Raw genomic sequence first — 144,179 nt, forward strand, 5'->3', positions numbered from 1 at the left:
AGAGATCACTCACCAATTACCATCACAGGCAAAACAGACTCAGCTTGGGGAAAATTAACTCAATTTATTACCAATCAACCAGAGTAGGGTAATGAGAAATAAAACCAAATCTCAGAACACCTTCCCTCCAGCCTTCCCTTCTTCCCGGGCACAACTTCACTCCCAAATTCTCTACTTACCTCCCACTGCGGCGCAGGGGGACGGGGAATGGGGTTTACGGTCAGTTCATCACATGTTGTCTCTGCCACTTCATCCTCCTCAGGGGGAGGACTCATCACACTCTTCCCCTGCTCCAGTGTGGGGTCCCTCCCATGGGAGACAGTCCTCCATGAACTTCTCCAATGTGGGTCCTTCCCACGGGCTGCAGTTCTTCACAAACTGCTCCAGCATGGGTCCTTTCCATGGCGTGCAGTCCTTCAGGAGCACACTGCTCGAGCATGGGTCCCCCACGGGGTCACAAGTCCTGCCAGAAAACCTGCTCCAGCATGGGCTCCTCTCTCCACGGATCAGCAGGTCCTGCCAGGATCCTGCTGCAGCGTGGGCTTCCCACAGGGTCACAGCCTCCTTTGGGCACTCACCTGCTCCAGCATGGGGTCCTCCATGGGCTGCAGGTGGATATCTGCTCCACCGTGGACCTCCATGGGCTGCAGGGGGACAGCCTGCCTCACCATGGTCTTCACCACAGGCTGCAGGGGAATCTCTGCTCTGGCGCCTGGAGCACCTCCGCCCCCTCCTTCTTCACTGAACTTGGTGCCTGCAGGGTTGTTTCTCTTACATGTTTTCACTCTCTCTCCAGCTGCCTTTTCTGTCTGTCCTGCAACTTTTTTCCTTCTTAAATATGTTATCACAGAGGCGCTACCACTGTTGCTGATTGACTCAGCCTTGGCCGGCGGTGGGTCCATCTTAGAGCTGGCTGGTATTGGCTCTGTCAGACACAGGGGAAGCCTCCAGCAGCTTCTTACAGAAGCCACCCCTGTAACCCCCCCCACTACCAAAACATTGCCACACAGAGCCAATACAGAATTACAGAACTGTAATAACCTCAGTAGCCTGTTACCAACAAATATTATTTAATATTAGTTAAATGCATTATTAATATGCTTTCTTTTAAGTAAAAGGACAATTTGAGGACATTACTAGAGTACCTTAAGAAAAATAAATTTATAAAATGGCTTGATATACAGAAAGTTAACCAATCTGTCTCATTGAACTATTTCTACTTCAGCAGATCTTTAATCTTATTTATGTCAGGAGATAAAGGCTTATTTTGTAGAAAAAGTGAAAAACAAAACTTACAGAAACAGGTAAAGGAGAAGAAAATTATCTAATATATTTTTTTTTTATTCCTGTACACCTCACAGAACTAGAATAATGACTATTTTAATGTATTACTGATTCATACTGTTTTCATCAGGTTGAAATAGGCCACACAGAAGTGCTAGATGTTGTGCATGGATATTATACACATATCCCCTTTCTTCCCAAGTATCTTATATATTTCAGTTTCTTGTTATGATGGATTTGAAATTATTTAAGCATTTTTTTGTTATGTAACTTCATTAATGTCTACAGTTCCTTCTATGGAGTAATTGAGCCATTAAACTTTTGGAATATACATCTAAACTGGCAGCTCTAGATATTATTACCCTCTTGGAAATTTCTCTTAGGACAATCATATTTATTGTTTAAGGAACACCTGTAAACACAGATCTTATGAAGATTTCTTGAAGATGATGGCAACTACTTCATTCAATTATCATAAAGTATTATTTCTATTAAAATAATTTCATTATCAAGATTAATTCAGAGACAAGCCACTGGAATAAATATTACTCAAAGTACCTGAATCACAATCATCTTAATGCCTTAATATTTATACCCACCCTTGAACTAGTACATAAGTGCTATGTTACAAGCCTATCTTCATTTTTGTTTTGATTTTGCATTTAATAAAATACACACATTTTTTATTCAGACATTTAAGAGAATGAAATGAACATTACAGATAAGTTGGCAAATGAGGCTTCACACCAAAAATATATATGCAGAGTAGAGCATCCAGGCACAGCTATTAGTGTCACTACACCTACCAATAAAGCAAATATTGATAATCATTCATCTTTATTGTAACCAGTAGTTCAAACAAAGAGGGGGAAAATTCATTTACAGAGGTCTGCAAAAAATTCTATGAATCTCCAAGAGCCTTGACACAATGCCTAAATAACAGATAAAAGGTTGTGTTAGCCCCTCTGGTGTGAATTCCATGCAGAGAAAACATAAGAATCTTTTTTTACAGAAATCGTAAAAAAAAAAAAGGAGAGTATTGTTCCTCCTTTTTGGCATTACAGATCTCCTTTGAAACAAAACATTTCTCATGAGCCTTTGTCCTGGTTTTAGCTGGGATAGAGTTAATTGTCTTCCTAGTAGCTGGTATAGTGCTATGGTTTTTAGTTTGATATGAGAAGAATGTTGATAACACTGATGTTGTCAGTTGTTGCCAAGTAATGTTTAGTCTCAAGTCAAGGATTTTTCAGCTTCTTATGCCATGGTATTCCATACCATGTGATGTCACATCTAGTATATAAACTGGGGGGAGTGGGGGTGGGAGGATCACCACTCGGGGACTAACTGGGTGTTGGTTGGCGAGTGGTGAGCAACTGCATTGTGCATCACTTGTATATTCCAATCCTTTTATTATTACTATTGTCATTTCATTTGCATTATCATTATCATTATTAGTCTCTCCTTTTCTGTTCTATTAAACCATTCTTATCTTAACACAGGAGTTTTACTTCTTTTTCCAATTCTCTCCCCCATCCCACTGGGTGGGGTTGAAGTGAGTGAGTGGCTGCGTGGTGCTTAGTTGCTGGCTGGGGTTAAACCACGACAGCCTTCCTACAAAAGCCTTGAGGGGACTGAATAACAACCTCTGATGATTTCAATCAGTGAGTTCAAAGTTTTTCTTTGGAGTGACAGGATACTGAAATAGAAAAATGGAGTTGAACATCTGCTATTTCACATTTCTCTGCCTAAATTATTAAAGTAGGATGCAACTATTAATGTTGGTGCAACATACTCACCAACAGAAGGATTTAAGAATTACTGTGCTGAAGTCTATAAGTGATTATAAATAGGATTAGTAGCAAAAAGAAAGCAACCTCAAAGTAATGGATAACTGTGAAAAAGCCTACAGATTAAAAAAAAACCCAGACCATTTACCCCTGTCCATCATTCCTCAAACACCATTTCCTTTGCAATAACTTATTTAAAACACAAACCTTACAAAAGGTCTAGATGGTCCACAAATTGAAGCTTTCTCAATTTTAAGCAGTAGACTGATGACAAGGAGATCTTTTGATAAGATCTGCCAGCTGTCCCCCTCACTTGTACAGAAATATCCTCACCTCTTAGCTGTGGGATAGCCATCATATGTGCCATCTCTTTAACTGGCATAAAGTTGTTATACACAGTTTTATTTATGATACTGTAGCAGATTGACCCTGGCTAGATGCCAGGTGCTCACTGAAGCCGCTCTATCACTCCCCTCCTCAACTGGACAGGGGAAAGAAAATGTAACGAAAGGCTCATGGGTTGAGATAAGGACAGGGAGATATCACTCACCAAATACTGTCATGGGAAAAACAGACTAGACTCAAGGAAATTAATTTAATTTTTTGCCAATCAAATCAGAGTAGGAAAATGAGAAATAAAAACAAGTCTTAAAACACCTCCCCCCCCTTCCTTCTTCCCAAGCTCAACTTTACTCCCAAATTCTCTACCTCCTCCCCCAAGCGGCACAGGGGGATGGGGAATGTGGTTTGTGGTCAGTTCATCACATATTGTCTCTGCCATTCCTTCCTCCTCATGCTCTTCCCTTCCTCCAGTGTGGGGTCCCTCCTGTGGGAGACAGTCCTTTATGAACTTCTCCAACATGGGTCTTTCCCATGGGCTGCAGTTCTTCACAAACTGCTCCAGCATGGGTCCTTTCCATGCAGTGCAGTCCTTCAGGAGCCCACTGCTCCACTGTGGGTCCCCTGCGAGGCCACAAGTCTTGCCAGCAAACCTGCTCCAGCATGGGCTTCTCTCTCCATGGGGTCACAGGTCCTGTGAGGATCCTGCTCCAGTATGGGTTCTCCACAGGGTCATAGCCTCCTTCAGGCGTATCCACCTGCTCTGGCGTAGGATCCTCCATGGGCTGAAGGTGGATATCTGCTCTACCATGGACCTCCGTGAATCTCTGCTCCGACACCTGGAGCACCTCCTCCCCGTCCTTCTTTACTGACCTTGGTGTCTGCATAGTTGTTTCTCTCACATATTCTCACTCCTCTCTTCCAGCTGCAGTTGCGCAGCAGTTTTTCCCCTCCTTAAATATGTTATCACAGAGGCGCTACCACCGTCACTGATTGGCTCAGATTTGGCCAGCCGTGGGTCTGTCTTGGATCTGGCTGGCATTGGCTCTATCAGACATGGGGGAAGCTTCTGGCATCTTCTCACAGAAGCCACCCCTCTAGCTCCCCCTGCTACCAAAACCTTGCCATGCAAACCCAATATGTATATAAAAAATTCTCTGTCACTTCTATGGCATCTAAATGGCCACATTTCCTTTACACAAAGACAAGAGAAAGTTTGATTTAAAAAATATTCCTGTGCTTGTTTCCTTTGCTAATAAAATTTCATCAGCAATGCAAGCAGAAAAGAAAATCTAGCATCACTGTTCTTTTGAGTGTTTTAATCCGAAAGTCTAGTCTCATAGCAACATGATGTTTAAACAGAAACTTATGGCATAATAATTAGCAGAGTAGCATGTGTATCTGTATTGGGTTTGCGTGGCAAGTTTTTGGTAGTGGGGGAGCTACAGGGGTGGCTGTAACAGGAACTGTATTACAGTATTTTAATCACATCATCTCCAGAAACTGAAGCTACTCCAACACATTCTAATTGAAGATTTTCTCTGTAATTTTATGTGATGAATACATTTCATCTATGTTCATCTCCCAGTAGAGCTCCAACTAACTTTCTTCCCTGTTTTTCTTCCCTTTTTGCTTAGATACACGAATAATTAAAATGATAAACTTTCTTTACAAGGCTCACACTCATACAGGAAGATTAAAGCAAAACTGCAAAACTAAAATCAAAAGAACAAAAATATTTTGGTAAAGGACAGTCAATAATAAAAGATCACCTACAAAAAGGTTAGAAAAACCTCAATGGATAAATTCTAAAATAGTGACAATTTCTATAGCTAATTAAATTGCCATAGAAATCTTCATCAGCTTTTGCTGAAGCTGTCATTCAGACTGGTTAGGTCTTCTTTAAGGTCCTTTAGAAAGGTATTCAAGGGATCCCATTTCACTTACTGACCTCCCTAATACTTACAGAAAATTACTGTCAACAAGACCATACAGTGAAGACTTTTTTTTCTAATTAAGAATAAAGAAAGCAACAAATTGTCAAGCACAGCTGTAGTGTCAGGATATCTGAAATTGCTAAAAAAAGAATAAGAAGGAAATGCTCAAACATAATTTTAGCACTCAAAAAAAATACAGCTGATACAAAATAATAATAAATAGAATTTGAAAACAGTGCTCATACTTCTGGCTGCAACATAGAGACAGAGAATTAAAGCAAATAATTTTAATATTCAATTAACCAATTAGCCAGTATCTGGAGAATTCACTAGTCAAACAGAACCAGTAGCCACATAAAGACTAAATTAAAAAACAAGTATACTCAGAATAATGGAATAAACATTGGGAACACCCCCCCCCCCCAAAACCCACTTTACAATAGTTATTGTTAAATTTAACAGACTGTCCTCCTTCCCTCTCCCTCTCAAGGCCCACAAAAGAAAGAAAACCCAAGTTTCTTTTCAATAGAGTGACCTAATTTGGACTTCCATATGGAAACTGTAGTTAAGGACCCCAAAGCAGTAATGCATGTCAGTGCAGTGTTGTGCACAAGCTAATAAACTTTTCCTCTCCATGAGGATAATTAGTGTGGGCATAAGGCAGCATTTGTATGGCTAGAATAATTCCTGTTCCATAGATAACTTGGGTATATCTACACTATACACCATGGTGCATTGTAGACATAGTCAATGTCATTTGTTCATAGTAGCTCTATTAACTTTTTTCAAGAACTGCATAATATAGAAAAATCTATGCTTAAGTAGGCAAACAGGAATTTAGCACAGAAGAGTGTATTCAGGCTAAATCAACATAGAGAAAGCTTCCTGCAGTTGAAAAGTTGAGTAATACATCAAGCATAATCTTCCTATTATTGCTAACATCAATACAGCTTCAATGGAGCTAAAAATTTAATGAAAATCAGTGTAACTGGCCAGCTAAAGTCAAGCGCAATGCTGATTATAACTGCCCTGGTCAAGAGCCATGACACTGATTTAGACATTCATCACTGCCTGTCCCTCACATACCCGGGGTCCTTTGGATGTCAACATCTGTAAAGATGCAGGATACACTAAACAACAGGAATTTGCCCAGACTTTCTATACTGCTGAAATTATCATATGAAAATGCTGCAAAGGGGCATCTGTGAAAGGACGGAAGTGTGTGTGCACCAAAGAAACAAGCAGAGAAAGATACTATAAGGTGTTAAAAAAAAAAAATTAAAAATTACTCCTGCTCTTTCACGGGAGTTTAACCTGCATCACTGCAGAAAAGAGGCAATGGTGAGATGCTGTCCTGTGAAAGGGATACAATTCATTCTACTACTCTTCATGTCTGAGTTTTCTTTCACACTGGATTTTTTTGTTACTGAATTTATTGGGAATATACTGCTTTGGTCAAACAGTACTTTATAGGGTTGTTCAAAAAAATCACACTCAGACAACCTTTCATAGGAAGAATCCACTTCAAAGCCATGTTACATATGAACATTTTCATAGTTAAGCAGCAGAGACAATGTCCATTGGGATTCTTCACTAATTCCAAAAGCCTGCTGGGCCCCATCTTTCAAGAAGATATGAAGGAAATAAGTTAATAGGACAGAATTAATTTCTTTTATTGAAAAACTGAAATACAATATAGGATAAGACTACAAAGTGATTTAACTCCACCAAACAGGAAGTATAAATTTATAAAATTTGCAAAATAAAAATATTACTTCTAAGTTATTACCAGTTCTAAAAAGGGCAAATGTTATTGTATCTTATGCATGATGAGTGCTTAGAAGCACTGCATTCCGTATACATATATTAATTATGCCAGAATTAGCTTACAGGTAGGGGAACAAAAAGTAATCAAGAATAGTTAACAGAAAAAATATTTTTACAGGAGGAACTGTGGTATATGGGAAAGGGGAGACTGATACACCTTCCTTTATACAGTTTCAGGTTTTGCATCCCAAATATCATCCCATATGCTCAGGTCATACTCTTAGCCATGCAATATCTACTTATAGTATCACGCTATAAAAATCACCACACTGGTACGCTGTAGCAGATATAGCCCTTATATCAGTTCAGACACTTTGACCTGACAAAGGAGACATCCAAGACCTGATTACATCTTTGGACTGCAGGGCACCATCTGACCCAGAGCCAAGTGATTTGCAGGATGGATACAACTAGTATGCTCTGAGGGGAGTGAGCTCTAAGCAGAGCCCACAGGACCAAGGCCACCTGGCTTCAGGTCAGAGGATGACTCCTTGGCCCTCTTTCAGCAATTACAAATGAACCCAGTATGTCTGAATGCCTGACCTAGATCTATTCAAACTAGCGCAGGGTGGAAATATGATCTGCAGTGGCTAAAAGGTCTTAGAATTATATAAAATAGCACTGAAAGACTCACTGGATCACTGAGCCCAGTATTCTAAAATTGTAATAAGACAGGAGGTCCACAGACTGCCTACTCCACAGCCACAGATCCCAACATCCTGAAACAAGTTTTAGATTTGTACCAAAAGGCAAAAGCAAAAATGACAACCTAGCAAACTAAGAGGAAGGAAATCAATGACATACATTGGGAAGGAAACATTCTGCCTATTTCATCTCTAGGTGTGGCAAATTTCCAATGCTTGGTGACTTTCTAAGTGCCTAAGTATTGTACAAACAAAAAATCAAGTCCAATGGTATAAAAAAAAAAAAATCATGCAGACTGGTTCTTTCCTACCTCTGCCCTGGTAGGAATGATACTTTGAAAAGAAAGGACCTCAGACATTGCCTTTGATAAAAGGTTTCTTTAGAATATGACTTTGCTCTTATTTTTCACAAAAAAGAACATTTAATTGTCTGTGTTTACAAGAAAAGCACATAACCTGACAATCTGAATGATACACTTTTCTTGCTCTGTATTTCAAAAGAACAATCTTCCAGAAGTTTAAAAGGTACACTAACTTGAAACAGATGCTGGTGTCTCATTTTTCTCCTTAGGTAAGATTACCTACACTCCTTTACAGTGCAAATGCCACCATTTAGCTCTTCACTTGTATCAAATGAGATTACAGGTCAAGATCCTTGTCACGAACCAGACTGGACAGACCAGGGAGTCGTGTTTAATTCAAAATTCCCTCGGGCTAAATTAAGGTGAAATGACACCAAACAATGTTAAAGATTTTATTTATGACAGAAGCAAACTGAACTGGGGAGGCGTGGTAGTAGGTGGCAGGGTTTCTCACAACAGGAATTGGCATAAGACTACTTCTGTAAACCGTGTAACCCAGGGTAACCATATACATCAATTCAGGGAAGAAGGAGAGCCCTCCCGTTGAGTCACGAGGTTCAGAGCAGACCTCCTTGCTTTCCAGTCTCCTCCTCAGAGACGGGCCCAGGGGTGGCTGGATCCACTCTTAGTCTCAGACTTGGTCACAGTTTATGTCTTGAAATGGATGAGGTGTAGGGATTGTGGAAAAGGAAAGAGAGAAGAAGACAGAGAGAGAAAAAGGAAGAGAGAAAGATTTCACCAGTCCTGGGTCCAGCGTTGGTTCAGTAAGCCAAGGAGTCCAGTCAGCCGACGGGTTCAGTTCTGGTGGGCTTGCACACCCGGGGCTTCAGTTTGTGTCCTTTTATCTTCCTTGCCCCTCCTTTGGTGGGCACCTGAACTCGTCAGGTTAATGAGCAGTTTGTGAGCCTTTGGGCTTGGGGGTTGTTTGTGGAGTAACTTCTCCTTCCCCTGTAGACATTCGTCTGATCACCCCGTGGGACTCGGCACAGGGTCCACCATACCCTGGGCCACAGAGCACTGACACCAATATGAGGATGCTGCAAATGGCGTTTATTCAACTGCGTCACGCCCTTATATACTGCCTGTCGGTCATCCCGCCTCCCTTAACCCTTCTCTTTCCGTACATCGCGAGATCTTCCGAGCGCCAATCCCTACATTCCCCGAAGACATGGCCATTGTTTGATCTTTGTATCAAACAGCTTATCAGAACAGGGAGCTGCTCACCCTCCAGCATGCCCTCCCCCTCCTGTTGCTGATGTCTGAGCTGATGGGCTTTTCACCTTGGTTCCTTGCTGTGCAGGGTTTGTCTTTAAGCAGAACTTGCCCCACCACAATGTTTGAGACATTAACTCTTTCAGTCTCTCACAATCCTGAACTTTATAACGGAAAAAAAACCCTCAACTATTGATTTAATGAAATTTGTAGCTGTACACATCATAATTGCCAGAATGACAATGTAAGATAATGCCTTGTAATAGAGCTAGAATTCTTTTGAAAATCCAAAGGCTAACACAAATCTTAAATCAACTATAATCCAAACTTATTCCAGTTAAAAATTGGAACAATTTTTATAAAACATCAAGATATTCTGGTCAAAAATCCAGGAAAATATTCAGAGAACACAATTACTACCTCTATTCTCCCAGGTTTGAGCATGACCTCTTTTAACCTCAGTTTTCAGTATGGCAAGACAAATGCATGTTACTAACAGAAATTGCTTTTCTAGACAGTTACTGTAAAGTGTGAATCTGTTTTGCCCACCTTGAAAAAGGTTCATTATTTTCCAGTTAGTTAAAGTTTCAAATAAAAGTACTTATCCCAAAAACAATTTGCAACAGTTAGCCAGCAAACAACTCATCTTTTAAAATTTGAAATTATTACCTGAACTAGAACCTCTTAAGTACTTAGGATTTTTCTGAAAGACTTTTTTCACAGTATTGGCCTTTTGTCAAATAGGCATTTTTAGTTTCAGATTATGCTTTTTTTTTTTGAGCATACTAATTTATGCAGACTCAACATTAAATATTTATTAATATCTTTAAAATGTAGATAACAGCTCTGTGAAAGCATATATCATCTTTTATAACATAATCAATTAAAAACTATTTTACCTGCCAAATGAAATTAAATTAATAATTCACACTGCTTGTATTGGTTTTGTGTGGCAAGGTTTTGGTAGTGGGGGGGGTTACAGGGGTGGCTTCTGTAAGAAGCTGCTGGAAGCTTCCCCTGTGTTCGAGAGAGAGCCTATACCATCCGGCTCTAAGACGGACCTGCCGCCGGCCAAGGCCAAGCCAACCAGCGATAGTGGTAACGCCTCTGTGATAACATTTTTAAGAAGGAAAAAAAAAGGTTGGGACAGGGAGAAACAGCTGCCGGAGTGAGGAGTGAGAACATGTAAGAGAAACAACCCTGCAGACACCAAGGTCAGTGAAGAAGGAGGGGGAGGAGATGCTCCAGGCACTGGAGTGAAGATTCCCCTGCAGCCCATGGTGAAGACCCTGGTGAGGCAGGCTGTCCCCCTGCAGTCCAGGGAGGTCCATGGTGGAGCAGATATCCACCTGCAGCCTGTGGAGGACCCCACGCTGGAGCAGGTGGTTTCCCGAAGGAGGCAGTGACCCCGTGGGAAACCCGCGCTGGAGCAGGCTCCTGGCAGGACCTGCGGATCTGTGGAGAGAGGAACCCATGGAGCAGGTTTTCTGGCAGGACTTGTGACCCCGTGGGGGACCCATGCTGGAGAAGTGTGCTCCTGAAGGACTGCACGCCATGGAAAGGACCCATGCTGGAGCAGTTCGTGAAGAACTGAAGCCCATGGGAAGGGCCCACATTGGAGAAGTTCGTGGAGGCCTGTCTCCCGTGGGTAGGACCCCACGCTGGAGCAGGGGAAGACTGTGATGAGTCCTCGCCCTGAGGAGGTGAAGCGGCAGAAAATAACGTGTGATGACCATAAACCCCATCCCTGTCCCCCTTGTGCTGCTGGGGGGTCTTGGTGAAGGAATCTGGGAGTTAAGTTGTGCCCGGGAAGAAGGGAGGGGTGAAGGGAAGGTGTTCTGAGATTTGGGTTTATTTCTCATTACTTTACTCTGGTTGATTTGTAATAAATTGAGTTAATTTTCCCCAAGCTGAGTCTTTTTTGCCCGTGACGGTAATTAGTGAATGATCTGTCCTGTCCTTATCTTGACCCACAAGCTCTTTGTTATATTTTTCTCTCCCCTGTCCAGCTGAGGATGGGGAAGTGATAGAACGGCTTTGGTGGTCACCTGGTGTCAACCCATCACAGTTGGGCGCCAAAAAGGACTGGGTTGACCCTGCTTGGATGCCAGGTGCCCATCAAAGCCACTCTATCACTCCCCCTTCTCAGCTGGACAGGGGAGAGAAAATATAACAAAAGGTTCGTGGGTCAAGATAAGGACAGTTTAATAAAATGATAGCAAAGGTCGCGCACGAACGCAAAGAAAAAACAAATGATGTTATTCTCTACTTCCCACCAGCAGGCGATGTCTAGCCGCTTCTCGGGAAGCAGGGCTTCAGTACATGTAGTGGTTGCTCTGGAAGACAAAATGCCCCCACCTTCTGTCTCCCTTTACTTAGCTTTTATATCTGAGCTGACGTCATATGGTATGGAATATCTGTTTGGTTAGTTTAGGTCAGCTGTCCTGGTTATGTCCCCTCCCAAGATCTTGCCCTGCCCCAGCCTGCCATTGAGGGGAGGGCAAAAATGTTGGAGAGACAGCCTTGATGCTGTTCCAGCACTGCTCAGCAGTAGCTAAAACACTAGTGTGTTATCAACACCTTTCTAGCTACTGATGGAGAGCACAGTGCTATGAGGGCTGCTGTGGGGAGTATTAACTCCATCTCAGCCAGACCCAATACAGATATTTAACTGCTAAATAATCTGCTAATGCATGTCATTGTATCTAGAGTTTCTATATGCCATATCAAGGGTATTACTGTAAGAATTACCCAAATGACTGAAGGATGGACTTTGAAACTGAGCCAAGTACAGCAGTGATGGAACTTGAACTGGCACCCAGCAATTTCCTCAAGATCAACATCTTCAACCTGCAGACCAAGGGCGTGGGTTGCACCAAATGTACTAGCCACAAGTTCCAGAGGCAGCATACAACAACCCAACATCTCACACCATCTTTCTTATCCTGAAGAACCATTACAACAGATGGAGCCCCAAAGTCATGGAATAAATAAAATTGATGGACACATTAGAGGGATAGCCCATAGGCTAAAGGAATACTATCTCTGTGTGTGTGTGCGGGGGGTGTGTGTGTGTGTGTGTGTCCATATACTTATATATAAGACAAGGAAAGTGGTCGTGGTTGATTGGAAACTGTAAGATCTGGGCATGATGTAGATGGTATAGAATAAGGGGTGGATAATGTCCTGGGTTCAGCTGGGATAGAGTTAATTTTTACAGGAACCTGGGAGGTGGGGGCATAGCCGGGGCAGCTGACCTGAACTAGCCAAGGAGCTATTCCATACCATGTGACATCATGCTCAGTATATAAATGGGGAGCGGGCGGGGGGGGGGTGGTCTCTGTTTTCGGTGGGGGAAGTGGCGGAGCGTCGGGTCCCGGGTGGTGAGCAGTTGCACTGTGCATCACTCTTTTTGTATACTTTTTTTTCATTAGTGCCGTTGTTGTTGTTGTAATCTCTTTGTGTTTGTCCCAGTAAACTGCCTTTATCTCAACCCTCGAGGTTCCAGTTTCTTTTTTCTTTTCTCTCCTCCGTCTCCTCCCCATCCCACCGGAGGGGGGCGGAGGAGTGAGCGAGCGGCTGCGTGGTCCTTTGTTACCGGCTGGGCTGAAACCACGACAATAGGGAAACAATGTATTCTAAGTACTAGGATTAAATATAGTAAAAGAATTTACTATTTTCTAGAAAAGGGGGGACTGAGACAAGGGGAGTCAAAAGAATCTCAGTAGACATAATAAAGGGGGGTGAAAGATGATGTTTAGTGCTTACATTGTTGAAATTAGCTGAGGTAGAGACAGTCCTTTATAAGAAGCAGGAGCAGGCCCCAAGAGCAAGCTAAGACTGGTCTTGCGGCTTGGGTGAATACCAAGAAATCACTGAGCCTGCGCAAGGAAAGAGGTTACTAGCAGTGACGAAGAGGAGTCTGCGACCACCAGACAACCACCATAAAGAGGCACTGCACAAGCGCAGTTGAGAGGAGACTATGGAAATGACCTCTTGGAGCTAATTTTAATATGGAGCGGGGATAGGTCATGCATATGTATAGGCATATTGTGAATATGTAATACCTGACTTTATAAACTTGAGGCGAACTGCCGAGTCGGGTGCGCACAACTTTAGTGGGACTACCCCCCATGCTGCCCAGCACTGAATGAACATACCTACTTTACAGTCTCACTGATTGTAGAGTCTGTTTTCCGCATGTCACAACAAAACATATTTTTATACATCAAGCATTGGAATTGCTTGCCAACAGATAAGTGTGTTTTTAAAAACAATCTCCTAAAAGATGCAGGAGAAGCAATGGCAAGCAATTACTTCTCTAGGCTGCAAATTTAAGTTAGGAATGAAAGTCAAAGAACACTGAAGTTATTCTTGTCAATAAGACAGACAATCATCTCCAGCAGAGAAAGCATGAGAGGAGGCAGTGTAGAGGTCTTCAAATTCAGGTTTCTAAGGTATTACTGGTAGACCAGGAAGCAATGATAGACAAGCAAGTGCTTATGCAGTACATAGTCTTGGTAAGCATCTTAAGAGCACTTAAAAATTGTGCAACAGATGATATATTCATTTGACATCATCTAAACATGCATTCATCCACAGGAAACAAAACACAGCAACACTTTTCTATTAAGTGATATACATAGCACACTTCAAAAACTACCAGACATAATTTGCGCACAATACACCTAATTCAGTTTTATATCACTTTGCTGAAGAAAACGTACTGTTACAATGCAGAAATCTTAAATCAAGTTTTTTTACTTTAATGGTTAAGCTTAACTCCCAAATCCAATGGGAAACCCTAGATGCTCAAAGAGCTCTTAAGGGTCCTGAATTGGAACCAGCAATCTATCACTGCACACCTGAATTTTCTGAAAAAAATATTGTGTACAGTCACAATCAAGTCCCACAGGACCTTGCCCACAAAGGCAATTAATGCAAAACAAAATCCACAATGCAATGAATAACCAACAGCCTCAATAATACACAATCCAGCCTATTATTTGTACCTCCTTCAACATAACCAAGCCATCTAATTTTATATAAATGGTTATCAGTATTATTTTCCACAGTCCCTCTGGGTCTGAGTTATCAAAACTGCACCGTATCTATTTACATACACTGTTCAATTCCCACAGTAGTTTGTCCCCTATTATTGTATAGGAATACCTCTAATAAGTAACGTTTATGCAAGACTTAAAAATGCTGTAATCTGACCATGAAGAAGATAAAATATCTTCTCTCCCTCTCCAGTCTGATGACTTCTTGCCACATCTGTTTCCTCCTCTTCAGCAGGACAGAGTCTGCTATATACCTCTAATGTCCAAAAATCTCATGTATGAACTTCTTCCCTCCCTTCCTTCTGGCTCTTCTAGTTCAACTGTGTTGACCTCTAATAGGGCACTTTTTCTGAAGGATTTAATTGCTGATGGAGCAGTTAAACACACCAGAAAAATAGTTACATTACCTGTATATTGGAGTAATTCCATTTAGTAAGAATAAATTCAGAAACTAAAGGTCAGGAAGTTCATATTCCTTATACTGCATTTTCAACAAAATCGTTTTCTGTAGTGCCTTGAAGCTAGTTCTCCACCCTGCTCCAAAAGACATAAGCAAGGCAATCATCTACCCAGAACTTCTCTTTACCATATCTGCCCTTTGGCTTCAGCTTCGATAGCTTAAGACTGAATTGAGAACTGGTCTTGGGTAGACTTTTTGTTTTGCCTTATCTCAGACAGCTAAAGCACACAGGACATCAGGATTTTGAAAGTTTACATTTGAGGATCTCAAAATTTGAATGAACTTCTGCATTTGTCTAACCAAAACCAGCAGACTTCCCAGTTAAAATACCTTGTCCTGACAGTTACATCACTGTGGTGAGAAGAATAGGAAGTATTTGTTCTTAAACAATGGAAGTTTCAGGTGAATACTGCCACTTTTATACTGGAGAAACTGTACTACAGAACTAAGACTGAACGGTTAATTAACTAACAGTTGATCATCATTGATCAATACATTTTTTTCTGCAAGGGGCTGCAGCTTAAACTGTGCTGTTGCACTGGATTTAAGTATCCCTTTTACAAATATACTGAATCAATAAAGTAGCTGCTGGAGGGGTACTGGATGGAAGTATTGTACTGCTTTTATAACCACCAATTTTTTAAAACATTTAGCACTAATCTAAAATTCAAGCTCTATTTCAACATCACACTGCCATGGCTATTATGTGTGGAGGCTGTCCAGCTAGATTCTCCTGATGTAAACAGAAGGGAATTGCAGGCAAAGAGCGTACCAGAATGGTTTCCGCTTTCTGACAAAATGCACACCCATTTGGCCCATGGCAATCAAAATTTTTGCCTAACATGACACTTGGAAAACAAAAGGCTCTCAGAAAAATGCTCAGAAAGTAAAGTAGTACCAGAAGTCTATATGAGGAAATTGATCTATGATTACACATTGCAAGGGCTGCTGTGTTTTTGCCACTTGACCCCATCCCCTGATTAAAAAAAAAAGATTTGAAAGAACTGTGTTTGAAGCCTCACCCTAAGGAAAACCTACCTAGCTTAACTGTACTACTTGCTGTATCAGCATCATAGAACAGCTGTCATTTTTCAGAAAAAGGAACATTCCCTTGAGGATTTTTTTTTTTTTTCCCAAAGGAGAGCATCACTAGTCTCCAGGATTCATTCATAAAATAAGGAAATAGTTACAAGTGTAGAAGATTTCTGAATACCTCCACCTTTTGTTAGAAGAATATGCCAAGGTTTCCATTCATACTCATCACTACACTGGAAAGTATCACATGAGGACCAGGTAGGACAGGGTGGGGAGAAAATAACAGTAGCAAATATAAGCAAACCACAAATACAGATTATTTCCAAATTTAACACAAGCAGAACAACAGTGTGATACAACTATGAAAATCAAGACCATTTGTATGTATAGTGCAAACTTCCTGTAGCAGATTCTGTCTACTACTAACACAGAACAAGGAGGAGGAAGGGTAGGTTTGTAGATATGAATGAAGATAAATGGTATGTCAGCTACAGAACCCAAGAGATAGCTCTGGAGTTAAATACTAAAACCACTACAAAACACTACTTCCCTGAGCGCAGTTTTTGTCATTAAAGATCTCCTTGGGTTGCCTTGAGGCCCTGTCTCTCTGCAGAGGCGACTCATGGGGAGCTGTGTAGACAGCTTAGCCCTGGGTTATCTGATAAACCCTAAAGTAAACAGGGCAGTGGCTGCACCATTCAAAGAACCAAAACCTGAACTGAGCCTTGAAATCCCTTAGCAAATAGTATGCCCTGAGTCTCAAACCAACCACTATTCAGTTGCTGAGGAAGCAAGGTGGAAACCCCCCCCCCCCCCCAACCCAAAACCTGGAGGGTTTCAGCTTCAGTTTCAAAGGACAACCTTGTGTATTCAAACAATCACAGACCAACAAAGGAAAGATAAGGGGAAACTCCACTCCTATATCATAATCCACTCAGACGTAGTCATACACACCATTCCACAAGTCAGGGGATAAAAACTCTAAGATTCAGGTTGGAAAGGGGGGAGTCATTTCTCCAACTATACAGTTGGCTTGTGAAGGGAACACACACACACACACCCCCTTGATCAAGATGCCGGTTGAGGTAACTTCCCTGGGATTGAGAGCCCTTACCTGGAGGAGTAAGTGAATATTGGTTATGCTTTAAGTTTGTAAACACGTGTGTGTTTGTGAATCGCTTGTGGTTGTAATAATGTACTACTCTTGCCTTAAAAAATTGGAATAGTGCATTCCTCCATTGTATCTGTAAAACCTGCAATAGTGGCGAGTTAAGTCTGTAAGTGAAGTTCAAATAAGTTGTTTGCTTGAACCTTGCAGTTAAGTCCTTTTCCGTCACAAGTATACACAGAGAAATAACAGGAGGCATTATTTTGCACCTACCCGCTGTGATGCAACTTTCTATTGACCTTCAGTCAGAATAAAATAAGTGCTGAAAACAGCAATCTATTAAAAAGCCAACTTCCATAATTTTATAAACACATTCCTCTAAAAAAAGAATCCATTTGCTATATTAGCGCCACAACCTAAAAAAGCACAGCTAAAGATTTCATTAAACAAAAACATATTAATAATAAAATTAAATATTAATTAATATAATAAAATTAAACTGCAAAATTTTTATACTCCCTTTAGTTACAAAGCAAAAAAAACCCCAAAATCAATATTTCCTAAGCAGTGAATCTTAATCCTCATTAATAAATTTATATTTTGTTAAAAACTTGGGCAAAACTACTGCTTTTAATTTCAGTGGTGCTTGCCCAATACACTTAAAGACATATTTAGGCAGTTTGAAAACCTCCTACATACTTATTAACTTAATAATGGAAAAGCTAATAATGGAAACTTCAATTCTTCAGACTAGAAATCATCATTCTGGTTTTAAGTAGAACAGGCAAGTATTCTATATAATCAATATGAGTAAAACTCAGCACATTTGGTGTTAAATTTCAGGAACTTCTTAAAAAAAACCTCTGAAATGATAAACTGAAATTTGTCTTATCTTTTGGGTACAAAGCAGTTATCAATTTATTAAAAAACAGAACGAGGGTAAGTAGATAATAAATATTAAAGAAGATGGGAAAGTCAAACAATAAAGACGTGTTCTTCATTTCTGAATAGTTACAATTTTGCCAGCCCCTTAGTTCTTGTAGCTATAGCAGCATTACTTAATGCATGAATAACACAGGCAGTAGGGAAAAAAAAAGACCAAAAAACCCCCAAACACCAAAAATACCAAAACACCAACAAGAAACCCCAGAAATTGTATTAGTAAAAGACTCACCAAGAAGGGCAGACATGTTCTGAAATATTCTCAGAAGCTCAGGTGTAAGACACGGACTATTTTCCAACGTCACTAACCTAAGAATAGGTTAAGAGAAATATTTTAGATGACCTATGAATAACATTGAGCAATCATTCTAATAGATGTAAAACATTGTAACTTATGGTAAACACCTATATGATCCTTAAATAATGTGAAACATGCTTCAAGGAATTGTTACAAGTGCAGTATTAGTCTTTAAAACACACCCATAAATATAGGCATGGGTCTTGCTAAGGTAGGAAAAGAAAGAAAAATATGCTACTGTCTTTAAAAAAAGACAACATAACTTCAAAAATGCAGCAGTGAGAATGCTTAAGTACCCAACTTGGGGATCCCAGGCAGAATTCAGAGAAGGTGGGTAGAGAGGAATATTCATAGTGTAAGGACAACATGTGTAGTGCTCTACACCTCTAAGGAGCAGCTGTGGTGGCAACCAGCTCAAACCTTTACGTGTTTGGTTTTGGGTTTTTTTTTCTTTCCCTGAAATGATGCACTGATTACCATGCGTAAAAGAATGACTATATGCTTGGCATTGTTTGCATCAATTTAAAATTCCTGAGGTTTGAAAACAATAACTATAAAAGAAATTCATACTTAAAGCCACAGCAACACATTCCAGTTTCTTCCCAGATCTCAGGTGTAGGACTACTGTATTTAAATAAAATTTTGGTTATGTAAAGTATCTTAGCTGGCCTCCTGCTTTTGATTCAGGAAGCAGAGTCCCAGCCATGTCTGCCAGGCCCATCCAGATTTCTCTGATGCTCTAGGACATCTTAAAATATCATATATACATTCTTCAGCACAGGCATCAGAATAACCACCTCATGATCAGTATTATTAAGAAGATATAAAATTTCTGAACTGATACATTAAAAAGACCCATCTTAAATTTTAGGAAGATCTTGCACTTCAAAGTTGCTCCCCCCCCACCACAGAATCATAGAATGGTCTGCGTTGGAAGGGACCTTAAAGATCTATCTAGTTCCAACCCCTTGCCATGGGCAGGGATACCTTCCACTAGACCAGGTTGCTCAAAGCCTCGTCCAACCTGGCCTTGAACACTTCCAGGGAGGGGGCATCGGGGCATCCACAAGTTCTCTGGGAAACCTGTTGCAGTGCCTCACCACCCTCACAGTAAAGAATTTCTTCCTTACATCTAATCTAAATCTACCCTCTTTCAGTTTAAAATCATTACCCCTCATCCTATCACTCCATGCCCTTGGTAAAAAGTCCCTCTCTGGCTTTCTTGTAGGCCCCCTTTAGGTACTGGAAGGCTGCTATAAGGTCTCCCTGGAGCCTTCTCTTCTCTAGGGTAAACAACCCCAACTCTCTCAGCCTGTCCTCATAGGGGAGGTGCTCCAGCCCCCTAATCATCTTCGTGGCCCTCCTCTGGACCCACTCGAGCAGGTCCATGTCTGTCTCATGCTGGGGGCCCCAGAGCTGAACGCAGTACTCCAGGTGGGGTCTCATGAGAGCGGAGTAGAGGGGGAGAATCACCTTCCTTGACCTGCTAGCCACACTTCTTTTGATGCAGCCCAGGATGCGATTGGCTTTCTCGGTTGCGAACACACATTGCTGTCTCATATTCAGTTTTTCATCCACCAGTACCCTCAAGTCCTTATCCACAGGGCTGCTCTCAATCCACTCATTGCCCAGCATGTATCCATGTTTGGGATTGCCCTGACCCATGCGCAGGACCTTGCACTTGGCCTTGTTGAACTTCATGAGGTTCACACAGGCCCACCTCTCTAGCCTGTCAAGGTCCCTCTGGATGGCATTCCTTCCCTCTAGAGTATCAACCACACCACTCAGCTTGGTGTCATCCGCAAACTTGCTGAGGGTGCACTCAATCCCACTGTCCATGTCGCCAACAAAGATGTTAAATAATACTGGTCCCAATACGAACCCCTGAGGAACACCACTCGTCACTGGTCTCCACTTGGACATCAAGCCATTGACTGCAACTCTTTGAGTGCGACCATCCAGCCAATTCCTTATCCACCAAGTGGCCCATCCATCAAATCCATGCGTCTCCATTTTAGCAACAAGGATGTCGTGCGGGACAGTGTCAAATGCTTTGCACAAGTCCAGGTAGATGACATTTGTTGTTCTTCCCTTATCTACCAATGCTGTAACCTCATCGTAGAAGGCCACCACATTTGTCTGGCATGATTTGCCCTTAGTGAAGCCATGTTGGCTGTCACCAATCATCTCTGTTTCCCATGTGCCCTAGCATAGTTTCCAGTTTCCAGGAGGATCTGCTCCATGATCTTGCCAGGCACAGGGGTGAGACTGACTGGCCTGTATTTCCCTGGGTTTTCCTCTTTTTCCCTTTTTAAAAATGAGGGTTATGTTTCCCCTTTTCCAGTCACTGGGAACTTCACTAGTCTGCCACAATTTTTCAAATATGGAGGATAGTGGCTTAGCCACTTCATCTGCCAGTTCCCTTAGGACCCTCAGATGCATCTCATCAGGTCCCATGGACTTGTGCACCTTCAGGTTCCTTAGATGGTCTCAAACCTGATCTTCTCCTACTGTGTGAGGTTCTTCATTCTCCCAGTCCCTGCCTTTGCCTTCTGCAACTTGGGTGGTGTGACTGGAGCACTTGCCAGTGAAGACTGAGGCAAAAAAGTCATTGAGTACCTCAGCCTTCTCCATGTCCTGGGTAACTAGGTCTCCTGTTTCTTTCTGGAGAGGGCCCGCATTTTCCCTAGTCTTCCTTTTATCACCAACGTACCTATAGAAGCTTTTCTTGTTGCCCTTGTCATCCCTGGCCAGATTGAATTCTATCAGGGCTTTGGCTTTCTTAACCTGATCCCTGGCTGCTCAGACAATTTCTCTGTATTTCTCCCAGGCTACCTGTCCTTGCTTCCACCCTCTGTAGGCTTCCTGTTTGTGTTTGAGTTTGTCTAGGAGCTCCTTGTTCATCCACGCAGGCCTTCTGGTGTTTTTGCCTGACATCCTCTTTGTTGGGATGCATCGCTCTTGAGCTTGGAGGAGGTGATCCTTGAGGTGGTGACTAGCTTTTTTGGGCCCCTCTTACCTCCAGGGCTTTATCCCATGGTACTCTACCAAGCAGATCCCTGAAGAGGCCAAAGTCTGCTCTCCTGAAGTCCAGGACAGTGAGCTTGCTGTGTGCCCTCCTCACTGCCCTGAGGATCTTGAACTCTGCCATTTCATGGTCACTGCAGCCAAGGCTGCCCTTAGGCTTCACATTCCCCACCAGCCCCTCCTTGTTGGTGAGAAGGAAGTTATCATCAGTGCATTCCAGGAACCTCCTGGATTGCTTATGCCCTGCTGCATTGTCCCTCCAACAGATATCAGGGTGGTTGAAGTCCCCCATGAAGACCAGGGCTTGTGAATGTGAGGCTGCTCCTATCTGTCTATAGAGGGCCTCATCTGCTCGGTCTTCCTGGTCAGATGGCCTGTAGCAGACCCCCACCATAATGTCACCTGTCCCTGCCCTCCCTTTAATCCTGACCCATAAGCTCTTGGTCAGCTCCTCATTCATCCAAAGGCAACAGCATTATAAATCTTAGTTTTGCTGTACATAAAACAGATCACTTTTAGGTTAAGTATTCATAACTCAAATGCACATCTACAATTTAGATCAAAGGAATCCCTTGCTGTTTCAAGACAAACTCAATATGTTCCTTTTCTGCAGGAAAGAAATGTGTTGAATTCAATCCAGGTAACGGTTTTGTAGGGTTGTATTGGTTTTCTTTGGCAAGGTTTTGGTAGCGGGGGGGGTTACAGGGGTGGCTTCTGTAAGAAACTGCTGGAAGCTTCCCCTGTGTTCGAGAGAGAGCGAGCCCATACCAGCCGGCTCTAAGACGGACCCGCCGCTGGCCAAGGCCGAGCCAATCAGTGATAGTGGTAACGCCTCTGTGATAACATTTTTAAGAAGGAAAAAAAAAGTTGGGACGGGGAGAAACTGCCGCCGGAGTGAGGAGTGAGAACATGTAAGAGAAACAAGCCTGCGGACACCAAGGTCACTGAAGAAGGAGGGGGAGGAGATGCTCCAGGCTCCGGAGCGAAGATTCCCCTGCAGCCCGTGGTGAAGACCCTGGTGAGGCAGGCTGTCCCCCTGCAGTCCATGAAGGTCCACGGTGGAGCAGATATCCACCTGTAGCCCGTGGAGGACCCCACGCCGGAGCAGGTGGGTTCCCGAAGGAGGCTGTGACCCCATGGGAACCCCGCGCTGGAGCAGGCTCCTGGCAGGACCTGCGGATCTGTGGAGAGAGGAGCCCACGGAGCAGGTTTTCTGGCAGGACTTGTGACCCCGTGGGGGATCCGCGCTGGAGCAGTGTGCTCCTGAAGGACTGCACACCGTGGAATGGACCCATGCTGGAGCAGTTCGTGAAGAACTGCAGCCCGTGGGAATGGCCCACGTTGGAGGAGTTCGTGAAGGACTGTCTCCTGTGGGTGGGACCCCACGCTGGAGCAGGGGAAGAGTGTGATCAGCCCTCGTTCTGAGGAGGTGAAGCGGCAGAAAATAACGTGTGATGACCATAAACCCCATCCCTGTCCCCCTGTGCCGCTGGGGGGGCTTGGTGGTGAAATCCGGGAGGGTAGTTGTGCCCGTGAAGAAGGGAGGGGTGGTGGGAAGGTGTTCTGAGATTTCATTTTATTTCTCATTACCTTGCTCTGGTTGATTTGTAATAAATTGAGTTAATTTTGCAAACTGAGTCTGTTTTGCCCGTGACGGTAATAGTGAATGATCTCTCCTGTCCTTATCTCGACCCGCGAGCCTTTTGTTATATTTTCTCTCCCCTATCCAGCTGAGGATGGGGGAGTGATAGAACGGCTTTGGTGGGCACCTGGTGTTCAGCCAGGGTCAACCCATCACAAGGGTTCAGTTATATGGAACTTAGTTATTGGGCCTGAAAATAGCTCATGGTCACAAGACTGTTCCAGGCGCCTTTAGAAGGCCTTGAACAGAATAAATAAGAAGATAGAAGAAGAAAGATCCCAATTAGGAAAACACAGGTGCACATTCCACGATAAAGAGAACTTGGCACAAACAACCTCAATTCAGGGGCTTATCTGGAGCAATTGGACTAAGACAAGTCTTGTATGCTTTAATTAACACAACCAATTATGTCTTGTGTTTGTGCGCGTGGACAGTACCAATGTAACCAATCACCGCTTATGCTTGTGCGCGTGGACACCAAGTGCTTGCATGTAGTAGCCAATCAAAGTCTCTCAACAACTTAGAGAATTGTATAAAAATGATTAGCTAAGCTCAATAAACTGGCGACTTTAATAATCATATTGGTGTTCCGTCGTCCGGGCCCCGCATGGATTAATCCCTAAACCCTACATTTGGTGACCCCGACGTGATCCGAAGAGGAACAAGAGGCAACGCTACTGAAAAGGCGGGGGAATTGCCGCGGACCACAGTGGCTTGAAAGACAGCACCGGCACTGCTCAAGAGAGGCAGGACACTGCTTGGGAAAAGCAGGTAAAATCGTAAGTTTACGTTGATAAAAAGGGCGGCATGGGTATCGCAGCATCTGCGAGGGAAAAGGCAGCCGGAAAGATATTTATGAGGCTGGTTGAAAAAACAGAGACAAATATTAAAAAGGACAGAAACCTTTCAATTAGTGTGGGTACAGCTTTTGAGCTTAGTACCTGGAAAGCTATCAGAACCTCCCTATGGGATGAAATTAGTGATGGGTCTAAAGAAGTTAAAGGTCTTGCAACTTTATGGAAATTGATTAAGACAACTCTGCAAGAAATGAAAGCAGATCGTAAAGCGTCTGCGTCTGCTTTTGCTGCTCTCTCTCTCCAACTGCAAGCAAAAGGGAAAAGCAGGGAGAAAAACATAATGCAGCAAGAGAGACTTTTTGGAGCTTGTTCGCCTGCTCTTGTGCCCTTGACTTCTGCTCCACTCCCTGGGACTGCCGATATTAATCAGCCATCTGACAGTTCCCAAGCCTCCCTAGCCGTACGATTAAAGGAAACCCTACAGAATCAGGGAGTGAGTAAAAATCCGCCTACGAGAAAACAGCCCCCAGATACCGCTGTTCAACATGAACAAATTATACCTAGCATATACCCTGATTCAAATAATGCAAACAAGGACTTGGCTACTCTAATAATAGAACAAAAAGAGACATTGTTAGAATTGTTAAAGGAAATGTGGAAAAGAGACGGGGGTAAATGTGGGCAGCCGTTGACGAGAAAGTCATATGAGAAAGCAGCAACTGCGATCATAGAGAGTATGGATTCTTTTGCTAAAGTGGTGGGCAATGGGGAAGAAAAATCCCCCAGGGACAAAATGCAAGAACTGATTGACCTGTGTGTACAAAAGGGGGAATTAATGCCCGATGAGGGGAAAGGGTCTGAAGGGAGATACGAGGATAGATACAAAGGAATGCGATGGCTAACAGACCCGCCCTCACAAAACACGGAACCAGCCCAGGCAGGACCCCCACCACCACCACCCAGCGATCCGCCTTTTTCGCCGGGACAACGCTGGCGCGGGATTATCGAGCAAGCCACTATAGAAGGAGTCATACTGCCACCCACTATCAGTTCATTTCCCGTGTTCACTGAACCAGGAGGAAAACAACAATGGGCGCCTCTGGACTGGAAAACGGTTCGAGAACTGCAAAAAGCCATCATGCAATATGGAATAGACAATAAGTACATACAACAAATGATACAACAATTTTTCAAGGCACAAACCTTAGTGCCAGCAGATATAAAGGTTTTGGTGGAAATGTTCTTCGAACCAACTCAGAGGTTGCTGTTTCACGATCGGTGGAGGCAGAAAGCAGAGGAAGCCCAGGTGAGAAATTTAGATGCTGGGGCACAAAATCCACTTGCATTTGTCAGTGTTGATATGTTACTCGGCACGGGACAGTTTGCTACTGGTCCTGTTCAGGCTGCATTAAGACCAGAGGTTTTACAATTGGCACAACAACTAGCTCTGGAAGCTATTTCAGAGGTGCCGCAAGTGGGTAAGCCGGTTCCACCCTATTCTCAAATCATACAAGGGGAAGAGGAACCGTACATGAAATTCCTTGACCGTTTGAAAGCTGCTGTCGATGCGTCACCCACTTTAACCCCTGAAGTGAAAGCTGCAGTCAGAAACGACTTAGCTATTCAAAACGCGAATGCAAAATGCAGACAAATCATTGCGTCGCTTCCACGTACAGCTACATTAGTGGTTATCATCGAGGCTTGTAATCGCTTACCTCTAATACAAGAACAAGAGAAAGCTAAAATACATGCTGAAGCTCATGCTGCAGCGCTCGCGGTAGCATTACGACCGATAGTGCAACAGGGAAAAGGAGACCGCGGCCCACAGAAAGACCCCTTAGCGTGTTATCGGTGTGGTCAACTGGGCCATTTGAGACGTGCATGCCCTCAACGCATAGCAACGCAGCCTCGATCTATGCCAGCACTAACTAACAGCAGTCAGTCAAACTTTCCTGGGGTCTGTAACAAGTGCGACAAGTTCGGACACAAAGCCAGTGACTGTCGATCAAGGTTTAAAAAAGACGGAACACCGTTAACACTATATCCGGGTTTGCAAGTTGCGGAAGCCTCTGTTTGTCCACAAAAGCTGTCCCTACACAAAGACATCTGAAATATACATGATGTACAAAAACTTGTCGGAGACCTACAGTGGATCCGGCCTTATTGTGGTATCACAAATGCAGACTTAGAACCACTGCTGGACTTATTGCGGGGCAGCAATAGCCTAACTTCTGTACTACAACTAAGTGCACCCGGGCGGCAAGCCTTGACAGCAATTGAGCAGAAAATCACATCATCTATGTCTGGCAGATATATCCCTGATTTGCCCATAAATTTGTATGTATATAACTCAGATAAGGAAGTTGCGGGAATTTTGGGTCAGTGGGATGAGCAACAAAAACAAAACCCATTGGTAATACTAGAATGGATATTCTTGCCTGCTAGCATGTCAAAAATGGTAGTCACTAGAATTGAAGCTCTGGGGATGTGCATTCAAAAAGCAGGGGTAAGGGCAATACAAATTTCAGAGAGGCAAATGGACAAAATCATTTTACCTATGTCACTTGATATTGTGAGTAATGCCATGACGAAAAATGACTGCCTTGCAGTAGCTCTGCTGGACTTCAAGGGGGAAGTAGATAATCACTACCCCCCCCACCCATTATTTAAAACAATGTTAACAATGGAACTGCACTCTATCTGCAGCAATAAGCCGCTGGAGGCCATTACCATTTTTACTGATGCTAGCAGCAAGACAGGTAAAGCAGGATTTGTATATTTACAGGACGGATCCTGGAAATCCAAAGTCATTCTGTCAGAGGGGTCAGTACAAGTGCTCGAGCTATTAGCCGTATGCTCTGTTTTTAAAAAGTGGGATAAAACACCTGTCAACATTATTTCGGATTCTCAATATGTCATGGGGATAGTCAAACGTATACATAGGTCCCTACTAAAAACTGTAAACAATAAGCAGCTGTTTATGACACTTTTAAAATTATGGATGTTACTAGAAAAACGGACAGACTTATTTTTTATTGATCATGTTCGTAGCCATACAACGCTGCCGGGATTCATTGTGGAAGGTAATGCGCGCGCGGATCAACTGGTAGTAGCCAATGCAAACATCTGTTTTAATACACCCAAACCTGATTTGTTTGGACAAGCACTGCTATCCCATAAACTTTATCATCAGTCGGCAAAAGCGCTGAGTAAACAATTTAATCTTCCATTGCAGCAAACCAGAGCTATTCTTGCTGCTTGCCCAGACTGTGCGAATATTCCAAACTTACAACCACAGGGGGTGAACCCCCGGGGATTATCACCATTGCAAATTTGGCAAACAGATGTTACGGAATATCCCAGTTTTGGGAGATATAAATTTATTCATGTATCTATTGACACATATTCAAACCTTATGTGGGCTACTGTTCATATATCAACCAATGCTAAAGCCGTAATTAAGCACCTTTTGGCAGCATTTGCCGCCATGGGAGTGCCAACAGAAATTAAAACAGACAATGGCCCGGGATATCGCGCACAGTCATTAGAAACATTTTTACAGATGTGGGGGGTAGCTCATAATTTTGGCGTACCCCATAAGCTACTGTTGAAGGTGCACATCGGACCTTAAAGGATCGTTTAAACATTTTAAAAACGGGGGAAGACACGCGGCATTGTACCCCCCAAGAGTTAATAAGCAAAGCACTGTATGTTTTGAATTGGCTACAGCCACGTGGTACTGAGGATCAGATCCCAATTAATAGGCATATGTGTGGGAGCAAAAATGTTGATAAAAATCAGCCGCAAGTTTCAGTATTCGATCCAGTTTTACAGCAGTGGCAAGGACCTTGCAAATTATTTACGTGGGGAAGAGGGTATGCTTGTGTTTCCACAGGTAACGAACAACCCCATTGGATACCGGCGAAATGGGTCAAGCCGTGGATTGAGCGACCAGATGCCACAGACAACTCAGAAGAGCAAGAGCAAGAGGCAGCGGAGACGTCAGCAGGTCCCGAAGCTCTAGATAGACCGACTAGACAAATCACGACAGAGACTGACAGTCAATGCGGAGATTAAGAATGCGTGTAAAAAACATGGAGTATGATATCGGTTTTGGATATGTATTTTAGTGCGAGTGGGTAGAAAAGAGAGTTAATCATCAAAAAAAAAAAAGAAAAAAATTTTTTTTAACCACTGTAACAGACATTCAACTAATCAACTAACCTACTAACCTATAACTAATTGTATAGAGAATAAGCAGTTTAGAACAAGTGCTTTAGAGAATAAGCAAATATATATATGATTTAATGTTAATCAGCACTCGGCGAAACATTACTCATAAGAGCTGAGTGTGGAAGTAGTTTTAAGATACCTGATATGTAGTCATTTATTCATTATTCAAAAAAAAAAAAAAAAATTTTTTTTTTTGTTAACAGTTAGGTAAAACTAAAATTAGAAGTAAGGTCATAGACTCAGTTAACAATCTAGAAATAGGGCGATGGGACAGTCCATTTTTCATTAATAACCTCAGGGCGAGATTATGCTTGTGTTTTCACAGGTGCAAGCCCATGATGGACTTCCGTTTGATTTATACGACCATCATCATCTGAAGCATCATAGATGGTGCCGCAATACAAATACCACCTCAGCCAAAAATTAATGCGTAGGTCATCTTAGCTAACATAACAAGTTAAAATTCTCAGTGCATTACAAATGCATCACAAAGCCCATGAACCAATAGATAAGATAACTATGACTCGTGCAGTGCGCCTGGCCAGTGAGTGCATGCACCATAGGTTTTCAGTTGAGGCGGATTTTGGCACCCGCTGGCCACGTGTGCTAAAACCCATTCCTCTGCAAATGTATAAATACCGGGATTTTCCAAAGAGCATCAGGCTGGTGTGCAGCAAAACCATACTTGCCTCCATAGGGACACCCACATAAAACTGACACCTACTGATTGCTGGGCTAAGTTTGCAGAACAAGACAGCAATATGTTTTAAAAAAAAAAAAAAAAAAAAAAAAGTGAGAGAGGGGGAGATGTAGGGTTCAGTTATATGGAACTTAGTTATTGGGCCTGAACATAGCTCATGGTCACAAGACTGTTCCAGGCGCCTTTAGAAGGCCTTGAACAGAATAAATAAGAAGATAGAAGAAGAAAGATCCCAATTAGGAAAACACAGGTGCACATTCCACGATAAAGGGAACTTGGCACAAACAACCTCAATTCAGGGGCTTATCTGGAGCAATTGGACTAAGACAAGTCTTGTATGCTTTAATTAACACAACCAATTATGTCTTGTGTTTGTGCGCGTGGACAGTATCAATGTAACCAATCACCGCTTATGCTTGTGCGCATGGACAGTACCGATGTAACCAATCACCGCTTATGCTTGTGCGTGTGGACACCAAGTGCTTGCATGTAGTAGCCAATCAAAGTCTCTCAACAACTTAGAGAATTGTATAAAAATGATTAGCTAAGCTCAATAAACTGGCGACTTTAATCATCATATTGGTGTTCCGTCGTCCGGGCCCCACATGGATTAATCCCTAAACCCTACACGGTTTCCTCCTTTTAGGGTGTCAGCTGCACCAGAAACAAACAAATTAGCCTCGTGGCAAACCAATCACAGTGCGACTTGTTTTATGTTCAGTCACTAGATAGCTTGAGACTTGGAAGATAACTTCTCCTGCATTTTATCTTTGTAAACTCACCATCTCTTCCAGCAACCAGCTCTGAGAATCATTGGGTTAATGTGCTCCCAGAGTCAAGCACATCAAATTGTTAGATTAGCATGCACATTATAGTGAGTCTAGACTTTTTGTCTTACTGTTCATTATCACAACAGAACTGTATCTTGCTATCAACTGCTTGAAAACAGATTACCTACTCAGTTATTTTTAACTGTGTTTCTTTTATTAACTTCTTAACCTCACCTCTTCTGAGAAAAGGTATGATATAGATGATATCAAGGTAAGATAACAAGAACATATACATTCTTAATACAGTCAAAGCTTTTGTTAAATCTTTTTTGTCTTCCAGGGATACAAAAATAAAATTTTAAAAATTAGAATTTGATAAAGAACATACTTACCACAACTCTAAACCATCTTCCAGAAGATAGACATGCAGAGGCTGAGAAACATCTGTACTTAGCTGAATAACTGGAAGCAGAAAAGGATAGAGATTTTTGCTGTCTGTACCCAGTCCCTATAAAAGCAAATAAAAAATGTATAATACTTCAAAAACCTCAACTCAAGCATTTAAAGAACAGCACTGAAAAAGATCTGTGATGCTGTTATATTCACATAATGTAAACTTGCATTCAAGAAATCAAAGGTTGAACTTGCAACCATTTCATGCAAAAGAAAATATTTAGTGTGATACTCCTGAGGTTTCTCGACAAGTCTTGAGAAAATTACATAAGTTTTTGGAGAACAAGCAACTTGTCAATGGTCTGCAAGAAAAAAATTATAAACAATACACGTTCCTAAAAACATTCATTGGTCATTCCCTTTGTGGGAAAGGTCACAGCTTTAACAAATACTAAATGCTGAATAAACTGTGTTAAAAATCAAGAAAATAATTGCTCTTTGGATCTTACCACATCCTAAATCTTTTGACATATTCTAAGAATCAGGAAAAGGGTTTGTTTTCATTCCTAAACAAAGAATCACAGACTGATGACAGTGATTTATTAAGTGATCCATGAGTAATACAGAAAGATGTCTTCCCAAGAACACAAAGTAAAACAATTTTTCATCAATCACTTAATAAAACCCCCTAATTTAAAAAAATAAACTAGAGATAACTACTGTCAAAACTAATCATAAATTAAAACTAATCTTACAAAGATTGGAATTCTTAAATTGGAAACTACTGGCTATTTTGTAATATTACTACAGAGAACTGAGGCTAGTTGAATGCTGCTTTTGCATAATTACTATATTGGGAAACTGTTAAATTTAAAATTATTTTATGTTTCTCAGTTAAAGCTTCTTTGTGGAATAGTTTATTTATTTAAACAAACTTGTCTTAAAAGAAGAAGGACCTTCCATACATTTGTCTAATCTCTGAGTCCACCTATCCTTTTGGCCTCCATTGTGGCCAGTAACAAGAAGTTCCACAATTCATATATTGTGAAAATGTATTTTCTCTTTGTTTGAACTAACTCTACTTTTTTAAAAGAACCCTAAATTTTCCTTTAGTTGTAATGTGTAATCATTCCCTTTCCACTTTCTCTCCACTGTTAATGTTTTCATAGACCTCTATAATAATATCCTTTATCCAGAAAGTCATGCCTTTCTGCAAGTTCAAGACTGCCTGCATATTTAGTCTGTTCCTGTATGGACACTGCCCTACATCCTAGGAGCCCTTTTCTGGATCTTTGCTAGTTCTACTACATCTTTTTTGAGATGTAGTAGGGGTTGGAGAAGGTGGGATGGCATATAGCCCATAATAAAGAAGTGCTTAATAGCACAGATTCTGCAGGCAATATAACTACATATCGTTTCATTCTTCAATCTTTCCTCAGTAACCTACTACATTTTATTTGCATTTTTACTGCCAACAGCACAGATATTTCTAGATATTTCAAGTTTAAGGATTATTTAAGTTATACCAAGATCTTTTCCTTCACTGATAAGAAATTCAGTTAATTTTAACAATTATCTCTGGATAAAACAAGTAGCTAATAATTTCTAAAGGCTTTCAAAATTCTCTGCCAAGGTACTTACAGTAAGCCTCTAGAGGAATTAGGGAATTTATTGTACATGTATAGAAAAGCTGGAAAGAGAGGCAAATTACCATCAAGAATCAAAACCACCCAAAAGGTCAAAACTCACTTATCTGACTACAGATTAATAGCAACTTCCATTTAGATACAATATTGCTCAACATAGCTATTCATGTTATATAGCAAAATCTGGGACCAAAAGTTATCTAGATTTCTTGAGTTTTGAGAACTGTAAGACACTAAGTGAACTAAACAAACTTAGCTAAATGAACAACTACGGGCAAATGAAACCTAATGTTAATAAATGCAAGCAATATATTCTGGCAAAGGAAAAGTTTCCTACAACACACAGATATACAAAAAAATCTACAGAAAAAAATGATCTGAGAATAACTATGTTCAACTTTATTCTCAGTATTACTATTGTTATAAATCAACAGAGCCAATTCTATATAAAATTCATAAATTTATTGAGAATAGCAAGCAAGCAGCGCTGGGCGGCCGGGGAGTCCGTGCTCCACCAACGGCTCGCAACTTTCTGTTATAGTTACATTCCTTTTATACAGTTCATGCACCCCTTTCTTGTAAATCTCCACCTTGTCTTGCTTCTTCTTTCTTCACAGGTTTGTTAATGGGTAGATTCGGTCAATCTTCTCAAAGGAGAGTGTCTGTGGAATGTCTTTTGATGTGGAGGAATGCAGTCCTGGTAGAGTTAATCCCCTTATCTGGTCCCTTGTCTTTTCCCTCTTTATCTAGTCAATCACAATGTGTCCCTTCCCCCTTCCCGATTGGTATGTAAGCCTTATTGTCTTTTTAATTCAACACGAATTACACAATGTCAGGGAACAATTTGGTTCCCTGTCGATTACAGTCCCCCGTTTTCCTTTTTGGTACCAGCATTAATTCGTCTTTCCAATCTAATAAGAGTTACACAGTCTCAGTAAGCACAGTCTTAGGTCCAAGCATGGACTTATGGGAGCCAGAGTGCAAAGTGAGGCGGTAAAACTGGGGGACCCTGCAGTAATTTTCTTTTGGATCATTGCAGAATCTCCCCATCTTGACAGAGTCCATTCGTATGGCTGGTGGAGATTTTTCCCTTGTACTGAGCCCATCCATATCAAAACTAATAATTTTACAGTTCTAGGGCTTAAAATTGTATAAAGCAAAAGCATTAGAGCTTGATCCTAACGTTTAGGGAACAGTGGTGGTATCCATGGACCATTGTGGGTATTATTTTCCCAACTTGATATATCATCGTAAGGTGTCTCTTTTATACCCCAAGATCTTTGCCTTTTTGTGTCCTTAATTTTTAAATCCTTTAGGTCATTGTGGAGTGAGGTTGGGTCAGTGGGAAACGTTAGGGTGTTTTCAACTTGGTAGCGCTTAGTATATGGGTCTGTAGCTTCATATTTAAAGCAGCTTGTAATCAACAGTCCCCACAGCAGTACATTTCTGCCTCCTCCATCTACTTGGTTGCTTCGAGCAACGGGGGGTATCATCTTCTCGGCAGCAAATGTATTCTTCAGGGGAGCACTTGTTAGGCTGCTTGGCCTGTCTTATTTTGTAAGCGCTCCAATTTTTATCTTTTTACTTCCCACAAGTAGCAACTCACTCCCACGACCATTTTCTACAATTTATGTCAGTTATTATTGTTACGTTAGGGCAAGGTTCGTTGAACGATAACAATATCGTTCGGGATGTATTCCTTTTACAAATATTTCTTACCACTCAGTGGAATCCTTTTCAATTTTTCCCTACTGAAACCCTTAGGCGTAAGGCCTTGTTAGTCAGTTGTTTTTCCTGATCGTGACACTCCTGACAAACCCCTCTGGGGGAATACCCGTAACGGCAATGACTCCACCACTTTCCCTGACACACTATACACTTATAACATACAAATGGTCAGCAATTATAATCTAGATTTACACAGTTGATGGTCACAGGTTTACTCATTGGTTCTTTCTTTTCAAAGTAACCTTCAAGTCCTCTGAGTTGTTAGCCACTTCCCAATGAGAAGTGTGGATCGGTCCCTTAACCCGAATAGCATGGGTCCATCCCTTTTCCGCCGTCCGGATGGCTGTATCTGTAGTCAAAAGAACAAGAAACAGACCTTCCCAGCGGGGGTTCAGAGATGTTTCTTTCCACATTTTTATCAGCACGTGGTCCCCAGGCTCAATTTTATGAATAGGAAATCCCAAGGGGACTGTTTGCTCTATTATTCCTTTCTGGCAGTTGTTTCTTATGACTTTTGCTAAGGTAGTTATGTAGGTATGGATAGATGCATCTTCAACCTTGGGGTGTTGGATTGGTATTCCATGGGAATAAGGCATCCCATATAACATCTCATAGGGAGATAACCTCGTACTAGTCTGGGACCTTGTCCTGATGTTTAATAAAGCTAATGGTAAACATTTAACCCATGACATTTTGGTCTCTACCATTAGCTTCGTTAGTTGTGCCTTAATAAGCCCATTCATCTTCTCTATTCTTCCTGAACTCTGTGGATGCCATGGGGTATGGAATTCCCACTTAATTCCTAGAGCCTCTATTGTTTCCTTTAATATTTTGGATGTGAAATGCGTTCCCTGGTCCGAATCGATAGCTATAACCATACCAAATCTGGGAATAACTTCTTCTAGCAAATGTTTAACTACAGTTTTAGTAGTAGCTTTCACAGTGGGATAGGCTTCCACCTAATGGGTAAGCTGATCTACTATTACTAAAAGATATCGATATCTTCCTACCTTAGGTAAGTCTGTAAAATCTACTTGGATCCTCTCAAAAGGTCTGCAGGACAATTTTCTCCCTCCAAGGGATTTTGTTCTAAAGTTAGACCTGTTCACCTTTTGACAAGTTAAACACCCTTGGACCTCTTGTTTTGTCAGATCATATATGCCTATGCACCCATAGTATTTTAAAAATTGATCAGCTAGGGCTTGGGTTCTCCAATGGGTGGTCTGATGTAGTCTAGAAATTATATGTTTAGCATAAGCTTTTGGTAACATTTCTCGTCCATCTGGGAGGATCCATTTATCATCCATCTGGACAATCCCTAAGGCCTGAAATTTTTGTATTTCTTCTTTAGTAAAGACCTTTTCCTTCTGCTCAGTTAAGGTTTTAATGGGCATTGCTTCTATCTCTTGGGTGGTTGAGGTTGCCTTCTTTGCTTCATAGTCGGCCCGGTTATTTCCTCTGGTATAAAAATCCTGTCCCTTTTGGTGCCCTTTTACATGCACTACTGCTACTCGTTCTGGTTCTCTGATTGCAATAAGAATTTGCCTTATTAATTCTTCGTGGATCAAACCCTTACCCTGGGTATTGATAAGTCCTCGCTCTTCTCAAATTTTCCCAAAAGTATGTACTACCCCAAAGGCGTATTTTGAATCTGTAAATATGGTTCCTACTTTTCCTTTTAGCCTTTGTAAAGCCTTTAATAATGCGTATAATTCACAGGCTTGCGCTGACCAGCTAGGGTTAAGGGGGCCAGACTCCAGTACTGTTTCCTTTTTTCCATCTATTATTGCATATCCTGATTTCCTTTTTCCTTCCTCCATCCGTGAGGAGCCATCAACAAACCATTTTTCTCCTGCAATTAATTCCTCTTTCTCTAAATCCTCCCGGATCTTGGTTTGATACTCTATCAAGCTGATACAATCATGTATGAGTAAATCATCTACGTGCCCATACAAAAACTGGGCTGGGTTTTGTGCCGAGGTAGTTTTTAGTTGTAAATTGGGAGAATGAAGTAAGATTGCTTCATATTTTAGCAATCTACTATCAGTCAGCCACTTTTCTGTCTTTTGATGCAAAATTCCCCTAATGTTATGGGGAGCATATACTTCTAATTTTCCCCCGAAGGTTACCTTGGTTGCTTCTTCTACCATCAAAGCCACAGCTACTATAGCTTGTAAACACGTAGGCCACCCTCTACTCACAGGGTCTAAAAGTTTAGAAAAGTATCCTATCGGGTTTTTTTCTGTCTTGCCCAATCCTGTGCTAGTACTCCGTATGCCGTGTGATTATCTGTTTCTACAAATAAATAGAACTGTCTCTTTAAATTCGGTAAGCTTAAAACCGAGGTCGTTATCAAATCCTCTTTTACTTTATTCAACTGTTCTTCATCTTTACTTGTCCACCAAATTTTATCACAAGTTAATTTTTCATATAAAAATTTTACTTTACTACTATAATTTTCAATCCATTGTCTACAATAGCCCAAAAGTCCTAACAGCTGCCGAACCTGCCTCTTAGTTTTTGGAGGTGGTAAACTTAAAATTCCTTCCACCCAATCAGGATCAAGTTTCTTGGTTCCCTGGCTTAGCCAGTGGCCTAAGTATTTTACCTCTGATTCAGCAAACTGAAGTTTTGATTTGGAAACCTTAAGCCCGACGTCCCCCAAAAAGTTCAGTAACTGTATCGTGCTTTCTCTAACTTCTTTTTCATTAGTTCCTGCCACTAATAAATCATTCACATATTGTAAAAGCTTAATCCTTGGGGGTAGGGTAAATTGCTCTAATATGGTTTCTAAGGCTTGCCCGAACAGGTTAGGTGACTCCGTAAACCCCTGGGGCAACACTGTCCATCTTAACTGCTGTTTCCTACCCGTATCAGGGTCCTCCCATTCAAAGGCAAAATAGTCTCTACTGCTTTCATCAAGGGGGCAGGCCCAAAAGGCATCCTTTAAATCCACCACACTATACCAAGTGTAATCTGAGGAGATCTGATTCAATAGTGTGTGTGGATTAGGGACTACTGGGAACCGGGTGACCATAAGGCTATTTACAGCTCGTAGGTCCTGAACTAACCGGAATGACCCGTCAGGCTTCTTGACAGGTAATATGGGGGTATTATGGGGTGACATACAGGGTTCTAAAGTTCTTTTATGTATTAAACTTTGTATTATGGGTTTTAAACCTTTTCTTCTTTCCATGGACAACGAGAATTGCTTCACTCGTATTGGTCTCTCTGGGTTTTGGATAGTTACCTTTATCGGCAGAATATCTAATTTTCCTGTATTGTCTTGGTTATACCATACATCAGGATTGATCTCTGCTTCATCAGTGGGATTTAAAGGGTACAACTTTACCACGAGATTATCATTCTCCACTGATAAATTAATCCCTAAACTAACAATTAAATCCCTTCCCAAAAGATTATATTCTGCTTCAGGCACCATCAGAAATTTACCCACCCAAAATTTTTGAGGAGCTTCTATTTCAATAGCTTGAGTTTCATATACCTTAAACGGTTCTCCCTTTGCACCTACAATATTTATGGTGTTTTTAGTAAGGGTGCTACCGGAGGGTAGTTTCTGAATGGTGGATCTCTCGGCTCCTGTATCTACTAAGAATTCTACCTCCTCTTTTTGGGGACCTAATTTCAATTTTACTTGGGGCTCTGTAGATGTTTTAGTCCCCAATAAGTAGAGCCCCTGACCCCCCTATTCATTTTTAAACATCTGCTCATCCTGTTGGGTTTTTTTTACAATTCCGCTTTAAGTGCCCTCTCTTCCCACAATAATAGCATTCAATTCCTGCTTCTTTATTTTCTGGTCTAATTGGCTTTCTTTCTTTGTTGGGTCCTTTGTTGTCTGTCCTCATGGACCCTGGTTTATTAACTCTCTGTCCTTCTCAGACAGCTGCAACTAAAATTTTGGCCTGCTTCTTCTGACTTTCCTCATCTCTGCATACATATACCTTCTGAGCCTCTCTCAACAACTCGTCCAACCCTCTGTCCTGCCAGTCTTCTAACTTCTCCAATTTCTTTCTTATGTCCACCCACGATTTAGCCACAAACTGTGTTTTCAGCAGGGTTTGACCCACGGCTGTATCAGGGTAAATTCCAGAATACAACTGCAAACTTTTCCTTAATCTTTCTAACCAGTCAGTTGGAGTTTCATCCTTTTTCTGATACTCATTGAAGGCCTTATTTATATTTTGACCTCTGGGAACCGCTTCTCGTATCCCCTGAATTATTATGTCTCTTAAATCACTCATATTTTGTCTATCTCCCGCAAACTGATGTTCCCAATTTGGTCTCTGTAGGGGCCATTTCACATCCCCCTGGGGCCCATGTTGATGTCTTTGGTCCCAGTATTTCATCCCTGATCTCCTAATCATATCCCTTTCCTCAGATGTGAAGAGTATCCTTAAAATAGCCTGAATTTCATCCCAAGTGTAAACACTAGGGCCTAAAAATTGATCTAGTCTTTCGGAGACCCCTAGAGGGTTCTCGAGTAAACTTCCCATTTCCTTCTTAAATTCTCGGACGTCCCCAGAATTTATGGGTACCGATACAAATCCCACTCCACCCTGATTTCCCCCCATGGCAACTTCTCTTAGGGGCAAAAAATGTGTTGTTTTCTGGTCTCTCCGAGTCCTACTCCGAGTTTTCATCCCCTCTGTTTCTACTGGGGCAGAAGGGGTTGGGTGAGTGGGTAATTGTGGATATATTCAGGGTGGGGATGGAGGGGGTGATGGAGTCGGGGATGGTGGGGGATTTGGAGCCGGGACATACGGGGGTGGGGAGGGTTGGTTAGTCGGGTCCCACTGTTCGCGTGGGGGTCCCTTCGTCTTTTTCTTTTCAGTTAAGGTAAAAATATAACTTCTAGCCGAGGATATTATCCAGAGGCTGGCATATTCACTTTCTTCTAAACTAAAAGGTTCTTTTTGGTTCACATATACATTCAGAGCTTGACATACCCAATCCTCAAGTGACCCAAAAACTGGCCAACACAATTTATCAGCCCTTATCTGTTCCCCCCCCCCCATATTTCCATACAATAATGTATCATCTTTTCCTTATTTTTTTCTTTATGAGATGGCCAATCATCCCAATATTTAATCATTGATCCCAAGGGACTATCTACTGGTATATCAGGTAAACGGCTCTCCTCCTTTTTGAGGGTACTTCTCCGTGAGTCCCCTCCCGGGCCAGAAACTTTACTCTTATTCTGTCCCATCGTCCTGAGGTGCCTTCTTTCTCTCAATACCTTTCATTTCCCTCCTTCGGTGGCCAAGTCCCTTGCGGGAGATTGGAACCGCATGCACCTAGAAGAGATCCGCACTCGCTTCGCAGAGTTTTCTGCGTCTCACACACTCGCACACTCAAGGAATCCCGTCCCCAACCAGCGGTTTATACTTACGTATCTCTGCCGCCTGGATCTTCGTGCACGATTTTACAGGGTGTTAGGAGAGCTCATCTTTCTTTCCTTGCTTGCTACGCTCAGGTAATTTGGGTCCGTGAAGGTCAGAGCGAGTCTGGAGCGGGACCTGCCAATCCAGGACCATCCAAAGATGGGGGCGCCCTCCCGAGGTGGGGTCGCACACCAGCCTGACTCTGATCACGTCGGGGTCACCAAAATTGTTATAAATCGACAGAGCCAATTCTATATAAAATTCATATATTTATTGAGAATAGCAAGCAAGCAGCGCTGGGCGGCCGGGGAGTCCGTGCTCCACCAACGGCTCGCAACTTTCTGTTATAGTTACATTCCTTTTATACAGTTCATGCACCCCTTTCTTGTAAATCTCCACCTTGTCTTGCTTCTTCTTTCTTCACAGGTTTATTAATGGGTAGATTCGGTCAATCTTCTCAAAGGAGAGTGTCTGTGGAATGTCTTTTGATGTGGAGGAATGCAGTCCTGGTAGAGTTAATCCCCTTATCTGGTCCGTTGTCTTTTCCCTCTTTATCTAGTCAATCACAATGTGTCCCTTCCCCCTTCCCGATTGGTATGTAAGCCTTATTGTCTTTTTAATTCAACACGAATTACACAATGTCAGGGAACAATTTGGTTCCCTGTCGATTACACTATCACTTTTTTTATTATTGCACTTAGAAGCCGCAGTCACAAACAAAGTTAAGGTGATACTAGTCCCTGCTCACACATATTTTAATAGTTCTGACCATTCTGTTTTAAAACAGACATTGAAAAAGAGGAGATATTCGAGTATTGTTAAAAAGAAAATTATGAGCACAGATGAATACTCAAAAGAAGAAAAAAAAAATCAAAGATTGAAATACAAATAATGGGATGTGATACAAATCTATTATATAACAAAGCAGGCAGCTCAGAGCTGCTATTATGTCTGTTACATATAACATACAAACAAAGCAGAAGAAAACATCATAAAAGCTGGGAAATTCAAGAAGGGATAAAATAAAATATTTTTTCCCCCATATGCTATATAAACATGTTGCAGAAATCATTGCAAAAGGACATTATAGGTATCAGAGTTATGCAGTGAAAAGGTAATGGTAAAAATGGTAACAATAAAAGGGTTGGAATTCTAAATAAACAAGATGACCCATAATTAGTCAGTGCCAACAACACCTTTGAGAGACATTAAACCTAACAGTTACGATGTAAACAAGAAACATTTGACACTAATCTGAATTAAAATGCAAATTTAAAGAACAGGCAAAGTGAAGCTTGTTATGGTGGCCCATATCTTGGCCTATGATTTAAAAATGGCTCATGCTCACAGAAAGTTTGCAACCAAAATAGAAAACTCCACATCCCTGGGAGCTGAATGGAAACAATGGGGAAACAGATGTACCTATCTTGTAGAATCAAGTCTGAACCACACACATTTGTAAGAGACTGACACTCCAAATGTCTGCTGGGAAATAAAGGAAGCCTGAAGGAGCTCTTTTATATAGACTACAAAGGCACTAAAGGAGGTACAATTCCAAGATAACAAAACCAAAACAAAAATCCTCCAGAACACAAGCAGATCTGCCTAAAGAACTGCTTTTACTGAATAAGCCCCTTGAAACAAAACAGTTTAGTACTTAACATTAGCCATGTTTACCTGCACTATCAGAGAACCATGTCTTTATTATAAGACTGAACAGCATTTAGAAATAGCCTCTAAAACAAAAAATATACCTTACACCTTAATATACACACACAGAACATGAAGGCATGTCTGAGAAAGAACTGAAGGAGATACTGGCAACATTTATGTGATTCCAACACTTTACCTGAACAAGATGGATAAGGGTGGTTAGAATTGCACATTGTAGCATATTGTGCTCCTCACTCTGTTTCCAAAGGAGTGGCAAATACTGAACCAAACATCCTACATATGGTTGTATCTGAAATGCAGAACACAAATTTTTATCTTAATGTGTGAAATAAGGCCATTAATTTATCCCAGGCATAATTTCTGAAAGATTTAGGAGCTGCTTTTGTCACAGGAAAAATACAGAGTTTGCTTTAATTTACTCTTTCCTCTTCCTAAAACACCATATTCCATACTCTGTGACTGAAGTGACTTCTGACTGCACAGGGGTTTGAAAAGAACCTATTACCTATGGTAACATTTGTGCATGACAATCAGGCTTAAGTAGTAAATAGAACACAAACAATACTTAGTTTGATAATAATATGAAACCAACTTCAGTTATGTTCTTCAATTAGACAGGATTCCTGAATAACTGCATCCTCTAAGATGACCAGAAACAGTCCCGGGAAAAAAATAATGCTGAATAACCTCTGAAGTTATACATGCTTTGAGCAGGGGTTGGACTACATAACCTCCAGAGGTTTGTCCTAACCTAAATTTTTTCTATTATGCTCTACAATACTAAAGGGTTAATCCATTTGTCTTCTGAATTATTTAATTATGAATTAACCTTAACAGACTCATAAAGGATCTTACTCAACTTGGGGTTTTTTCTGCTGCTTCTCCAACTGATCTAAAATGCAGGGAAATCTGCTGTCACGACTTTTCCTACAAGGGACAATTAAGAAAGCTAAATTTGGCTCTCAGACAGGACTACTTGTAGAAAGAGGAGATAAGCTCCAAACCATGCATTATCTCTGTCCTTAATACAGTAGTACCAGAAAAAAAAAAAAAAAAGTCAACAATTAATTTTTATTTCTGCAAAAACATCTTCAATTTCTTTGTTTAAGCTGAAGAATTTACTTTAACACTAAGAAGGAAGTACTGAAAATTGAGAATCTGAACTTGAAACTTTGCGTGCAGTTAAAGAGAATGCTGTATAGGCAATCATGATCCATATCGGTGCCAATGAGAGATTACAAATTTAACTGCAGAGTCCCTGGGAATGTAAAGCATTTTGTCCCCCAAAATATCTCTTTTAATATGTAAGGTTTAATAAAATAGTATATCTCAGATATGAGACAATTAGAAATTAAAATGGAAATAAATAAAAAAATTGCAAGAAATGCATTAAGATAAGCAGTGGAAGTCATTCTGTACTCCTGTTTTGAGTTTGTGTGGCAGGGTTTTGGTAGCAGGGAAGGGGGCTACAGGGGTGGCTCTTGTGAGAAGCTGCTAGAAGCTTCCCTAGCTCCAAGTTGGACCCGCCTCTGGCCAAGGCTGACCCAATCAGCGACAGTGGTAGCGCCTCTGGGAGAACAGATTTAAGAAGGGGAACCTGCAGTGGGGGATGAGATTGGAATGTGAGAGAAACACCTATCCACACACCAAGGTCAGTGAAGAAGGAGGGGAAGGAGGTGCACCGGAGGAGGTGATGCCCCTGCAACCCGTGGTGAGATGGCAGGCTGTCCCCCTGCAGCCCATGGACGTGAGTGGTGGAGCAGATGCCCACCTGCAGCCCGTGGAGGAGCCCACACCGGAGCAGTCAGATGCCCCCAAAGATGGCCTTGACTCCATGGGAAAGCCCGCGCTGGAGCAGCCTGCACCTGAAGGACTGTGGCCCACAGAAAGGACCCATGCTGGAGCAGTTAGTGAAGGACTGCAGCTGGAGGGAAGGACTCATGCTGGAGAAGTTTGTGAAGGATTGTCTCCCATGGGAGGGACCCCACCCTGGAGCAGGGGACGAGTGAGGAGTCCTCCCCCGGAGGTGGAAGGAGCGACAGACAGTGTGTGGCGAGCTGACCCCAACCCCCATCCCCCGTCCCCCTGCACTGCTGGGGGGGGAGGAGGTAGAGAAAACCGGGAGTGGAGTTGAGCTGGGAAGGAGGGAGGGGTGGGGGGAAGGTGTTCTAAGGTTTGGTTTTACTTCTCATTATCCTTGTTTTGATTTGATTGGTAGTAAATTAAATTGATTTGTTTTTTCCCCAAGTTGAGCCTGTCTTTTGCCCGTGACCATGAGTGGTGGGCGATCCCTCCTTGTCCTTGTCTCGACCCACGAGCTTTTCTTTATATTTTCTCCTCCTCATCCCACCAGAGGGGGGAGGAGCGAGCAGCTTTGTGGTGCTTTGCTGCCAGCTGGGCTTAAGCCATGACAACTCCAAAAGGTGAGTCAATGCAAAAAATATAGTAAATGAAGTAGTAACTGAGCAAGAACATATTACAGAAAAGATAAATGAGAAATTAAAAGTGAGAAGGGAACCACATAAAGCAAATAACGCAGGCATCTACCATAACAATAACCAGTCTATCAATGACATTTTTCTACTACTTTTGTATAAGCCAAAAACATTAAGAAGTCCTCTGTGTTCTTAGTACAAAGCTAACACTGAAGTCTATAAAGAAAATACCTGCATATTGACTCTTTCAATCACACAAGACAGAACGTGAAGAACATGCATTTTGGTGTCACATTCTGTTACTTCCTGAAGTAGCTGAAAGAGCAGTGTAAACATGGATTCCAGATACTAAAAAAAACCCAAAAGAAACTACAGATTAGACCATCAAAAATACAACTGGTGACATGAAATGGTGATTTTTCCCACATGCTTACAACACTAAGACATCTATGAACTTTGAAAGACATTAACAACGTGTGCAAAATGTTACCCTTTCATTTGGATAAATGCACACTAGCCTGAACAAGATAAAATAATTCAGATATGCTCTTGCATAACAGTTCAAGCACGTGATCAGTTTGAACATATAAAATTTTCATATTTTGGTCAGTATAAACGTGACTTCACAGATAAAGTTCTGTAAATATGAAGGCCATCTCTCCAGAAGAAACACTTTGTTAGGGTCAGAGCAAAGGTATGGTCTTCCAGCTTTTGGGTCAGTAGATAAAATTTAGATAATGAACTGAAAAAGACAGCTTAAAAAATTCCAGTGTTTATAGTACAGATGCATTCTGCATTTTTTGTTTTGTTTGTTCCCAGAGTTGCAATTAACATGGAGGTCATAATCAAAGAAGAAAAAAAAAAAAAAGGCACCTGCTAAATTTGAGTGATCAATATTTGCTATAGTCATGGCTATCATGATATTGTTTACTTAATGTCAGCAGCAGTCACCACTGTAAAGAACACGAATATAGGAGACCAAGAAAGTATATGTTTTTAAGGCACTATTTTAACCACACACTTATATTTAATATTTGTGTGAAACAGCAGGTTGGGAAGTACTGTGTGAAACAGGCATACTAGAAAGTAAGTCACACTGGTGAGGAGGCTTATTTGTTAAAGACAGTGTTCATACTGTCTTAGCATGAAGAAACTTAGCATCTGATAACACATGATGTATATAGTACTAAACACAATGATAGGAAGTTGTAATAGTCGTGATGCTAAAAGGTTTTGAATCATCTGTCTATATATTGCACATTAGCAGCCTTAATAGCAAGAGCATGAGTCTTTACATGCTTTGGCCTATGAAGACTAAAAAAATTATATACACACACACACTGATTACTAAATAATCTGGTTTAAGATGAAATTGGAAATTATTTTTTCCTGCTTTCCTCTATGGATCTATCTGCTCATCAGAATATGCCCATATAAATGCTCTTACCGGTAAGAACTGGTCAGTTTTAAACTCAAAGTCATCTACAGGTAAACAACCATTAAAGAAAAATAATACAGATTGCAGATGGATATGAGACTCAAATAAGCAAATATTCTGCAGATACACAACAATTATAATGTGAAGAATTTGATAGTAAGTTTAAAATTATTTTCCAGTAGCTCTGAATTAAGAGCTAATCAAACATCTTTACTATTAAAAGGATATTTAACTTCAGCGTCGTAGCTGTCTCAATACGGACCTGAAAGACAAAAGCCAAGAAGCATCACACATGTCCATTAAACATTATTTTGATTATCAACACAATACCTGAAAATATCAAACCAGTTGCTGTTTTGGCAACTGAATTATCCTGTGTGTTCTGTCACGCTAAGAAGTGCAGTTAGTTTAACTCAGAAATATTTTTGTTTGCTTTTATTTTCGTATTCTTTACAGTTTATTTGGCATTGCTAAAGTGATACCACCTGGAGAAATTACTCAGGCAAAATCTTCATGAAGGCCAAGAAAGAATTAAACAAGGAGATATCTAGCCTGTGATAAAAAATTCTTGCAACAAAGGAGTTTAACTTGGGATTATCTCATGGCTTGCTGTCACTCAAAAAGCACAGAATCGAACAAACTCAACAAGTTAGCATGTTCTTCCCTGGTAGATGTTCAGAAAGCATTAACTGAAAACAGTCACAACACTGACACAGAAATCCATCCTGCTTTGCTAAAGCTGTCTGGAATCACAGAAATAACTGTTAGACTGCCAATTACTAATATTTAACTAACAAACTAGCCAGGTTGGTTTGTTTTATTTCTTGAGTAGCTGTTAGGTCAGTTTGCTTAAAAATAAATAATAAAAAAAAACAACTGCAAAAACAAGCTTCTCAACCTCACCTGCTGGCAAACTGAAATTTTAGCTTAAAACCACAGAATAGTACTCAACCAGCTTAGCAACCAATGCCATTTATCATATCCTGCCAGCAGATGATAACTATGTTGATGCTTAAATATTGTATACTGCAGATACCAGTAACACAATAACTCTATTTTATCTACACAAAGTGTTCATTTGTTTATAAATTATTTCAAGATGCTTCACGACTCTCTTCTTACAAGAGAGACTGTTGCTATTGCCATTCATTTTCCCACTGAAGCCATCACCTAGTGAACATCTTAAGTGTTTGTTTCATGTCTTTGATCTTGTTTTTCAACATCTCCACAATTAAACATCCCCACAACTTCCCAACAGATTATCTTTTGCAAGACACAACAGACTTTAAGGTGTGATGTTATGAAGTTTTCAACCAAGTTTACATAAGGTATGGTATGTATGTTTCACCTGTGTTTACAGAACAAATGTGTAATCCAAAACACTACTTGCTTATACTTACCACTAAGTCTTGGTCTTGAAGCAAGTTACGAATTGCCTCATATAAAATAGGCCTCAAGTCCGATTTGAATTTTACAGAAATCCACTGTCCAATCAGCCAAATTACTCGTCAGCGTATTGGCTTATACCTTTAAAGGGGAGGGGGGAGGGGGGGGGGGAGAAAAGAAAAAAAAAAGTATTATACTCATTAATTCATTATACTTGCTGTTCTAGAATGCTTTGATGAAAAAGAAATCTAAGAATCACTAGGAAAACATTATTCCCCAAAACAATTATTAAAATATTTAGTTTGTCAAGACCAACTTTAGAACTTTAATGCAGAATTGTTTTTCATCAAAATTCTTCACTAGAAGGCTCAGGAAACACCAACTTATGCCTGAAAAAACCAACTTTCTTCCTAAATGACCGAATCTTGAAAGTCTCATTAGAGATAGTTTATTCTGCACATAGCATACCAATAAAAGAAACTAAAAATAAATCTTACATTATTACTGCCATCATGGCATCTTACTGCTTTTACCATACTTCCCAGCAATTTCCTTGACATTCCTTTTGTGCTCAAAATTTGAGGTCAGATACAATTTAAAAATGCAAACTTCACTACTGCATTACAGAAACTGCCAGAGCATTTCATGTCATCATTCTAAAACTATTCTTAGAAAGAACTGACATTACCTAATCTTGCACCAATACCACAACAAGGGCTTAAACCAAACAGCTTTAGAGTCAATAGGAAGAAATAAGAACCAGAATAACAGTGAGCTGAATTGCCTAAAAAAGATTGAGAAAAACATTCCAGAGTCACTATTTTTCTCCGCTGATTATAAAAGCTGACCAGGAAGAGTAGCTCAGATTTAAATGTTTAACTTGCAAACATATAAAGTTAGGCAAGATGAACTCTATTCATAGAATTTTAAGTAACAAATTATTTTGCCTTGTTATCCCAATTTATTTTTAATTTGATGAACTTCTGCCTTATAAGCCATCAAGACAGTGATTTAAACTGAAGTTATTGAGGCTTCTTTACATTAAATAAATTTAGTAAACATTCCCATAACCATAAGATAATTAACAAAGCACACCTTCAGAGAACATGAAAGTTGTGAAAGTAGCATGTATACAGCAGTTCATCAGACCGGAACACAAAGCTGATGAGGAATAACATTCCAGTGTTGTGAAGCATGAACAACCCATTTCCTACAAAATATTGCTGAAGCATGACTTTCACAAGATGTTGCCTTACTAACATATCCTTCTATTTATTTGAGAAACTGTGATGATGCAACTTTTTCTATTCTTAGAATACTCATGCCTGATACACAACCTTGTAAAAATCAGAATATTGAAAAAACCTAAGAGTTTTTCTTGAGATTGGCATTGGATAGTTTTCAAACCACTATCACATAAAGTTCTAAATGACACTTGACATAAGTACATAACTGTCTGCTGACAGCAAGGATTTTCAGCTCTGGTGATATTTGTTGTACAATCCATACCTCCCTACCTGTATCTTTATATATTCTCTCTCTCTCTCTCTCTGGTAGAGAAAATATAGCATGCATTTTGGGGGTTTTGGTTTGTTTGTTGAGGGTTTTTTTGGTTGTTGTTGGTTTTGTTTGTTTGGTTTTTAAAGGACTTAAGTTCCTAGAAATTCCTCTACTCATAGGTGCTCATTTTTGAGGTCCCACCTTTTCTATGTTCATTACCTCTGGGGAAAAGCTCACCTCTTAGTACATCATTAGCTTTTACACTAAGATGCCACCACTGGCCAAGGCCGAGCTAATCAACAACAGTGGTAGCACCACTGTGATAACATATTTAAAAGGGAGAAAAAACTGCACAACAAGCTGCAGCCGAAGAGAGAAGTGAGAACATGCGAGAGACACAACTCTGCAGTCACCAAGTTCAGTGAAGAAGGAAGGGGAAGAGGGGAAGAAGCGTTCCAGGCACCAGAGCAGAGATTCCCCTGCAGCCTGTGGGGAAGACCATGGTGAGGCAGGCTGTCCCCCTGCAGCCCATGGAGGTCCACAGTGGAGCAGATATCCACCGGCAGCCTGTGGCGGACCCCACGCTGGAACAGGTAGATGCCCAAAGGAGGCTGTGATCCTGTGGGAAGCCCACGCTGGAGCAGGCTCCTGGCAGGACCTGTAGACCCATGGAAAGAGAGGAGCCCATGCTGGAGCAGGTTTTCTGGCAGGACTTGTGACCCTGGTGGGGACCCATGCTGGAGCAGTCCATTGCTGAAGGACCACACCCCATGGAAGGGACCCATGCTGGAACAGTTTGTGAAGAATTAGAATTGTACCCCATGGAAAGGACTCATGTTGGAGAAGTTCGTGGAGGACTGTCTCCTGTGGGAGGGACCCCATGCTGGAGCAGGGGAAGAATGTGAGGAGGAAGGAGCAACAGAGACAATGTGTGATGAACTAACCACAACCCCCTTTCCCCATCCCCCTGCCCCACTTGGGGGGGGGGGGGGAGGAGGTAGAGAAAATCAGGAGTGAAGTTGAGCCCAGGAAGAAGGGAGAGGTGGGGGGAAGGTGTATTAAGATTTGGTTATTTCTCATTATCCTACTCTGATTTGATTTGTAATAAATTAACTTAACCTTCCCAAGTCAAGTTTGTTATGCCTGTGACAGTAACTGGCAAGTGATCTGTCACTGTCCTTATCTCAACCCAGGAGCCTTTCGTCATATTTTTCTCTCTCCCTGCCTCCCCCCCAGCTGAGGAGGGGAAGTGATAGAGTGGCTGGGTGGGCACCTGTTGACCAGCCAGGGTCAACCCACCACATCCATCCATACATAAGTGTATGAAGATTCAGAACAAAACACAGTCCTACAGAAACAGGATACATAAACTGCTTGATAGTCAACTGCATTTCAAATTCACTGTGTGTCGTGGTTTCAGCCCGGCCGGTAACAAAGGACCACGCAGCCGCTCGCTCACTCCTCCGCCCCCCTCCGGTGGGATGGGGAGGAGACGTAGGAGAGAAAAAGAAAAAGAAACTGGAACCTCGAGGGTTGAGATAAAGGCAGTTTACTGGGACAAACACAAAGAGATTACAACAACAACAACGGCACTAATGAAAAAAAAAAGTATACAAAAAGAGTGATGCACAGTGCAACTGCTCACCACCCGGGACCCGACGCTCCGCCACTACCCCCACCGAAAAAACAGAGACCACCCCCCGGCCTGCTCCCCATTTATATACTGGGCAGGATGTCACATGGTATGGAATAGCTCCTTGGCTAGTTCAGGTCAGCTGCCCCGGCTATGCCCCCACCTCCCAGGTTCCTGTAAAAATTAACTCTATCCCAGCTGAACCCAGGACATTATCCACCCCTTATTCTATACCATCTACATCATGCCCAGATCTTACATTTTTTTTCCAATCAACCACTACAACTTTCCTTGTCTTATATATAAGTATATGGACTCCACCCCCTGACCTCGCACACACACACACGGTGTTCCTTTAGCCTATGGGCTATCCCTCTAATGCGTCCATCGATTTTGGGGCTCTATCTGTTGTAACAGTTCTTCAGGATAAGAGAGAGATGGTGTGAGATGTTGCGTTGTTGTACGCTGCCTCTGGAACTTGTGGCTAGTACATTTGGTGTAACTCATGCCCCTGGTCTGCAGGTCGAAGATGTTGATCTTGAGGAAATTGGTGGGTGCCAGTTCAAGTTCTATCGCTGTTGTACTTGGCTCAGTTTCAAAAGTCCATCCTGTAGTCATTTGGATAATTCTCACAATAATACCCTTGATATGGCATATAGACACTATAGATACAATGACATGCATTGGCAGGTTATTTAGCAGTTAAATATCATACAGCCCAATTCACTGGCTATTCTCTCCCAAAATCAAATCTCCCTGAGGTACACATCGAACCTCCCCATCCTTCTGCATCACCCACCAGGTGTACCCAGGTCCTTGAGCAAAAACAACCCCTTGAATGGGTTTGCTTCTGCTTGAGGGAGGACTAACCCAGACTGTCTTTCCTAACATACTCCTCATGCGCACTACAGGGACTTTATCCCCTTCTACAGTATGTGGAACTCTTGGTTGGGCGGGGCCAGCCCGATTGGTGGATCCTCTAGTATTAACTAACCAGGTGGCTTTTGTTAAATGTGTATCCCAATGCTTGAAAGTTCCACCCCCCATCGCTCTCAATGTAGTTTTCAGCAGTCCATTGTACCGTTCAATTTTTCCGGAGGCTGGTGCGTGATAAGGGATGTGATACACCCACTCAATGCCATGTTCTTTGGCCCAGGTGTCTACGAGGTTGTTTCGGAAGTGAGTCCCGTTGTCCGACTCGATTCTTTCTGGGGTGCCGTGTTGCCATAAAATTTTCTCTTCAAGGCCCAGGATAGTGTTCTGGGCAGTGGCATGGGACACAGGGTATGTTTCCAGCCATCCAGTGGTTGCTTCCACCATTGTAAGCACATGGCACTTGCCTTGGCGTGTTCGTGGGAGTGTGATATAGTCAATCTGCCAGGCCTCCCACTGTTTATATTTCAGCCATCGCCCTCCATGCGACAGGGGTTTTTGCCGCTTGGCTTGCTTAATTGCAGCACATGTTTCACATTGATGGATGACCTGTGCGATAGTGTCCATGGTCAAGTCCACCCCTCGATCTCGAGCCCATCTATATGTTGCATCTCTTCCCTGATGGCCTGAGGTATCGTGGGCCCACTGAGCCATAAATAGCTCACCCCTACGTTGCCAGTCCAGGTCCACCTGAGACACTTCAATCTTGGCGGCCTGATCTGCCTGCTGGTTGTTTTGATGTTCTTCAGTGGCTCGACTCTTGGGTACGTGAGCATCTACATGACGTACTTTTACTACTAGCTTCTCTATCCGAACAGCGATATCTTGCCACAGTGCGGCAGCCCAGATGGGTTTACCTCTGCGCTGCCAATTGCCCTTCTTCCATTGCTGTAGCCACCCCCATAGGGCATTTGCCACCATCCATGAGTCAGGATAGAGATAGAGCACTGGCCACTTTTCTCTTTCAGCAATGTCTAACGCTAGCTGGATGGCTTTCACCTCTGCAAACTGACTCGATTCACCTTCTCCTTCAGCAGTTTCTGCGACTAGTCGTGTAGGACTCCATACAGCAGCTTTCCACCTTCGATGCTTTCCCACAATGCGACAGGACCCATCAGTGAACAGGGCATATTGCCTCTCATTTTCTGGCAGTTTATATTATACAGCGGGGCTTCTTCGGCCCATGTCACCTCTTTCTCTGGCGACATTCCAAAATCTTTGCCTTCTGGCCAGTCCGTGATCACTTCTAACATTCCTGGGCGACTGGGGTTTCCTATGCGAGCTCGCTGTGTGATCAGTGCGATCCACTTACTCCACGTGGCGTCAGTCGCGTGATGCGTAGAGGAAACTTTCCCTTTGAACATCCAGCCCAGCACTGGCAGTCGAGGTGCTAAGAAGAGCTGTGTTTCAGTACCAACCACTTCTGAGGCGGCTCGAACTCCTTCATATGCTGCCAAGATCTCTTTTTCAGTTGGAGTATAGCGAGCCTCGGATCCTCGATATCCCCGACTCCAAAACCCCAGGGGTCGGCCACGGGTCTCCCCAGGTGCTTTCTGCCAAAGGCTCCAGGTAGGGCCATTCTCCCCAGCTGTAGTGTAGAGCATATTTTTAATATCTTGTCCTGTCCGGACTGGCCCAAGAGCTACTGCGTGAACAATCTCCTGCTTAATCTGTTCAAAGGCTTGTCGTTGCTCAGGCCCCCATTTAAAATCGTTCTTCTTCCGAGTAACTTGGTAGAGAGGGCTTACAATTTGACTGTAATTTGGAATATGCATTCTCCAAAAACCCACAACACCTAAGAAAGCCTGTGTTTCCTTTTTATTAGTCGGTGAGGACATAGCTGCTATTTTGTTGATGACGTCCACAGGGATCTGACGACGCCCATCTTGCCATTTTACTCCTAAGAACTGGATCTCCTGTGCAGGTCCTTTGACCTTACTTTCTTTTATGGCAAAACCAGCCTTCAAAAGGATTTGGATTATTTTCTTCCCTTTCTCAAAAACTTCTTCTGCCGTGTTGCCCCATACGATGATGTCATCAATATATTGCAGGTGCTCTGGAGCTTCACCTTTTTCCAGTGCAGCCTGGATCAGTCCATGACAAATGGTGGGGCTGTGTTTCCACCCCTGGGGCAGTCGATTCCAGGTGTACTGGACGCCCCTCCAAGTGAAAGCAAACTGAGGCCTGCACTCCGCTGCCAAAGGAATGGAGAAAAATGCATTAGCAATGTCAATTGTGGCATACCACTTAGCTGCCTTTGATTCCAGTTCATATTGAAGCTCTAACATATCTGGCACAGCAGTGCTCAGCGGTGGCGTGACTTCATTCAGCCCACGATAATCTACTGTTAGTCGCCATTCCCCATTGGATTTCTGCACAGGCCATATGGGACTATTAAAGGGTGAGTGAGTCTTGCTGATCACTCCTTGGCTCTCCAGTTGGCAAATCAGCTTATGGATTGGGATCAGGGAGTCTCGGTTGGTGCGATATTGTCGCCGGTGCACCGTCGTGGTAGAAATTGGCACCTGTTGTTCTTCAACCTTCAGCAACCCCACAACCGAAGGGTCTTGGGAGAGACCCGGCAGGGTAGACAGCTGTTCAATCTCCTCCGTCTCCAATGCAGCTATACCAAAGGCCCAACGGTACCCTTTTGGGTCCTTGAAATACCCCCTCCTGAGATAATCTATACCAAGGATGCACGGGGCCTCTGGGCCAGTCGCAATGGGGTGTTTATGCCACTCATTCCCGGCTAGACTCATTTCAGCTTCCAATATGGTTAGCTCTTGGGATCCCCCTGTCACACCAGAGATACAGATGGGTTCTGCCCCTTTATAACTAGATGGCATTAGGGTACATTGTGCACCAGTGTCCACTAGAGCCTTATATTCCTGTGGGTCTGATGTGCCAGGCCATCGAATCCACACTGTCCAGTAGACTCGGTTGTCCCTCTCCTCCACCTGGCTGGAGGCAGGGCCCCTCTAATCCTGGTTAGAATGTCCATTACTCACTTTCTGCACACGTGAATCAGAAGTCCCTTCAAGAGGATCAGAAATGAGATCGGCCCATCTACTGCGTCTGGGGGACTGCTCACGGGAAACTGGAGCAGCAGTTTTCCAAGAAGAATTCTCTTTTCTGGTTGCTTTTTCTCGCAACTCCTGTACCCGTGCATCCAAGACTGAAGTGAGTTTTCCATCCCACTTCCTCATGTCCTCTCCATGGTCACGCAGGTAAAACCACAGGTTAGCCCGTCGAGTGTACTTTCTCTCTCCTCTCTCTTGGGCAGAGGAACGCTTACTCCCAATAACTGCGATGCGGGCCTGTACAGGTGAGGAGGAGGACAGATCCACTTTGAATTGCTGGAACTCTCGGGACAACTCCTCTACAGCTGAGACACAGGCCCATAGGGAGGAAGAGAGACTCCCTTCGTATTGCCGGAGTTGGACAGCCAATTCATCCACCGTTTGTCCATAGCCTTCTTTCCAGGATATTACTGCCAATGAGTTGGCATAGGTTGGTGGTGCACTTCGTAGAAACTTCCGCCACATGGGTTGTGTGCATTGGACTTCATCTGGATCTGTGGGTGACTGCGCATTTTCTGGATCATTGTAAATCTCCTCCAGCACGGCTAATTATCTCAGGTACTGGATACCTCTCTCCATGGTGGTCCACTTGCCTTGGTGACATGTAACTTCATCCCTGAAGGGGTATCTTTCCTTTACACCTAACAGAAGTCGCCTCCAGAGGCTGAGGACTTACGTTTTTCTCCCAATCGCCTTGTCGATGCCCCCTTCCCTAGACAGAGATCCCAACTGCTTGGCTTCCTTACCCTCTAATTCCACACTACTAGCCCCGCTATCCCAGCATCGGAGCAGCCAGGTAACAATGTGCTCACCTGGGTGGCGGCTAAAATCTTTTCGCATGTCACGCAACTCACTCATGGATAGAGATCGGGCAATTATTTCAGGTTCTGCCTCTACCTCCTGTTCTCGCGATGACCCTGGTTCATCTTCATCTCTCGCTAAGCGAACTGATTTCTTGGTGTGTTTCTTTTTCTGTACAGGGGCGACTGATACTGGCACAGGCTGGTTCTCTGGTTTAGCTGCAGTGTCTGTCACCGGGATAGGGGTAGTCATGGTACCTGTTGTCGTGGTAGGGACAGCCACGGTGCTTGTTGTCGGGGTAGGGGCAGCCACGGTGCTTGTTGGCGGGGTAGGGGCAGCCACGGTGCTTGTTGGCGGGGTTTGGGTAGCCACAGTGCATGTTGTCCTGTTTTCCATCTTTTCCCCCTTTTTCCCCCGAGGGTGCTGCATAATATCAAGCAGTGTTTGGTAGATACTGGCCAGGGCCCAGCACAGTGAGGCGAGTTGTATGTCTTTGGAATAGCCACAGCATTTTTCTTTCAAATATTCTGTCACTTCATGAGGGTTCTGTAGTTGTTTGGGAGTGAACTTCCAAGTCACTGGCGGTGAGAAGTTCTCTAGATACTTGCCCACATCCTCCCACATGCCGTGCCACCCATGAGTATCCAGCTTTGGGGGAGATCTCTGAGTGGTACTCTTAAAGAGCCTTTTTGTAGCCCTAAACAAGACCTGAAACATATTCAGGAGGCATAGCACTAACAGCACACTGGCTTGCGCATCCCAAGGATATTCAAAATTCTCAAAAGCTGTTGTAATTAGTCGGAAGGAGAAGAGGGAGGTGAACGGACGGGGGGAGGTATCCCCCCCTAATTTCCCCATGGATTGGGTGTAATTACCAATAAAATCCGACAGAAGGCGCCCAAAGTATGGAAATATTATCACTGCCTCATACAGATACCAGCTTAACCTCATGACCAGTGATGTAATCATTTCATAAGTCGACATTGCCCAGTACAGCAAAATGATAATCCCAATCACTCTCCCAGAGATGAGATACGCAACTACAGGCAATACATAGAGCATATAAGAGCTTACAAAACGCCACCATGTAAACAAATGAAACAACATTGTGACTAACAACTATATATCTAAGAAATGCGTTTGGCAAGTTTGTTTCAACACGCTCTGGCCAGATCTGTCGTTATCTCAACCCTTCTGCCCCACGTTGGGCGCCAAAAAAGGACTGTCGTGGTTTCAGCCCGGCCGGTAACAAAGGACCACGCAGCCGCTCGCTCACTCCTCCGCCCCCCTCCGGTGGGATGGGGAGGAGACGGAGGAGAGAAAAAAAAGAAAAAGAAACTGGAACCTCGAGGGCTGAGATAAAGGCAGTTTACTGGGACAAACACAAAGAGATTACAACAACAACAACGGCACTAATGAAAAAAGAAAGTATACAAAAAGAGTGATGCACAGTGCAACTGCTCACCACCCGGGACCCGACGCTCCGCCACTTCCCCCACCGAAAACACAGAGACCACCCCCCGGCCCGCTCCCCATTTATATACTGGGCAGGATGTCACATGGTATGGAATAGCTCCTTGGCTAGTTCAGGTCAGCTGCCCCGGCTATGCCCCCACCTCCCAGGTTCCTGTAAAAATTAACTCTATCCCAGCTGAACCCAGGACACTGTGTTTCTGTATTTCAGAGTACTGGTATTAGTTAATTACAACAAACACCAAGCATTTTATCAAACTTTTCTCAAGGGAAAGATATATCTAATTATGATGAAAATGAATCAAATTCCATATCTCAGTACTTTTTAAAATTAGTTCAGTGAAAACTACTTCTGCAAGTCAATGGCCATATATAAATACTTTAACCATCAAAATAAGTATTATCAATTTAGACAGAAGCATACATTAGTAACTATTGAAGCATTAAATGCTTCAAAAGAATGTCTTAAAAGATTCTAACTCTTGGTATCAACTAGAAAAACATTACTCAAGGTATAAAAAAATTTTTTAGTAAATAACATTACTTTCAATATTTTTGGATGGCTTGTAAGCATAATTTTTTACAATTATCTTAATAAGATTCAGGCACTGTACAATAAACCGCTCAAATACAACTCCTTCACCAGCCTCTGTGAAAACATAGCTTACAGCAAACTCCAATGACCTCTGAATCAAAGGGGTAAATGAAAAAGGATGTTGATCCAAGAAGTCCAAAAGCTAAAAATTAAGGAAGTAGAAGAGCAAGAAAAAGAAATAAAATTACTTTTTGTGCAAGTCTTATATTAAATGCTTTCATAAACTAGTTATCAAAAACAAGTGTCTATTTATATAAAAGAAAACTGAACAAGGACAGGAAATTAAGAAGAGATTAGTATCAATGATTAATGACGCATTATTTCTCCCTGAAATTCTTGATTCGTATTCAAAATTACCTTTTTTTTTGTTTTAAGTTTAAGGAACAATACCCATTTTCAACTAGAGCAGCTTGCTAGCAACACAGTATATAAAACACATCAGCCACAATTAAAACCCTGAATGTTTTAGCAGATAATTCATCCCTATTAGAATTATTGTAAGTAAAAGAGGCATGAGGGAAAGAATTCTTCCTTCTTTTTTTCTCCCCCCACTGCAGTACAAGCACTTACTTCTTCATCTTAGCTTTTCCAACTAGTAGTCTAGAATGCACTGGTCCATTCCTTTAATCTCCTCTACTACTGCAAAAAAGTCTAAACCTAAATTCTTGTATCTGAATTTCTACAGATGGCAGATTATCTATGAATAAAGTATATTTTCTCTTCAGGTCTATGAAAAAAAGATACACATGCCTCATATACTTTGCTTGTTAGTTCAAAGAAAGAAGTACTATGATAAAGGCTAAGAATGCTGGGTCAAAGCATCTTTAATTCAATTTTCATGAAGCTGGCAGGTGCCTCCCACCTCTGATAATTATGCTGAATATTTAAATAAGACCCATGGCCCCAAAATAGACTCTGCAAACAATGGGAATTCTGTAAGGGTTATATCTATTAAAAACAGAGCAAGTGACAATACTAAAATTACCTTCTGATAATATATGCAATTAATGGTGTCCTGGGTTCAGCTGGGATAGAGTTAATTTTCCCAGGAACCTGGGAGGGGGCACAGCCGGGACAGATGGCCTGAAGTAGCCAAGGAGCTATTCCATACCATGTGACATCATGCTCAGTATATAAATGGGGAGCGGGGTAGGGGGACCTGTCTCTCGACTTTCGGTGGGGGAAGTGGTAGAGCGTCGGGTCCCGGGTGGTGAGCAGTTGTACTGTGTATCACTCTTTTTGTATATTTTTTTCATTAGTACTGTTGTTGTAATTTCTCTCATTGTGTCGTCCCAGTAAGTTGTCCTTATCTCAACCCTCGAGGTTCCGGGTTTTGTTTTGGGGTTTTTTTTTCCTCCTTTCTGATTCTCCTCCCCATCCCACCGGAGGGGGGCGGGAGGAGTGAGCGAGCGACTGCGTGGTCCTTTGTTACCAGCTGGGCTGAAACCACGACAATGGTTGCACAGGATTAGCTGAAAACTCCAAATGTATTATATAACAGCCACAGAGGGCAAGAGAATTTTTTTGTTAATCTTCTTTCAATAAACTGTGTCCTGGAAAGTTAGTGAGCGGCTGCGTGGTGCTTAGTTGCTGGCTGGGGTTTAACCACGACAAACTAAAAGTGGCCAGTTATTCAGTAGAACTAGCGGTGCCTTCGAAATGGCAATCTAACTACTTATAAAAGACAGGATGAAAAGTTTCTCTCTTCTTTATTCATCAATGCTGGTACCAATGTTTTAGCAAAACTTCCAGAATTTTTTTGAGCAAAATCCTAGTTAAATAATTTGCTTATGGAATGCACTTAATTTTGTTTGAGCTAAGGAAATGCATTCTTTACTCCTGGAACTTATGTCAGCATGAGTAAACAGATACCCTTTTCTTTTAAAAAAAAATCAAAAATATGTTTCATAACAAAGAAGTTTTAAGTTGCAGTACCTTCCATTTCTTCTAAAAGATCTGAAACCTATTGGCTTTAAGGAAAATATATATCTGAACAGGGACTGCACTGCTAGAATGGTAAATTATTCAGTAACTAAATGGTGAATTTACTTACTGTAATGAACGGGTTAACTTTGTTCATGAAATCGCACATGGGGGTAGAGACATTCTCCACAAATACCCCTAAAAGTCTTACTGCTAATCTTGACCTTTGGTCCGTGTATTTTAGATAAAAGTTGTAGCCCTTGTTCAAAGCAGAATAGAATCAATTCGGCTAATGGTGCTAAAACAACAAATATGATAATTTACTTACATACTAATCGGGAAGGGGAAAGACACACATTGTGAAAAAACCCAAGTGCTTAAATGTTTTGTAAAAGTCACGAGGAAAATAACAAATATAATTTACTAGATAAGGGGATTAACTCTACCACGACTACATATCTCCACAACAAAAGACATTCTACATCAAAAAGACACTTCCCCTTGAGAAGATGGACCGAATCTGCCCAATAATGAACCTACACGAGCAAAGAAAAAAAAAGGGAGAAACAAGACAAGGTGAAGATTGACAAGGGGGGGGGGGGGGGGGGGCATAAACTGTATAAAAGGAATGTAACTATAACAGAAAGTTGCGAGCTTTTGGCGGAGCACTGCCTCCCCGGCCGCCCAGCGCTGTTTTGCTCTTTTATCGCTTGCTAATAAATTCGACCTTTTTTTATTCACTACAAATTGGCTCCTCCAATTTGTCACAAGCGTCTATAACATTACCACTTTAGTGAACAGAATTATAGTCTTTTTCTAGATGGTCTCTGCATACATTTTCTGCTCCTATACTTCTACCTGGTAAATCAGATATTTAACAACTATCATTTTTTCAGACTTTCCTTTTCTTTCTGGATAGCTACATTTTAAAAAACTAACACTGGAGAACAACTTGTTTTATCTGCAGTTCAGGGATTATGGCAGCCAGAAAAAAGTTCTATGGCAGGATAAATTCAAAGTCATAAATTCAAGGTAAGGAGTACTGGGGGGGGGGGGGGGGGGGGGGAATCTTTAACCATTTCTCTCTGCTGCAGTGAAATTCACTGTAACTGATCAGAATAAAACAATTGGAACATCATTACAGACAACTCAATGATAAAAGACAGTTAACTATGGTATATTCTTACTACATAATACTATGTGCTTTTCTAGAAACCCCACCTTAAAAAAAATTTACTATGGACACTGGAAAACATTCTAAATTTACAAAAAAACAGATAAAGCTTTTGAAAAAAAAAAGAGAAAAACAAAGAGCCATAATGAAGGCATACATGCAAAAAACACAATAAAAGTAAACCCTAATCTTGTAAGGTAGTTGTGCCTGCTTTTGCAAAACAGCTTATTGATTAGAAAAGTGGAGATGGGAAGCTTCAGCTCAGTTCTTATCTCGGAACATTCAAACCCCACAGTCCCCATGTTCTAGGGGACTATGTTAACCACCAAGCTTCAGGATAGAATAGCCTTCAATCCAGTCTAAAGCTAGGCAACTATCTTGCTAAAAATCAAAGAAAGGCCAGAAAGAGCATGACTATACTATAATAGAAGGGGCAAACAGTTGCATGCAGAGAAGCCTGCATTTTAGACAAGCAAAAAAGGTATTTTATTTTGGCATTTAACACAGTGGCAGTTTCCATCTTTTCTAGAAACAAGGCTCAGAGCCCAAATCAGCCCCTCACCTAAGTACAGGTTCCTGATCCAAGTCCCTTCATTTGTATCAAAAATTCTTTCTACTCAGACATCTCTCCTCAGAAAAAGCATTGTTGAATCCTAAAAGAATGACCTGGCAGTCTTTAAATGAATGAATGGCTTATACCAGGCTTACTACAAGTGCACAGGCAAGAAAGGAGGAGTGAGTTCAGATGCAACACTGCCAAAATCTCCTTTTTGTTTGCTTCAGGTAACCTCCCTGCAGAAGTACTAACACCTGCCAATTATGCTTATATTTCTGTTGACTGTGTTAACCTGTGGTTGCCTGTCTCGGACTACTACTCTTCCAGGTATAAAGTACATATAGCTGAACATGGTCTTTATTTCCCATTTGACACTTATAAAATACATGGTGAACTCCAGGAAAAAGAAAAACAAAACCCTCCCAAACAAGAAAACTCAAGATGATCTGGGTTTTAGTAGCATCTAGATATTTTAATATGTATACTTTGTCACTCCATGGCTTAAGTTTTTTTATTATTATTATGATTATTTTGGAATTGGCATTATCACACCAAGTATAATTTTGGTGGGATTTTAGTCTTTTAATATAAAAGGACATTTTTGCTGAAGTCTTTCCCATACAGTTTCAGCAGCATTTAAAGTAATAGCTCAGCACTTATATCAAAATCATTTAGGTGCAAGGTATTTTTTTATAACTATATTATGCTTTCATCCAGTTTCTAATATTTAACAACCAATACAAGGAAAAAGATTCAGATACTTACTACACTCCAGAAACTGTTTTAGCCGTTCAAACACTGCATGTAGAAACCCCTGAAAAATATATAAGTATGTGTCTTAAAGATGAAGCTCATTTTGCACTGTATTACAAGAAGAAAGCTGAGTCAAACTGAAGTCAGTTCAGATGTATTACTAGCTCAGACATCACCTTATCACTTTTAACTGAAGTAATTTATTATCTTTGACAAGCAATTTCCTTGTGAAACAATTAATTAGCTATCTAGGAGACTGCATAGATGATCCAAACTGACCTTATTAGTACCACACAAACAGCATATCATCTCTAATAGGAAGAGGTGTATGTAAGTATAGACACATGCTTTACAATCTACTTATCCAGTTCTTTCCTGTTCTCAGCTTCCTAGTTTAGGATGTAGCTCTTGGGTACCCAATTCTTCCAGCAAAGCAGGCAGTGTTTGGGGTTAAGGGAGAGGTTTGGGTTTTTCTTCTCCCCCCCCCATGGGCTGCATACCACAGGCTTTCATCTTATTATCAGACAAATTCTATCAATAGAATTTGATAGGAAAAATATGCCATTACATTCATCATTAAATGAAAACATCCTCTTCAAATGATGGCAGAGAATACATGAGACATCCTCCAGTAGAGAACAGGGATGTCACTATCATGTGACATGTAAAGTGGAAAGGACACTTTTTTAAAAGAAACAAACATCATGCCATTGGTGTCAGCATTTAGGATCTACCTAGGATCTGACAGTTCTTAACTGATGAGAGAACAAATTTGAGAGTGTTGCTTGATCTTCCTTTATGTAACACAAACGCCTGCCTTTCAACTATCTTTAAACATATCTCTAACAACACCTGAAATCATCACAAAAAATTTCTAATTTAGAACTAGAAACAGATATATGTCACTTACCATCACCTCTATGCTCCAATGAGGTTCTACAAACCCATGGACTGTCAGTTTACGAAGGACGGGGGGGGGAAAGAAGTTACTTGTGTAGATATTTCTCAGCCCTTGTTTCAACAGATTTCAGAACACAATTATAGTTACAGTTGCTGTGCCTTTCTTCCAATTCTCCAAATTAAAAAAATACATTTAATTTTGGGCCTTTGGATGCCTCAACCATACCTAACATGAATCTAATCTTGTTGAAATCACTTTAAAATTTAGTACATTAGGTGTAAAACAATGAAGAGAATTCCAAGAATTACTGAATTCTCAAGAAGAATTCTGCAAAAGCTGTAAGTATTCACCCTCTGAAAGGTTTGTAACAGGAAAAGGGCCAAGTACAGTCAACTAGGGTCCATAAGCCATCTTATGATTTTTCTCAGGTTTATCACTGCCAGTAAACCAGAGAAGCCACATGCTGCACGTTCTGAAACAATTAAAGACTGAGATCATCTAAATTGCAAGCCCCGCCCCCAAATATCTCAATTCTTCAATGCAGCAAAGTACAGTAAGGATACGTATTCATCCCACTGATAAGTACTTGAGCATCAACCTAAAATCTAAACTGACTGCTAAGGCTACCTCTTCACTGACCATGAGGTGAACTTAACACAACAAAATTCATAGCTCAAGCTTCCTCAGTTAAGTGCCTAAAGGTGGATGCAAGCCTAAATTACAACACACATAAAAAAGCATCCTGTTATGCCCTCCACTTTCCCACCTCCTAGACTTTGACTTCTTACAACACACATATCAGAATGGTTCATACTGAGAAACAAGAGTACCTTCTCCCCCTTCCATGCTTTCTGCCTTGCTAAAGGCACAGGTAAAATAAACCAAGATTACTAGTTTTCCCAATGGACATGGCTTTGTTAGAGAACGTTAAGACTCTTTACCAAAGAGGACTTGATCATTTACTGTGAAGAAACATTTCATTCCTTATATTTAACATCATTCTATATTATTACCTTTCAATGACAACAAGGTTCTTTCTAATGAATTTGTGGCTGCAGCTTCATCCTCTGTACAAACTTGCTGTAGGAACATATCAGTATGATGATTCCACAAGGAACATGCAAAGCTATAAATACCTGATGCAAGCTGCAAAAAGAAGACAGACCAACAATATTTCCCAAATTTAGCTATAGCATAATAAATTCCTAAATTTTAAAGGACAGTTTAGACTGTTAAATTATTTAATCCATCTTGTATAACATGGGCCAGTGTTGCACTTGCTTCTTTGTTGTATAGAGTTGTTCTGATCCAAAGATGTTTTCCAGAAAAATGTCTTAATTTGAAGATGTTATGATAGACACACCTGCTTGCCTGACTACTTGTTCTACGACTCTACCACTATAAAAATAACTACTTAGGCCTCCTTTCTTATCTGATTTTCACTAACTCTAGCCATAGGTCTATAATAGTGTATGAGCCTTTGTGGTGGGTTGACCTTGTCTGGGCACCAGGTGCCCACCAAGCTGCTCTATCACTCCCCTCATCAGCAGGAGGGGGGGTGGGGGAGGAGAAAATAAGATGAAAAAAAGAATTTGTGGGTCAAAATAAAGGCAGTTTAATAAAGAAAAAACAAAGGCCACATACAGAAGCAAAGGAAAACAAACAAACAGATTTACTCTCTACCTCCCATCAGCAGGCGATGTCCAGCCACTTCCTGGGAAGTAGGACCTCAGTATGCATAGTGGTTGCTATAGAAGACAAACACCTTATGATGAATGCCACTCCCTTCCTCCTTTCTCTTAGCTTTGAGTGCTGAGCAGACATCATATGGTATGGAATAACCCTTTGGCCACTTTGGGTCATCTGTCCTGGCTGTGTTCCCTCCCAACCTCTTGCCCACCCCCAGCCTACTGGCCTTTGGGGGTGGGGGGGGGAGGAATGTTGGAGAGAGCCTTGATGCTGTGTGAGCACTGCTCAGCAGTAGCCAAAACACTAGTGTGTTATCAACACCTTTCTAGCACAGCACTATAAGGGCTGCTATGGGGAAAGTTAACTCCATCCCAGACAGACCCAATACAGGCTTCAAAAAATCTTTTCTCCTCATCGCCTCCTCTCCCACAAGATTTAAACTATTTGTCTTACAGCATAGTTAACATCTGAATCAGCTTACTCCGGGATGCAGTTAGCCGTTACATGCATGTATCTAATAAAAACAGTATTGAACAATGCCTACACTGAAACTTTATTTTAATGATAGCTGCAAACCCTGACTTTCTGCCTCAAGTTATTTTAAACATAGAATGACAAATAGTTTCTAATTAGCTAGCACTGAACAAATCTTAGATTTAATTCACATTACAGTTTCCAAACAGTGCTTATCTGATAAAGATATTTGAAGTAAAAGCAGAAGATAAAAAATTTCTCATTCAGTTGTGGTAGCGCTTAACAGTTTCAAAGCAGAAGGAAGAAACTGCACTTAGTCTGCTACATGTTAGATCAATAGAATCAAAAGCACATATTACCTGCTTATTTAGTTCCTTTGAGTAAAGGTGAGATAGCAGACACACACCTTATCTGTAAGCATGACCTCATAATCTTCAAGTACCATATTACATGAAAAATGTATCAAGTGTTTCTAAAACTGAACTAAAAAATGTTGAAATACCCTCTGTAACTACTTATTTGAAAGCATCAAGAAAAGTTTGCAATCTGTTGCTTAACCTTTTAGAACTTTTAGCTTCGAAAGGCTATGTTCTATGAGAAAGGTTTTTCAACTGTCCAAGAAAAGTCACATGCCACTCAACAGATGTGAATCCCCTTTACCAGGAGACAGAAGGAACAGATGTCAAAGTTGTTCAATTTTGCCATTATTAAAAATTTAAAAAAAATCCTTAAATGTGAACCCCGTAGTGCCAGATGCTCAGAAAATTTCCTTTTCCCACCTAAAGTTCAAAAAACTGAACACACACAGTGTTCACAACACAGTGAAACTAGATACACTAAAAACTGTCATTCATTTCAAATTGGATGATAGAAGAACTTTGCATACTGAACATATACACAAGTTAAAACCCAACATTTAAGCATAAAAAGACTGCTTAAAAAGTATGTTTATTAGAATGAAATTTCAATGGTATTTTTGACAAGAACTGCCTTACAAATGTAAAAAAAATTGTTATAAGCCTTTTATTCACATTTGAAGTTGTCTCACTTTCCAAACAAAAGAATATACAAAGACAATACCAAAACAAATTGCATTCCATAAGGAAAAAGGTTCATACAAACTTAATGAGTTTCTTGGAAACACAAAAATGACTGAAGGTACGTGAGCTCTTTTTGTGCCTGGTAAGATGGTAGAAATACAGCAAAGGTACTGTTGGACATGACAACTGTAACAACAAATACTGGACCTTATGACCTATAAATTCCTTTCTGTCCCTGTATTGAGATGGTATGGATTTGGCTATTTTATGAAGGTGGGGCTTTAGGGCTGGGTGTTTTGTTTTGTTTGTTTGGGTTTTGTTGGGGGGGGGGGGGGTTGGCTATATCTTTGATCATTAACAGTATTTACAGCTGCATATCCAGGCTGAAAAAGCAACATCTTGATTTATGAGAGCTCTAGAAAACAAGTCATTAACTCGCTCTTTCTTTATTTCTTTGGAATAAATAACTGTGAATATACAAAAACCTGTATTGTACAAGTAGTCAGATCATATATAATAGCCTAATACATTTCAAAATATAAATACAAATATTTCCTATACAGAGATTATATTCATCCATACCTATATATAGCAGAGAGAAAAAACTGTTCTTACACACACACATCTCATAGCAACATGTAGGGTTTAGGGATTAATCCGTGCGGGGCCCGGACGACGGAACACCAATATGATTATTAAAGTCGCCAGTTTATTGAGCTTAGCTAATCATTTTTATACAATTCTCTAAGTTGTTGAGAGACTTTGATTGGCTACTACATGCAAGCACTTGGTGTCCACACGCACAAGCATAAGCGGTGATTGGTTACATTGGTACTGTCCACGCGCACAAGCATAAGCGGTGATTGGTTACATTGGTACTGTCCACGCGCACAAACACAAGACATAATTGGTTGTGTTAATTAAAGCATACAAGACTTGTCTTAGTCCAATTGCTCCAGATAAGCCCCTGAATTGAGGTTGTTTGTGCCAAGTTCCCTTTATCGTGGAATGTGCACCTGTGTTTTCCTAATTGGGATCTTTCTTCTTCTATCTTCTTATTTATTCTGTTCAAGGCCTTCTAAAGGCGCCTGGAACAGTCTTGTGACCATGAGCTATTTTCAGGCCCAATAACTAAGTTCCATATAACTGAACCCTACACAACATATCATCATCTCAGTCCTGTCCTATTACAGGAGCCAGCCTTCAGTTCTTCAGACTCCTAATGACTAAAATTTCATCTTAATGATTTCACTGCCAGAAAAAAATTTCTACATATATGAATAGGTAAACCTTCAGAAATATACTTCATTATCTGCACTATCAACTTTTCTTTAAAATGGGGGAATAAAATGAAGTTTTGAAAATTCAAATGTAGCATGTTTGGAAAAGGTGTTTAACTCACTAAATTCGGCTAACTGTAAAATTAAAAACTGTAAAATTGGATTGGAGATGTAACAGCCTACGGCCAAAGGTAAATCTGCGTTCTAATCAATAGATTCTTACAATGGAGAACGTAAGCTGCATGAGACAAGATTTGGCATTTGCATTCATATCTTACCTTTTAATTAACCTGGAGAAAGAAGTTGATCTGGAAAAACCCCAATCATAAACACATTCCCAGTGATGATAAAAGCCAAAATACTGTGGTATGGAAGCCCAAAGAGCAGTGTTTTTTAAAGACAATATTGAATTATGAATCCAGAGCAGTCTTCCAAAACTACTGCAATTTCATATATAATAAGATCTGCTGTACAGCATAACATAAGGCTGTTATGCATATATTGTGGTGTAGATGAAGCTCTGCTTCTTAACACAGGTTATTTTAATAACACTCAAGTTGCATGCAAAATTAATAAAGATCTCAAACATTTAACCTAGAAACTAAGTTCCAATTATTTCATATTGTACATATATCCACCAAAGTAAGAGCATTTCTGTTTCAAAGGCAGACATTAAGGTCAACATACCTACCTTTAATGCACTGCCAGCTAACCATGGGCAGTGGCAAGCATGTAAAATAAGCTGTTTGCATGCTTTACAATACTGCATTACTTACATCATAGAAAAGTTTCCTATCTGCAGCAAGTCATTTGGATGCCAGGGTCTTTGTAACATGATAAAAGGTAAGTAATGCTCTGTGTTGTCAAAGATCGTCCTGGACTTTCACAGATTCTAGAAGAGTGGGTATAAGTTCTGGCCATTGCCTTGGGCAGTCCACTCTGGCAACTTTAGCAATCAGTACAGAGATCTGAGTTGCTATCTGCAAAAAAGCAAAACAAAAACACAGATACCACAAAGTCAAAGATCATTTAGGAAATGTTCACTGCAGAAATTAACAGCCAAATAAAACCTGAATAAAAAAAAATAATTAGTATGGATTGCTAGTGTTTTGTGGGTTGGTTCTTTTTAAACTATTTTAAAGTTTGCTGAATGCAAATAAAAGTGGAGAAAAAAATGTGTTTCTTCCATTTTATGTTTATAGTAAATATTTACATAAAATGCTAAGCTGGCTACTTTGTTTAAATTTTACATAAAGACCACTAAAGTTATTTGTTCTAGAAATCACATAAATGAAGAAACAGATATTTGGGAACCGTTTTTTACTTAGTGATATTTTCTATTACTTTCTACAAAAAAAAAATATAGACTGCTGAATATATATCGCCCTTATTTCTGCTATACCCAAGTTTAAGCTTTTAGACAGAGACATTCCTTCCCCCCAAGCACACTGGTCTGTGAGCTGCAGTCCCATCCCAGTGGCTGAAGCAGAGACTCCCACTTGCTCCAGATCCTCACACTATAGGCCAGGGACATGTATACCACCCCCCCATCCGACTTCAGTTGCTGGCACCAAATCCCACTCATGCCAATCTTGCCAGCAGCTGACACCTAGTCCTTGCAGCACACACACACACCAGAGTGAGATTACACAGAAAGACAGTTAAGGGATTGTCGTGGTTTAACCCCAGCCAGCAACTAAGCACCACGCAGCCACTCACTCACTTCCCCCCCACCCAGTGGGATGGGGGAGAGAATTGGAAGGAAAAAGGTAAAACTCATGGGTTGAGACAAGAACAGTTTAATAGAACAGAAAAGAAGAAACTAATAATGATAATGATAACACTAATAAAATGACAATACTAATAAAAGGATTGGAATATACAAAACAAGTGATGCACAATGCAATTGCTCACCACTCGCTGACCAATGCCCAGTTAGTTCCTGAGCAGCAATCCCCCCCAGGCCAACTCCCCCCAGTTTATATACTAGACATGACACCACATGGTATGGAATACCCTGTTGGCCACTTTGGGTCAGGTGCCCTGGCTGTGTCCCCTCCCAACTTCTTGTACCCCTCCAGCCTTCTTGCTGGCTGGACATGAGAAGCTGAAAAATCCTTGACTTGAAACTAACCATTACTTAGCAACAACTGAAAACATTAGTGTGTTATCAACATTCTTCTCATACTGAACCCAAAACATAACACTATACCAGCTACTAGGAAGACAATTAACTCTACCCCAGCTGAAACCAGGACAGGGATTTAACCAGAAGATAGGACAGACTGTGGTGATAAGGCGCAGGGCTTGTTCAGACATGGGTACTGACCAGCAGTGGTTTACACAACTGGCCCTTTTTATACCTCTGTCTATTTCCCCACTTTGCTCATTCCCAACTCCCTTCTAAACCTTCCTTAATAAATTTTGTATAGTCACATATAACCCCACCTCAAATATCCAAACCCCTCATATTATTCTTGTTTTCCCTGTTCTTATATTGTTCACATTGAAAAGATCCTTGAGTGGATAACCTTAGTGAAGCAGACACTCTCACCTTCCACATATACCGTTACAACAACCACTATGCTTCAATCCTCGGGAAGAAATTACCTTTTGATGCCATAAAAAGGAATCCAAGCAACTTACGGGCATAAGAGGGAATAACCATGCCCTCCTTTACTGCTTCATTAGCTGTTTCATGTGAAGCCTAACCAAATAAACACTTTTTCATATATGATACAAGAAGCAACCTCTAGAGGGATGCTAACAGTACTTTTTTGTTGAGGACTGGCTTTTTAAGTGGGGGAAGAAAAAAACCCCACTGTTATCATATATTTCAAGGAGTATTTTGTTCCTCTATGTTCTCTCCATATGGTAAATACCTTCAGAGGGCATGGAAATTATGCTCCCAACATATGGTATGTTCTGTTTTTCTTCTCCCCCTCCCTAGAAATCAGCTTAAATCATCACATCACAATACTATGTCTAATTCTTATATTTTTGGGTTGGTTTTTTTCTTTTTATATATACAGGGGTCATAAATTTTTTACCTTCAATGATACAAAAAGCACAAGCAGATGGCAACTGTGTTATGAATTATCTGCAACTGGAAAAGAATGCTTGTAAGGAACACAAGATATCAAACTTCAGGCATATCAAGCAGACTAGGGAATAAATGAAAGGAGCCTCTGAAAGGAAACATCAAGATACCTACAATATGAATTGAGGAACAGGGAAGAAAGAAGGGGAGATGGACTGAAACACCTTTCTGCAGTTGCCAGCTATCAGTGCCCAAAGAACTTTACCACCAAAGCATGTTAGCAACCAAAGTGCAGGATACATGATTGTATTGGGTTTGTGTAGCAAGGATTTGGTAGCGGGGGGGTGCTACAGGGGTGGCTTCTGTGTGAAGCTGCCAGAAGCTTCCCACATGTCTGTGTGTGGACTGTCTGGCTCGTAGTTCACAAATGAGTTTCACCATGTCCAGTGCACACAGACGACTCGCGGGGAGGGGTGTTACAAAAGCGACCCAGCCTTAGATTGCCTTGAGGCCCTGTCTCTCTGCAGAGTAGACAGCTTAGCCCTGGGTTGTCTGATAAACCCTAAACTAAACAGGGCAGTGGCTGTGCCATTCAAAGAACCAAAACCTGAACTGAGCCTTGAAATCCCTTAACAAATAGTGTGCCCTGAGTCTCAATCCAACGACCATTCAGTTGCCTGAGGAAGCAAGGTAAATAAAAAAAACAAACAAAAACTGGAGGGTTTCAGCTTCAGTTTCAAATGACAACCTTGTGTATTCAAACAATCACAGACCAACAAAGGAAAGATAAGGGGAAACTCCACTCAGATATACATAATCCACTTAGGCATGTATCATAATCCACTCATAGTCATACACACCGTTCTGCAAGTCAGGGGATAAAACCCCTAAGATTCAGGTTGGAAATGGGGGAGTCACTTCTCCAACTATACAGTTGGCTTGTGAAGGACACCCTTCCCCCCCTTGATCAGGACACTGGTTGAGATAACTTCCCTGGGATTGAGAGCCCTTACCTGGAGGGGTAAGTGAATATTGGTTATGCTTTAAGTTTGTAAACACATGTGCTTGTGGTTGTCTGTGAATTGCTTGTGGTTGTAATAGTGTACTACTCTTGCCTTAAAAATTGGAATAGCGCATTCCTCCATTGTATCTGTAAAACCTGCAATAGTGGCGTGTTAAGTCTGTAAGTGAAGTTCAAATAAATCATTTGCTTGAACCTTGCAGTTAAGTCTCTTTCCACCACAGAGGGAAAAGAGCCTAATTGCACACAACAAGGAAAAGCTACTCTCCAAGATCCCACTGAATATGCACAGAACTGAGACAACAGCATATTCTCAGTTGACAGGGAGGGGGGAGAGCCTACAAGACATGGAACACATCAAATGCCACCCCTCAGCACGAGACAGTGGTGTCTTCAGAAACTGCAAGTACCAATATGATCTCATCATCGTTACCATCCAATGTCCTGCACTTCCATTCCCACTCCCACACTCCTTCGCCTCCTATCACTTGCAAAAATCCAAGATCCACTTTTATTCTACTCTGTAATCCTTAATTTCCTATCTAAAGTATCTGCATACACAGTTTACTTCAGAGAATAGTCCAAGTCTCTTCAATGTTCTGCCATACTGGTTTAATGTTTTCCCTGAGTAGTCAATCCTTTTGATAGAACCAAAATAATATGCAGGTAGTATTCCCATAACACTGAAATACATCCAAATTTTAGAATCATGTCAGTTATGAAAACAAATCCAGGACTGCTATATATCTGCAAAGGAACAAAACAAAATATTTAATCAGTAAAATGCCTCCAAACTTCACTTTTTCTGGACTTTAAAAAATGCAGTATAACAACTCATAATCAAGCAACTAATTATGTAAATTTTTTGTTATCTTTTATTAAGCATTCAATAAATTCTTTTCCACTGTAATGAGGTACAAGAATGGATTCAGTTAAGATTCTCTGAAATTAGGAGATGTCCTGGTTTCAGCTGCGATAGAGTTAACCGTCTTCCAAGTAGCTGGTACAGTGCTATGTTTTGGGTTCAGTATGTGAAGAATGTTGATAACACTGATGTTTTCAGTTGTTCCTAAGTAATGTTTAGTTTAAAGTCAAGGATTTTTCAGCTTCTCATGCCCAGCCAGTGAGAAGTCTGGAGGGGTACAAGAAGGTGGGAGGAGACACAGCCAGGACAGCTGACCCAAACTAACCAACGGGGTATTCCATACCATGTGACATCATGCCCAGTATATAAACTGGAGGGAGTGGGGGTGGGAGGGATTGCCACTTGGGAACTAACTGGGCATCGGTCAGGGAGTGGTGAGCGACAGCATTGTGCATCACTTGTATATTCCAATCCTTTATTATTATTATTGTCATTTTGTTATCATTATTAGTTTCTTGTTTTCTGTTCTATTAAACTGTTCTTGTCTCAACCCATGAGTTTTACTCCCCTCCCCAATTCTCTCCCTTGTTACCAAAAAAGCCGGACAAAGAAACTCTGTAAGACTCAATTTTGGAGTTTTAGAAAGCAGGCATTCTTTATTGCAGCACTGGATGGACAAAGGATAGTTCCTCCTAGTGTGCATACCACTACCTACAGCAAACAAAGTTTATATTGTTCCAGTATACACATATTCATTACATTTCCCAGAATTGCCATACATACTCATGTTATTTCCCAGAAATTATCTACATATAATCTGCCCTTTTGGGCATGCACTATTAAACAGATTAGTGTTTTTTGGGGGTCATCGAGACCCTCTAGTGGTCATTTTCATGGTGTCCTCTAATTGAAGTTTCCCTTAAGGCATGTGCAGCACGGGTTATCCCAGGTGGTTCACCATCTCTTCTTCCCAGTTAGCTGGGCCTAAACCAGTCCTGGCTGGTTTTAATCACAAAATTCAGCAGGGCCTAAGGCTTCTTATCTATTGGTGCATACTATTAACAAAGCTCAGGGTTTTCTTGTCTTATTTGTACATACCAAAGTTCTGAAGTTGCTAAAGCAAGCATAAATTAAGCACTAAAGAGATACAGTGGAGTATCTTCCATCTCCAATCTTTATTCAAGGCATCACCCCCTGTCGTGGTTTCAGCCCAGCCAATAACAAAGGACCACGCAGCCACTTGCTCACTCCTCCCGCTCCCCTGTGGTGGGATAGGGAGGAGACAGAGAAGAGAAAAAGGGGGGGGGGGGATAAAAATAAATAAATAAAAAAGGAACCTCAAGGGTTAAGATAAGGGCAGTTCACTGGGACAACACACAAAAAAAAGAAGTTACAACAACAACGGTACTAATGAAAGAATATACAAGAAGAGCGATGCACAGTGCAACTGCTCACCACCTGGAACACGACACTCTGCCACTTCCCCCCACTGAATATCAAGAGAGCACCCCCAGCCTGCTCCCCAGTTATATACTGAGCATGATGTCACATGGTATGGAATAGCTCCTTGACTAGTTCAGGTCAGCTGCCCCGGCTATGCCCCCACCTCCCAGGTTCCTGTAAAAATTAACTCTATCCCAGCTGAACCCAGGACATTATCCACCCCTCATTCTATACCATCTACATCATGCCCAGATCTTACATTTTCCAATCAACCACTACCACTTCCCTTGTCTTATATATAAGTACATGGACACACACACCCCTGCACCCCCCCCCACACACACATATAGTATTTCCTTAGTCGATGGGCTATCCCTCTATAAAGTGTCCATCAATTTTATTTAGTCCATGACTTTGGGGCTCCATCTGTTGTAACAGTTCTTCAGGATAAGAGAGATGGTGTGAGATGTTGGGTTGTTGTATGCTGCCTCTGGAACTTGTGGCTAGTACATTTGGTAAAATCCACGCCCTTGGTCTGCAGGTAAAAGGTGTTGATCTTGAGGAAATCGCTGGGCACCAGTTCAAGTTCCATCACTGCTGTACTTGGCTCAGTTTCAAAGTCCATCCTGTAGTCATTTGGATAATTCTCACAATAATACCCTTGATATGGCATATAGACACTATAGATACAATGACATACAGTGGCAGGTTATTTAGCAGTTAAATATCATACAGCCCAATTCACTGGCTATTCTCTCCCAAAATTAAATCTTCCCGAGGTACACATCAAAATTCGCCATCCTTCTGAATCACGCACCAGGTGTATCCAGGTCCCTGAGCAAAAGCAATCCCCTTGAATGGGTTTGCCTCTGCTTGAGGGAGGACTAACCCAGACTGTCTTTCCTAACATACTCCTCATGCGCACTACAGGGACTTTATCCCCTTCTACAGTATGTGGAACTCTTGGTTGGGCGGGGCCAGCCCAATTGGCAGATCCTCTATATTAACTAACCAGGTAGCCTTTGTTAAATGTGTATCCCAATGTTTGAACGTCCCACCCCCCATCGCTCTCAATGTAGTTTTCAGCAGTCCATTGTATCATTCAATTTTTCCGGAGGCCGGTGCGTGATAAGGGATGTGATACACCCACTCAATGCTATGTTCTTTGGCCCAGGTGTCTATGAGTTTGTTTCAGAAGTGAGTCCCGTTGTCCGACTCGATTCTTTCTAGGGTGCCGTGTTGCCATAAAACTTTCTCTTCAAGGCCCAGGATAGCGTTCTGGGCAGTGGCGTGGGACACAGGATGTTTCCAGCCACCCAGTGGTTGCTTCCACCATTGTAAGCACATGGCACTTGGCTTGGTGGGTTCATGGGAGTGTGATATAGTCAATCTGCCAGGCCTCCCCATATTTAGACTTCATCCATCACCCTCCATACGACAGGGGTTTTAGCCATTTGGCTTGCTTAATTACAGCACATGTATCACATTCATGGATAACCTGCGCGACAATGTTCATGGTCAAGTCCACGCCTCGATCACAAGCCCATCTACGTGTTGCATCTCTTCCCTGATGGCCTGAGGTATCATGGGCCCCAGCAAGCCATAAATAGCTCACCCCTACTTTGCCAGTAGAGGTCCACCTGAGACACTTCAATCTTGGCAGCCTGATCTGCCTGCTGGTTGTTTTGATGTTCTTCAGTGGCCCGACTCTTGGGTACGTGAGCATCTATGTGACGTACTTTTACAACCAGATTCTCTAGCTGGGACACAACATCTTGCCACAGTGCGGCAGCTCAGATGGGTTTACCTCTGCGCTGCCAATTGCCCTTCTTCCATTGCTGTAGCCACCCCCATAGGGCATTTGCCACCATCCATGAGTCAGTATAGAGATAGAGCACTGGCCACCTCTCTCTTTCAGCAATGTCTAATGCTAGCTGGATGGCTTTCACCTCTGCAAACTGACTCGATTCACCTTCTCCTTCAGCAGTTTCTGCGACTAGTCGTGTAGGACTCCATACAGCAGCTTTCCACCTTCGATGCTTTCCCACAATGCGACAGGACCCATCAGTGAACAGGGCATATTGCCTCTCATTTTCTGGCAGTTTATTATACAGCGGGGCCTCTTAAGCACGTGCCACCTCCTCCGGCGACATCCCAAAATCTTTGCCTTCTGGCCAGTCCGTGATCACTTCTAACATTCCTGGGCGACTGGGGTTTCCTATGTGAGCCCGTTGTGTGATCAGTGCGATCCACTTACTCCACGTGGCATCAGTCGCGTGATGTGTAGAGGAGACCCTCCCTTTGAACATCCAGCCCAACACTGGCAGTCGGGGTGCTAAGAGGAGCTGTGTTTCAGTCTCGGGTCTTCCCAGGTGCTTTCTGCCAGAGGCCCCAGGTAGGGCCATTCTCCCCAGCTGCAGTGTAGAGCACTTTAACATCTTGTCCTGTCCGGACTGGCCCAAGAGCTACTGCATGAACAATCTCCCACTTAATTCGTTCAAAGGCTTGCTGTTGCTCAGGCCCCCATTTAAAATCGTTCTTCTTCCGAGTAACTTGGTAGAGAAGACTTACAATTTGACTGAAATTTGGAATATGCATTCTCCAAAAGCCCACAACACCTAAGGTGGCCTGTGTTTCCTTTTTATTAGTCGGTGAGGACATAGCTGCTATTTTGTTAATTGCATCCATTGGGATGTGACGATGCCCATCTTGCCATTTTATTCCTAAGAACTGGATCTCCTGCGCAGGTCCCTTGACCTTACTTTCTGTTATGGCAAAACCAGCCTTCAAAAGGATTTGGATTATTTTCTTCCCTTTCTCAAAAACTTCTTCTGCCATGTTGCCCCATACGATGATGTCATCAATGTATTGCAGGTGCTCTGGAGCTTCACCTTTTTCCAGTGCAGCCTGGATCAGTCCATGACAAATGGTGGGGCTGTGTTTCCACCCCTGGGGCAGTCGATTCCAGGTGTACTGGACGCCCCTCCAAGTGAAAGCAAACTGTGGCCTGCACTCCGCTGCCAAAGGAATGGAGAAAAATGCATTAGCAATGTCAATTGTGGCATACTACTCAGCTGCCTTTGATTCCAGTTCATATTGAAGTTCTAACATATCTGGCACAGCAGCGCTCAGCAGTGGCGTGATTTCATTCAGCCCACGATAACCTACTGTTAGTCACCATTCCCCATTAGATTTTGCACTGGTCCTATGGGACTATTAAAGGGTGAATGAGTTTTGCTGATCACTCCTTGGTTCTCCAGCCGAAAAAAATCAACTCATGGATGGGGATCAGGGAGTCTCAGTTGGTACGATATTACCGCTGGTGCACCGTCGTGGTAGCAATTGGCACTCATTGTTCTTCAACCCTCAGCAACCCCACAACCGAAGGGTCCTCAGAGAGGCCAGGCAAGGCGGACAGCTGCTCAGTTTCCTCCGTCTCCAATGCAGCTATACTAAGGGCCCAACGGTACCCTTTTGGGTCCTTGAAATACCCCCTCCTGAGATAATCTATACCAAGGATGCACGGGGCCTCTGGGCCAGTTGCAATGGGGTGTTTATGCCTCTCATTCCCGGTTAGACTCATTTCAGCTTCCAATACGGTTAGCTCTTGGGATCCCCCTGTCACACCAGAGATACAGATGGGTTCTGCCCCTTTATAACTAGATGGCATTAGGGTACATTGTGCACCAGTGTCCACTAGAGCCTTATATTCCTGTGGGTCTGATGTGCCAGGCCATCGAATCCACACTGTCCAGTAGACTCGGTTGTCCCTCTCCTCCACCTGGCTGGAGGCAGGGCCCCTCTAATCCTGGTTAGAATGTCCATTACTCACTTTCTGCACACGTAAATCAGAAGTCCCTTCAAGGGTATCAGAAATGAGATCAGCCCATCTACTGCGTCTGGGGGACTGCTCACGGGAAACTGGAGCAGCAGTTTTCCAAGAAGAATTCTCTTTTCTAGTTGCTTTTTCTCGCAACTCCTGTACCCGTGCATCCAGGACTGAGGTAGGTTTTCCATCCCACTTCCTCATGTCCTCTCCATGGTCACGCAGGTAAAACCACAGGTTAGCCCGTCGTGTGTACTTTCTCTCTCCTCTCTCTTGGGCAAAAGAATGCTTACTCCCAATAGCTGTGATGCAGGCCTGTACAGGTGGGGAGGAGGACATATCTACTTTGAATTGCTGGAACTCTCGGGACAACTCCTCTACAGCCGAGACACATGCCCGTAGAGAGGAAGAGAGACTTCCTTTGCATTGCCAGATTTGGACAGCCAGTTTGTCCGCCATTTGTCCATAGCCTTCTTTCCAGGACATTACTGCCAATGAGTTGGCATAGGTCAGTGGTGCACTTCATAGAAACTTCCACCACATGGGTTGTGTGCATTGGACTTCATCTGGATCTGTGGGTGACTGTGTATTTTCTGGATCATTATAAATCACCTCCAGCACAGCCAATTCCCTCAGGTACTGGATACCTCTCTCCATGGTGGTCCACTTGCCTTGGTGACATGTAACATCATCCTTGAGGGGGTATCTTCCCTTCACACCTGACAGAAGTTACCTCCAGAGGCTGAGGACTTGTGCTTTTCTCCCAATCACCTTATCAATGCCCCCTTCCCTAGACAGGGATCTCAACTTCTTGGCTTCCTTACCCTCTAATTCCACACTACTGGCCCCATTATCCCAGCATCGGAGCAGCCAGGTAACAATGTGCTCGCCTGGGTGGCGGCTAAAATCTTTTCTCATGTCATGCGACTCACTCAGGGATAGAGATTGGGTAATTATTTCAGGTTCTGCCTCTTCCTCCTGTTCTCACGATGACCCTGGTTCATCTTCATCTCTCACTAAGCGAACTGATTTCTTTGCGTGTTTCTTTTTCTGTACAGGGGCGACTGATACTGGCACAGGTGGGTTCTCTGGTTTAGCTGCAGTATCTGTCACCGGGGTTGGGGTAGCCACGCTGCCTGTTGTCGGGGTTGGGGTAGCCACGGTGCATGTTGTCCTGTTTTCCATCTTTTCCCCCGAGGGTGCTGCCTAATATCAAGCAGTGTTTGGTAGATACTGGCCAGGGCCCAGCACAGTGTAGTGAGTTGTGCGTCTCTGGAAGAGCCACAGCATTTTCCTTTCAAATATCCTACCACTTCATGAGGGTTCTGTAGTTGTTCGGGAGTGAACTTCCAAGCCACTGGAGGTGAGAAGTTCTCTAGATACTTGCCCACATCCTCCCACATGCCGTGCCACCCATGAATATCCAGCTTTGGGGCAGATCTCTGGGTGGTCCTCTTAAAGAGCCTTTTTGTAGCCCTAAACAAGACCTGAAACATATTCAGGAGGCATAGCACTAACAGCACACTGGCTTGCGCATCCCAAGGATATTCAAAATTCTCAAAAGCTGTTGTAATTATTCGGAGGGAGAGAAGGGAGGCAAACGGACAGGGGGAAGTATCCCCCCCCCCCCCCCCCGACTTCCCCATGGATTGGGTGTAATTACCAATAAAATCTGACAGAAGGTGCCCAAAGTATGGAAATGATATCACTGCCTCATACAGATACCAGCTTAACCTCATGACCAGTGATGTAATCATTTCACAAGTCAACATTGCCCAGTACAGCAAAATGATAATCCCAATCACTCTCCCAGAGTTGAGAAATGTAACTATAGGCAATACACAGAGCATATAAGAACTTACAAAACACCACCACGTAAACAAATGAACCAACATTGTGACTAACATCTATTTATCTAATATAAGAAATGCATATGACAAATTTGTTTCAACACGCTCTGGCCAGATCTGTCGTTATCTCAACCCTTCGTTGCCCCACGTCAGGCGCCAAAAAGGACTGTCGTGGTTTCAGCCCAGCCGGTAACAAAGGACCACGCAGCCGCTCACTCACTCCTCCCACCCCCCTCCGGTGGGATAGGGGGCAGACAGAGGAAAGAAAAGGGGGGGGGGGAAACCAAAACAAAAACAGAACCTCATGGGTTGAGATAAGGGCAGTTTACTGGGACAACACACACAAAAAAGAAGTTACAACAACAACGGTACTAATAAAAGAATATACAAAACGAGTGATGCACAGTGCAACTGCTCACCACCCGGAAACCAAAGCTCCGCCACTTCCCCCACCGAAAGCCGAGAGAGGCCCCCCCCAGCCCGCTCCCCAGTTATATACTAAGCATGATATCACATGGTATGGAATAGTTCCTTGGCTAGTTCAGGTCAGCTGCCCCGGCGGCTATGCCCCCCACCTCCCAGGTTCCTGTAAAAATTAACTCTATCCCAGCTGAACCCAGGACACCCCCATCTCACTGGGTGTGGGGGATTGAGTGAGCAGCTGTGCGGAGCTTAGTTGCTGGCTGAGGTTAAACCACAACAGGAGAGAATGTTGTTAATCTATCACCCAAAATACAGTGCATTCTCACTGATGATAATGCAAACTACATACTGGGCTACTTTAAGTGGAATGGGGAAAGTGGCTCTAAGGATGTTATTATTCTCCTTTGCTCAAGAGTAGCCAAGACTATTTTAGAATACCGTCTTCAATTTTGTCATCATTGTCCTCCCTTTCCTGAGTTGAAGAAAAAAAAGCGTACAAACTGGAGAGAAGCTAGAGCTACTAAGATGGTCTGGGGTCTAAAGCAAATGATCTATGAAGAGAGGTTGAAGACTTGTTTAGTCTCGTAAAGTAGAAGACAAGGGAAGACTTTGTAGACACCGAACTACCTGTATTGGGTTTGTATGGCAAGGTTCTGGTAGCAGGGGGGCTACAGGTGTGGCTTCTATCAGAAGCTGCTGTGACAGATACACCCACCCCGACAGGAAACAAAGCTTCTCTGGGCAGGGAGGAGAGGCAAAAGAAAAACCAAACCCTAGAGGCCACAGGTTGAAAATTGAACTGACCAATCAAACACAACAGGTACACAGAAGTGTTGACCTTTTGGCCAATGTGGATTAAAATGACCACAGATCAGATTTGACAAGGGTATAAACTGGGTCCCGCTGGAGGACATGTTGGAATCAGTCCTCCTCAGAGCAGTGGGTCTGCAGTCGGGGACTCTCCCCTTGTGTCAGGACACCGCCCGAGGTAACGCCTCAATGTTGAGAGCCCTCATCTTTTAGGCAAGCGATATGTGCATTTTGAGTCATCATTTTTAAATCTTAAGAATTCTTAAGTCAGCTGTGTAATACTAATTGCCCTTACATCATTGAGCCTGTGGTTCGCAAATGTTATTGGATTTCTAACTAAATTTTTTACTGACAAATAAATCTGACTTTTAACATCTGTTGGATTTGACTGTGTGAGCCTCCATAACAGCTGCTAGAAGCCTCCCCCACATCCGACAAAGCCAATGCCAGATGGCTCCAAGACAGACCCACCACTGGCAAAGGCTGAGCCAATCAGCAACAGTGGCAGCACCTCTGTGATAATGTATTTAAGAAGGGGAGAGGGGGGGACGGGAGGACACAGACAGATGCAACACAGCAAACCAAACAACTGCACAACAGCAACTGCAGCCAGAGAGAGGAGCAAGAATATGTGAGAGAAACAACTCCGCAGTCACCAAGTTCAGTGAAGAAGGAAGGGGAAGAGGTGCTCCAGGCACTGGAGCAGCTTCCCCTGCAGCCTGTGGTGAAGACCATGGTGAGGCAGGCTGTCCCCCTGAAGCCCGTGGAGGACCCCACGCTGGAGCAGATAGATGTGCCCTGAAGGAGGCTGTGACCCCATGGGAAGCCTGTGCTGGAAAAGGCTCCTGGCAGGACCTGTGGCCCCATGGGAAGAGAGGAGCCCTTGCTGGAGCAGGTTTGCTGGCAGGACTTGTGACCCCATGGGGGACCCACACTGGAGCAGTCCATTCCTGAAGGACCACACCCCATGGAAGGGACCCATGCTGGAGCAGTTTGTGAAGAACTGCACTCATGTTGGAGAAGTTCATGGAGGACTGTCCCCTGCGGGAGGGACCCCACACTGGAGCAGAGGAAGAGAGTGAGGAGGAAGGAGCAGCAGAGACAACATGTGATGAACTGACCACAACCCCCATTCCCTGCCCCCCTGCACCGCTTGGGGGGAGGAGGTAGAGAATTCAGAAATGAAGTTGAGCCCAGGAAGAAGGGAGTGGTGGAGGGAAGGTGTTTTTAAGATTTGGGGGTTTTTTTCTCATTACACTACTCTTATTTTAATTGATAATAAATTATACTATTTTCCCCAAGTCTGTTTTGCCCTTGACAGTAACTGGTGAGTGGTCTCTCCCTGTCCTTATCTTGACCCACGAGCTTTTTGTTATATTTTTCTCTCCCCTGTCCAGCTGAGGAAGGGGAGTGATAGAGCATCTTTGGTGGGATCCTGGCATCCAGCCAGGGTCAACCCACCACACTACCTGAAGGGCACTTACAAGGAGAACAGAACCAAACACTTCTTGTCAACAGATTATATAACTAGGGGCAAAAGCCACAAGCTGCGGTTTGGGAGGTTCAAGGAGAAACTTAAGGTTGTCTTTTTTTTCCCCATCACACTTGTTTTAAGAAAAATGGGAAAAACAAAAAGTTTCCATTCTGAAAAGCCACAAGAACCACTTATGGGGTCACCTTCTGAAGACACGAGTAACATGAACGCTAGCATTCGTAGCGGTATTCACATGACATACTAGCACTGCTTTTAAGGATACTGTCAATTTCAGGAACAGTTGGTAGTTATATCAACCCTTCTCTAGCCATCTATAAACTTTCCTATGAGCCTCTTTCTAACATTATAGTACCTGTACCAATCATACCATATGTTATTATTTCTACTGATCGGTAAAACAAACACACACCAAAAAACAAAACACAAACAAACTGCTAGTACCCTGGCTACTCAGGGTTCTCCTAAAACCACTAACCACTTGTCATGGTTTAACCCCAGCCAGCAACTATGCACCACGCAGCCACGCGCTCACTCCTTACCCCTCCCAGTGGGATGGGGAGGAGAATTGGGGGGGAAAAAAGGAAAACTCATGGGTTGAGATGAGAACAGTTTAATAATTGAAATAAAATTAAATATAATAATAATAGTAATGAAAAGGAAGGTAACAAAACCAGAGAGAAATAAAACCCAAGGAAGACAAGTGATGCACAATGCAATTGCTCACCACCTACTGACCAATGCCCAGCCAGTCCCCAAGCAGCAATTGGCCCCTCCCAGTCAACTCCCCTGTCTATATATACTGAACATGATGTCCTATGGTATGGAATATCCCTCTAGCTAGTTCAGGCCAGCTGTCCTGGCCGTGCTCCCTCCCAGCTTCTTGTGCACCTCCTCACTGGCAGAGCATGGGAAACTGAAAAACCCTTGACTTAGGATAAGCACTACTTAGCAACAACTAAAACATCAGTGTGTTATCAACATTGTTCTCATCCTAAATCCAAAACACCACTACACCAATAACCACAATCACTACAATGACTAATGTTAGTCATTCCTGAGATTTTAAAAACCAATAGATTAATTTTTCTTTACATAAATGAACAAGGCTGTCTATACTTTGCCCAATTTAAGCCATAGTAAGGAAGACAAAAATGTCTAAGAAAGAGTTATGTTTTGGGGTTGTTTTGGTTTTTTTTCCTCCATACTGCTATTGACAAAAACAGAGGACTAAAACTACAAATTTATTTTTACAAAAATGCAACACAAACTAAAACCTAGGTCTGAAAAAAGTCAGCACGTAGAAGACACAAGGGATAAAAGAACAAAGACTATGAAGGAAGAACACAGGAATAAAGGACAGCAGTAAGCAAGGCTGACAATAATATTTCCCTGTAACTCGGATTACATTATAAAATATTGAGTACAAGAAGAATGGCCTTTCAGGTTAAATGAAAAGCACCAAACTGACCAAAAACTCCTAACAAACAACAAACAGTAAAAAAAGTAACAGTGGGACTATTCCAAGGAATTTGCTTGGATACAGCTCAGAAGAAATTCTTATCATAGGGTTCAGTACTGATGACATAGGGAAAGCCAAAGGGATACACAAAGACAACAGAAAAATATTTTTAATGTTTAATAGTATGCTTGTAGGATGACCAGTCTCACAAAACCAATCTTGTTCCTTTAACTTCTTCCTAGCTCACCTCATTTTAACAGATTTTTAAAAAGATAAGACAGAATTCTTTATAACAAATTATTGTGCAACAGCTGAAATAGAAATTCAACTTTCAGTCTGCCCTCATGCTCTGAAACTGCTTTAAACCATTTCACAGTTTCACCACAGTAAAACTGTATCATCAGAAGCAGGTTTTAAAAGTTTTATACTTAAAGCTTGCTAAGAGAATAAAGCCTTAATTGTAACTGCGATTTAGTGCCATCATCATTCTGCCAAGGATCCCTAAAAGAACACATCTGTCCCCTTAGTGTTGGGTAACAATGCCAATTTGAAAGCCACAGCAAATACAGTACAGACAACACTTGGCCTATAAGACAAGAGAAGCAAGGTACATAGTAGCAGAAGTTGGAAGCAATATCAGTACTGGAAGCAGGGCTACATTCTTACATTTTACACATGTTGTCTTCTAAGGTAATATAAACTGGAGAAATAACTCACCACTACTACACTGACCCTACCTTTGATTTAGAGAAGAATCTGTTTTCCAGTAAGACTTCAATTGCTGTTCTTCAAAAACCCATAGGAAGAAAATAACCATCTTTCATGAAAGACCAATACTTGCCCTTTCCTACAAAAAAACTTCTGTCAACAAACCGCACAGCTTAATGCTTCATATTCTTCTGATGGCTTCCCATTGATTCTACCCAGACTGAAAACTGTTTCAATTTGAAACTAGGAAATAGCTCCCTGGAATTAGGTAACAGTTTTTCTTTTCTTCTGACTCAGAGAAAGCACTTTGCCATTGTCAAACAACATAAAACGTAAAGCTGAGTTGCCTTATCCTTGGCAGTCAACAGAAGTCAGCACAGAAAGCGACATACATAAAAGCAATGCTACACTAGCACAGAACAGCTCAAATAAAAATACAGAAAATGTAAACAACCAACCTATATATACAGGTAAAGAGCAGCCGGAAAGAGCATCGTTCAGTGCACTCCAACTTTAGGGCTCCCTCCTCTGAGCTGTGCCTTGCTTTAAGCCGAAACCATTTTTCCCTCCCTTTCCTCAGCCTACCGCCGGCCGGCCGGCCCGCCCGCCCGCGCGCGCGCACGGCACGGCGCCCGCCCGAACCCAGCACCGACCAGCTCTCATCGCGCCACCACTTGCTCGCCCACCCACCCACCCACCAACCAACCAACCAACCAACCAACCAACCATACTGAGGAAGATGGGAAGACGCCAGCCTGCCACGCCGGGGCGGCAACTCGCAGCCGCCCACTTCCGGGCCCGTATTACCGCCACCCTCTCGGTCCTAAAAGGGCGGCCCGCAATGGCGGGGAAACCCCTGGGCGGCGGCGGCCCCACAAGCGCAGCTCACCATGGCGGCTGACAACACTACACACAGCCCCGCCTGTTCCAAAGCTCGCACCACAAGCCGAGACTAGCTGCTGCCGCTATCACACCCCACCTCCCCCAGCGCGCCGCAGCTGACGTCATCATCCAACGACACGCGCCAACTCTCCCCGCAGCACTTACGGACACCGTCGACAGTAGATGGGGAGGTGCATCCTCTGGTGCGCATGCGCCTCTTACTGCTGGAGGCGGATACTCAGGGTGGTGTGAGTGGGGTACCTAGTGCGCGGCGTTGTCTGACGTCAGTTGCTTCGATGGGTGGAAAGGTGGGGGAAGGCTTTTCCATAAGGAGTGGTGGGGCTGCTACCGGCCCTCGGGGCGGATAGAGCTCTGTACTCGGTGTGTCTATCTCTGCTAAGGGATGGCCCTGCTGTTCAGCCATCCCCGATGTGAGATATGTTCATCTGATTCGTGTTAATATAAACAATGCTAGGGCCGCATAATAAAATGTGACCCTCACTGTCTATGTAATCTTTAACCATTTTGTCGATCCTTGTATAACTGCAGGTCGGGAGGAGACAGATGATATGTACATAGTTCATTCTCTTTTTGCCAACCCAAAACCGGTTCTGTTGTTAGCTATCCTAGAAGAGAACTGAGGCATTTGGATGTGTATTTGGCCTCAGGGACTGCAGTGCTTGGGATCTTGATGGGCCATTTGTTGTGTGTATTTGTTGGGGGGGGGAGGTGTCTGTTGTGGACTTGTTTGGGTTCTGGTGATCGCAGCTGGTGCTGTGCAAGGTGTCGGCGGTTACACAGGATGTCTGCTGTCTGGCGCGAACAGTGGGGAGCCTGGTCAGAGATAAGTTTCTAAGCACCCACACAACCAGGAGATGGAGAAGAACACGCCTAGTATGAATATGTAATGAACGTTAGACTATAAAAGAAGCTGTCTTGTTTTTCACGGCGTGTGTCTTGGTAGAGCAGAAGCTCCTGGCGTGCCCAGCGCTGTTTGCTTGCCTTTATTCATTTAATAAACTGTTAACTTTGTTTGGAATCCTGTTTGGGACTAAATTCATTTACAACACCCGAGAAGCGACCTTAAACCTGTGGTGCAGCAAGCAGGGGTTCGTGGCTGCTGAATAATGGCCCTTGGGGCGTGCCTGTGCTAGTTGCCTCAGGCCTGCTTACCAGCTCGCAGCCTTCATGCGGGAAAGTGGCCTGTAAACCTGGGTTGCCGCCACACCGCTTCAGTGCAGCACGGCTGTGAAACCGTGGCTGAATTAATTGCTATTCCCTGATTTAAAATAATAGGACTGTTGGGGTTCCCTCACAACTGTTCACTGTTTCATTTGTGTATTTCACATCAAATCAGGATAATGGCTTTCTCCCGGTGAGTTTGGTGTGTAAATGATTGAAAATAATTGAAGAAAATTTAAAATTTTGAGTTTTATGTATTGTGTGATTATTCTGAAGTTATAATGATAGGGAAGAATGGTGTGAAGGGGCTGTTAGTAGAAATGTATATTTACATTCACATATAATTTTTACACTGAGTCAGGTGTCTAATGTTAAGTAACTTGATTTTTGTTTATTTTGGAGAATACCAAATATTGAAAAAGTACCTGATGAAATCCATAGGCTGGACTCTAAGATATCCCTATGTATAACTGGATAAGGAGTTACTGTGTGCAAGTGTAGCCCCACAACTTAGTCTGTCTCCTCCTGTGTAACAGCACTTGGAATCTGTAAAAGCAACAACAAAGTGCTCACCCATACTGTGTACCAACAATAGAGGATTATTTAATTATAAACCACAGTTTCAGATTATAAACTGATAGACCATTTATGTCATATGGAGTTGGTGAGTTAAAGCATCCTGTTGCTTTATCACCAGAAATTGTTGAGAAACACCTTTTAAATAATTTTTTTCAAGGTTCAAACATGAGGTTTGCATTAGATAGTAGGTACTGGAACAAGTGCAATCCCTCCAGGACTGATAAAAGAAGAAATAGTTCTAGCTGAAAGTTCTGCCTAACAATGAACCCTGCGTATCAAAGAACCATAGGTGAGAAGCCGGTTAGCAACAGGGTGTGACAGAGGGTGTGCAGTTCTGTGCTCTGATATGCTGAGCAGGGCAGCTCACCATATATGGCCAATAGTCAAACAATGGTCATGCCTGCAGGGAAGGAGAAGTTACTCCCCAAACGACCCCCAAGCCCATCACCAATTTCTCAAAGGTTCGAAAGTTCGGAAGGTACAAACTGCACATGGCACCTAATTAGCCTAATGAGTTTGAGTGCCCACCCAAAGGAAGGGCAAGGAGACTATAAAAGGGCACGAACTGAAGCCCCATGTGCATATGCCCTCTGGAACTGGACTTCTAGGCTGGCTGGACCAATGCTGGACCCAGGACCAGTGAAATCTTTCTCTTTTCTCTTTCTTTCTCCTTTTTCATAATCCCTACACCTCATCCCTTTAGACATAAAGCTGTTGACCAAGTCTGGGATTAGGAGTGGATCTAGCTGCCCCTAGGCTCCTCTCTGAGAAGGAGTCTAGAAAACAAGGGGGTCCGCTCTGAACCTTGTGCCCAACAGGAGGGATCTCCTTATTTTCTTCCCTGAATTGATATATGTGGCTAGCATGTGTTATATGGTTTAACTGAGGTAGTTCCATGCCAATTCCTGTTGTGAGAAACCATGCCACCTACTGTCAATGACTTCCAAGTTTGGTTTGCTTCTGCCATAAATAAAAGGTTTAACTGATCATTTGGTGTCGTTTCACCTTAATTTAGCCCAAGGGAATTCTGAACTCACCGTGACCCCTCTCTGGTCTGTCCAGCATGGGTCGTGACATTTTTTTGGGGCATAGTTGGTAGGATTCTCTTGGTGTTGCTAAAGCAATCGTTGGGACCAGGTCTCTGCTGTAGTCCCTCTCTGAGAGGAGTCATGCACAAGGGGAGATAGTCCTCAGAGGACTAATAAAGGGATCTGATACCTATAATTGTGTGCTTGTTATGGCCTCCCTGGGAGGTCTGACCATAGACTGTACCGCTCTTCTGGAGAGATTAGAGGGCTACAATGCCCAGCCCTCTCCCCCTGGTATGACTTGGGCCCATAATAATTGGCATGATCTGCAAGCTGTAGCAGACAGAATTCTCATTTTGGCTAAAGAATGAAAGTTAAAGTAAGGTAAAGTGTTCGTTTGTGCAGTTTTAGGAGCCGCTCTGGTGGCAGCACAACAGGACAAATGCGTGGCCCGACAATCAGAAGTGGAGATGTTAAAATCCCTTCAAGACTTGGTGAAGGCTTTGCAGGAGCAATTGGAAAATGAGAGAAGTGTCCCCGATCAACTCGCCACCGAGTGAGTGACTAACCAGAGACTACATACCCCTTTGATGGAGGCTCTGGAGTAGGAAAGGGTATTAAGGGAGTAATTAGATGAAACCCGCTCCCAGATCAGTGTAGAAAATGTGGATGTAGACTGATGGGGAAAAAGAATCAAAATCATACCTTTTTTAAGACCGAGGGTGTGTAAGGGAAATATTTTCTATTCGGAGGGGGGAAACCATGATGCGACCTTTGATTAAAACTGAGACTGTGGATGGTGGTCAAGGAGGAGCCCAACAAGTTACCACCCGCGTCATCCTCTATTCCCCCACTGATTTGGCTAAAATTCAGGAAAAATATTCCCAGGGACCCTGAGAAACAGAAACTGAGTATGTGTGGAGAGTGTCCCTTAGGGGAAAGACCATATCCTGCTAAATGAGGATGAGGCAAGAGGATATTGGGGACCAGGGTTTTTTCTAAATATCAATGACGATAGAGAGCCGTGGTCCCTGGCCCAGAGAGTAGCATATTGGGCAGGTGGATTAGATGTACAAAAGTAACTGATTGTACACTAAATACAATTTTGTATGTGTCTAAGGATGGTTTTGTGTCGTGGTAGAGACGGACACGACAAGTAATAGATCACGCAAAATGGCTACTTTATTGTTCTAACACACCTTTTTATCCCCTTCTTCAGAGTATGTGTTAGTATATGATTGGCTTAGTTAGTAACTAACAATTCATGATTGGTGAGTTTGTCAGGACGGTTCTTCTTATCACTATCTTGTTTTCGTACTGGTCTTCTCGGATCTTTCCAGACTTCTCAAGGATATACTACAAGCTGCTCAAGGTCGCGCTGTTCTCGAACTGTCAGGAATTCCGTAGACTTGTTGCATCCCCCGACAATTCCCCTTTTTGTATTTGTGCTAAAAATATCCTGGCTGCCTGTTGGGAAGTGGCTTGCTGAAAAAGGACATGGGCCTGTGGAAAAGTTGTGCGAGCAGAGTTCTGTGTGAAAGAATGTCAGTTTGAGCAACAAGACTAGGCCTTGGCTGAAAATAGCTGGCTTTACTGATATTGGGAGAAAAACAACAGCTGGTCTCGCTGTTATCAGGAGAAAGACAGGGACGGTGTGACCTTGGCATAACTTCACAAGTAACTTTTGAAGAAGTTCTCATGAGAAAGTTACTGAACACGCGTAGCTGCCAACCACAAGTGGGTGTGTTTTAGTAATGAATAAACATTAGCAATGTACCAATCATATTAGGACTAGTAGGCATAATTATCGCAAACTGTATAAATATGAGCTATCCGTGCAAATAAAGTTGAATCACTTCTATCACTCATATTGGGTCGACTTATGTGCATTCCTCCGCCGCTCCAACAGCTGCCCTCTGCATGGCCCTTTGCAGAAGGCTGAAAAGACAGGGCAACATTAGAAGCATAGTTATCACAATCAAGATCACTACCCCCACAGTCTTGAGCAGAGATATCAACCATCCAGACAATCCCCAACCCTCAAATATCTTTGTCCTTGTGCTAAAAGCAAGAAATCAATTCCAGCTCTATTTTGTAGCGTAGCATGTCTGACACTATCAATGTCTAGCAGTAAATCTGATAATACTACACCAGTCTGTATTCAGGGACCCCAGAATTTGTGATTCCTGGGGTGGCAATGAGGGTTAATGCCCGATCCGTGAAAACCAGGCATTCCCATCCATTGAGTCCATGACCTGCTGCACAGGGGTCTCCATCAATAAGTTCTTAAACTTTGTCGATGTCAGTGTAACCCCCTATGAAACCTGTGAAAAAGGGATAGCTTGGTGTTGTTGTACTAAGGTATAAGAAATCTTGTCCAGTCACGTCAGCCAGGGTCATCGAGATGTTTTCTTTGGTTTGTGGTGGTATCCATGCCTACGTCCATCCGAGGACTGTGAGGTAGATGAACCATCTGTACATTCTCGTGCTGTCTTGCTCCGCAAATTCAGCCCAGCAATCGGTAGGTGCCAGCTTTATGTGGGCGTCCCCACGGAGGCAACGATGGCCTTGCTGTACACCAGTCCGATGCTCTTCGGAAAATCCCGGTATTTATACATTAGTAGAGGAACGGATTTCAGCACACGTGGCCAGCGGGTGCCAAAAATCCGCCTCATTTGCAACCTATGACGCATGCGCTCGCTGGCCAGGCGTGCTGCATGAGTCATAGTCATCCTGTCTATTGGTTCATGGACTTTGTGATGCGGTTGCAATGCACAGAGAATCTTGACCTGTTATATTGGTCAAGGTGACCTACACTTAGTTTTTGGTTGAGGTGGTATTCATATTGCCGCACCCTCTGGGATGTTCCAGATGATGATGGTCATTCAAATCAAGCGGGAGTCCATTATGGGCCTGTATCTGTAGAAACACAAGCATAACCTCGCCCCCAGGTTAACAGCTCACATGGTCCACTCCACTGACCAGTAACTAAATCTTTAATGTGTACTTTGATGCCTCTTTGTAAATTCTGTGTTGAAAAAAGAGAAGTGTTGAAAAAAGGAGGTAGAGAAGAATTATCCCCATAATAGAGAAAGCTAAGAACATAAACCACATTATCTAAACATGCCTGTGGTGGTTCCCCAATCATTCCCCCTTTTTGTTTTTGAAGCTGCTGCTTCAGTGTGCCATGTGCACGCAGCTCTACTATTTGTGGAGAACCATTTTGATACACTACTTTGCTGTTCCAGTTGTTGTTTTCATACCATACTACTGCTGCTTTACCTGTTTTTCCAGAACCATCTGTGAAGACAGTAGGGCCTTTCACAGGTTCCGGCTGGCTTAAGCTTTTCTGACCAAATGGTATTTCTCGAGCAAATTTCAGGAGCGGGTGCGACGGTAGATGATACGAGATCTGTCCTTGAAAACCCGCCATAGCCACTTGCAGCTTGTAATTGTTTGCCAGATACCATTGAAAGTACCAATTTTGAACAGGTAAAACAATAGTAGCTGGATCACGTCATGTTAGTTCTACACATTGTTTTCTGGCTTTTATGATCACATCAGCAATAAGTTCAAACAAGCCAGGAGCAGTTTTTTGTGGCCAGAAATGACAAAAACATCCATTCTAAAATATGTAATGGGTCATCCCACTCAGAATTCCACTGCACCAAAGCACCAAATGGCACAGTTTTGTCAATTAGTACAAAGAATTGTACCAATTGAGACAGATCAATTTGAGAAACAAATTTCTTGTGTATACATTGTTCCACCCTGTGAATTACATTTAACGCTTCCTTATTCAATATTCTGGGTTCTGTTGGATCATTGGAATTTTTTAATAAGTCCAATAGAGGTTGTAACTGTGAATTGGTCAGTCCAAGATAGGGCCTGATCCAGTTCAAGGATCCCATTAATTTCTGTACATCACTGAGCGTCTTAACTGCAGGGTTAAGTTTCACAGGTTGGGGCACAACCTGCTTATTTGTAATTGTCATTCCCAAATATTTCCAGGGTGCTATTTTTGGCTCTTTTTCAGGGGCAATAACTAACTCATATTGTTGTAGCGAATTCGTGGCCAAATTGTTCATGCCATTCAACTGCTCCTTGTTGTCTGACGCTAACAGAATGTCATCCATATAGTGATAACTATAACTAGTAGGGAATTTTTCCCGTACAGGTGACAGAGCTTGTGCAACAAACGATTGACAAGTGGTTGGTGAATTTTTCATGCTCTGTGGCAGAACTCTCCATTGATATCTTTTTGCTGGTTCTGCATGATTGATAGAAGGCACAGAGAATGCAAAAATTTTTTAATTTTTTTTTTTTTTTTTTTTTTGTCTTGGGAAGCTAGTGGAATTGTAAAAAACACCAACCCTTAAGGTCCATGACAATGATTTCCCAATCTTGAGGGATCATGGCAGGTGAAGGCATGCCTGGTTGCAGAGCCCCCATCATGGCCATGACAGCATTGACTTGCCACAGGTCATGCAAAAATCGCCATTTTCCTGATTTCTTTTTTTTTTTTTTTTCTTTTTTTTTTTTTTTCACAAACACTGGAGCATTCCACAGACTGTGAGATGGTTCAATGTGTCCGGCAGCTAGTTGTTCTGCTACCAATTCTTGCAGGGCCTTTAATTTTTTCAAGTGGTAGGGGCCGCTGATCCACCCACACAGGGTTATTTGTTAACCAAGTTAAAACAAGCATGGGTTGTCTAACACCCTGCAGCACAGTGGCCCCCGTTAAAAATCTGTGATAATTCTCACCCCCCACTGCGACAAGCAATCCCTCCCCCATAAATTGAGGGGAGCTGCCATCACATATGGTTTAATAACTGCTTGTTGGCCCTCAGGATTGGTAATCAGAACTGGAGTGGCTGCTATCTTTGCACGTGTGGATCCTCCCAGCCCCACTACTCCCGTACCAGCCTCCTCTGTTGGCCAGGTAGACGGCCACAGATAATCGGCAATAATAGTCACATCAGCTCCGGTGTCCAGGAGCCCTGCAAGCCTTACTGTAGTAGGGGATCTTCCATGATTCAACAGTGTGCACGTCATATGTGGTCAGGATAATGAGACAGTCTGAGACCAGCAGACCTGAGGGGGTCCCGTGGAGCTGAAGCCTCCAGTGCATCACAGTCGCTGTTCTGCTTTTGAAATAGAACTCGAAAAAGGAACAAGTTGAGCAATGCGAGTACCTTTAGGGATTGGTACTGGTGGGTAGGGGGTCGAAATCATCGCACAAATTTGACCTGTTAAAGCAGCATCAATAACTCCCACATGCACGATTATTCCATTCAACGTGCTACCTGATCTTCCCGGTAGCAATGCACTCAGTCCCTGTCCTATAGGACCCCTTGCATTAAGAGGGACCTTAACGATGTCTTTCGTGGCTAGAGTTACTGTGTCGGCGGTGGATACATCCAACCCTGCTAAGCCAGCTGTTGCAGCTGACAATTGTTCGCAGAGAGGAATTGGCCGGCTGTTGGGAGGGGATTTGTTCTCCTTGCGCGCCCTCTCACACTCATTTTGTGGTTTTCCTGTAGCGGCTGTCCATTAGCATGAAATTTGGAATGACACTGTTTTGCAAAGTGTCCTGATTTCCCACATTTCTTGCAAGTAATCTCCAGTGAGTGGTGCACCGGTTGTTTACCTGGTGATGTTTTGTGTGGAGAAGTTACCATGATGTGCCCTTCACTGCCACACCCAGAGCACTTTCCAGAATTTCTCATAGCATTGGCTATGGTGGTCACTGTGTGTGCCAGTGTCCCAACTTTAGAACATGCAGCTACCATGTCAGGGACAGAAGGATCTCCTGGCAGAGCCTGTATGATCTTTTGACAGTCCTCATTAGCATTATCTTTTACCAACTGTTTGCATAGCATTTGTCTTAAGACCTCATCTTCTACCTGTTTTTCCAGTGCAGCAGATATTTTTTCTACAAATTGTAAAAAGGGTTCTGTGGGGCCTTGGCGGATAGTGATGTATTTTTGCTTCGGAGCTGCCATATCCATTGTTCGCTTTATTGCCATAAGGCCTATATTTCGTGCTTGTTCGAGAGCCAGCGGAGGCCATGTAGCCTGTAGCTGAGGGTTACTATACTGCCCTTCACCAAGCAAAGCATCCTCTCCAAGGCCTAATCTCGGGTCACCCTGTGGCAGTCGTGAATTATGCAGCGCCGCCGCGCGTGCCATCTGCCTCCAGGTGGATTGAAATACTTGCAATTGTACGGGCTGAAACAGCACTTGTGCTAGATGCATAATATCATATGGACACAGCAGATCTGTGCTAATTATACGAATAAGTTGCATTACCTCAGGAGAATTGATTCCAAATTTTTGTACTTTAGTCTGCAAATCCTGCACTACTCTCCAGCCTATGGGATTGTGCTCATCGTGCCGGTTTGTGCCTGCAGTAGCTTTGAAAACAGGAAATGTACCAGGAGCCACTGCTGCGTTATCTAGAGGCTTTAGAAATGCAGGTGTTAGAGAGCACTGGCTGAGGCGTTCTACTAGATCCCAGTTGCCGGAGTCGGCAGCATATCTTCTAACTCCCTCCCAAAATTGATCAGGGGATCTCGGGACCACAGTTACCGTGGACGGAGGGAGAGTCCATGGCAGGGGTTCTTTTGGTATGGTTTTATCTGCGAGCTGCAGGGATCGCATAGCATCAATTAGAGATTTTTCTGCCTCAGCTTCATTTTTGCTCTCATTTTCCGTGCGGCCCTCACATTCGGTTTGAGTCTCACCATCCTTTCGGCCCTCACTTTCGTTACGGCCCTGGCTTTCGTTACGGCCCTGGCTTTCCGGCTCAGTGTTAATCGCCACATTTTTCTCTTCGGGGGGGGCTGATGGAGTCACCCCTTCTGCCGCCACACCAGTAGGTGAGGAGGGCCCCTCATCGCCCGGTAAAGTAATTAATGGCGTAGGAGGAGGAGGTGAATAAGGGTATGATCTGATTTTGCTTATGAGGGGTTTTCTGCCCGCAACTGCTGATATTGCAGCATCGGCCGCAGCTGTTACTTGAGCAGAAACTGTTTCATTGATAACATTTTCTGATTTCTCATCTTTCTTTTGCTGATCTTTCGCATCACATTCTGCTTTCCATTCCTTCAGGGTCTCACGTAATAGACGCCATACGATCGCCAACTTACAGAGCTCTTTCTGTCCTTTAGAGATCTCATCAAACATTTTCCAGCCCACTGTTTGCCATGCATCCACACTGAATGCAGTAACTGTTGTGGCTGTAAAGCCTTGCACCTTACACCGTATTAAAATCCGTTTCAGGCTTTGTTCTGGGGTTTTAACCCCTTTTCTTTTTAACAGGGCTTTCCAGGTAGACAAAATCGTCTCCTTTTCTTTTGTTAATTTCTGCCCCATTCTAACAGTTTAGTCCCCGGTGGCTCACCTTATTAGGTGTCTAGGCTCAGGTCCGGACCAGGCAGATTCCACTGCTCTCAGCTTCACCAGGCTCCGTCTCCGCAGCTTTTCTCGCTGCCGGTATACTCTTTCGCAGCTCTCGTCGCCGCTGGTATACTTCTCTCTAGTGCTGGATTTATCACCGTTAGATGATCTGTTCGCTCAGGCGCATCGGGGTCACCAGTTGTCGTGGTAGAGACGGACACAACAAGTAATAGATCACGCAAAATGGCTACTTTATTGTTCTAACACACCTTTTTATCCCCTTTTTCAGAGTATGTGTTAGTATATGATTGGCTTAGTTAGTAACTAACAATTCATGATTGGTGAGTTTGTCAGGACGGTTCTTCTTATCACTATCTTGTTTTCGTACTGGTCTTCTCAGATCTTTCCAGACTTCTCAAGGATATACTACAAGCTGCTCAAGGTCGCGCTGTTCTCGAACTGTCAGGAATTCCATAGACTTGTTGCATCCCCCGACAGTTTTGGAAGCTGTTGGGAAGGACAAGGAAGTATGCAGTGTGTATCTCACTATACTCTGTAAGTTAGAAGCAGAATTTAAGTGTGAACAGGTTACATGCTGGGAATCGAATCAAATCAAATCGAATAGAATAGTTGCAGTTGGAAGGGACCTACGATTATCTAGTCCAACTGCCAAACCACTTCAGGGCTGACCAAAAGTTAAAGAATTTTATTAAGGGCATTCTCCAAATGCCTCTTAAACATTGACAGACTTAGGGCATTGACCACCTCTCTAGGAAGCCTGTTCCAGTGTTTGACCACCCTCTTGGTAAAGAAATGCTTCCTAATGTCCAGTCTAAACCTCTCCCGACACAGCTTTGAACCATTCCCACATATCCTGTCACTGGATAACAGGGAGAAGAAAACAGCACCTTCCTCTCCTTCCCCTCCTCAGGAAGCTGCAGAGAGCAATGAGGTCACCACTCAGCCTCCTTTTCTCCAGACCAGAGAACCCCAGAGTCCTTAGCTGCTCCTCATAGGCCATAACTTCCAGCCCTTTCACCAGCTTTGTTGCCCTCCTCTGGATGCATTTGAGTACTTTAACATCCTTCTTAAACTGTGGGGCCCAAAACAGTACACAGTACTCAAGGTGAGGCCGCACCAACACTGAATACAGTGGGATAATCACCTCTTTTGACTGGCTGGTTATACTGTGTTTGATGCACCCCAGGATGTGGTTTGCCCTCTTGGCTGCCAAGGCACACTGCTGACTCATATTGAGCCTACTATCAACCAACACCCCCAGATCCCTTTCTGCAGGGCTGCTCTCCAGCCACTCCTCTCCCAATCTATACTTGAGCCTGGTATTACTCCATCCCAGGTGCAGAATCCGGCATTTGTTCTTGTTAAATTTCATGCCACTGATGATTGCCCAATGCTCCAATCTACCTAGATCCCTCTGCAAGGCCTCTTATCGCTCAAGAGAGTCAAAAGCACCTCCCAGTTGGGTATATGTTGGGAATTGGCTTGATGAAAAAGGACATGGGTCTATAGAAAATTTGTGCGAGCAGAGTTCTGTGTGAAAGAATGTCAGTTTGAGCAGCAAGATTAGGCCTTGGCCGAAAATAGCTGGCTTTGCTGATAGCAGGAGAAAAACAGCAGCTGGTCTTGCCGTTATCAGGAGAAAAATAAAAACGGTGTGACCTTGGCATAACTTCACAAGTAACTTTTGAAGAAGTTCTCATGAGAAAGTTACTGAACACGCGTAGCTGCAAATCACAAGTGGGTGTGTTGTAGTAATGAATAAACATTAGCAATGCACCAATCATATTAGGACTAGTAGGCATAATTATCGCAAACTGTATAAATATGAGCTGTCCATGCAAATAAAGTTGGATCACTTCTATCACTCATATTGAGTCAACTTATGTGCAATCCTCCGCCGCTCCAACAAATGGCGCCCGAACAGGGACCGAAGAAAGGGGAATTGGAGCAATGGACACTGAGAAGCACTGTTAGCAGCGACCGGGGGGCAAAATATTAACCGAACGCTGATCGTCTTGGTTGGTGTGTTAACTCTCGTGCCTGGACCGTCCAAAAGGGGTTCGCTGTCAGTGAGGGCTACTGGAAAAAGGCTGCAAAGACTTTTTAACCGAGGTGCCTTAATCAAGGTAGCACCCAGGAGTATCAAGAAGCCGGCCGGCAATGGATCAAGAGGTAGCCCTAAAATTATTACAGTGCTTTTTAGAAAAGCGGGGGGTAAATTGCGTTAAGCAAGTTTTGGGATTATTTGCTTTAGGTCGTGTGAAGGGATGCTTTAAGAATCCGGATTTATTATTTGAGGAGAGTGAATGGCGTAGATTAGGAGACGTATTATGGGATATGGTAATTGACGATGATAAATCAGCTAAAAAACTAATGAAGCAAGGACAGAAACCTTTCAATTAGTGTGGTTACAGCTTTTGAGCTTAGTACCTGGAATGCTATCGGAACCTCCCTATGGGATGAAATTAGTGACGGGTCTAAAGAAGTTAAAGGTCTTGCAACTTTATGGAAATTAATTAAGACAACTACGTAAGAAATGAAAGCAGATCGTAAAGCATCTGCGTCTGCTTTTGCTGCTCTCTCTCTCCAACCACAAGTGAAAGGGAAAAGCGGGGAGAAAAACATAATGCAGCAAGAGAGACTTTTTGGAGCTTGTTCGCCTGCTCTTGTGCCCTTGACTTCTGCTCCACTCCCTGGGACTGCCGATATTAATCAGCCATCTGACAGTTCCCAAGCCTCCCTAACCGTACAATTAAAGGAAACCCTACAGAATCAGGGAGTGAGTAAAAATCTGCCTACGAAAAAACAGCCTCCAGATACCACCGTTCAACATGAACAAATTATACCTAGCATACACCCTGATTCAAATAATGCAAACAAGGATTTGGCTACTCTAATAATAGAACAAAAAGAGACAATGTTAGAATTGTTAAAGGAAATGCAGAAAAGAGACGGGGAAACCAACCACGCCCGCGATAGATGCGGAGCCGCTTGTAATAGCCGCTGCAGAAGAAAGGCAGAGACATTGGAGGGGAGTAATAAAAGAGGCCATTATAGAAGGGACTATGCTCCAAGCATTCCCAGTTATTGCATCAAATGGACAGAAAAAATGGGAGGCGTTTGACTGGAAGGTCATTGAGAGATTAAGGAATGCTGTGAGTCAGTACGGAATCAAATCTGCGTTCACTCACCAAATACTGCAATTCATTTTTTCTGCTGATACGCTGATACCTCAAGATATTAAACAGCTAGCACAGTTGATTTTGACACCCGCCCAAATGTTAGTGTTTTTCCGGCAGTGGGAGAAGCTCTGTGATAGGGAACAAGCAACATCACGACAACAAACAGATCCCCTATGGGGAGTAACCACGCAGATGCCAATGGGTACTGGACCCTTCGCATCTAGGGAACGCTCAGTTACAATGTATCACTGAGGTTCATCATCTATCACAGATCTTGGTGTATCAAGCTTTTCTTACCATACGAGACAATATGTACAGCCATGCTTTTACCCAGGTGAAACAGGAGAATACAATTTATGACCACCCTGACATGAACGAGGGCATGAAAGAAAACATGTTCAAAATACTCGCTTTTGAAAATGCTACTGAAAAGACACGCAAAGCATTGTGTAATTTGCTGAAAAATGCAGACGTTGTTGATATGATAGAATACACGGATCGATCAGTGGACTCACAGAAAGTAGCCTGTGCTGCCACAGCTCTCCAAGGAGCTACAAAGAAACACAAGGCCAGTAAGACACCCTTGGTCAAGTGTTTTAACTGTGGCAAACGTGGACACATTAGGAGCAAATGTACAGGTACTGTTAACAGTAAGTGCTGCAACAAGTGTAAGAAAGATAACCATACCACTGAGAATACAGGAAGAAGGGAAACTTTACACCGACCGCGAAGACCCCTCGCGTGACGACACAAATGCAAGGGGCTTGAGCTGCCAGCCCTCAGGCAGCCTCGCAACCACCAGATCCGCCACCGCAGGAAGCTCTGGAGTGGATGTGGAAACCGCAGTCAACATAAAGGGACCATTGGGGTTTGGAATTAGTGCATTTTTAATGGGGCAATCTTCAACAGCTCTAGAAGGAATTCTGGTGCTCCCAGGGCTTATTGATGCAGATTATTGTGGGACTGTGAAAATTATGATTCATGTTTTAATCCCTCCTGTTTCTATTCCTAAAGGTACCAGAATAGCACAATTAGTTCCATTCAGGTCGTGTGTTCCGAACCCAGGTGAAGTACAACGTGGAGATGGTGGATTCGGCTCCACAGGGAAACCGCAGGTATACTTTGCCATGGACACAGCAAGAGGTAAACCAGAAAAGGTAGTGCAATTGGAAGGGCCTGATGGAGTTGTCGTCAAGAAACCGATGACAATCAATACAGGAGCTGATGTTACGATTATTTCACGATGCATTTGGCCTCCATCATGGCCATCGATCAATCCAAATTTTGGTATTGCAGGGATAGGGGGCACACAAGCCGCCTTAATAATTCAGCTACTGATTACATTCGTGTTCCCCAGTGGTGAACACATTACGACGTGTCCATATGTCGTGACTACCCCAACTGAATTGTTTGGCCTCATAGGCCGTGATTTATTGAGCCAAATGAAGGCAATGTTAGTGACCCATCCTTTTTAGGAGCGGTCACTGAGGGGCAGCCAATCCTGATAATTAGATGGAAAACAGATGAGCCTGTTTGGATTGATCAGTAGCTGCTAAATTCTGAAAGGCTACTAAAAATACAAGGGTTAGTTGAGGACCAGTTGAGAGCGGGACAAGTTGTTCCTTCTACTATTCCATGGAATACATCAATATTTACCATTCTCAAGAAAAGTGGGAAGCAGAGACTGTTACATGATCTCAGAGCTGTGAATGTGGTGATGCACAGTATGGGAGCCCTGCAGCCAGGTTTGCCATCTCCAGTTATGCTTCCAGAAGAATGGGATTTGTTAATTATAAATTTAAAAGATTGCACCCAGATGGCGCTGAACGGTTCGCCTTTTCGGTACCATTGATTAACAAGGCAGATCCCTATAAGAGATACCATTGGGTCGTGTTACCGCAATGAATGCGCAATTCCCCCACGATGCGTCAGGTGTATGTGGCCTGGGCATCAGAGCCTGTAAGCAAGCAGTTACCTCAGTAACTTGCCACAGGATGAGATTTTAACTCAATTGCAGGACATCTTAAGCCATCGCGGAGTAATAATCACTCCTGAAAAGGTGCAAAAGGCAGCACCTTGGAAGTATTTGGGGTGGCACATAAATGCTAGTAATGTTAAAACTCAGAAGGTTCAAATAACATGAGAAATTTCAATGTTACATGATGTCCAGAAGCTTGTGGGAGATATCCAGTGGGTGCGGAATCTTTGCGGTATCACTAATTGCGATATGACCCCTCTGGTAGAACTCTTGGGTATGAGAACACTGTGCAGATGAGAAATGGGAAATGACAGAGCTGACCAATTGGTTGCAGCGCCACGGGAGCCTCCTCCAGGGAATCGTTTTCAACAAAGCACGGCAATCATATGCGTTCTTGCACCAACCCGCTAGGATGTTAACAAAGCAATTTGACTTACCACTTACTGATGCCCAAGGTATCGTTAAAGCATGCCCTGATTGTCAAAAGGAAGGGCTGGGCTTGGGCCGTGGGGTTAACCGATGAGGTCTTTTGCCATTGCAGTTGTGGCAAATGGATGTCACCCATGTCACGTGGTTTGGTGCAAAGCGTTCTGTGCATGTGTGTATTGATACCTATCCTGCTGCCATGTGGGCCACGGCACGAACTGGATAAAAGGCCTTACATATTGAATGACATCTTCACGCTTCTTTTGCAGTACTGGGTGTGCCTAAAGAAATTAAGATGGACAACGGCCCAGCCTACGGTTCTACACGATTTGCTCGATTTTGTAATTTGTGGGGATTTCATCATGGTACCGGTATTCCACATCTTCCCACAGGACAGGCTATTATCGAATGGGCCAACCAGACCCTAAAAGAACATGCTGCAAAAACAAAAAGGGGGAACCCAGGGCTTACTCCCAGAGGAACGATTGGCCAAAGACTGATTTGTGCTAAATTATCTTAGATTGACAGGTGATCACAAAGACCCACCAATGGTATTGCATCATGTTCTTTTACAGGCAGAAAGGACGCAACAAATTACGGGAATCATGGTAATGTATAAGGACCCAGAATCCGGGAAATGGTGCGGATCAGCAGAAGTAAAATTTACCGGGAGATCCCAGCTAAGTGGGTCAAGCCATGGCTTCGCACTGATGCTGGACCCGGAATTGTCCCAATGGCGACTGGCACGGCACCGGCGGGTGCTGAAGCCACTGATCTGACAGATTCTAACTAATAGAGTATTACTAGCGGACACTGAGTCCTTCAGACAGGTTTTTAGAACAGCGTTCCTTATTGTATATAGAACTTGCTTTAGGTAAAAAGTGTGTTAAGCATAATTTGATTAAACATAGCGTGATTACGGGAAGACAGTGTGGGGTAAATGTAAAAGTTAGTTAAAGCCAAAATTAGGGGTAAGGTCTATTTCCATTAATAACCTGGGAACGAGTTTGATTGTGTTTCCACAGATACAGGCCCACGACGGACTCCTGTTCGATTTGCATGACCATCATCATCTGGAGCATCATAGATGATGTGGCAATATGAATACCACCTCAGCCAAAAACTAATGTATAGGTCACCTTGGCTAACATAACAGGTCAAGATTCTCTGCGCATCGCAACTGTATCGTAAAGCCCACGAACCAATAGACAAGATGGCTATGACTCGTGCAGCGTGCCTGGCCAGCGAGCGCATGCGTCATAGATTGCAACCGAGGCGGACTTTTGGCACCCGCTGGCCACGTGTGCTAAAACCCGTTCCTCTGCAAATGTATAAATACCGGGATTTTCCGAAGAGCATAGGGCTGGTGTACGGTGAGGCCATCGTTGCCTCTGTGGGGACGCCCACGGAAAGCTGGCACCTACCGATTGCTGGGCTGAGTTTGTGGAGCAAGATGGCACAAGAAGGTATGGATGGTTCATTTTCCTCATAGTCCTCATGGTCTGGGTCATTAGGGGTAACAGGTTGGCTCAAAGAATTATGGGCATTATTGTAGTTACTGTGATTGTAGCTATTGTAATAGTTTTACCTTGTTCAGCTTATTAAGGAAAATGGCATCCCAAGTTATTAAGTAAGCCTGGATTGCTCAAAAACAATAAGAGGGAGACCTACAGTGGATTCGACCTTGTTGTGGTATTACAAATACAGACTTACAGCCGCTGCTGGATTTATTGAGGGGCAGCGATAGCTTAACTTCTACAAGACAACTAAGTGCACCGGGACGGCAAGCCTTGACAGCAATTGGACAAGAAATCACATCCTCCATGTCTGGCAGATACGTTCCTGATTTACCCATAAATTTGAAACCTTATGCTGAGATTGATATGGAACACACTGACTGTAGTAAGCAGCATGACAGTGACACCGGTGATTGATCCACATCGGTTAACGCCATGGGACAGTAAGAATGTTTGGGTGTCACTAGCTAAAGCTATTAATCAAATCTCTTTTTGTGTGTCATTGGCATTACCTGAACAGTCTTTTATTCTTATGTATTTTATTCTTAGGTATAATGTTGTTTTTACTGTGCTTAATTAGTTGTGTTCACAGATCTTTGCAAAGGGCAATACAGCAGGTGTTAAAATTTTACCTCAATCTATTCACAAACAGATAAATTGGTGAAGAAACATACACAAAGATCCAGCAAGAAACTAATTGGTTTGATGGGGTGTTACAGTCAATATTCAGTGGGATAACACCATGGCTAATGTCATTGATTAAGGAAGCCTTACGATGGCTGGGTATATTGATATTAATCTGTGTAATAGTTAAAATTGCGTATGGGTACATGATGAGAGGAGTCTCAAAGCTGACACACCAAGCTCTACTCGCACAAAAAGAAAAAGGGGGAATTGTTGGGAAGTGGCTTGCTGAAAAAGGACATGGGCCTGTGGAAAAGTTGTGCGAGCAGAGTTCTGTGTGAAAGAATGTCAGTTTGAGCAACAAGACTAGGCCTTGGCTGAAAATAGCTGGCTTTACTGATATTGGGAGAAAAACAACAGCTGGTCTCGCTGTTATCAGGAGAAAGACAGGGACGGTGTGACCTTGGCATAACTTCATAAGTAACTTTTGAAGAAGTTCTCATGAGAAAGTTACTGAACACGCGTAGCTGCCAACCACAAGTGGGTGTGTTTTAGTAATGAATAAACATTAGCAATGTACCAATCATATTAGGACTAGTAGGCATAATTATCGCAAACTGTATAAATATGAGCTATCCGTGCAAATAAAGTTGAATCACTTCTATCACTCATATTGGGTCGACTTATGTGCATTCCTCTGCCGCTCCAACAATGTACTATTCTTATTATTTTTATTATTATTTTTCTTAAGCTGTATTTTAAGTATTTTTGAATCCATAAGCTGCAACACTGAGTTGCAAGTTTTCTTTAGTATTAAAAAAATGCACTAGTGTGAATGGGTATACCTTTTGAATTTCAAAGGAGAATCAGAGTTTATATTTCTGAAGGATCAAGATTGCAAATAAAGGTTCTACTAGAAGGAAACTTGGACTGTTTTGGTGTGGTACCGTTTGGAATTGTATAATGCTTTACAAAAACTTTTCTAGATATGTTTGTATTTTGCCTTATTTTAAAATATGTATAATTAAGTCCCTTTTTTATAAATCAGCAAAACAAATAATTTCAAACTCAATTAAACAGAGATAATGGAATGTGCTGCTTAGGTGGATAGGTTTCTTGAAATTTATATTTTAACTATAAAAAACAAACACTGAAATATAGGAATATCCTCTTGAGGACAAAAGAAGTGTATGTTTGGAAGAAGCAAAAAAGAAAGACTAAGGCTGATGAGGAATCATCTGGTACATTTTTGATGAAAATTGATGATTTAGTTAAATTTAGGTTTTTGCATAACCCTTGGTTGCTGAATGGCTTGGTCTTACCCCATATTATTTTTGTAAGTGATCTTGTGTTTGTTCCAAAGTGGAATGAAAGGAGGTTGTAACACATCAGTGTTTCTGTAAACAAACATTCTTGTTTCTGTCACTAAACATACTTTATGTGTAAACACCTGGAAAAAGTTTAGAAAGAGAGACTGTTGCAGAGACACTCTTACCTCCATCACCTAGTGGAGGTAACCCTCCATAAGGTTACCCTTTGCTTTTTGAGCTTTTAATGAAGTAATGGTGATAAGCAGCTTAAGTAGGAGCAATAACTCTACATATTCTAAAGTAAAAATTAATTCTCTAAAATAGAAAAATGATACTTTGGAGAATATTTTTGACACATCAAATAATACTTAAGGGATAACTGGATTTTTCCATTCTGATGAGCTTGGGTATACATTTTCTTGATCCTTTTCTCAGTGTAACTATATTCTCAAAATATTAAGATGTGCAATGTTGTTTTGGCCACCTGTCTTCTAAACTTAATCTTGGAAGCTGATTTAGGGAAAAAAACCCCAAAACAAAACTAAAGTGGAATTTTTTGTATTGGCAAAATCTAAGTATTTATCTGCTGCACTGTCCTACTTCTGTATCTTCTAATGCTGTCTTCTTTAGGGAGCTCCAAACTCCATGTAGTAAGCTGTGCCGTGTTGCATCATTAAAACAAGCAGGGTTTTTTTCTCAGGGTTCAAAGGAGGATAATATTGTTGTAAAATTAATGGGAGACACCTTGTAGCATTTGTTTAATTGTTTAGGATATTTTAATGCCTTAGAGCTGGTAGCCTCTTTAGTTCAGGAATTAATGTGGAGATGTCCTTTGGCTTCTCAAAGTACAGAACCAGTTTTGTCACTTCTGGCCTTAAAATTTATAGTGTCCTTGTGGTAGTGTGGCATCTTAAAGTAATTAAGTTTCTTAAGTATTTTTGTTTTTTTTGCATTTAAGGTTTACGGCTCAACCGTTAGTGGAGACTCATTAATGCATAACAGTCTATTTTACAGTATCTCTCATATTTTGCAAGTGTAAGAGATGGAATCAGTCAATCAAGTAAAAAACCACTGCAGTTTAAACTGCCACATTACATTGGAAGATGTGAAGACCCCAAAATTGTAAACCCAATTAATCATCAGTTATATTTCTTGTGTTTTTGAAGTTATATATATATATATATACACTTTACTGTGTAAAGACTACACACCTAGGAACTATTTTTTATGTTACCAAAGCTCCACTGTAATGCAAAATATGTAGACCCTTATGTTTGTACATAAATGTATTGATCTCAACTAAATTGCAAAAAGCCAACAGAACAATAAAGTCTCACCTGCAACAGCTGCAGGTATCTCCCATAGCTTCCACCAATTTTTCATTGTAAATTAAAGAATCGAAACAAGATTTTTTTTGTGTCTCTTCATAGTGATGGCTTTTTAATATGCAGTGGTATTTTTGATAATGTTGGCTGCAAGTAAGGAATCTTCCTATCTTTTGAATAAAGATAGATTAGAGTTTCTCTCCTAGAGAGAAATACAAACTGATTTTTCTACAGGATGTGAATTGCATGCATTATATAACCAGTTTACTGACTTAAATTCACATAATTTATAATCTGGAATACTGCCAGATTCTTCAGTTCTAAAAGACCTTGATATGTAATGACAGAAGTTAAGTATAAAATTTTTATTTTTTGTTAAGGTCCAGCTTTATTGTTTTTAAAATTAGCCTTGTGCATAGACTGCTGCCTGATCAGATAAAAATGCCACATGTAGCATTTTACATGTAAGCTCTCTGATAGTCTGAAATCTTTGGAGATCTGATTATTCTTGCTTTTAAGAGGGAAGTAAAATGTTACTAATCTTCCATTTCTGTTTGAAGAATTGGAAAAATAGGTATAATTATACTATGTACATCAAATTATTAGGGTAAATATAGGACTCTGCCCTGAAAAAACTAACGTTCTGAGGGTAGTGTGTTTAACATGTATGGTCTTTCGCCTGTTCATATGTCCTTCCTTTCTTTCCTTTTGTTAAAGGACATCTGGCCAGACATCTGCAAATGCACACTCATCTCGAAGCCATGCAGTGTTTCAGATTATTCTCAGAAGGAAAGGGAAATTGCATGGTAAATTTTCTCTGATTGATTTGGCTGGCAATGAAAGAGGAGCAGATACTTTCAGTGCTGATAGGCAGACACGACTGGAAAGTGCGGAAATTAACAAGAGCCTTTTAGCACTCAAGGTAACTGAAATGTTTCCATTGCCTTTGAGCAGGTGGAGGCCTTCTACATATAATAGCAATGACTATTAAAACGAGTGTTTTTGCAGGCTTTGCTTGTCTACATTGTCTACTGATGTGACAGGTGAAATAACCTATTGATTTTTCCTTTAAATGCCTGAAGAAACACTTGGTAATTACCAAGTAGAAACACTCCAGAAACATTGTGCTATCAACTTTCATGTAGTTTAAAAAAAAACAAAACAAAACAAAAAAACAGTAGTTGAATTTGAACACTTTTCTGATATACACCTAAAATGGGAGGAGAGATTACTTACTTTGGTACTCAAGGTCTGAAATACTAACTGGAAATATTTTTACTGATCTCAGTATATTTTTTTTTAAGAAAAGATAAAAAATAAAGTTACCTTTAGGACAGATTTATTTACCACTGTTAATTAATTAACTAAAGAAGAAAACAACACAACAGCACTATATCCAGAAAGAATTAACAAATCGATTAAAATAACCCTTGAAAGTTGGAATCCATTTTTGACTACTCTTTATAGAAAATTATCTGATATAATCACTTTGCAGATTTTCATACATTAATCCAGAACACATCAAAAGAGCTAAGAAATATTATTTAAATATTCAAATGCTTTTTTTGTTTGTTTTATAATGTTCGAAAGAGGTTCAGTCTAAATAGGGAAAGTAATTTTTTGGTCTCAGTTGGGGAAACAGTAGTTTTGAATGGCCCAGAACTTATCTCTGTTGTTGGTTAGCTTTGCATTGGTTTACTCCTCTCTGCACCAGCACTGTGGTTTTATATAAAGAATCTAAACCCCAAAATCACTGTGCTTACTTTTTTATTCCAGTATAAACTTGGGAGAAGACTTGTATCAGACTCTAAGCAGATCTCACAAAACACCACAAAACTGTAACATGTCATTACAAAATTGTATGTCATGTTGAAAAATTGGAAGGAGCAGTTCCAAAACTGGCCTGTTTTGATTTAGTATCAAAATAAATAATGCAGACAGCATTGTGTTGATGTTATCACTTATTTCCAAATGTAATTGAATAAAGCTGTTTTGGTTTTGTTTTAGTTTACTTGCTGATTTTCTGCTAACTAGTGCCTTCAGTGCAATACCCATACAACATACTTAGTTCATTTTCATACAACTTGTCTTTTTAATTATAGTGAAAGGCTCTGCTGCTGCTGTACTGGTGGTTGTGATCTAAATTATATGGGGAAGGGGAAATAAAAATAAGTGGAGGTCTTGTAGAGGTCTAAACAGCAGTACAAGAAGATATAAATGTTTCTCAGTGATACATTAGTTTTCCATTTTTCATCTATCCCCAAAAACATTACACAGCTTTTTCCATTTGTATTCAAGACCCTTGAAGTTATTGTCAAGTTTGAATTAAACTAGTATGTTCTGAGGAGTGGGTTTTGATGCTAATCCAAGATTTGCTATTTGCATGTGGATATCAGTCCTGTCTTAACCGGTTCAGATTTTTGATATAGGAAATTATTTCTGTACTATCTCTACATGGAAGTAGTGTTGTCATTTTGTTACCTGGTTTTCTGAGCTGTGATGAAAAGCAAAAGTAGTTAAAAACTCCATTAATTTAGAAGCTGGCAGTATCCTCCTATAATCCTTTTACTATTAAGAACACAATCCAATTCTAATTTTTCAAGAGTGAGCAAACTAAAAATCATTATAGTAAATTAAAATTTCTTAATTAAATTTGTTGGTTGCCATATCAGTAATCCAACATACACATTTGTTACTGGTTTTAGTTTGTAATGTCACTTGTTGAAAATCTGTTGCTCCTCTTCCTGTCTAATCTGCTTTTCTCCCTTATGTAAGTATAGTAGTAATGTATAAACAAATTAAAAAATTTCAAGGAATACACTGCCTTGCTCACCTATATAAGTATTGAGTCCTTTTTAGCATTTGCATGTGAAATTCACATTCAACAAGCTTCAGTCTTTCTGTTTATCTGAGCTGTGTCCATTCTACAAAATTCAGCTGGTGAGTTTTTAAATAATCACTTTAGTTAAAGCCAACTTACCCTTGTGTTTGTTCTGTTCTTTATCATGGCAGTTCTATTCTGAGCCCGTCTAGTTCCGTTTTATGCTGTTTCACAGTTGCAATGCTTTCTTGGATTATCAGTTTCTAGCCTGGCTTTTGGAAAAAGCTGTTTCTAGGAAATTTCAAAAGGCCACAAGGATATGGCTGCAGCTGGAGGATTAGCTGAACTACTGTTGAACTATTAATGTAACACAAAAGCCATTGCATCTGTCCTGCTAAAAGCAAAGCTATAATATGAAAAGATTTTGGCGTACGGTTGTCTGAGGAAGTTCTGCATGTAAAAGTGTTAAAACAGTACCAGGAAAGCCCTGAATCTGAAGAGATGCCTGTACACAAAGTATTAAGGCAAAGTCGGAAACTGGAATTAATGATCAAAATATGACAACAACAACAAAACAGAAAATGAAATTTAAACTTTCTTTCTGTAAGAAGTAATTTATTAGCTGAGTAGGCAGAAGTGATGTTTAGATTAGCACAATCTTGGTTTGCACTCTTGTACTTAGATGGTGCTGTAACTTCTATAGTAACTTCTTAATATTTACTTCTGTACAGTATTTCCTTCTGGAACTCTCCAACCAATTGCAAATTTTAGTTTAGCCCTGTACCCTTCTTGTGAGTGAAAGGGGAGACATTATCCCTGTTTTTTCACATGAATATTTTAAAACAGGGAATGAATGAATGACTTACATTTTCAAGTGTCTTCCAATACTGAGTGCATCAATACAGAGCTATACTTACTAGGTTTGTGACCTGTGGAAGCTTTCAGAAAGTTTGGGCACCAGTGTTTTCTTCTGAGCTGTACAGAAAGTCAGTAGTAGAGCCAGAATCAAAGCTACTGCTTTTAACTGACAGGGTTAACGTGAGTCACCGTCCATGCTGCTTCTGCTGGCAGAGGCTGTAGATCATTCAGGCTTTTGCAGCTCATAATCAGAAATAGTTGTTAATCTGGACATTTATCATCAACACTGAATTTTGTTGTTGTTGTTGGATATAATATATGTAAACATTTTGGATGAGGTTCAGAAAGTTTTTAGGCTCCTAAGTCCTTTTTAAGTTCCTACCTTTCTACTGAACTTAATGAGAGGTAAAAGCCTAACACTTCTTGAATTCAAGCTTTAATAGTAAATTTTAATAATATCTTAGAGGACAGCAACATAATTAAGGCATATATTTTCTGATTTTGAATTGCATTTTTATTATGTATTTTTCTTTAACATGGATTGAATAAATATAAACCTGTTTGTTCTTTCAGGAGTGCATTAGAGCCTTAGGCCTAAAGAAACCTCATACACCATTCAGAGCAAGTAAACTTACTCAGGTGCTAAGAGATTCATTCATAAGAGAAAACTCCCGTACCTGTATGGTAAGTTTGTTTACTTAAATGTATGTTTTAACAATTACAAAAAGAAGCTGGAAATTTAGAATCTTATGTTTAGAACTGGTCACTTGCTACTGGCAATGTGTTAGACTTAAGTTTATACATTAACTGAGACTATATTTGGAGTGAGTCTTTCAGCAGAGACATTTCAGATTACTTGCTCCCTTCTCACTTTTTATTGGCCTTTCTTATTGCTTGTTCTAGTTTTCTATCTAGACACATAGCTAGAAGCACTTCTAGCTTGAGGGTTTTTTTCTTTGACTGTTTTTAATAATGTCTTAACTATATGAGAGTATTTTTTATTGAATCAGAATTTTGGAAACGATGGTGTAGACTGGAAGTATAGTGGTGAGTTATGATCTTTAAATGACAAAGGCAAATTTAGAATTGATATCAAAGGCATCAGAATATGTTCTAGGCTGTTGAGGGGAGAAGTAGTTGGGATAGATGGGATGAATAATAGTGTACTGTATAAATGTGCATTTGCATCAATCTGAAAAACAGAATTCTTCTGTCAGATGATGGAAAGGACAGATAAAAGCACAAATGTCCAGTTGTTTTATTTGTGCATCCTTAACATTTCTCCTTATGGAAATGCAAACTCTCTGCAGTGGACACCAACTGTTAGGCTTGTTTGCTGTAGTGGGTTGACCTTGGCTGGCCACCAGGTGCCCACCAAGCTGCTCTATCACTCCCCCTCCTCAGCAGGATGGGGGGGGGAATAAGATGGGAAAGATTTCATGGGTCAAGGTAAAGGCAGTTTAATAAAGCAAAAGCAAAGGTGTGCACGGAAGCAAAGGAAAAACAAGATTTATTCTCTACTTCCCATCAGCAGGCGATGTCCAGCCACTTCCTGGGAAGTAGGGCTTCAGTACATGTAGCGGTTGCTCCGGAAGACAAATGTCATAATAACAAATGCCCACCCCCCACCCCCTTTCTCTCAAGCTTTTATTGCTGGGCAGACATCATATGGTATGGAATATCCCTTTGGTGAGTTTGGGTCAGCTGTCCTGGCTATGTCCCCTCCCAAGATCTTGCCCACCCCCAGCCTAATGGCCTTTGGGGGTGAGGGGGGGAAATGTTGGAGAGACAGCCTTGATGCTGTGCCAGCACTGTTCAGCAGTGGCCAAAACACTGGTGTGTTATCAACACCTTTCTAGCTACCTATACAGAGCACAGCACTATGAGGGCTGCTATGGGGAAAATAAACTCTGTCCCAGCCAGTGCAAATACATTTGCATTGGTTACTTTTCACAGGCTCCTTGGAATTAGTATAGAGGCCACAGAAGTCTGCAGACCACAACATGAAAACCATGGTGTTAGGGCAGCCTAGTCTTCTCGTCAGATGTTAGGTATGGTTCTAATTTGAAAATGGTGGTGTATTGGGTTTGCATGGCAAGGTTTTGGTACTGGGGCGGCTACAGGAGTGGCTTCGTGAGAAGCTGCTAGAAGCTTCCCCTATTTCTGACAGAGCCAATGCCAGCCAGCTCCAAGATGGCCCTGCTGCTAGCCAAGGCTGAGCCAATCAGCGATAGTAGTAGTGCCTCTGTGATAACATTTTTAAGAAGGAAAAAAAGTTGGGACGGAGAGAAACAGCTGCCGGAGAGAGGAGTGAGAACACACAAGGGAAAAAAACCCTGCGGTCACCAAGGTCAGTGAAAAAGGAGGGGGAGGAGATGCTCCAGGGGCCGGAGTGGTGAAGACCATGATGAGGCAGGCTGTTCCCCTGCAGTCCATGGAGGTCCACGGTGGAGCAGATATCCACCTGCAGCCTGTGGAGGACCCCATGCCAGAGCAGTTGGATGCCCGAAGGACGCTGTGAACCCCATGGGAAGCCTGCACTGGAGCAGGCTTCTGGCAGGACCTGCAGATCTGTGGAGAGAGGAGCCCATGCTGGAGCAGGTTTTCTGGCAGGACTTCTGACCCTGCAGGGGACCCATCCTGGAGCAGTCTGTTCCTGAAGGACCGCACACCGTGGAAGGGACCCATGCTGGAGCAGTTTGTGAAGAACTGCAGCCCGTGGGAAGGACCCACATTGGGGAAGTTTGTGGAGGACTGACTCCCATGGGAAGGACCCACACTGGAGCAGGGGAAGAGCATGAGGAGTCCTGCCCCTAAGGAGGAAGGAGCAGCAGAAACAACATGTGATGAAGTGACCGTAACCCTCATTCCCCATCCCCCTGTGCTGCTGGGCAGGGTAGGTAGAGAATTCGGGAATTAAGTTGTGCCTGGGAAGAAGGGATGCGAGCGGCGGAGGAATGCACATAAGTCGACTCAATATGAGTGATAGAAGTGAACCAACTTTATTTGCACGGATAGCTCATATTTATACAGTTTGCGATAATTATGCCTACTAGTCCTAATATGATTGGTACATTGCTAATGTTTATTCATTACTAAAACACACCTACTTGTGGTTCGCAGCTATGCATGTTCCGTAACTTTCTCATGGGAACTTCTTCAAAAGTTGCTTATGAATCTATGCCAAGGTCACACCGTCCCTGTCTTTCTCCTGATATCAGCAAGACCAGCTGTTGTTTTTCTCCTGATATCAGCAAGGCCAGCAGTTTTTGGCCAAGGCCTAGTCTTGCTGCCCACGCTGACATTCCTTCACACACAACTCTGCTAGCACAACTTTTCCACAGACCCATGTCCTTTCTCATCAAGCCAATTCCCAACAATTCCCCCTTTTTCTTTTTGTGCGAGTAGAGCTTGGTGGGTCAGCTTTGAGACTCCTCTCATCATGCACCCATACGCAATCCTGACTATTACACAGATTAATATCAATATACCTAACCATCGTAAGGCTTCCTTAATCAATGACATTAGCCATGGTGTTATCCCGCCGAATACTGACTGTAACACCCCATCAAACCAACTAGTTTCTTGCTGGATCTTTTGTGTATGATCACTTAAATTAAAGCAACACATCCCATCAACATCTTTACACCCGTGTCCTTGTGCCAACAACAGAAAATCAATAGCTGCTCTGTTTTGTAAAATTTTAACACCTGCTGTATTGTCCTTTGCAAAGATCTATGAACACAATTAATTAAGCACAGTAAAAACAACATTATACCTAATAAAATACATAAGAATAAAAGACTGTTCAGGTAATGCCAATGACACACAAAAAGAGATTTGATTAATAGCTTTAGCTAGTGACACCCAAACATTCTTACTGTCCCACGGCGTTAACCGATGTGGATCAATCACCGGTGTCACTGTCATGCTGCTTACTACAGTCAGTGTGTTCCATATCAATCTCAGCATAAGGTTTCAAATTTATGGGTAAATCAGGAACGTATCTGCCAGACATGGATGATGTGATTTTTTGTCCAATTGCTGTCAAGGCTTGTCGTCCCGGTGCACTTAGTTGTCTTGTAGAAGTTAAGCTATCGCTGCCTCACAATAAATCCAGCAGCGGCTGTAAGTCTGTATTTGTAATACCACAATAAGGTCGAATCTACTGTAGGTCTCCGTTTAAATCTTTCTCCCTCTTTTTGTTTTTGAGCAGTCCAGGCTTGCTTAATAACTTGGGATGCCATTTTCCTTAACAGGCTGAACAAGGTAAAACTATTACAATAGCTAAAATCACAGTAACTACAATAATGCCCATAATTCTTTGAGCCAACCTGTTACCCCTAATGACCCAGACCATGAGGACTATGAGGAAAATGAACCATCCATACCTTCTTGTGCCATCTTGCTCCACGAACTCAGCCCAGCAATCGGTAGGTGCCAGCTTTCCGTGGGTGTCCCCACAGAGGCAACGATGGCCTCACCGTACACCAGCCCTATGCTCTTCGGAAAATCCCGGTATTTATACATTTGCAGAGGAACGGATTTCAGCACACGTGGCCAGCGGGTGCCAAAAATCCGCCTCGGTTGCAATCTATGACGCATGCGCTCGCTGGCCAGGCGCGCTGCACGAGTCATAGCCATCTTGTCTATTGGTTCATGGGCTTTACGATACAGTTGCGATGCGCAGAGGATCTTGACCTGTTATGTTAGCCAAGGTGACCTATACATTAGTTTTCCGCTGAGGTAGTATTCATATTGCCACATCATCTATGATGCTCCAGATGATGATGGTCGTGCAAATCGAACAGGATTCTGTCGTGGGCCTGTATCTGTGGAAACACAATCAACCTCGTTCCCAGGTTATTAATGGAAATAGACCTTACCCCTAATTTTGGCTTTAACTAACTTTTACATTTACCCCACACTGTCTTCCCATAATCACGCTATGTTTAATCAAATTATGCTTAACACACTTTTTACCTAAAGCAAGTTCTATATACAATAAGGCACGCTGTTCTAAAAACCTCTCTGAAGGACTCAGTGTCTGCTAGTAATACTCTATTAGTTAGAATCTGTCGGATCAGTGGCTCCAGCACCCGCCAGTGCCGTGCCGGTTGCCACTGGGACAATTCCAGGTCCAGCATCAGTGCGAAGCCATGGCTTGACCCACTTAGCCGGGATCTCCCAGGAAGTTTTACTTCTGCTGACCCGCACCATTTTCCGGATTCTGGGTCCTGATACATTACCATGATGCACTACCATTGGTGGGTCTTTGTGATCACCTGTCAATCTAAGATAATTTAGCACAAATAAGGCTTTGGCCAATCGTTCCTCTGGGAGTAAGCCCTGGGTTCCCCCCTTTTGTTTTTGCAGCATGTTCTTTAGGGTTTGGTTGGCCCATTTGACAATAGCCTGTCCTGTGGGAAGATGTATAATACCGGTACCATGGTGAATTCCTCACAAATTACAAAATTGAGGAAATCGTGTAGAACCGTAGGCTGGGCCGTTGTCCATCTTAATTTCTTTAGGCACATCCAGCACTGCAAAAGAAGCGTGAAGATGTCATTCAATATGTAAGGCCTTTTATCCAGTTCGTGCCGTGGCCCACATGGCAGCAGGATAGGTATCAATACACACATGCACAGAATGCTTTGCACCAAACCACATGACATGGGTGACATCCATTTGCCACAACTGCAATGGCAAAAGACCTCGTGGGTTAACCCCACAGCCCAAGCCCAGCCCTTCCTTTTGACAATCAGGGCATGCTTTAACGATACCTTGGGCGTCAGTAAGTGGTAAGTCAAATTGCTTTGTTAACATCCTAGCGGGTTGGTGCAAGAACGCATGTGATTGCCGTGCTTTGTTGAAAACGATTCCCTGGAGGAGGCTCCCATGCCGCTGCAACCCAGTGGTCAGCTCTGTCATTTCCCGTTTCTCATCTGCACAGTGCGCTCATACCCAAGAGTTCTACCAGAGGGGCCATATCACCATTAGTGATACTGCAAAGATTTCGCACCCACTGGATATCTCCCACAAGCTTCTGGACATCGTGTACCGTTGAAATTTCTCATGTTATTTGAACCTTCTGAGGTTTAACATTGCTAGCATCTATGTGCCACCCCAAATACTTCCAAGGGGCTGCCTTTTGCACCTTTTCAGGAGCGATTATTACTCCGCGATGGCTTAAGATGTCCTGCAATTGAGTTAAAATTTCATCCTGTGGCAAGTTACTGAGGAAACTGCTTTCTTACAGGCTCTGATGCCCAGGCCACATACACCTGACACATCATGGGGGAATTGTGCATTCATTGCGGTAACACAACCCAGTGGTATCTCTTATAGGGCTCTAGCTTGTTAATTGATGGTACTGAAAAGGCGAACCGTTCAGTGCCATCTGGGTGCAATCTTTTAGATCTATAATTAACAAATCCCATTCTTCTGGAAGCATAACTGGAGACGGCAAACCTGGCTGCAGGGCTCCCATACTGTCCATCACCGCATTCACATATCTGAGATCATGTAACAGTCTTCATTTCCCACTTTTCTTGGGAATGGTAAATATTGATGTATTCCATGGACTAGTAGAAGGAACAACATGTCCCGCTCTCAATTGGTCCTCAACTAACCCCCTTGTATTTTTAGCAACCTTTCAGAATTTAGCGGCTGCTGATCAATCCAAACAGGGTCATCTGTTTTCCAGCTAATTTTCAGGATTGGCTACCCCTCAGTGACCGCTCCTAAAAAGCATGGGTCACTAACATTGCCTTCATTTGGCTCAATAAATCACGGCCTATGAGGCCAAACAATTCAGTTGGGGTAGTCATGATATATGGACGCATCGTAACGTGTTCACCGTCGGGGAACACAAATGGGTTATCGGTAGCTGACTTACTAAGGTGGCCTGTGTGCCCCCTATCCCTGCAATACCAAAATTTGGATTGATCGATGGCCATGATGGAGGCCAAATTCATCGTGAAATAATCGTAACATCAGCTCCTGTATTAATTGTCATCGGTTTCTTGACGATAACTCCGTCAGGCCCTTCCAATTGCACTACCTTTTCTGGTTTACCTCTTGTTGTGTCCATGGCAAAGTATACCTGCGGTTTCCCTGTGGAGCCGAATCCACCATCTCCACGTTGTACTTCACCTGGGTTCGGAACACACGACCTGAATGGAACTAATTGTGCTATTCTGGTACCTTTAGGAATAGAAACAGGAGGGATTAAAACATGAATCATAATTTTCACAGTCCCACAATAATCTGCATCAATAAGCCCTGGGAGCACCAGAATTCCTTCTAGAGCTGTTGAAGATTGCCCCATTAAAAATGCACTAAGCCCAAACCCCAGTGGTTCCTTTATGTTGAATGTGTACTGTGGTTTCCAAATCCACTCTGGAACTTCCTGCAGTGGTGTATCTGGTGGTTGCGAGGCTGCCTGAGGGCTGGAAGCCCAAGCCCCTTGCATTCGTTTCGTCACGCGAGGGGTCTTCGCGGTCGGTGTAAAGTTTCCCTTCTTCCTGTATTCTTGGTGGTATGGTTATCTTTCTTACACTTGTTGCAGCACTTACTGTTAGCAGTAACTGTACATTTGCTCCTAATGTGTCCATGGTTGCCACAGTTAAAACGCTTGACCAAGGGTGTCTTACTGGCCTTGTGTTTCTTTATAGCTCCTTGGAGAGCTGTGGCAGCATAGGCTACTTTCTGTGAGTCCACTGATCGATCCATGTATTCTATCATATCAACGACGTCTGCATTTTTCGGCAAATTACACAATGCTTTGCGTGTCTTTTCAGTAGCATTTTCAAAAGCGAGTATTTTGAACATGTTTTCTTTCATGCCCTCATTCATGTCAGGGTGGTCATAAATTGCCTATGCAGTATATTAATAAACTGCAAAAGGTTCATTATTCTCCTGTTTCACCTGGGTAAAAGCATGGCTGTACATATTGTTTGGTACGGTAAGAAAGGCTTGATACGCCAAGATCTGTGATAGATGATGAACCTCAGTGATACATTGTAACTGAGCGTTCCCTAGATGCGAAGGGTCCAGTACCCATTGGCATCTGCGTGGTTACTCCCCATAGGGGATCTGTTTGTTGTCGTGATGTTGCTTGTTCCCTATCACAGAGCTTCTCCCACTGCCGGAAAAACACTAACATTTGGGCGGGTGTCAAAACCAACTGTGCTAGCTGTTTAATATCTTGAGGTATCAGCGTATCAGCAGAAAAAATGAATTGCAGTATTTGGTGAGTGAACGCAGATTTGATTCTGTACTGACTCACAGCATTCCTTAATCTCTCAATGACCTTCCAGTCAAACGCCTCCCATTTTTTCTGTCCATTTGATGCAATAACTGGGAATGCTTGGAGCATAGTGCCTTCTATAATGGCCTCTTTTATTACTCCCCTCCAATGTCTCTGCCTTTCTTCTGCAGCGGCTATTACAAGCGGCTCCGCATCTATCGCGGGCGCGGTTGGTTTCCCCGTCTCTTTTCCGCATTTCCTTTAACAATTCTAACATTGTCTCTTTTTGTTCTATTATTAGAGTAGCCAAGTCCTTGTTTGCACTATTTGAATCAGGGTATATGCTAGGTATAATTTGTTCATGTTGAACGGTGGTATCTGGGGGCTGTTTTTTCGTAGGCAGATTTTTACTCACTCCCTGATTCTGTAGGGTTTCCTTTATTCGTACGGCAAGGGAGGCTTGGGAACTGTCAGATGGCTGATTAATATCGGCAGTCCCAGGGAGTGGAGCAGAAGTCAAGGGCACAGGAGCAGGCGAACAAGCTCCAAAAGTCTCTCTCACTGCATTATGTTTTTCTCCCCGCTTTTCCCTTTCACTTGCGGTTGGAGACAGAGAGCAGCAAAAGCAGACGCAGACGCTTTATGATCTGCTTTCATTTCTTGCAGAGTTGTCTTAATCAATTTCCATAGAGTTGCAAGACCTTTAACTTCTTTAGACCCATCACTAATTTCATCCCATAGGGAGGTTCCGATAGCTTCCCAGGTACTAAGCTCAAAAGCTGTACCCACACTCATTAAAAGTTTTCTGTCCTTGCTGCATTGTAGAAGCCGCTTTAAATCCCAAAACTTGCTTAATGCAATTTACCCCCTGCTTTTCTAAAAAGCACTGTAATAATTTTAGGGCTACCTTTAGATCCATTGCCGGCCGGCTTCTTGATGCTCTTTGATTAAGGCACCTCGATTAAAAAGTCTTTGCAGCCTTTTTCCAGTAGCCCTCACTGAGGGCGAACCCCTTTTGGATGGTCCAGGCACGAGAATTAACACACCAACCAAGACGATCAGCGTTTGGTTAATCGTTTGCCCCCCGGTCGCTGCTACCAGTGCTTCTCAGTGTCCGCCGCTCCTATTCCCCTTTTTACTGTCCCTGTTCGGGCGCCATTTGTGAGCGGCGGAGGAATGCACATAAGTCAACTCAATATGAGTGATAGAAGTGAACCAACTTTATTTGCACGGACAGCTCATATTTATACAGTTTGCGATAATTATGCCTACTAGTCCTAATATGATTGGTACATTGCTAATGTTTATTCATTACTAAAACACACCTACTTGTGGTTTGCAGCTATGCATGTTCCGTAACTTTCTCATGGGAATTTCTTCAAAAGTTGCTTATGAAACTATGCCAAGGTCACACCGTCCCTGTCTTTCTCCTGATATCAGCAAGACCAGCTGTTGTTTTTCTCCTGATATCAGCAAGGCCAGCAGTTTTTGGCCAAGGCCTAGTCTTGCTGCCCACGCTGACATTCCTTCACACACAACTCTGCTCGCACAACTTTTCCATAGACCCATGTCCTTTCTCATCAAGCCAATTCCCAACAAAGGGAGGGGTGGAGGGAAGGTGTTTTGAGATTTGGCTTTTTCTCATTACCCTACTCTTATTGGATTTGTAATAAATTAAGTTAATTTTCCCCATGTTGAGACTGTTTTGCCTGTGACGGTAGTTGGTGAGTGATCTCTCCCTGTCCTTATCTCGACCCATGAGCATTTTGTTATATTTTTCTCTCCCCTGTCCAGCTGACGGGGGGGGGGGGGGGGGGGGGGGTTGGGGTGGGGGGTTAGAGCAGCTTGGTGGGCACCTGGTGTCCAGCCAGGGTCAACCCACCACAGGTTGCAAAATATATTTTTGATTAATCTTTTATTCTTCAGTTTTCTAATGAAAACACAGGATTATTTTCTTTCCACTGAGACATAACTTCATAAATTCTATTCAGGATCAGAAAGCTAAACTGTGCATCTCTAGCCAATGTATCCACACTGCTGAAGAAGGTTTAGAAAGTTAGCCTGTTGGGAATTGCTCTCTGCACATAGAAGGATTAACATTTGTGAATGTTTCATGAAGTTCTCACCATCACCCTTACCACTCCTTAAAGTGCTAACAAGCTGTCTTTGTTTTGGTGAAGTGTTTTCATTTATTACTCAACATAGAGTTGTAAGATTTTTTCCTTTTTATATGCATGAGAATGCCATCAAGAATAATCCATGATCTATAGGTGTTTAATTTCTGATAAAGATTGCATTCCTTCCTTTTATATTCAATATAGCTCTAAATTAAGGAAAAAATCCTCTCTGAAAGTGAGTGGAAATATGCTTGAATTATTTTTTATTTTCTCATTCACATAACTACAGTAACTTTGTAATTAAGAATAAGAAAACCGTGTCATGATGAGATACTGCTTTCAAACTCATTCTTGCTGTTACTTTTTCATGTAGTTTCTCAGTACTAGGATGATTTGTGACATTCTGGTTTTAGTACTTGTTTACATGTAATTTTTATCAAGAATTTAATCAGCAATGTTTTTTCTTAAAATACTGATGTGGGAAGAAGAGCACTTGGGTGGTTATGACTTACTCTGAATTACAGTTGAAAGGAAGGAGGGAAAGAAAAGAAACCTACAGTGCATCTTTACGATTGTTTGAATTGAGCTCTCACATTTGCAGTGCTTGTTCCTGCAATAACTAGATGGATGCAGAAAAAAGCTGCCTGTCTAGAGAACTGACAGGTTTCTGAACAGCATATATTGAATTGAGGGAGGTGTAGGAGATACCTTTACCTCCAGTCCTCCCCAGTTCCCTGGAAAGAGGAGAGGTGATTTGTACTCGCTCCAGTGGCCAAGTGGTGAGAAGAGTGGATAATGATCTGCAGCTTTACCCCTCTTCTGGGTCTTCCCTTGACTCTTATCAAGAAAATGTATTCAGCCTTCCACTGTGGTATTTACATTTGGCTATTTGGCAGGGTGTGCCCGGTTTGTAAGCATGTTCATGTTTAGGTTTTATATCATACAGTGGCAAAATTTTACTGATGAAATATACAGGGAAAGAAAAGGGCAAGTCATTATGGTTTATAATAGCTAAAGTTGAACACTATTTTATTAAGTTAAAAGAGTACTTATTCTGCATGTACACTGAATGCTTGTTTACAGCAGAGCCATATAATTAACTGTGGTGCTTCAAACTTCTAAAAATTAATGCTGTCGTGGTTTAACCCCAGCCAGCAACTAAGCATCATGCAGCTGCTCACTCACTCCCCCACACACAGTGGGATGGGGGAGAAAATTGGGAAAAGAAGTAAAACTCGTGGGTTGAGATAAGAACGGTTTAATAGAACAGAAAAGGAGAAACTAATAATGATAATGATAACACTAATAAAATGACAACAGTAATGATAAAAGGATTGGAATGTACAAATGATGCACAGTGTAATTGCTCACCACCTGCTGATCAACACCCAATTAGTCCCCGAGTGGTGATAACCCCCGCCCGCACGCCCCCCAGTTTATATACTAGATGTGACATCACATGGTATGGAATACCCCGTTGCCCACTTTGGGTCAGCTGCCCTGGCTCTGTCCTGTGCCAACTTCTTGTGCCCCTCCAGCTTTCTCGCTGGCTGGGCATGAGAAGCTGAAAAATCCTTGAATTAGTCTAAACATTACTTGGCAACAACTGAAAACATCGGTGTTATCAACATTCTTCTCATACTGAACTCAAAACATAGCACTGTACCAGCTGCTAGGAAGACAGTTAACTCTATCCCAGCTGAAACCAGGACAAATGCAAAAATAGTTTAATAATGCATAGTTTCATTTCACGTTTCTGCAGTTGATTGTAGAGATCACTTCTATGTTCTCTAGAAGAGTGTCTACTTTATGTGAAGTAAATTAAAGCATAGAAGATCTTTTTAGGTACAATACTGTTATATACTGTTGTAGTAGGTTAACCCTAGCTGGATGCCAGGTGCCCACCAAAAGCTGCTCTATCACTCCCCTCCTGAGCTGGACAAGGAAGAGAAAATATAATGAAAGGCTCATGGGTCAAGATAAGGACAGAGAGATCACTCAGCAATTACTGTCACGGGCAAAACAGACTCAACTTGGGGAAAATTAATTTAGTTTATTACCAATCAAATCAAAGTAGGGCAATGAGAAAATAAAACCAAATCTTAAAACACCTTCCCTCCACCCCTCCCTTCTTCCCGGGCTCAACTTCACTCCCGATTTTCTCTACCTCCTCCCCTCAAGTGGGGCAGGGGGATGGGGAATGGGGGTTGCAGTCAGTTCATCACACGTTGTCTCTGCCGCTTCTTCCTCCTCAGGGAGAGGACTCCTCACTCTTCCCCTGCTCCAGCATGGAGCACAAATGAAAAAATTGGACTACTGAGAGAAGCTAGGACAAATAATGATGCCACTGTTGCCTGATCACAGTTAGTATTTTTGCTGAGTGCTGAAAAGAAGGTGAGATCTTCAGGGTATTTTAGTTAACTGGAAAAGGAAAGACTTATAGATTCCAGATATTTCTGATAATAAGTTAGCTATCAAGTATTATTTACAGATAATGTCCCATTCAGAAAAAAATATAAAACTTTACTTAGGAAAATAGTTAAGCACATGCTTATCTTTAATATTATTAAGTACAGTTTTGGACTGTTGCCAAAATAGGTCTCTCAAGTATACAGTCTGACTGAATGGAGAACAGCCTACAAAGATAGAAAAATAATCTGGTAATTGTTTGCAGGATACATTAGACTTACTTTCTACTGAGTTGCATATTTCCCTTTTTGAGGAGTCATATTTTTTCAGTTAGAGTTTTGCATTTACATATTATGTTATGAAGACTGTGAGATGGGGGAGATTGACTGAAATGTCTATGAATTCTTAATGTTTCAGGTATGGTTAAAAAAATTACTTTGAAGCTTTGGCTTGACATCTCTTATTGAGATGCCATTGTATTAGGACAGCTGTACATAGTAGACAGTTTTTGTAACACATCTCAAAAGAAAGTGTAGATAAAAAAAAATAAAATTAATTTCAATTCATCTACCCTTTCATCTGTACAAAGCGGTTTATTAATGCATGGCTTGTTTTCTCCAGATTGCTACAGTTTCTCCAGGGATGGCATCATGTGAAAACACTCTAAATACATTGAGATACGCAAATAGGTATGGAAAATGTTATTGCTTATAGCTATACTGGCTGTTGATCACTGATGTATGGAATACTGTTGTTCCATGATGTATAATTATTTTAACTACTTGAATAATTTTAGCATACTTGCATTTCTTAATAAGATTAAAACCAAAATACTGATTACTGATTCAGGCTCACTTATAATTTTAATTTGTCACTTTTTACAACCATTAGAAGAGAATCAATAGAAACTGCATTTAAGCCATTATCCAGAGATAGATATGGTGAGGATTGCAAGGAATCTGGGAGATGCCCCTATTAGTTTTGCCCCTGCTCTGGAGGCATCACCTCTTGCATTAGGGGTAGTCAGTTTTCATGATAATTTCCTGGGGTGTTAGCTGAAATACCTTTCTGCAATGTGATTTTTCATCCTCTTGGTTGAATTGCATTCAGTTGCCAACCTGTTTCTTTTATATATATGATATATCATATTATATCATATATAGATCTATCTCTACTAGTTTATTCTTATGAAAATTCTGCAGTTGCTGTGGCCCAAATTTTATATTTCCCAACTTCAGGCAAATATCTGAGACCCCTAAGTAAAGAGTTAGTTAATCCAACAGTGACGTTATAATCAGTGTAGAGAAATTAGTGCCTCCAGAGGCTGATGCAGCACCTCTGAGACCTGTACTGCTCTCTGAAATTGTTCCTCTCTTCAGTGAGTGTGAAAGGAGCCTTCCCCAGATGCAGTTCTTAGTTTAATGTCTGTGGAGATGGGGGTCCTGCATGTGCCTGCAGCCAGACCTGCGACCCAGAGACCCACCCCCCGCTTTGCTGCAAAGAACAAAGAAGGCAAACAAGCTTCTGGGCCATCGGAAAGCCTGGTTTTGCCTGCTTGGCTGGGCACCCCCTGGCCAGTTGCTAATTGGGCACAAAGGGCTGTTAGGGAAGCTTACCGCCCGCTCCTCTCGGTATCCAAATGTCTGTGTTTGGATCAAGGGAGTTAGTAGCAAATCTGCCTGGCTTGGACCAGTCTATGTGATTTTCTTCCTGGTGAGAAGGGGGCATCTACTCCCCTGCTTACAGTAACATAACTGTGCTGGTTTTGGCTGGAAGGATGTTGCACATTCATCAAGACTCATTGGATATTTCTATCCCTTATAGAATATGCATTGCTGAAGTAACTCCAGAAAAAGACACTGCAAAAACAAATTAAATACCTATTTGCAGTATACTAAATTGTTGTGCTGAAACCGTTTCTTCCCCTTGGTGTTAAATTTGTGTGTTGTTATGGAGTAAAAGCCTATCACTGTAAAGTTGCTTCATGTGTTTTGTGTAGTATTTTACTTTTTTCTAGCAATATATAATTTTCATAGTACAATTAGTTTTTAGGTGCTGAACACCAGTGTCTGTGCAGTGTAAAACGGGGCAATATAGAATTTTAAGTATTGTAGTGGTTTGATATGTTAAAAGGAGCAGTTTAATGGAATATTGAATGTAGAGCAAATTTTATTAACTGCACGAACTGAAATCTGGAATTACTCTTCTGAAAACATTGCTATTATAGTCTCCTGCAAATTAGCAGCACTGGTTTTGTTCAGTTTTGTTAGTGATCTGTAACTCTATTTGCAGAAGGTTTAAATATGTCAACACTCTTACTTGTGTTTTAATATAAAAATAAATTTATTGTTAAACTAATTAAAGAAGAATGCTAAACAAAGAGTTGTCATTTTAACTGTGTTTATGAGAACATTTTCTTTTAATTTGCTGCTGTATTTTGCTGCTGCAGAGTAAAGGAATTTGGAATTAGTCCTTCAGACATTCCCTTCTCACAGGGTAGCGGCCATCGCTCTGATCTCTCTCCTTCCTATGACGACTTTTCTCCTTCAATTACCAGGTCTACTTCATTCTATACATGGACTCTTTATTTTTAAGTTTTCTTTTTGGCAATGTAATTTTACAGACCAACCTTTTATTAGTCCCCTTGCCTTTAGTCACACATACTTTGTTTTTATTTTGTTTGGCAGGTGATGGTTCTGCATGATCTGCAACCATCTTCCCACTATTTTGTTCACCCTCCTTAAACATCCACACTCTGTATCCAGGCTTGCTAGTTTCCTTCATACATTTAAAAAAAAATGGTGATGTCACCTTTGCACATTTAGTGGACCAAATCTGGCAAGTCTGTGTTTAGGGTAATTTGAATATGTCTAATTAAAAAAGAAAACTATTTTAATATGTATATATTTTTGAAACTTTTCATCACTCCAAACATGAATGAAATACAGTTTCCATTGTAGTAAATATATGCTACTTGAAAAAAATTTTCCCCTTAAAAAACTGAAGAATTTGTTCTAAATCTTACTATACTTGCAGACTTTGATGTGTCTGCTTCATAAATGTTCTTATAAATGGTCTTTTTTTGGACAGAATCATTATTGATCTTTTAAACTATTTTCATGCTACTAGAGACTAACATTTTAATAAGATATTTTTACCTTTGAAATTATTTTAATTAAAGAATCTATTCATTCTCTGGGGTACTTGGTTGCAAATTATTATTTTTTTCAGAATTCTTGGTGGATTTCCTTATAACAGCTAATGGGGTACTGATTGACTAATTTTTTTAAAGCACAATTATGTGCACAGAAAAAGAAAGATGGTCATGTTTAGGGTGCTGAATGAACTTTTCTTTCAAATATAATTCATTGTTAAGGAGTTAATATTGAGGGTTTGGAGATTTTTGCCCTCTTAACAGTTAATGAGTAGTAAGATTTCAATCAAAAAATGCCTCTCGCTAGAAGATGGACTGTAATCCACCTGCAATTAGTTGAAATTCAATGGTCCATGCTTTTTAGGAGTTGGACTAACATCTTTTTGTCACTGAAAGTACATTAAATTTGTGAAGCTGACATCATCATCCTTATTAAATGTATTAAATTGCGCATAAACCCATAGAGATTTATTTTTGGTTGTGACTCTTTTGCACAGGAAGTTACTAATTTACAAATTAAATATTTTCTGATTGTAGGGTGAAGGGGCTGAAGATTGGTCGTAGTACTGCAGGAAATATCCATCCCACTGTACACCATGCTCCCAATCAGATCGATGACTTAGAGACACGGTGGGGTGTGGGGAGCTCTCCTCAGAGAGATGATCTCAAACTTCTTTGTGAACAAAATGTGAGTGGTTTACAGCATTACATGGTGTTGCATTAAAGGGTAAAGAAGTTTGGCAGGAAATAAACCCCCTTGCATTCCAGCTTATCCTCAGATGTCAGAGGGGCTGGGGGCAACTAGCTTTAATTTCTGAGTGATGTCCAATTCAATGCTATAAGTCCAGTCATGTTCAATATGTTGAACTATCACGATGACGGATGCACTAATAGCGTACTGCACTCTCAGCTTAGCTGCATTCAATGCACTAGAATTACCAGACTTAGGGAGTTTGGTTGCATTAACGAACTATCAGGACTAGATTAATGAGCAGCGCAGTTTATTAAAGCAATAGTACAGGCTCTTTTGGATTGCCGGTGATAAATACACTATCTGCAAAGCACATGCAAATGATAATACAGTTGACTACAAGCACACTAAATTATGGAAAAACTTTAGAGATTTCTAAGTTTCCCGGGGAAGCACTCGGTATGACCAAGGGTTTGAATCTTACCCAATAGGCATCCTTATGGGGGGGAAGAGGGGTTCAGCCCGTCGACTGATCTCAGAAGTCAGCGCTGTCCTCCCGACTTGTCTATGATGGTGTCTTCCCTAATATTTGTCCTCTCTTAAGCCCTTTTATATTTTCTTATTTTTAGGTGGAGCTTGAGTGACTCTAGTCATACATACCTTTACTTTGATTGGTATAAAGTTCTCACTCTTTGCTTTTAAAGGTATATGCTAGAGAAAATTCAGAACGCATGCTCGGTGAGGGGTGGTCGCACCTTGGAGGCGGGTAGTTTTTTGGATGGAAGTGTGTTTTGGTATTGTAATGAGATTATAATGAGCAAAGTTCACCCAGAGAGCATGATTTAGCCTGTCACTACTCCATCGCTGGGCACTTATGATATAAATCAGAAGTAAAAGACAATAGCATTGACAGAACCCCCATTATTTCACCTCCTTGCTTCAGTGGATTCAATGCAGGCACCTTCCATTCTTGTTCCAGTAGTTCCAGTTCCCTATCCCTGCGACGATATCACAGAGCCCGGCCGCGGTGTCTCCACTCCGCTCCACCCTCCTCCGTGTTGCTTCTCTTAGCCAGAATACCAAGCTCCCTTGGTGTTGCTAACCTCTAAGGTTGCAGGTTATGTTGCTTAGGGAATTATTATGGAACAGATTGCTTGCATATCCACTGCATTCCACCCTGAAGGTTTACCTTCCCTTAAGGGGGAGGTGGGGTGTCATATCGATAAGTCACCTCCAGCAATCATTCCACACTTGGAAAGAGATGATGATAAATACAGTGGCAGAACAAATCCAGAGTAATGTGTATTTATAGCAATATCATTAAGTAGATACAGCATGCCCCTTCACCTTTTCACTTTATGATATTATGTTCATTCCCATACACAAAAAAAAACCAGGTTCCTTGAAGGGTGAGAGGAGGATGTTCTACTTTATCTTCCTTGCTGATTAGGGCTTTTAATGTCTAGGCAGGGTCTGCTCTAGGCTCTCACATTTTTTAGTGTGCATTTTTTCCAGTATAGCTTCATCTCCAACTAGGTAGTTAAAGTAGCCTGGGAAATGTGTCCATTTTATTTAACACTCTTGTTTTTGACCATTACTTTCCCTGCATGCAATACCTTTTTCAAGCGAGTTTGCCTTTCTCTGCATTTAGAAATCTGGTTACCCATCATTCCTCTTCCCAACATCCTGATTTTCAGGGAGTGAAACCCCAGAGCAATGTTTGAGAGAGAGCCACATCATGTTCCCAGGATGTCTCCCTGGGCTGCATGAGTGGAGAGCTGGGACTGAGAGGCATCTTCTCAAGGGCATTTTTCCCTCACTGCTGATTAGCAGCTCTAGTCCTGGTTCCTGAAATGTTCAACAGGGATTAAAACTTGGTTTGTGAAAATGCTGATGAAAAATAGAAAAGAAAAATCCTTACTATCCTAACTGATTTTTCTCAAAACTCTGCCTTCTCAAATACCTCTTCATGGTGTTTGCTGTATTTCTCATTTTAGTAACTGGCTCTTCTTCCAGGTCTCTATTTTATAAGAACATGCTAGTGATTCCTAGAGCTTCCTACTGGACAGTCCTTCCAGCCAGATATCCTTTCATATCATACTTTTTCGTTGTTCATGTGGAATTCAATTAAGCTTTACAATGTGTTTTTAAAAAGATTTTAAAGGCATGGTATAAAGAAGCATACTGTCTTGCTAAAACATTAATTGCAGCCTACCTAGCGCTTTCTCCTTTGATTGTTAACTATTTATGTCTAAAGAAGTCCTGTTTGTCCCAGTTTGTGAATCCATGTTGTGAATTCTTCTAATGTATTAATCACTATATACTTTTTAGTTTTTTCACTTTACATTTATTCCACTTTTTTTTCCCCAAAGGATTAATTTAATTTTGATTTCTTGAAATGTATTGAATGTAATTGCTGTAATCTGTTTTGAAAATTGTTGTCTGTCTATTGCAGTATGCACAACAAAAAGCCCCGATGGAAAACGAGTTTTCTGTAGGTGTTAAATCCTACTAGAAATCAGTATTCTTCCCTTGTGACTTCCTCCTCCCGCTACTTTAACTTGTTTTGTTTTCATGTGGAATATTCTGTTTTCCAGTATTCACTAGGATTAGTGGCTGGAAATTTTTAATGACTATGAATTAAATTTAACTCTGTGAACATTTTGAATTTATTACCCTCTCCACTCATTTCTTGTTAGAAGTATTAAGTTCTATTTTTGACAGGTTCTGCATGAGAGCATGATTTAGCCTGTCACTACTCCATCGCTGGGCACTTATGATATAAATCAGAAGTAAAAGACAATAGCATTGACAGAACCCCCATTATTTCACCTCCTTGCTTCAGTGGATTCAATGCAGGCCCCTTCCATTCTTGTTCCAGTAGTTCCAGTTCCCTATCCTTGCGATGATATCACAGAGCCTGGCCGCGGTGTCTCCACTCCGCTCCACCCTCTGTGTTGTTTCTCAGAGTCAGCATACCAAGCTCCCCTGGTGTTGCTAACCTGTAAGGTTGCAGGTTATGTTGCTTAGGGAATTATTATGGAACACATATTGCTTGCATATCCACCGCATTCCACCCTGGAGGTTTACCTTCCCTTAAGAGGGGGACATATCAATAAGTCACCTCCAGCAATCGTTCCACAGGCACGTACAGGACAAGCAGGTGATCAGGCCCAGCCAGCATGGGTTCATGAAAGGCAGGTCCTGCTTGACAAACCTGATCTCCTTCTATGACAAGATGACTCACTTAGTGGATGAGGGAAAGGCTGTGGATGTTGTCTACCTAGACTTTAGTAAAGCCTTTGACACCGTTTCCCACAGCATTCTCCATGAGAAACTGGCTGCTCATGGCTTGGACGGGTGTACTCTTTGCTGGGTAAAAAAACTGGCTGGATGGCCAGGCCCGAAGAGTTGTGGTGAATGGAGTTAAATCCAGTTGGTGGCCATTCAGAAGTGGTGTTCCCCAGGGCTCAGTACTGGGGCCAGTTCTGTTTAATATCTTTATCAATGATCTGGACAAGGGGATCGAGTGCACCCTCAGTAAGTTTGCCGACAACACCAAGTTGGGAGGGAGGGTTGATCTGCTTGAGGGTAGGAAGGCTCTACAGAGGGATCTGGACAGGCTGGATCAATGGGCAGAGGACAATTGTATGAAGTTCAACAAGGCTTAGTGCCGGGTCTTGCACTTGGGTCACAACAACCCCATGCAATGCTACAGGCTTGGGGAAGAGTGGCTGGAAAGCTGCCTGGCAGAAAAGGACCTGTGTGTGTTGGTCAACAGCCAGCTGAATATGAGCCAGCAGTGTGCCCAGGTGGCCAAGGCGGCCAACAGCATCCTGGCTTGTATCAGAAATAGCGTGGCCAGCAGGAGCAGGGAAGTGATCATCCCCCTGTACTCGGCACTGGTGAGGCCACACGTCGAATACTGTGTTCAGTTTTGGGGCCCTCACTACAAGAAAGACATTGAGGTGCTGGAACATGTCCAGAGACAGGCGACAAAGCTGGTGAGGGGCCTGGAGCACAAGTCTTATGAGGAGCGGCTGAGGGAACTGGGGTTGTCTAGTCTGGAGAAAAGGAGGCTGAGGGGAGACCTTATCGCTCTCTACAACTACCTGAAAGGAGGTTGTAGTGAGGTGGGTGCTGGTCTCTTTTCCCAGGTAACAAGCGATAGGACGAGAGGAAACAGCCTCAAGTTGCACCAGGGGAAGTTTAGATTGGATATTAGGAAAAATTTCTTCACTTAAAGGGTTGTCAGGCATTGGAACAGGCTGCCCAGGGAAGTGGTTGAGTCACCATCCCTGGAGGTATTTAAAAGACATGTAGACGCGGTGCTTAGGGACATGGTTTCGTGGTGGACTTGGTATTGTTAGGTTTGCTGTTGGACTCAATGATCTTAAGGGTCTTTTCCAACCTAAATGATTCTATGATTCTATTCTGTGATCTCACACTTTGACAACTTGTCCAGAAGGTTGGTGTGAGGGACAGTATCAAAAGCCTTACTAAAATCCAGAAAAAACTACATCCACCACCTTCCCTTCATCCAATAGGCAGGTGACCTTATCATAGAAGGATATCAAATTAGTTAAACAGGACTTTCCCTTTGTGAACCCGTGTTGACTGTGCCTGATGATTGTAGTGTCCTTGAAATGCCTTTCAATAGCACTCAGTATAATCTTCTCCATAATTTTTTCCAGGAACTGAGGTTAGACTAACAGGTCTGTAGTTTCCTCGGTCTTCCCTCATGCCCTTCTTAAAAATTGGAATAACGTTGGCTAGCTTCCAGTCAGCAGGGACCTCCCCAGACTCCCAAGACCTTTGGTAGATGATCAGGACGGGTCCTGCCATAACATCTGCTAGCTCCTTCAGTACTCTGGGATGAATTCCATCAGGCCCCAATGACTTGTGATACAGCTGGTCCCTTACAATTTCAGTGTCCACAAATGGAAAGTCACTGTTCCCGCACTCGTGGTCCTCTGACTCGGGGGACCAGGCAGCCCAAGGTCTGTCAGTATTATTAAAGACTGAGGCAAAAAAAGCATGGAATGCCTCCGCTTTTTCTTCATCCCTATTAGTCAGATGACCAACAAGTATCGGTCCAATGTTTTCTTTAGACCTCCTCTTGCTATTACTGTACTTTAAAAAGCCCTTCTTGTTGTCTGACACAACACTGGCCAGTTTCTACTCTAATTGACCTTTGGCCTTTTGTGTCTTCTCCTTGCGTATATGAACCACAGCTCTGTAATCTTCCTGCCAAGCCTGACCTCGCTTCCAAAGATCATACAATTTCTTTTTCCTCTTGAGCTGCACAATGCAATTGTGCAGTTTCCAAATCTATCCTGCCTAGAGACAGGGGTAGCATCTAAGAAGGGACTAAGTTGCTAAGCAACTTGTTTGTATGGTGAGTATTAAATTTAAGCTTATCTCAATCCTCTTGTAGTTTGTAGCGTCAGCTATTTTTGTGGAGTAATGTTCTTCGTTGTGTATTAGGGCCAGGATGTGGAACATCAGGGCTTAGTTTGAAGATCTGTGTTGACCACAGGCACATCAGTACTCATTCTGTCTTTTTCATTAAAGATGAAGTGAAATCTTTCCGGACAGCTCTTCAAGAGGAGGAACAGGCCAGTAAACAGATCAACACGAAAAGACCATGTACCCTTTGAAATGGGCCTCTGCTGCTGAAGGAATCTATGAACCCATACTGCTGTAGCACACATTTGTTACAAAACCCGGTGGCTGTAAGAACTCAACTACTTGCAAGTGTAAAAACATTAGAAATGTCTGTTGAAATGTCCTGTTTGTTATTCACCTGAATGACATTTTCAGTTTTGTGTGAAATGCTCCCATGATGTCTACAAAATGCTTCTAGACCAGACAGTACAACCATGCAGGGTTCAGATTTGTGAAGCACTTTGTTTAAAATATGTCATTTATTCAAATTGTGAATTCGATGTTTGGAAATATTTGCCATGTTTATAATAATGAAGTAAAACTGTGGCCATTAAAAAGTCACAGTATTTCCTTTTAACTATGTGCAGTTTTGTTACAAAGAACAGCTGTGCAGTTTATAAATTGTGTTTGTGTGCATGCATACCTCACTAGTGGTTTCACATAACTTATCTTTTTTCTTTTTTTTTTTGGTGGGTAATGCATTTCACAGCATGTGCCATATCCATTGAGCAGAAACTGCAAGAGCTGTTAGAATGGACAAACAGCTGGTCATTCCATCCTCCTTGTAAAAAATCTGGAATCTAGGTTTATTTGAATACTATTAAAAAATAGTTATATAATTCTAACATTTTCTCTGTAATAAAAAACCCACAACCAAAAAAAACCCCCAAAATATAAATTAGTTGATGTATAATAAAGAGTAATGTTTTAAGTACTGAGGAAGTTGTATCTTGGAATATACGGTATGTGGTAAGGTGTGATAATGCTATCAGAATAAAGGTACAATCTGACCTCTGCATATGGATAGGCTAACTGTCAAAATTCAGGCATCTGGCTAAAGAAATACATCTTGGCCTTTCACATATTGTTAAAATTTGGCTTTTGATGCATGACAAGCTTACATGTACATTAACTGTTGTTTACAGATAGTTTAAGTAGCTCTGATGCTTTAAAAAAAGTAGCTAATACCTATTTTTCCCTTTGTATAGTGCCAGCAGCTGAAAAGTGAGGTGAAATTGCAACATTTGAGGATTTGCACAATACCTCTACCTAGCGATAATAGAAATCCCACAAGTACCTGAATTCTCAAAAATGGTGCCATGTGTATCAGTACTTTTTAGGTGGTGGCACTCAAGTTATTTTTGCAAGTCAGTATCCAAAAAAGATTGACTTTTCATGTAAGAACTTCTTGTCAAATGAAGAATTGTAGACCTCTCTAGGAGTTCTGTTTCCTCTTTTAGGAGGGGGGGAAACCATGATGTGACCTTTGATTAAAACTGAGACTGTGGATGGTGGTCAAGGAGGAGCCCAACAAGTTACCACCCGCATCGTCCCCTATTCCCCCACCGATTTGGCTAAAATTCAGGAAGAATATTCCCGGGGACCCTGAGAGACAGAAACTGAATATGTGTGGAGAGTGTCCCTTAGGGGGGACGACCATATCCTGCTAAGTGAGGATGAGGCAAGAGGATATTGGGGACCGGGGTTTTTTCTAAATATGAATGATGATAGAGAGCCGTGGTCCCTGACCCAAGGAGTAGCATATTGGGCAGGCGGATTAGATCCTATGGAGAGGGGAGACCCCTTCTTGATTAAAACACCTACAGCGGGTCACATTTTGGAGAGCGTACAAAAAGCTGCATGGCTCCAGTTGATGCATGATCGATTCCTGGTTCTGCAACAGCCCTCCCCCATGCAATATGTGGCAGACCCCGAAAGGTTGCATCCTCTTATAAGGGGACTGCCCAATGCCTCCCAGAAGAAGGGGAGGCCCCCCAGACATGACATGGGGAGAAGTGTCGCAAAAGGAGATTTTGTTACACGGCTTTGGTTTAGCAGCAATTTAGGATTTATTAATATTTTTGAGATAGAACAGAAGACTAGGTTGTATGACTTTAACAGTACTTAATTATGAGCCAATTTAACAGAGGAGTGATTCAATGGAATTTGTTACAATCAAATTTGCGACTTAGTTAAAGATTTGAAAATGGCAAGGATCACCCAAAACTTACAGCAGGGTTGGAGGTTAAATCAAATCACACACACGCACAGACAGATAAAACAGTTCTGAACCAAATCACACAGAGACAGGCAAAATAGTTCCAAACCAAACTGCAAATGCACACATGCACGTGCACGCACACACAGGTTAACCTACAATTAAAATTTCCCTCTCGTGAGTTTCACAAATTACTCACTTTTATGTGCCGGCATTCATCAACAGATGGTCAGTAAACTTCATGAAATCTGGCCTTTAAGTCCTCGCAAAATCTACCCTGAGAGGCGCCCCAGCTCAGGGGGAGATACTGGGTCACACAGCCCACTGCTATCCCAGAGAGCTCCAAGGGTCTCTCCTTGGATCGCTATTTATAGGGTCTCAAGATGATTGGCTTCTTTGGTCATTGTTTTACATTCTGGATGGAATTTGTGCTGAGTCATCCTGATGTACCATTCAGGGAGCAGATGGCCCAGGTGTGGCCAAAGAGTGCCTGACCCCCTTGTAATCAAGATAACAGCACAATGGGAGGTTTTCCCAAAGCATGCATGACTTATCCTGAGATCTCAGAGTGGGCCGGGGGGGGCGCTGCACCACCACAAGAAGTAGCACAGGAGTTGATTAATTACAGGAGATGGATGGGGTTCACCAGTCAGGGAGAGACAAAATCCAAAGCGGACCTTAGGAAGGTAGAAGGGAATGGAGAAACAAAAGCCAGGTCCGCACACAATTCTCGATCCCCTCCTCCAGGCAGACCAACACGGCCTCCCGACAATAAAAGATATGCACTGTGGACAGAGGGTATCACAAAGGGAATCCCCAGGGAGGTGATGGACAGGTTGCCCACTCCCAACCTGGAAGGTCTGGTGAAAGGCTGGGACAAAATAAAAGGGGCCCTGTCTCCCTCAAAGTTTAAAGGCCTTTCTCCCCCATCCCGGGAACCCAGAAACATAACCCTGCCTGGTCCTCAGGGGGCTGAATTGATTGATTTGGATGTCCCCGAGTCAGGAAACCCCCTCCGCCGTTTCCCAACAAGTGAGCCGGGGGACGGCCAGTGGGTGCATTTGAGAAGGCTCACAGAAAGTGATAAAGGGGACCTTTAACTACCTTTTCCATCGGCCCCTTTAGGACCCCGGTCACATTTTTGGTAGATATGGGTGCTCAGATGTCAGCTCTCTGGATGGATGTTGCTAATCGCAATGGCATAGTTGCTGACAAGAAACAAATTTGGGTAACCGATGTATTTGGAAGCTCTCAGCCCCAGGCAACTGCTCGAGTTAAGTGCTGGTTGCCAGATGAGACTGTGACAGAAACTATAATGATATTGGGACCACTACCAACAAACATTTTGGGTCTCGACTTATTGAAAGGGAGAGCGTGGATAGACTCCAAGGTGAGAGAATGGAAGTTCGGACTCCCTGCGGCTTTGATGAGGCTTTTGCAGTCAGCGCCTGCAAAAATAGTCAATGTGAAACCCTATGCCTTGCCCTTAGGGGTGAGAGAGGGGATTGCCCCTGTAATAACTGAGCTACAGGAACAGGGAATAATTATCCCAACCCACTCACCTTATAATTCCCCAGTGTGGCCAGTCCGCAAACCAAACGGAAAATGGTGGTTGACAATTGACTGTTGGCACTTGAATGCTAATACAGGCCCCTTAACAACTGCAGTGCATAACATGGCCGAGCTGATCGCAACAATACAAGAACAAGCCCACCAGATCCTAGCCACCATCGATGTAAAAGATATGTTCTTTATGGTCAAAACAGATACCGTACTCAGCCTCGGACTTGTCTAAGTTCCAGGAAAAGTTTAGCCACTTAGCGAAGGAGACTGAGACTGAATATGTGTGGAGGGTATCGCTGACAGGGGGTGACTGAATCATGCTATCAGAGGACAAAGCCCAAGGATATTGGGGGCCGGGGTGTTTCTCAGGGTAGACAACCCTAGAGAACCCTGGTCACTGACCCAAAGGGCGGCTTATTGTGTGGGAGCTTTAGACCCTCTAGAAAGAGGAGATCTGATCAGTATTGATACCCCCAATATTGATCACTTAACTGAAAGCATTCAAAAAACCACCTGCCTCCAACTCATGCATCATAGATGATTAATCCTGAGGCAGCCATCCCCAATGCTATTGGTAGCCGATCCCAACCAAATGACCCCACTTATAAGGGGCTTGCCAGACTCCCTAAAATTATATGCAATTCAGTTGCAAGACCGATTAAGGGACGCCCTGACTCCGCAAGCAGGAAATCCTGCCAGGCTGAGAACAGGCAGAGCCCTAACCGTGGGGGAGGTTGCCCAGGAATTAATTAATTATGGAAGGAGAATGGGAGTAATTGGAGGAACTGGTAAACAATGGGCAGTGGTATGGAGAATAGAACCAAGAGAACAACCACACACCCACACACGCCCCGAGAAATCAGGGAGTCAGGAGGAATTTATTATGGGCCAAAGGAACTGAGAGGGGAATTCCCTGAGATTTAATGGATGGGATGCCCACCATGGCACTGGAGAAGCTTGTCCATGTGTGGAAGGGCAAATGGGAAATACCCCCAAAAGAAGGACCACCTACTCGAGATATTACTGGGACAGAACCTAAAGCGAGCTTGCAGACAGACACTCCCTCAGCCCCAGAGGGAGATCTAATCGACTTGGAGTCTGGAAACGAGACACGCTGTCCCCAGTAAGTGAGCCGGGGGACGGCCAGAGGCTCACAGAAAACAGCCAAGGGGATTTAATGGTTACTTTCCCCCTTGGTCCCCTTAAAATGCCCATCACCTTCTTAGTAGATACCGGGGCTCAAATGTCAGCATTTCGACAAGATGTTGCCGACCACACCGGCAACAAATATGGGTAACCGATGTATTTGGAAACTCTTAGCCCCAGGTGCTGGTTGCCAGGAGATGAGACTGTGACAGAAACTATGATACTGGGACCCTGTCGCATCCCGAAGTTGGAGTGACTCAGGTTCGTGGATTTCCTTTGTCAGAATTAAGGTGAAACGACACCAGGGGATTTCAAACAACAACCAACATTTATTCAACCTAGCTAACTTTGTCCAAGTACACATGAACTTGTTAATATGAACCTTGCAACATGTCATTAAGCCGCTGTTTGAGAAGAGGAGGGAAGTATAGAAAAATGAAATGGAAAAAGGAACATGAAATATATCAGAAGGAGAGCCCTCCCGTTGAGTCACGAGGTTCAGAGCAGACCCCCTTGCTTTCTGGACTCCTTCTCAAAGAGGAGCCCAGGGGTGGCTAGATCCACTCCTAGTCTCAGACTTGGTCAACGGTTTATGTTTAAAAGGATGAGGTGTAGGGACTGTGGAAAAAAGAGAAGGAAAAGAGGGAGAGAGAGAATGAGAGAAAGAGAGAATGAGAGAGAGAGAGAGTAGAGAAGGGGTTCACCAGTCCTGGGTCCAGCGTTGGTCCAGCCAGCGTAGAGATCCAGTTCCGGAGGGCGCGCACTGAGGACTCGTTCTCTCTTCTTTTATAGTGTGTTAGTTGATGATCTCAACATGTGCAGTTCCCACACCTGGGGTTCACTGGAATCGGTCAGTGAGCTTTGGGGGGGGGGGTTCATTGTGGAGTTGCCTCTCTTTTCCTGCTGGCATGACCACTTAAGATAGAAGCACAGTCCCAACTCCCGTGGGGCCTTCTTCCTCCAGGAAGGCATAAATTGTGTTCCTTCTCCTGGTCACTTAAGACAAGGAATTGGGGCTTTGGAGAAGTGCGTTCCCACCCCCCGTGGGGCCCTCTCCTCTGGCCACATTGCCCTGTTCACAAAACTCCAGCATTTTTACAGAGGCCATTTTCTCCAGCAAAGCTCTTTTAGCGGATGTTTGAGACATTGAATTTGTCAGACCGTCACAGACCTCTACCAACTAACATTTTGGGATTAGATTTGCTGAAAGGACAAGCCTGGGTAGACTTGAGAGGAAGAGAGTGGGTGTTTGGTCTCCCCACCGTGTCTGTGCGGCTATTACAGACTGCACCTGAACTACCCCCTTCTAAGACTGTTAATGTCAAACCTTACTTGTTCCCCCTAGGGACGAGAGAAGGGATCACTTCGGTGATAGCTGAATTACAGGAGCAAGGGATAGTTGTCCCCACACACTCGCCTTATAATTTTCCGGTGTGGCCAGTCTGTAAACCCACCAGAAAGTGGCGATTGACCATTGACTATCGGCGCCCGAACGCCAACACGGGCCCCTTGACAGCTGCGGTGCCTAACATAGCTGAGCTAATTGTGACCATACCAGAACAAGCCCATCAAATTTTAGCAACTATTGATGTAAAAGATATGTTCTTTATGGTCCCTTTGCAGGAAGCAGACAGAGATTGCTTTGCTTTTACATGGGAAAGGATACAATTCACTTTTACACGTCTACCCCAGGGATATTGGCACTCGCCGACAATCGTTCATTATGCATTGGCTCAAGAGCTCGCCAAAATAACTCCCGCAGAAGGGGTTAAGGTATACCAGTATAAAGATGATATATTGATTGGTGGCCCTGATACCAAAGCAGTGGGACAGACCCAAACAGAGATAATTACTCACCTAGAAAAATTTGGACTCCAAATTCCAGACGAAAAGATACAACTCCTTTCTTCAGAAGTAAAGTTCCTGGGTATCTGGTGGAGAGGAGTGTTACGGATGCACGACTAACCAAATCCAACAGGTGTTAAAACTCAGATTTATTCTTCAGCAAAAGTTAGTTAGAAGTCCGGTAACATTTTATAAAACCACAGGCTCAATGATGTAAAGAGAATTAATGCTACACGGCCGACTTAAGAATCCCCAAGATTTAAAGTGATGGCTCAAAATGCGCATATCACTCACCTAAAAGCTGAGGGCTCTCTCCCTCGAGGAGTTACCTCGGGCGGTGCCCCGACCCAAGGGGGAGGCCCCGACTGCAGACCCGCTGCTCCGAGGAGGACTGCCAACGTGTCCTCCGGCGGGACCCCGTTTATACCCCTGTCGAATCTGACCTGTGGTCATTTAATTCTATTGGCTAGGAGGGTCACCTCGGTGTACCTGGTGCATCTCGACTGGCCAGTTCAAATTTCAACCTGCAGCCTCCAGGGTTTCCTTCCCCTTCTCCCTCCCTGGAGAAGTGTTGTTTCTTGCTGGCAGGATGGTGGGGGCGGGATGTACTGCCACACAGGGGTGGCTTTTGTGAGAAGCTGCTGGAAGCTTCCCCTATGTCCGACAGAGCCAATGCCAGCCGGCTCTAAGATGGACCTGTCGCCAGCCAAGGCCGAGCCAATCAGAGAAGGTGGTAGCGCCTCTGGGATAACATATTTAAGAAGGGGAAAAAAAGTTGCGGCGGGCACAGAAACGGCAGCCAGAGAGAGGAGTGAGAACATGTAAGAGAAACAACCCTGCAGACACCAAGGTCAGCGAAGGAGGGCGAGGAGATGCTCCAGGGGCCGGAGCAGAGATTCCCCTGCAGCCCGTGGGGAAGACCATGGTGAGGCAGGCTGTCCCCCTGCAGCCCATGGAGGGCCATGGTGGAGCAGATATCCACCTGCAGCCCCAAGGAGGACCCCACGCCAGAGCAGGTGGGTGCGCTCGAAGGAGGCTGTGACCCCGTGGGAAGCCTGCACTGGAGCAGGCTCCTGGCAGGACCTGCGGATCTGTGGAGAGAGGAGTCCACGCTGGAGCAGGTTTTCTGGCAGGACTTGTGACCCCGTGGGGGACCCACGCTGGAGCAGTGTGCTCCTGAAGGACTGCACACCGTGGAAGGGACCCATGCTGGAGCACTTTGTGAAGAACTGCAGCCTGTGGGAAGGACCCGCGTTGGAGAAGTTCGTGGAGGACTGTCTCCCGTGGGAGGGACCCCATGCTGGAGCAGGAGAAGAGTGTGAGGATTTCTTCCCCTGAAGAGGATGAAACAGCATAGATAACTGTCCTGGTTTCAGCTGGGATAGAGTTAACTGTCTTCCTAGTAGCTGGTACAGTGCTATGTTTTGAGTTCAGCATGTGAAGAATGTTGATAACACTGATGTTTTCAGTTGTTGCTCAGTAGTGTTTAGACTATAGTCAAGGATTTTTCAGCTTCTCATGCCCAGCCAGGGCACAAAAAGTTGGCACAGGACACAACCAGGGCACGTGACCCAAACTGGCCAACGGTGTATTCCATACCATGGGATGTCCCATCTAGTATAGGAACTGGGAAGTGGGGGCGGGGGATCGCCACTCGGGGACTAGCTGGGTGTCGGTCGGCTGGTGGTGAGCAATTGCCCTGCGCATCATTTGTACATTCCAATCCTTTTATTACTACTGTTGTCATTTTATTAGTGTTATCATTATCATTATTAGTTTCTTCTTTTCTGTTCTATTAAACCGTTCTTATCTCAACCCAGGAGTTTTACTTTTTTTCCTGATTTCCTCCCCCATCCCACTGGATGGGGGGGAGTGAGTGAGCGGCTGCGTGGTGCTTAGTTGCTGGCTGGGGTTAAACCATGACAGTCCATTTTGGCGCACAACATGGGGCACAAAGGGTTGAGATAACGACAAACCTGACCAGAGCTTGTTAAAACAAATTTGTTCCAAGCGTTCATTATGCTGATTTATGTGTTCTTAGAGATGTTGCTCTGGTTTTTAAAGCGCTGTTATGTATCACCTCGCTTGCTGTATATAGTTCCTCTTCTACTGCTTATCATCCGTGGGAGGTGGATTAAGGTTTTCGCTTTGATGTATGGTATAACACTGGTTTATGGTATGATAAAGTCATCGGCTGTGGGATTAATCCGGTATTTGCACTTAGCATGTCACCTTTATACGGCGGGAGCCACCTGTGGGAAACTATTAATAATTACACCATTTACCTTTCCTCCATGGAAAACCAGTCTATGGGTGGTGTACCTTTCTTCCCCTCTCCTTTCTCCTTCAGTCCAGTTACAATGGTGTTTGAGAATTTTGAAAAATTTGAATACTCCTGGGGTGTTGGGACTAGCACGGTCCTAGCCCTACTGCTAGGAATTAGCATACTTCTGAATGTGGTTCACCTCTCGTTTAAGGTTAAACAGCTATTTAAGAAGATCACCCAGAGATGTGCCCCAAGGCTGGATAATTATGAGTGGCAGGGTGTGTGGGGTAGTATGGGCAAGTACTAGAGAAGTGGGCACCTCCAATGTTTTGGAAATTCACCCCTGAACAACTGCAGGATCCAGAAGAACTAGTAAAATATTTGGAAAAGGTATGCTGTCACCCCGGCAGCTCCAGAGAGATACAAATCACTGCAACGTGCTGGGGCCTGGCCCATGCCTATCGAGCCCTGTTCGACACCACTCAGTACCCTCAAGGGGAAGAGAAATTCTCTGGACCTATCAACAAAACGATGAGCACCACGGCCACCCAAATCTCGGCAATGGGCGCTGCGGCCCCTCCAGTCCTGGCAAGGAGCATTGCAGGCACCCAGACCTTGGCGACAGGCACCGTGACCCCTCCAGCCCCAGCGACGAGAACTCGGGCTACCCAAACCTCAACAACAGGCACTGCAGCCCCTCCAGCGCCGGCAATGAGCACGGCAGCTACCCAAGCCTTGGCAACAAGCACTGCGGTCCCTCCAGCCCCACCAACGAGCACTGCTGCTACCCAAACCTCGGCGACAGACACTGCAGTTATCCAAAACCCGGCGAGCGATACTGCAACTGAACGAGCGGACCAACCTGGACCAGTATCGGTTGTCCCCGTACAGAAAAAGAAATATACAAAAAACTCAGTTTGCTTAGCGAAGGATGACGGTGAACCAGGGTCATCACGGGAACCGGAGGAAGAGGCAGAACCAGAGGTAATAACCTGGTCCCTATCCTTGAGTGAGCTGTGGGATTTGCGAAAAGATTTTGGCCGCCGTATAGGTGAGCATATTATCACCTGGCTCCTCCGATGCTGGGACAATGGGGCTAATAGCTTGGAATTAGAAGGTAGGGAAGCCAAGCAGCTGGGATCACTTGCCAGGGAAGGTGGCATTGACAAGGCAATTGGAAGAGGGACACATGCCATCAGCCGCTGGAGGCGACTCCTGTCAAGTGTGAAGGAAAGGTACCCCTTTAAGGAAGATGTTATATGTCAATCGAGCAAGTGGACCACCATGGAAAAAGGTATCCAATATCTGAGGGAATTAGCTGTGCTAGAGACAATTCATCATGGCCCGGACAACCCACAATTACCCAAAGACCCAGACGAAGTCCAATGCACACGACCCATGTGGCGGAAGTTTGTACGGAGCGCACCATCGTCCTATGCCAACGCATTGGCAGTAATGTCCTGGAAGGATGAAGAGGCACCAACAGTGGAGGAAGTGGCTCGCCAACTCCGTCAATATGAAGAAAATCTCTCCTCCATCCTACAAGCCTGCATTTCGGCTGTGGAGAAGCTGTCCCAGGATGTCCAACAAATCAAAGAGGATATGTCCTACTCCACGCTTGTAAGGTCCAATGTCTCAGCTATTAGGAGTGAGCGTTCTTCTGCCCAAGAGAGAGAATATAGAAGGTACACACCGTGAGGTGCCCTGTGGTTTTACCTGTGTGATCAGGGAGAGGACATGAGGAAATGGGACCCAAAACTTACCTCGGTCCTAAATGCACGGGTACGTGAACTGGAAGGAAAAACCACCACAAAAGGGGATTCTACCAGGAAAAATGCCGCTCCAGTTTCCAAACAGAGTAGAAGGGCTGACTTTATTTCCGATCCTCTTGAAGGGACTTCTGAGCCAATTCTACGAGAAGTGAATACTGAATACTCTAACCAGAATTAGAGGGGCCCTGCCTCCAGCCAGGTGGAGGAAAGGGATAACCAGGTCTATTGGACTGTGTGGATTCGATGGCCTGGCATGTCAGACCCACAGGAGTATAAGGCTCTAGTAGACACCGGTGCACAGTGCACTCTAATGCCATCAAGTTATAAAGGGACAGAACCCATTTGTATTTCTGGTGTGACAGCGGGATCCCAAGAGTTAACTGTATTGGAAGCTGAAGTAAGCCTAACTGGGAATGAATGGCAGAAAGACCCCATTGGGACTGGCCCAGAGGCTCCATGTATCCTTGGCATAGACTATCTCAGGAGGGGGTATTTTAAGGACCCGAAGGGGTATCGATGGGCTTTCGGTATAGCTGCCTTGGAGACAGAGGGCACTGAACAGTTGTCTACCCTGCCTGGTCTCTCTCAAGACCCTTCGATTCTGGGGTTGCTGAATGTTGAAGAACAACAAGTGCCAATTGCTACCACGACGGTGCACCGGTGGCAATATCGCACCAACCGAGACTCTCTGATTCCCATCCACAAATTGATTCGCCAACTGGAGACCCAAGGAGTGATCAGCAAAACTCGCTCACCCTTTAATAGTCCCATATGGCCAGTGCGGAAGTCTAATGGGGAATGGAGATTAACAGTCGACTATCGCGGCCTGAATGAAGTTATGCCACTGCTGAGTGCTGCTGTTCCAGATATGCTAGAACTGGGAGATTTCGATATACCATGAAGGTTTAGATTCTATGTGGTAATAAAGTTCAAATGGGGTTATTATTTGCGTTGATGATGGACACCAGGGGACCCAAGTACACTTGGTACGGTTAGGTGCCTTTGAACATCTATATTCTTGGTTGGAGCATTCTTCAGTTATGCCTGTGTCCCTTAAAAAATTCCATATGCTTTGAGATTCCCGATAGCATTTCTCTCCAGTAAAATTACAAGCACTTCTTGGGTTCCACCCATTTTTCCATTCTCAACATTCACTTTTCCATAAGTTACGAGATTCAAGGTTTCCTCCTCGGGGAAGAAGACAAATCTTTGAATTGCCGGAGGGAGTTTTTAGAGCCATAAAAGGTGTCCCAGAAGAGTCGTTCCAGGAGCAATTTGGTTTACATAAAATAATACCAGAGATGAGACTCCTTTGCACAAGATTGGTGATGGTTAGATTAATGAGGCCAAACTGAATCCTTAGTTGACAGATTTTGGTAATGCTATACAAACACCTTGATTGGTGTCATTCCAGAGGTGCATAAAAACTTGAATCAAATTCCAAGCTAAATCTGGAGAATCTTTTCCCTGTTGTCCTGGTTTCAGCTGGGATAGAGTTAACTGTCTTCCTAGTAGCTGGTATAGTGCTATGTTTTGAGTTCAGTATGAGAAGAATGTTGATAACACTGATGTTTTCAGTTGTTGCTAAGTAGTGTTTAGTCTAAAGTCAAGGATTTTTCAGCTTCTCATGCCCAGCCAGTGAGAAAGCTGGAGGAGCACAAGAAGTTAGCACAGGACACAGCCAGGGCACCTGACCCAAACTGGCCAACAGGGTATTCCATACCATGGGATGTCCCATCTAGTATAGGAACTGGGAAGGGGGGGCGGGGAATCACCGCTCGGGGACTAGCTGGGTGTTGGTCAGCGGGTGGTGAGCAATTGCACTGCGCATCATTTGTACATTCCAATCCTTTTATTACTACTGTTGTCATTTTATTAGTGTTATCATTATCATTATTAGTTTCTTCTTTTCTGTTCTATTAAATCGTTCTTATCTCAACCCATGAGTTTTACTTCTTTTCCTGATTTTCTCCCCCATCCCACTGGGTGAGGGGGAGTGACGAGTGGCTGCATGGTGCTTAGTTGCTGGCTGGGGTTAAACCACGACACCTGTCCTCCAGTGGAAAGGATGAAGATGTGGGAGAAGGTTCCCCAAAGCATCTTTCCCTATAATAACAGATAAAAATTACAAATAACAATAAACTGATAACACAAACAACAATTAATATAGTTAGGACTAACACGGGTCCCTTGCCATCTTTCTCCGTTTCTTTTTGGTTCTACAAGTACAAATATAAAGCATACATAGATTAAAATGAGGGTATTATCCATTGCGTGCAGCTTTGATGGTCTTTTCCATGGGAATCAGTTGCTATCCATGCATACAAGTTCAAAGGGGTTTTCAATGACATAGGTGTGGCAGTACACTCCCCCCCAACAGGAAACAAAACTCCAGGCAGGGAGGAGAGGAAAAAACCCAAACCCTAGAGGTCGCAGGTTGAAATTGAACTGACCAGTCGAGATGTGCCAGGTACACCGAGGTGACCTTCTTGGCCAATAGGGATTAAATGACCACAGGTCAGATTCAACAAGGGTATAAACAGGGTCCCGCCAGAGGACATGTTGGAATCAGTCCTCCTCGGAGCAGCGGGTCTGCAGTCGGGGACTACCCCTTGGGTTGGGGCACCGCTTGAGGTAACTCCCCGAGGGAGAGAGCCCTCAGCTTTTAGGTGAGTGATATGCGCATTTTGAATCATCACGTTTAAATCTTAAGGATTCTTAAGTCAGCTGTATAGTACTAATTCCCCTGACATCATTGAGCCTGTTGTTCACTAATGTTATCAGAATTCTAGCTAACTTTTTACTGAAGAATAAATCTGACTTTTAAACACCTGCTGGATTTGATTGTGCCTGCATCCATAATATTTTAAATTGGTGTAGTCAGCAGGATGGTATTAATAGAGGAATTATGACGGAGGCACAGCTGTAGCCCTTCTCCCCCAGGTATGGAATGGACGAAGGAGAATTGGTCCGACCCTGCAGCGGTCGTGGAGAGAGTAGAATGATGCCACAGAAGTAGTCGAGACAGCAAAGGCAGTGTGTGCGCCCTCCTGGGTGCCTGCTAGATTCAAGCACAGAACAGAAAGAGTGATTCTGCTAAAAGGCAAGGGGAAATAGATTGTCTGAAGGTAGAATTGAGACAAGGAAAGAAGCGGACGCGTTCATTGGAACGAAAGATTGAAATTATGCTGGCACAGACAAAAAAGCCTCCCAGTATTACCCAAATCCAAAAATTAATCACGGGTACAGACCCTGAGGATTGGGATGGGGACATCTGGGGAGACCGATGGAAACAGTTCTGAAGAGGTAGAGGAACCGGAGGAAAGGGACCTGCAACCCCTTATTAAAACAGAAAGGCACATGGGTCTGCACGGTGGGAGCCCCCGAACCACTATTCACACAACCCCTTGGTCGGGACCCAAACTCAGCGAGTTACAAGTTAAGTTTTCCCGCAAGCCGGGCGAAAACGAAACTGAGTATTTGTGGAGAGTTTCTCTAACGGGGGAGGATCGGATACTGTTGAGTGATGATGAAGCGAGAGGTTACTGGGGACCGGGAGTATTTCTGAGTGCTGGACCGGCAGGTGATCAGTCGATAACATCCCGAGTAGTCTACTGGGCTGGGGGTGTGGACCCCAAGGAGAGAGGAGAATCTGTTACTATCCGGGTAAAGGGACTGTCGGAGTTAACGGAGGGCAGCAGGAAGGTCCGCCCAGCCGCTTGTAAACCCCGCCCCGAGCGGTCTCGAACTCGGGGGCCGTCGGGTCGGAACTACGATCCCGGAAGGGACGCTGACGGAAGGCACCGGCACCGGGGGCACCCCGAGCCGTGCTGCACGGGCAGTCCGCTGGCG

At 42.8% G+C, this 144,179-nt stretch overlaps 1 protein-coding gene and 1 pseudogene across 4 annotated transcripts; one reads left to right on the forward strand and one right to left on the reverse strand.

The window, feature by feature from the left end:
* Nucleotides 1-17,436: 17,436 nt before the first annotated feature.
* Nucleotides 17,437-83,407, reverse strand: LOC126035575 (importin-11-like; annotated as a pseudogene).
* A 20,965-nt stretch (nucleotides 83,408-104,372) lies between these two features.
* On the forward strand, nucleotides 104,373-130,210 carry LOC126035511 (kinesin-like protein KIF2A). 4 transcript variants are annotated; one of them, XR_007504951.1, is made up of 5 exons: nucleotides 104,373-104,690; nucleotides 108,021-108,131; nucleotides 120,846-120,913; nucleotides 123,916-124,066; nucleotides 129,644-130,210. XR_007504951.1 is itself a non-coding variant. In XM_049794172.1 (4 exons), the coding sequence occupies exons 1-4, from the start codon at nucleotides 120,633-120,635 to the stop codon at nucleotides 129,650-129,652; spliced, it is 237 nt and encodes a 78-aa protein (XP_049650129.1). In that variant the 5' UTR covers nucleotides 120,507-120,632; the 3' UTR covers nucleotides 129,653-130,210. The 4 variants fall into 4 exon arrangements, 1 of the variants encoding a protein (XP_049650129.1); XR_007504952.1 differs by lacking the exons at nucleotides 104,373-104,690; nucleotides 108,021-108,131 and adding an exon at nucleotides 120,032-120,209; XM_049794172.1 differs by lacking the exons at nucleotides 104,373-104,690; nucleotides 108,021-108,131 and adding an exon at nucleotides 120,507-120,641.
* Nucleotides 130,211-144,179: the final 13,969 nt, after the last annotated feature.

Source organism: Accipiter gentilis, chromosome W, assembly GCF_929443795.1.
Source record: "Accipiter gentilis chromosome W, bAccGen1.1, whole genome shotgun sequence".
NCBI lineage: Eukaryota > Metazoa > Chordata > Aves > Accipitriformes > Accipitridae > Astur > Astur gentilis.

Excerpts from the sequence above, each read along its gene's own strand:
- LOC126035511 (XM_049794172.1), top strand. Across the intron at positions 120,914-123,915 it reads ACATTGAGATACGCAAATAG|GGTGAAGGGGCTGAAGATTG; the intron begins GTATGGAAAATG and ends TTCTGATTGTAG.